Below are 131641 nucleotides of genomic sequence, written 5' to 3'. Positions count from 1 at the left end.
GCCAACAGGCTCAAGAGAAAACAAGTGATTCCTCTAGCAAAAAAAAAAAAACCTTGCTCGTATCCAATTTATGAGAAATTGCACAGAAAGACAGAAATAACAAATCAATCTTTAACCCAAAATTCTCTCTTTGAAGACTCTTCACTAAATAGCTAGTGGGTGGCAGAGATTCAAGAGAAGGAGAAGAAAAAGTAAAAGGTCGTAGAAGACGAGGAGGCTTTCATATCAGATGCACGGGTTGTGGTGACCAAATCTAAATATAGTAACCAACAATTTCAGCAACAAGCTTAAAATACAAATTTTCCTCACGTTTTCCTTACCAGTATGCTTAAATGCTTAATACATAATACAACCAAGTTCTTACCCGCATGCTTAATACATAAATTCAAAAAGGAGATAAGGAGATTCTGAACTTACAGGCGGATTCAAAAGCTATCGGCGATGGATAAGCAAATCAATAGCTGCTCTGGGAAGCTTCAACGAGCTAGCAACAGAGACACGACTTGGGAGTTGGAAAGAGGAAGAAAGGCTCGATGGGAAATGGGAAATGGGAAGTAGGAAGTGGGAATTGGCTGAAAGGCTAGAAAGGCTAGAAAGGCTCGATGGGAAGTCTGGGCGGGAAGTGGGAACTTGTTGACTATTCTTTTTAGTATAATTATCACTTCACCCATAATTATTCCTCAGAACTTATTTACTTATATTAGTAATTTTATATATAATTTTTTTTTAATTTTTTATGCGATACTCAATAGAGCTCGTCGAGCTTTCGAGTATCAAATTTATGGGCTCGAACTCGACTCGATAGCTCTATCGAGCAGCTCGAGATCGAGCTTCTGACCGAGTACATATCGAGCTCGAGTCGAACTCCTCGACTCAGCTCCACCCCTACCTGAGACATTATCTACTGTTGAGTGTTCGAGGTTTACTGAACAGTGTTTTAGTTGCTCAAGATTTATTATTTTTTGGAGCTTGAGTTCCTTTAGGTGTTCTCCAATATTGGATTTATGTCTCTGAAAAACTCGGGAAATTTTTTTTGAATTTCTTTCATGACTTTTTTGTTTTTAGTGTTTTATTTCCTTTGACTGTGTTATTAGTTGCCTTTTGGACAGTTGAAGTTATACTTTTGCTATATCATGTACAGATTATTTGCATTACTTACTAGCAGTTATCCCTCAAGGCATATGTTTGGATACCTGCTTTCCTAGGTGGTTTAATCTGTTAAGAGAATATAAGTATCCTTGTAGATAATAAATTAGTAAGGGTATTCTTGTAAATAGTTTGTTAGGTTTGTACTACTATAAATACTAATTGATCACTCATAATATGGTGATTAGATGTTTTCCTCCCAAAATAGCTATTGTCATGGTATCAGAGCAAAAGTCTTAGGGTTAGGGTTAAACATCTAGCAAAATTCGTGTTCACGCGATATTGGTCATGGCGTACTGTTTAGGCGATACTGTTCATCATGTACTATTCATCATGAATTTTGACTGCTTTTTTTGTTTGAAGTGCTATTCGCTATGGCTTAAAGTTTATCAAAAGGTATCATGACGTCCGCTAATATTTTGCCAATAATGATGCCTCAAATCACCCGTGAGTGCACTCATTGTGGTTGAAAAATCACACTTGTGATCCTTAGTGGGATTTAGTTGGAAAACTTCCTCGGTTTGCTAATATAGTTACCACTGACCAAGTTGAATCAAGTTCTTCAGCACATGGGTCCCAGAAGACTTTTACTATATGCGAGAAAGATTATGTTAAATTCCTATAGTACCAAACTACAAATCACGCATCTCTTCCCTTTGCTTCTTTAGCACAAAAATGTAATGCTATGGCTTGTCTCTCCACATCCTCTAATTTTGACTCATGGATTATTGATTCCGGAGCTACTGATCATATGTTAAGTACCTTTAAAAATTTTTCTAATTTTCAAGAGTTTACTTCCTTTTTTAATGTTAATTTAGCTGATGGATCTATCACTAAAGTTAAAGCACTAGGCACTGTAGAAATTAACTCATCTCTTCCGCTGTCTTCTGTTCTTTACGTACCCAATTTGCCATTTAATCTAATGTCTGTTAGTAAGCTCACTAAATTTCTACAGTGTTCAGTTACTTTTTCTCCTGATTTTGTTGTCATTTAGGATTTGAAGACAAAGAAGACGATTGGTGGAGGGCATGAGCATAATGGTCTTTATTTTTTCAACTCCAATGGTTCGATTGCATGTCCTGCTACTGTTTCTCCTCTTGAAATTCATTGTCGTTTGGGTCATCCGTTTCTACAAAATTTGAAAAAGTTGGTTCCTACTTTGAGTCAATTGTCTTCGTTAGAATATGAGTCTTATCAGTTAGGAAAGCATCATGATGTTTCTTTTGCTCCTAGAGTCAATAAATGGGTTTCTAAACCCTTTTTGTTAGTTCATTCTAATGTTTGGGGTGTTAGTCGAGTCACTTCAAAATTAGGTTTTAAATATTTTTTAATTTTTGTTGATAATTTTTCTAGAGTTACATGGATTTATTTAATGAAAGATTGTTCAGAACTATATTTCATTTTTTGTGCATTTGTTATAGAAATAAAGAATCAATTTGGTGTGCATATACGTATACTTCGCAGTGATAATGCGAAAGAATATTTTTTCACTTCTTTTAATACCTTTATGATTAAGTCCGGTATTATTCATCAGTTCTCTTGTCCTTACACTCCACAACAGAATGGAGTTGTTGAAAGAAAAATTAGACATTTAATCGAAATTGCTCGAACACTTTTGTTGCACATGAATGTGCCCAAATAATTTTGGAGTGATGCAGTTCTAACTGCATGTTATTTAATTAATCGCATGTCATCTAATATTCTTGGAGGCCAATTACATCACTCCATTCTTTTTCCTCATAAATTTGTGTTTAAATTACCTCATCATATTTTTGAATGTATGTGCTTTGTTCATCAGTTTGCACTCGGGGTGGATAAATTAGATCCTCGTGCTATTAAATATATTTTCTTAGGATACGCACAAAAAGGGTATAGATGTTACAATCCAATTTTAAATCGATTTTTTACTTGTGTTGATGTTATTTTCTTTGAATCCACTCCATATTTTATGAAACACGGTATGCCTTGTGAGTCCGTCCCTCTTTTTCCTCTCCTGTTTTACCAGTCCTTTCTTCTTTATTACCCAAGTTATCTAGTCCACCAGATTCCATAGCTCGTTTATCTCGTCCTAATTTTCAAGTTTATTCTTGTCGTTCCATGGTTGAGAAAGCTCCTGATATGCCACGCATTTCACCAATTAACTTTTAATCTTCAAATCCAGGTATGACGCCTTTCTCTGAGTTAGATCTTCCTATTGCTTTATACAAAGGTTAGAGGCATTGTACTTCTCATCCTATTTCTAATTTTATTTTTTATTCTCGCCTCTCTATGTCATATTCTTCTTTTGTTGCTTCCCTTGATTATGTCTCCATTCCTAAGTCTATTACCCATGCTCTTAATTATCCTGATTGGAGATTAGCTATGCAAGAAGAGATGTCTGCGTTGGAACAAAATGGTACTTGGGATCTTGTCCCTCTTTCTTCTGGTAAGTCTGTTGTTGGTTGTAAATGGGTGTACACTATAAAAGTGAAGTCTAATGGTTTTATTGATAGATTGAAGACTCGTCTGGTAGTTAGAGGATTTACTCAGGTGTATGGAATAGACTACTTAAAAACATTTTCTTCTGTTGCAAAGATAATCTCGGTTCGTCTTCTTATCTCTTTAGCAGCAACTTATAATTGACCATTGAATCAGTTGGATGTGAAAAATGCATTTTTACATGGAGATTTGGAAGAAGAAGTATATATAGAACAACCTCCTGACTTTGTTGTTCAGGAAGAGAATTCGCGGTTGGTTTGTCGCTTGAAAAAATCCTTATATAGATTGAAATAATCTCCTAGGGCTTGGTTTGGCCTATTTGGTAGTGTTGTCATGGAGTTCGGTCTGACAAGATGTGAAGTAGATCACTCTGTATTTTGTCGGCATTCTAATGCTGGTAAAATTTTATTAGTTGTTTATGTGGATGATATTGTGATTATAGGTGATGATGTTATGGGGATCTAGAAACTTAAATCTAATCTGTAGGCAAACTTTCAGACGAAAGATTTAGGTCATTTATAGTATTTTTTGAATATTTAGGTAGTTCAATCTAAATCTGAGATTTATTTATGTAAAAAGAAATATGTACTCGATATGCTGAATGAAGTTGAGATGTTAGGTTGCCGACCTGTGGATACTCTTATGGATTCTAATGTAGGAGATCAAGGTGCATTACTAGATGATCATAAGTAATATCGAAAACTTGTGGGTAAATTAAATTATCTCACTGTAACGAGACCTGACATTTCATTTGCAATGAGTGTCGTGAGTCAATTTCTTGAGACCCCTCGTACCAGTCATTAGGATGCTGTTATACGAATTCTCAGATATCTTAAAAGTGCTCTTGAAAAAGGATTGCTGTATCAAAATCATGGACACACTGATATTGAAGGATATAGAGACGCAGATTGGGATGGGTCTGCCTCGGATCGTAGATCGATCATAGGATATTGTGTGTTTGTTGGTGGTAACTTAGTATCGTGGAAGAGTAAGAGTAAGAAGCAAACAGTTCTCCAGATCAAGTGCAGAATCTGAATACCACGCTGTGACTCATATTGTGTGTGAATTGATTTGGTTGAAGAGCATGTTACTTGAAATTGGGTTTGAGCATAAACAACCTATGAATTTAGTGTGTGATAATCAGGCGGCTGTTCATATTGCGTCTAACCCAGTGTTTCATGGAAGGACAAAACATATTGAAGTTGATTGTCATTTCATTCGAGAGAAATTGCTTGATGGAGTCAGCAAGACATCTCATGTACCGTCTGTGGACTAATTGACTGATTTGTTTATCAAGAGTTTAGGAGGTTCTAGGGTGAAATACATTTGTAACAAATTGGGTGCTTATGATATATATGCTTTAATTTGAGGGGGAGTGTTAAGAGAATATAAGTATCATTGTAGATAATAGATTAGTAAGGGTATTCTTGTAAATAGTTTGTTAGGTTTGTACTACTATAAATACTAATTGGTCACTCATAATATGGTGACTAGATTTTCCTCCCAAAATACCTATTGTTATAATCAAATTGAGTCAAGTCTAGTATCTAGCTTATTGAGCTGAGATAGATTGAAAATTGTGACTACTCCTTTTGTAGCTTGTGGAGATTGAGCTAGACTAAACCAGTGAGTGAATGAGGTTGACTCCACTTGAGTTTGAGTCTTGGATAAGGCAAAATTGGGGATCTTTTGCATTGGTTGTTTTGGTAATTTACATAACTTGGAAGAAATATTTTTATGTTAGAATCTATGAAGGTTGACAGGCTTGCCATGCGAGTACACAAATGCTCTAACTTGACTCAAACTTGGTCCAAATCTACTTTACTCACTTTTGACCAAGTTGGATACCTTCAGCTGAGCTGGTCATAATTTGATTAGGGAAGGAGCTTAATTGAGTTAGATTCTTCTGAAAGTTGAATTTTTCTTGTAACTCAGTTATAAACAATGTCGAGTGAATCTGAAAAATGAGCTATGTTACTTATTCTTGCTCAGGACATTTGCACTCCTAGTGTGCCCTCCTCCAGATTAGATTGACGCTGTTTGGATCTTCTCAAAGAATCTCTAACGCAGAATTCTGATCCTTGCATGACTTCTGAAAAGTCTATTGCTATTGTTTGTTCTCAAGTTTACGGGAGATAAAGATTTCTGCAACTCCATTGGGATGTTACGTGATGATGAGAGGGTGAATTTGACTGATATGTAATCAGTCCATTCTAGGCACTTATAAGAAAGATTTTGAGAATCAAATGGTATCCAGGTATCAGTAGGTTAAAGGTCTAGAAAAAATAGTAGTAGTTTTAGGACATCTGCTAATTGAATCATACTAGTGAAGACTTGGATACTTAGCTTCCTTCATCTTGTGACTATTTTGGCCCTAGTTATTGTAATAAGTCAATTGTCGAGCTCTATTTGCCATTAGAGTTTTGATCCTGAAACTTAGAGTTATTAATTATGCTAAAAAGTCTATATTTCATATATTTCATTGATCTATTTATACAAGTAACTAGATTAAATGGTCAGCCATGTACAGCTGTATATAGTCTGTAATTACAGACTATATACAGCTGTATTCTTAGACTAATTACAGCAGCTATCTTAGACTAATTACATAGCTAATTCCTACCAACTATCCCCCTCAAGTTGGGGCATAGATATCACAAATGCCCAACTTGGATAGAGATGCATTGAATAAGTTACTAGTAACAGCATGAGTCATAATATCAGCCAACTGATCTGAACTTCTAGTATAGAGAATTTCAATTGTCCCGGAATCAAGATTATCTTTGATGTAGTTCCTATCAATTTCAACATGCTTTGTCCGATCATGTTGAACAGGATTATTTGCAATCTTAATGGCTGCCATATTATCACAAAATAATACCATAGGACCTTTTGGACCAAACCCAATCTCCTTTAAGAGAATTTTCAGCCAAGAGAGTTCTGTGATAACATGATGCATAGCTCGATATTCAGCCTCTGCACTAGATAATGAAACCACGTTCTGTTTTTTACTTTTCCAAGACACCAAGTTGCCTCCAACAAAAGCCAAATATCCAGAAGTTGATTTTCTATCTAACTTGCTACCAGCAAAATCAGAGTCTGTATATCCAACAACATCAAAATGTTCGTGTTTGGAGAATAAGACACCTTTTCCTGGAGCTGATTTCAAGTAAGCCAAGATTCGATTAACAGCATTCATGTGTTGATCACTTAGATTGTGCATAAACTGGTTAATAACACTGACTGCATATGCTAAATCTGGCCTGGTATGAGTTAAATAGATTAGTCTACCCACGATCCTTTGATATCTTTCCTTGTATGTTGGAATCTGATCAGAAAAGAAGGCTAGGCCATGATTCACTTCAATCGGAGTATCTATCGACTCACACGCAGACATACCAGTTTCAGCTAGGAGTTCCAATTTATACTTCCTTTGGAAAAGGAAGAGTCCTTGCTTAGATCGTGATACTTCAATGCCAAGAAAATATTTAAGAGTTCTCAAATCTTTAATCTCTAATTCTTTGGCCAAGTAGCTTCGAAGGTTCTCTATTTCTTCTTTGTTATTACCTGTTACAATCATATCATCAACATAGACAAGAAGTACGGTAATATCATTGTAGTTACGTTTATAGAACAGCGTGTGATCTGCTGAAACTTGCTTGAATCCATACTCCTCCATGGCATGACTCAATCTTCCAAACCATGTCCTTGGTGATTGTTTTAATCCATACAATGCCTTTTTCAGTCTGCATACCTTTCCTTCTTCTAGTGTAAACCCTTGAGGAGGATCCATGAAAACTTCCTCAGTCAACTCACCATGAAGAAAGGCATTCTTCACATCAAATTGTCGTAGAGGCCAGTTTAAATTAACTGCAAGTGACAATATGACTCGAACAGTGTTCATTTTGGCAACCGGTGCAAATGTCTCTTGATAGTCAATACCATAGGTTTGAGTGTAGCCTTTTGCAACTAGTCTAGCTTTGTATCTTTCAACTGCCCCATCAGACTTGTGTTTGACATTGAATACCCATTTACACCCTACGGTCTTCTTTCCCATTGGTAACTCAACCATTTTCCAAGTAGAATTCTTTTGGAGAGCCATCATTTCTTCTACCATTGCATTTTTTCACTTAGGATCATCAAGGGCTTCCTGAAAATGACTAGGAATATATACAGAAGACAACTGAAGAGCAAATGTCAAGTTAGCCTTAGACAAACGGTGATAGGATATAAAATCAAAAATTGGATAAGAAACATTGGAATCTTTTGAAAAACCAAGTCTATCAGGTTCTTTTCATTCACCAAGAGGATATCTTCTATTCTGATCAATATTAGGATATGAGTCGAGACTTTCAGAAGAAGTACATACCTTAGTGTCAATCTTGGAAGATTCATTCGATAGCATGGTAGTATCAACAAGGGAGGTACTATCAATAAGGGAGGTACAAGAATCAGGAGGCATAACAGTGGTATCTTTTGTTCTCATAGAATATCCTTTCTCAAAGAGATGAGCGGGTCTCTCACTATTAGTTTCAATTTTATTTTCCTGACCATCATCTAAAACTAAGGATTCCCCGTTTTCCTTTGCATTCTCTATACCTGAGATCCAAATCCTTTTTTCTCCTAGCCATTGTTCTTCCTCTTCTCTACTTTTAATCTCCCCCTGAAGAGGAACCGCAGACATATGTCCAGAAAAATAAGACTCATTTTCACAAAATTGAACATCCATAGACACATAGTAGGTTCTTGTAGGAGGATGAAAACATTTATATCCCTTTTGTGAATTAGAATAGCCAAGGAAAACACATTTGATAGCACGAGGATCAAGTTTATCTCTATGATGAGAATGAACATGAACATAGCATACACAACCAAAAACCTTTGGACAAATATTAAGAGCAGAAGGAATAGAATAAAATTTAGATAACATTCTCAAAGGGGTTTGGAAATCAATAACCTTAGCAGGCATTCGATTAATGAGGAAAACAGCAGCCATAATAGCTTCAGCCCAAAAATGTTTTGGAACATGTATAGTAAAACATAAGGCTCGTGCTACTTCAAGAAAGTGACGATTTTTCCGTTCTGCTGTACCATTCTGCTGGGGTGTGTAAACACAAGTGGTTTGATGAAGAATGCCATGTTGTATCATAAAATCAGCAAGAGATCGATTCACAAATTCACGACCATTATCAGAATGAAAAACCTTAATTTTAGTGTTGAATTGAGTAAGAATCATGTTATAAAACTGAGGAATAATATGACAAACATCACTCTTAGATTTCATCAAATATACCCAACTGACTCTAGTACAGTCATCAATAAAAGATACAAAATATTTATGTCCTGAAGTAGAAGTAGTTGAGAAAGGACCCCACACATCAGTATAAACACATGAAAAACATTGTTTGAAGACCTCGAGTAGATATTGTTATGCCTTGATTGTCTTCCCAGTAATATAAACCATCCCTCTCCTTACCAATGCCAATCGTCATCTTCGTAAGATTGTCCTGAAAAACACAATGAGTAGAGTGAAAAATGACAGAACAGTTAAGATGCTTTGTTATTTTACTAATGGAGAGGAGATTATTTGAGAGTTTAGGTGCAAGTAAAACAGAGGACATAGAAAACTTTGGTGAAAGAGACACATTTCCAGCGGCTATGATTGGTGTAAAATTTCCATTAGCAACCTGTACAGACTTCACAGGTGGAGATGTAAGAGAGTCAATGATAGAAGAGTTACTAGTCATGTGATCAGTAGCCCCTGAATCAATAATCCAAGTGCTAGGATGAGCAGAAATAACGGACAAACCAAAAATACCTTCTTGAGAAGATGCCCGAGACACATGAGAAGCAGAAGATGGAGTAGTGTCTATAGCAATATTTTGAGCAACAGTATTATGAGCAAATTTTTTATTTTTCCTCTCAACTTGCTTAAGTTTATACCATTCTGGATAGCCATGCTTCTTCCAACAAACATCAATTGTATGTGTATTCTTATTGCAGTAGGTGCAAAATCGAGACTGAGAGGCTGTAGAATTTCCATTAATGGTAATAGGAGTGCTCTTTTGAACAGTTAGAGCTGAAGCCTCAAAGTGTGATGCTGCTCTCATGGCAACTTGTCTCTGTAGTTCTCGACGAACCATGGAGTAGACTTCTTCTAATCTTGGTAAAGGAGAAGTACCTAGAACACGGCTGCGAACTTGATCTAACTTATTATCAAGCCCAGCAAGAAAAATATAAACTCGATCTTCGGCAATACGATTTCTATATTTTTTCATATCAGCAGCACATGTCATGTCATTGGGCCGTCGATAATCGAGCTCCATAAAGGTTGAGTTTAATTCGTTGTAATATTCTGCTAGAGGCCGACCATCTTGTTGTAAATGAAAAGTCTTCTTCATTAGCTCATAAACTTCAGAGGAATCTGATACATCAAGGTAACTTCTTTTTATAGCATCCCAAACTTCCTTTGATGTGCCGCATTGTACAAAGTGAGATATCAGATTATCACTCATTGAATTAATGAGCCAAGATTTGACAAGAGAATCTTCAGCTTCCCATTCATCATAACTTGAATCATATACTGCTTGTGCAGCTTTTTTTCCATTAATATAGCCCTTTTTTTTTTCTTCCAGCAATAAGCATCTCCAAAATCTTGGACCAAACTCGATAATTAGTGCCATCCAATTTAATGTGGATGGAAGAAAAAGCATCTTGTATGGTTAGAGTGGAGAGATTCTTGCTGTTAGGAGATTCAACATCAGGTTTGGTTGACATATTGTGATGTGATTAGTGTTTTAGAGAAGAAATTTCAGCAGTGTGGGCTATTGAAAGAATGGCTGGAATTTTCAGAGAAGAGGAGAGCAAGGAAAAACCCCAATGCTCTGATTAAACCGATTTTGGGGTCACAAGCGGTCCCACTTAAAATCCAGTCTCCTAGACAGAAGTTACGTGTACGGTGTATTATCACAACTATACCCGTGTATACATAAATAATACGTACACACAAATAAGAAAAATACACCCAAATGAACCGTATAAAACACTACAAATATACCCGACAAATATAGACAAATATATTTGTTGAATCAAAGCCACAATTGTGGACTTTGACAATTTTTTCACAGCTCACAATTGTGGATTTTGGTGGCAGAAATATTCATCCCACATCGATAGGTTCATGAATTGGTGAAGGATTTGAGAGCTATAAATAATCTCTCAATCCTTCCAATTGAATGGTACCAAGAACAACAAAGAATTACCCATAAGGATTTTGTAATTCTTTGTATTCTTTCTTCTCTCCTAAATTAAAAAAGTAGGCTACTTGAGTGGTGCTCGGAGAGTAGGCAAAATTGGCCGAACTCCGTTATCAATTTTTCGGGTGCGTTTTTTCATTATCTCTTTTATTTGTTCCGTATTTATTTATTAGTTTCTTTTCTATTGTAGTATAGTATTCAATATATCTGTCTATATTTGTCGGGTATATTTGTAGTGTTTTATGCGGTTCATTTGGGTGTATTTTTCTTATTCGTGTGTACGTATTATTTATGTATACACGGGTATAGTTGTGATAATACACCGTGCACGTAAGTTCTGTCTAGCAGACTGGATTTTATGTGGGACCGCTTGTGACCCCTCCAGCCTTTTCTGGGAATTTATTTGGAATGGTAATTCTGTCTAAGGAGATTGTTTCGACGATCTTTCTTGGAAATTACTGAATCGGTTTAATCACTAGTTGTATTTTTTGAGTGGAAAATTACCCGATTTCCCCAACAAGTGGTATCAGAGCCGAAGGTTCGTCCTTTGGCTTGTTTGTAGTTTGTTATATTGAATACTATTTTTGAGTCTGTAATGGCATCAAACAATTTCACGTCAAGAATTATATCTGGGGCATCGGCTTCCTCGTCCAGATGGTCGAGAATTCCAATGTCAAGTTTGAAGGTGGCGGTGGAGACATTTGACGGTACTTTCTCAAGTAGAAAAACACCGCAGCAGAATGGGGTGTCAGAGCGTATGAACAAGACACTAGTGGAGAAAGTACGTTGCATGCTGTCTAATGCTGGGTTAGGCAGAAAGTTTTGGGCTGAGGCTGTGACATACGCTCAACATCTCGTCAATCGCTTACCATCTTGAGAAAGTACCGTCAAATGTCTCAACCGCCACCTTCAAACTTGACATTGGAATTCTCGACCATCTGGACGAGGAAGCCGATGCCCCAGATATAATTCTTGACGTGAAATTGTTTGATGCCATTACAGACTCAAAAATAGTATTCAATATAACAAACTACAAACAAGCCAAAGGACGAACCTTCGGCTCTGATACCACTTGTTGGGGAAATCGGGTAATTTTCCTCTCAAAAAATACAACTAGTGATTAAACCGATTCAGTAATTTTCAAGAAAGATCGTCGAAACAATCTCCTTAGACAGAATTACCATTCCAAATAAATTCCCAGAAAAGGTTGGAGGGGTCACAAGCGGTCCCACATAAAATCCAGTCTGCTAGACAGAACTTACGTGCACGGTGTATTATCACAACTATACCCGTGTATACATAAATAATACGTACACACGAATAAGAAAAATACACCCAAATGAACCGTATAAAACACTACAAATATACCCGACAAATATAGACAGATATATTGAATACTATACTACAATAGAAAAGAAACTAATAAATAAATACGGAACAAATAAAAGAGATAATGAAAAAACGCACCCGAAAAATTGATAACGGAGTTCGGCCAATTTTGCCTACTCTCCGAGCACCACTCAAGTAGCCTACTTTTTTAATTTAGGAGAGAAGAAAGAATACAAAGAATTACAAAATCCTTATGGGTAATTCTTTGTTGTTCTTGGTACCATTCAATTGGAAGGATTGAGAGATTATTTATAGCTCTCAAATCCTTCACCAATTCATGAACCTATCGATGTGGGATGAATATTTCTGCCACCAAAATCCACAATTGTGAGCTGTGAAAAAATTGTCAAAGTCCACAATTGTGGCTTTGATTCAACAAATATATTTGTCTATATTTGTCGGGTATATTTGTAGTGTTTTATACGGTTCATTTGGGTGTATTTTTCTTATTTGTGTGTACGTATTATTTATGTATACACGGGTATAGTTGTGATAATACACCGTACACGTAACTTCTGTCTAGGAGACTGGATTTTAAGTGGGACCGCTTGTGACCCCAAAATCGGTTTAATCAGAGCATTGGGGTTTTTCCTTGCTCTCCTCTTCTCTGAAAATTCCAGCCATTCTTTCAATAGCCCACACTGCTGAAATTTCTTCTCTAAAACACTAATCACATCACAATATGTCAACCAAACCTGATGTTGAATCTCCTAACAGCAAGAATCTCTCCACTCTAACCATACAAGATGCTTTTTCTTCCATCCACATTAAATTGGATGGCACTAATTATCGAGTTTGGTCCAAGATTTTGGAGATGCATATTGCTGGAAGAAAAAAAAAAAAGGGCTATATTAATGGAAAAAAAGCTGCACCAGCAGTATATGATTCAAGTTATGATGAATGGGAAGCTGAAGATTCTCTTGTCAAATCTTGGCTCATTAATTCAATGAGTGATAATCTGATATCTCACTTTGTACAATGCGGCACATCAAAGGAAGTTTGGGATGCTGTAAAAAGAAGTTATCTTGATGTATCAGATTCCTCTGAAGTTTATGAGCTAATGAAGAAGACTTTTCATTTACAACAAGATGGTCGGCCTCTAGCAGAATATTACAACGAATTAAACTCAACCTTTATGGAGCTCGATTATCGACGGCCCAATGACATGACATGTGCTGCTGATATGAAAAAATATAGAAATCGTATTGCCGAAGATCGAGTTTATATTTTTCTTGCTGGGCTTGATAATAAGTTAGATCAAGTTCGCAGCCGTGTTCTAGGTACTTCTCCTTTACCAAGATTAGAAGAAGTCTACTCCATGGTTCGTCGAGAACTACAGAGACAAGTTGCCATGAGAGCAGCATCACACTTTGAGGCTTCAGCTCTAACTGTTCAAAAGAGCACTCCTATTACCATTAATGGAAATTCTACAGCCTCTCAGTCTCGATTTTGCACCTACTGCAATAAGAATACACATACAATTGATGTTTGTTGGAAGAAGCATGGCTATCCAGAATGGTATAAACTTAAGCAAGTTGAGAGGAAAAATAAAAAATTTGCTCATAATACTGTTGCTCAAAATGTTGCTATAGACACTACTCCATCTTCTGCTTCTCATGTGTCTCGGGCATCTTCTCAAGAAGGTATTTTTGGTTTGTCCGTTATTTCTGCTCATTCTAGCACTTGGATTATTAATTCAGGGGCTACTGATCACATGACTAGTAACTCTTCTATCATTGACTCTCTTACATCTCCACCTGTGAAGTCTGTACAGGTTGCTAATGGAAATTTTACACCAATCATAGCCGCTGGAAATGTGTCTCTTTCACCAAAGTTTTCTATGTCCTCTGTTTTACTTGCACCTAAACTCTCAAATAATCTCCTCTCCATTAGTAAAATAACAAAGCATCTTAACTGTTCTGTCATTTTTCACTCTACTCATTGTGTTTTTCAGGACAATCTTACGAAGATGACGATTGGCATTGGTAAGGAGATGGATGGTTTATATTACTGGGAAGACAATCAAGGCATAACAATATCTACTCGAGGTCTTCAAACAAAAAGTGGGACATTAGAAATAGAAAGAATAATCCTGTGGCATCGTCGACTAGGACATCCATCTTTTTCTTATTTAGAGCATATGTTTCCTAAGTTATTTTCCAATATTTCAACTTCTAGCTTAAGATGTGAACAATGTGTTTATGCAAAAAACCATCGTGTTCCTTTCAAAGTTAGTTTTAATAAAAGTGTCACTCCTTTTCATGTGTTTATACTGATGTGTGGGGTCCTTTCTCAACTACTTCTACTTCAGGACATAAATATTTTGTATCTTTTATTGATGACTGTACTAGAGTCAGTTGGGTGTATTTGATGAAATCTAAGAGTGATGTTTGTCATATTATTCCTCAGTTTTATAACATGATTCTTACTCAATTCAACACTAAAATTAAGGTTTTTCATTCTGATAATGGTCGTGAATTTGTGAATCGATCTCTTGCAGATTTTATGATACAACATGGCATTCTTCATCAAACCACTTGTGTTTACACACCCCAGCAGAATGGCACAGCAGAACGGAAAAATCGTCACTTTCTTGAAGTAGCACGAGCCTTACGTTTTACTATGAATGTTCCAAAACATTTTTGGGTTGAAGCTATTATGGCTGCTGTTTTCCTCATTAATCGAATGCCTGCTAAGGTTATTGATTTCCAAACCCCTTTGAGAATGTTATCTAAATTTAATTCTATTCCTTCTGCTCTTAATATTTGTCCAAAGGTTTTTGATTGTGTATGCTATGTTCATGTTCATTCTCATCATAGAGATAAACTTGATCCTTGTGCTATCAAATGTGTTTTCCTTGGCTATTCTAATTCACAAAAGGGATATAAATATTTTCATCCTCCTACAAGAACCTACTATGTGTCTATGGATGTTCAATTTTGTGAAAATGAGTCTTATTTTTCTGGACATATGTCTGCGGTTCCTCTTCAGGGGGAGATTAAAAGTAGAGAAGAGGAAGAACAATGGCTAGGAGAAAAAAGGATTCGGATCTCAGGTATAGAGAATGCAAAGGAAAACGGGGAATCCTTAGTTTTAGATGATGGTCAGGAAAATAAAATTGAAACTAATAGTGAGAGACCCGCTCATCTCTTTGAGAAAGGATATTCTAGGAGAACAAAAGATACCACTGTTATGCCTCCTGATTCTTGTACCTCCCTTGTTGATACTACCATGCTATCGAATGAATCTTCCAAGATTGACACTAAGGTATGTACTTCTTCTGAAAGTCTCGACTCATATCCTAATATTGATCAGAATAGAAGATATCCTCTTCGTGAACGAAAAGAACATGATAGACTTGGTTTTTCAAAAGCTTCCAATGTTTCTTATCCAATTTCTGATTTTATATCCTATCTCCGTTTGTCTAAGGCTAACTTGACATTTGCTCTTCAGTTGTCTTCTGTATATGTTCCTAGTCATTTTCAGGAAGCCCTTGATGATCCTAAGTGGAAAAATGCAATGGTAGAAGAAATGATGGCTCTCCAAAAGAATTCTACTTGGGAAATGGTTGAGTTACCAATGGGAAAGAAGACCGTAGGGTGTAAATGGGTATTCAATGTCAAACACAAGTCTGATGGGGCAGTTGAAAGATACAAAGCTAGACTGGTTGCAAAAGGCTACACTCAAACCTATGGTATTGACTATCAAGAGACATTTGCACCGGTTGCCAAAATGAACACTGTTCGAGTTATATTGTCACTTGCAGTTAATTTAGACTGGCCTCTACGACAATTTGATGTGAAGAATGCCTTTCTTTATGGTGAGTTGACTGAGGAAGTTTTCATGGATCCTCCTCAAGGGTTTACACTAGAAGAAGGAAAGGTATGCAGACTGAAAAAGGCATTGTATGGATTAAAACAATCACCAAGGGCATGGTTTGGAAGATTGAGTCATGCCATGGAGGAGTATGGATTCAAGCAAGCTTCAGCAGATCACACGCTGTTCTATAAACGTAACTACAATGATATTACCGTGCTTCTTGTCTATGTTGATGATATGATTGTAACAGGTAATAACAAAGAAGAAATAGAGAACCTTCGAAACTACTTGGCCAAAGAATTTGAGATTAAAGATTTGGGGACTCTTAAATATTTTCTTGGCATTGAAGTATCACGGTCTAAGCAAGGACTCTTCCTTTCCCAAAGGAAGTATACATTGGAACTCCTAGCTGAAACTGGTATGTCTGCGTGTGAGCCGATAGATACTCCGATTGAAGTGAATCATGGCCTAGCCTTCTTTTCTGATCAGATTCCAACAAACAAGGAAAGATATCAAAAGATTGTGGGTAGACTAATCTATTTAACTCATACCAGGCCAGATTTAGCATATGCAGTCAGTGTTATTAGCCAGTTTATGCACAATCCAAGTGATCAACACATGAATGCTGTTAATCGAATCTTGGCTTACTTGAAATCAGCTCCAGGAAAATGTGTCTTATTCTCCAAACACGAACATTTTGATGTTGTTGGATATACAGACTCTGATTTTACTGGTAGCAAGTTAGATAGAAAATCAACTTCTGGATATTTGGCTTTTGTTGGAGGCAACTTGGTGTCTTGGAAAAGTAAAAAATAGAACGTGGTTTCATTATCTAGTGCAGAGGCTGAATATCGAGCTATGCATCATGCTATCACAGAACTCTCTTGGCTGAAAATTCTCTTAAAGGAGATTGGGTTTGGTCCTATGGTATTATTTTGTGATAATATGGCAGCCATTAAGATTGCAAATAATCCTGTTCAACATGATCGGACAAAGCATGTTGAAATTGATAGGAACTACATCAAAGATAATCTTGATTCCGGGACAATTGAAATTCCCTATACTAGAAGTTCAGATCAGTTGATATTATGACTCATGCTGTTACTAGTAACTTATTCAATGCATCTCTATCCAAGTTGGGCATTTGTGATATCTATGCCCCAACTTGAGGGGGAGAGTTGGTAGGAATTAGCTATGTAATTAGTCTAAGATAGCTGCTGTAATTAGTCTAAGAATACAGCTGTATATAGTCTGTAATTACAGACTATATACAGCTGTACATGGCTGACCATTTAACCTAGTTACTTGTATAAATAGATCAATGAAATATATGAAATATAGACATTGGGGTATAATCAGAGCATTGGGGTTTGTGAGCTGATAATAGTCGTGAATTTGTGAATCGATCTCTTGCTGATTTTATGATACAACATGGCATTCTTCATCAAACCACTTGTGTTTACACACCCCAGCAGAACGGAAAAATCGTCACTTTCTTGAAGTAGCACGAGCCTTATGTTTTACTATGCATGTTCCAAAACATTTTTGGGCTGAAGCTATTATGGCTGCTGTTTTTCTCATTAATCGAATGCCTGCTAAGGTTATTGATTTCCAAACCCCTTTGAGAATGTTATCTAAATTTCATTCTATTCCTTCTGCTCTTAATATTTGTCCAAAGATTTTTGGTTGTGTATGCTATGTTCATGTTCATTCTCATCATAGAGATAAACTTGATCCTCGTGCTATCAAATGTGTTTTCCTTGGCTATTCTAATTCACAAAAGGGATATAAATGTTTTCATCCTCCTACAAGAACCTACTATGTGTCTATGGATGTTCAATTTTGTGAAAATGAGTCTTATTTTTCTGGACATATGTCTGCGGTTTCTCTTCAGGGGGAGATTAGACATCAGGTTTGGTTGACATATTGTGATGTGATTAGTGTTTTAGAGAAGAAATTTCAGCAGTGTGGGCTATTGAAAGAATGGCTGGAATTTTCAGAAAAGAGGAGAGCAAGGAAAAACCCCAATGCTCTGATACCAAGTTATTAATTATGCTAAAAAGTCTATATTCCATATATTTCATTGATCTATTTATACAAGTAACTAGGTTAAATGGTCAGCCATGTACAGCTGTATATAGTCTGTAATTACAGACTATATATAGCTGTATTCTTAGACTAATTACAGCAGCTATCTTAGACTAATTACATAGCTGTATTCTTAGACTAATTACATAGCTAATTCCTACCAACTCTTAGTATAAGTATTAATTAAATCCATGACAGCAACTTTGAGCTATATTTGTAAAAGCCATACGTTGGATTTATAAGCAGTAGTGAAGCATAACCTTGATGGAACTATCAGAAACAGAAATTGCCTTGTAATTTGACTTCTTTAAGCACTGAAGATCAGTTGTGCAAGTTGTCTTCTAGAACAACATTTAGTATTCAAGAATTCTGTGTTGTAATTGGTAGCTACAACTGTGTATGGTCTGGACAATTTTTTATGCGGACAATACCTGCTTTCAGATAAAGTTTTCCTTTTTCTTTTATATTTTTCTATTCTAATTAGTACTTGGAGGAAAGTCATTTTTCTTTCCTAGCTACACTTTAATGGGGGCGGATTTCAATAGCTTTCCCTAGCTATTTAAAAAATGTTAGTTTTCTGTTTGTAGGTAAGAAAAGGAGAGAGGAGAGGATAGGCATTGAAGAAAAATTTTGGCATCCTCTCTTGTTTGAGGTTTAAAAGGCAAAAAGGACAATTCAAATGGCTAATAGTCTTTACATTCCACAAAGATGACAAATAATTGATAAAACTGAAAATTCGTGGACAAAAGAGTCAAAGTGTGTGCTTTTTCCCAAGAACCACAAAAAAGAATTTTTTCCCCTAAGAACCACAAACTTAAAAATACAAAAGTTTGTATGATGATGAATTTTAGGAATTTTTTTTAAGAGTTCTAGGACACTTGTCCTTATTCAAATAAAGGCTTTCAGTTGTTTCGAATTGTTTACTTTAGGCCATGCTATGGTTCCTTGTTACTTGTATTTTTTTTCCATTTTACACCTTGTGCAAAGAGATAGAAAAGGCGTATGAAGTATTAACTTCATTGTTGACATTTTAGCATCTTGTGCCAGTAAAAGATTCCTACCACCTTGTGGACTTTGGTTATTTTGTATTGTTTTGTTGTTTCCTGTTGGAGATGGGGTGTAAACGTTTTGTAGTCAGCAGACTCCATTGCAAAAATCTTTCCTTTCTTCTTGTTTCTGCAAATTGCCCATTAATGCTTTCTGTATGGTAGCCATTACTAGCAAGCTAATAGTATTATACTAGTGGAATCTTGAACATAAAAGAAATGACAAGTTCAACAGTTGATTTGCACTCTGATGGGTAAATTATCTTGTTCTCCAAGTACTTTTCTGATGATAATATCCTGTAAAAGGAGAATATAATCTCTTCCATGGCTGACTAGGGAATTTTTTTTTTTTTTTTATCATGAGTTGCACCATGCCAGCTGTGTTTTGACATATCCAACATCTTGTATTTGCTATCAGCTCTAATACTTGACAGGGTTATCTGAAATTTTCTACCTCAGTGTTTGACTTAAGACATCCATTTGATAATTATTGATTTACAAGTTACAACTTAGCATTCTTATTTGGACTGGACTGGCAGGGAAAGCTCCATCATATATACCAGCTGAAATGATAAAAGCTTCTCACTTCTGCAAATATACTTGATGGCATTCATCTATTATTATATATTTAGACATTTGCCTGTTGCGCTTATCTTGATAAGTTTATGGCCTTGAATCTGTTTTTAAGCTCTTCACTTGTGTACTGTTGGGAAACTAGTTTAACTTGTAGTGTAAGCAATTTAACCTGTGCTTTTGAGCTCTTTATTCACCTAATATTGCTTCTTCCTTCTGGCTGTTAGCATTGTTTCCTACAGCATAGCATTGAAACTGAGGTATAGATAGTTATTGGATAATGGCTGACCCAATCATCCACTATTAATTTATTTTGTTAAAGGCTTTGATGTACAATTGTACAATGTTGTTGTTCTCATATGAGAGTTTGTGTACATGATTAAAATATTTATGGCACTTTAAATGTGGTATGAATATGCACTAATTATATCGTGGGCTTTTTAATAAGTCAGGTTTTGAAAAAAAATAAGTAAAAAAATTTACTACTTAGGTATTTTTTTTTTCAATGGAATTCCACATCTTTAAAGGGAAAGAAGAAAGGCAAGCACTTGAACTGAATTAGCAACATTAGGTATTTACTATCCAATCTCATAGCCAATAAGGTGAAAGGAATTTAATAAACTCAGCAACATCTAGTTTAAGCTCTGTGATTGTTTTAGGTCCATCCTGCTAGTAGTTTGACTGACTCCCCATTCTCCTACTAGATAATTTTCAAGTGGTGTATGTCTTTTTCGCAAGACCTGTGCTGCCTTTTGTGTGCAACCATTTGCAATCTGTATATTTTACCTTTTAACGCTTACTATGAATGTAAATAGAAGACATTCCAGAAGTTTGTACTGTTTTAACTTCTAAGATCCAGTTACTTGAGAATATGGAGTTTTAGATTGGTACTGATTATGGGAGCAAATACTTTAGAAAGGTTATTGATTTGTTGAGAGGAGGAGATTTATGGACCCATCAAGCAGAACTGACTTGCAGAATGCATGAGCCTGGTAACAAATTTGACTTGCACAACTTTTAACTTGAAGAACTCAAGAAATAACTGCTGAAACTGAGACAGGGCCAATATCATTTTATATGCTCCTTCATATCATCACGAGAGAAGTGAAAACCCAACATTTCACAACTTAATTTACTTTTCTTTACACCTAAATTTGCAGCCAAAAATTGTATTTAAAGAACTAGTAATATTTTTGGACGAGTTGCACATGTATCGAGTGTGTCTCGATAGCTAGTCTATATATAAAGTGTGAGTAGGGTTTGGTGTTAAAAGAATATGTCATTTTTTGAATTGCCAATTTTACCCATATCAAGGGCAAAATGGTCACAATATAGTTACAATTAAAAACATAAAACCACGTTGTCCTCTTTTTCCACTCAATTTGTGTTCAGTAATCTTTCAAGTTATAGGAATAATATCAGAAATTACTGTTTTCATCTCTCTACTACTATCTTTCATATCTGCCATTATAATTCACACAAGAAAGAATTAAAAGTGATTCAATAGGGTGACGTCAAAAAGCTAATTGATAACAAAGCCTAAAATTCTGATACCATGAAAACTAAGAAGAAAGGGAGAGAAAATATTCTTCTTCATATTCCTTTGGACTACACAGTGTACAAATATATACACAAGTATAACCTAATTTAGATCCTAAAATCATACTAATCTAAATCAATTTATTACCTAATTAATATCTGATACTATAATCAAAGCAAATCTAATCTAATCTTTACTAATATCTACAATATCAAATCTTTCTATAATATCATATCACATATCTTCAACACTTACATTCTCCTCTTTCGCAATTGTGAGAGTTCCAAGAGTCCCAAGGAGGTGAGATTCTTCTTTAAATTTGGCACGTACCGAACATCCTTCAATATTCTAGTGGATCCATCATGATTACGCAGCTTGATTGAACCTATCCCACCTGTTTTACATGGATTGTCATTTTCCATGTACACAACTCCACCATCAAGTTCTTCAAATTCAAAGAATCACTCCCGCATGGGAGACATATTGTGGTATCAGAGCCGAAGGTTCGTCCTTTGGTTTGTTTGTAGTTTGTTATATTGAATACTATCATTTGAGTCTGTAATGGCATCTGACAATTTCACGTCAAGAATTACATCCGAGGCATCGGTTTCCTCGTCTACATGGCCGAGGACTCCAATGTCAAGTTCGAAACTAGCGGTGGAGATATTTGACGGTACTGGCCATTTCGGCATGTGACAAGGGGAAGTCTTAGACTCCCTTTTCCAACAGGGTCTTGACATTGCCATTGAAGAAAAGAAATCAGATGACATAGAAGAGAAGGAGTGGAGTAATATAAATTGGTTCGCATGCGGAACTATTCGATCGTGTTTGTCCAGAGAGCAAAAATAGGCTTTCAAGAACGAGACTTCTGCATGGAAATTGTGGAGGGCATTGGAGGAGAAATTTCTGAAGAAGAGTGGTCCGAATAAACTCCTAATGAAGAAAAGATTGTTCCGATTTGATTACCAACCAGGTACTACTATGAATGAACACATCACTGTTTAATCAGTTAGTAGCAGACCTGTTAAATTTAGATGTAAAATTTGAAAATGAAGATTTGGCTTTGATGTTGTTATCATCCCTTCCTGATGAATTTGAACATTTGGAAACTACGTTACTTCATGGAAAGGAGAATGTGTCTTTAGATGCTGTATGTTCTGTTTTGTATAGTCATGAATTGAGAAAGCAGGATAAAATAAAAAAGAAAATAGCTACAGCGTGATGCATTTAGCCACCATTCATTCCACATCTCGCTTCATCCTTAGCCAATGGAAGTGCTCTTGAAGGTAGCTAAGGTTTTAGCCACGCCAAAGTGTCCCATCAAGCCACCTCCGTGTGCTTCCTTAACAAGTAAAGAGTGAATAGAGCAGTTAGGTATACACAGTTGATTGAAGTAGAAAAGAAATCCATCAAGGATGTAGAATTTACCTTGAGTTGTTGAACCACAAGAGTCATAAATACCTGAGAAATCTGGGTCATTGGTGTATAACTCTTTAACTAATTCAAATCCTAACAACCTTGCATCAAGTTGAGTGAGCAAAGAGTACCGGCGTGATAATGCATCAGCAACAACATTAGTTTTCGCCACTTTGTACTTAATCACATAAGGGAAGATTTCAATAAATGCAATCCACCTAACATGACGCTTATTCAACTTGTGTTGTGACTTAATGTGTTTAAGCGACTCATGGTCAGTGTGTATGACAAATTCCCTTGGTCTCAAGTAATGTTACCAAGTTTCTAAAGCACGGATTAAGAAGTACAACTCCTTATCATAAGTGAAATAGTTCAAAACTGTCCCATTGAGTTTTTCACTAAAGTATGCAATTGGTTTGCCCTATTGCATTAGAACAGCTCCAATACCCACCCCAAATGCATCACACTCTATTTTAAACATTTTGTCAAAGCATGGCAATGCAAGTAGTGGTGCGTGTGTGAGTTGATGTTTAAGTACTTGAAAAGCACGTTCTTGAGCATCACCCCACACAAATGGCTCATTTTTCTTAATTACAGCAATTACAGGTGCAGCAATAGTAGTAAAATCTTTAACAAATCGTCTATAAAAACTAGCAAGACCATGGAAGCTGCATACCCCACCCACCGTGCTTGGAGTAGGTCATTCTCGAATTGCTTTAACCTTCTCCTTATCCACTTTGATTCCCTGTTTACTCACAACAAAGTCTAAGAAGACAAGTTGATCAGTACAAAAAAGCATTTCTTAAGGTTAGCATAGAGTTTTTCCCTTCGAAATACATCAAGAATAAGCTTCACATGTTCATCTAGGCTCCTACTATAAATCGGGATATCGTCAAAATACACAACTACAAATTTTTCAAGGAATGGAGAAGTACATGGTTCATCAATCTCATGAACGTACTAGGTGCATTAGTTAGTCCAAATGGCATAACTAACCACTCGTATAAGTCATGTTTGGTTTTAAAGGCCGTTTTCCATTCATCCCCCTCTTTCATCCTAATTTGATGATAACTGCTTTTTAGATCAATTTTAGTGCAAATCACAGCACCATATAGCTCATCTAACATATCATCAAGTCTAGGAATAGGGTGACGATATTTTACCGTTATTGCATTAACGGCCCTATAGTCAGTGCACATTAGCCAACTTCCATCCTTTTTAGGCACCAAGATGACGGGAATCGCACATGGGCTCAAACTTTCTCATGCCCATCCCTTTGTTAGAAACTCTTCGATTTGGCGTTGGAGTTCCTTTGTCTTATCTGGTCCCATTTTGTAGGCTGGTCTGTTAGGAAGTAGGGCACTTGGAACCAAGTCAATTTGATGCTCAATTTTCCTTATTGGTGGTAGTCCATTTGGAATCTCATCGGGGAAGACATCCTCATAATCCTGCAAAAGAGAGGCAATACTAGATGGTAGAGTGTTAATAAGATCACTTGTAACAACCAACACCTCTTTGCACAAAAGTACAAAGATGGGTGTATTAACACTCAAAATTTTTCTTACTACATTGGTTTTTATCAATAGATTTTGCCTTTTCTCTCTCTTTTCAATTTTGGCCGGCTCACCATATGTCTTTTTCCTCTCAATTTTCTCGGCCTTATCATTTTCTGTTGAGCTCTCAGCTTTTTCTATTTTTTTCTTCTCATTCTCAAGCTCACTCTCCTTGATCAGGCTTTCTTGATTTTCACGAACTTGGATAGGAATGAGTGGCACAAGCACAATTCTCTTCTCGCCTTGCTTGAAGGAGTATTTATTGGTAATGCCATCGAATGTAATTCCCTTGTCAAATTGCCATGATCTCCCCAATAATATGTGACATGCTTGCATAGGGACCACGTCGCATAACACCACGTCTTCATACTTTCCAATTCAGAAAGATACTTGGACTTGCTTGGTCACACGAACATCCCCGCTATCGTTCAACCATTGCAAACAATAAGGTGTTGGATGTCGTAGAGTGGGTAGTGCTAGTTTTTTCACCATCAAGGCGCTAGCGACGTTAGCACAACTACCTCCATCTATGATCAAACTACATACATTGCCTTTGATATAGCAACGGGTGTAGAAAATATTCTCCCCTTGTGCATGGTCGGCGGCTTTCACTTGAGTTGCTAAGGCTCGCCTGACAACGAGTCCAACTCGTTCATCGACGGGCAATGCTTCCTCTTCTTCCTCAAGGGATGGCAACTCCTCCTTCTCATCTTCATCATCGATGAGAAACTCACCATTGAGTAAGATGATCATAGTGCATTGGTTCGGGCATTGGCTAGCAATATGCCCTCGGCCTTGGCATTTGAACCATTTAGTATCTCGATTTCGCTCCATGCTCGACTCAATGGCAGTCTTTGGTATTGTCTTAGACTCCTACTTAGTCATATCCGGCCTCGGTCTTGAAGGGGTGGAATTACTCGACCCTTTATCCTCTTTCTTTGGTGGTGTAGTTCGGGGATAAGAGGGTAAAAAGTTGGAGTAACTCCGAGTCGAACCCCTCCTCTTAATCCTCCTTTCAATCTTGATGGCCTTCTCCACCAAGTCCCCAAGTTCCACATAGTGGTGTAACTCCACTTGATCAGTGATTTCGGGCCTTAATCCGTTCAAAAAGCGTGCCATTGTTGCTTCTCGATCCTCCATGATGTCTGCCCGTAGCATGAGTATTTCCATTTCCTTGTGATAGTCCTCGACACTTCGTACTCCTTGGTTGAGGGTTTGAAGCTTTTGATACAAGTCACGGTAGTAGTGATTTGGTACCAAACGCTTCCTCATTAGTCGTCTTAGCTCCGTCCAAGTTTGTATGGTAAGTTCACGACTCCTCCTTCGACTAGTAGAGAGTTGATCCTACCACACAACGGCGTAGTCGGTGAATTCGGCCACGGCCAACTTGACCTTTTGCTCTTCCGAGTAACTATTGCAGTCGAAGACAAGTTCAATCCGCTTCTCCCACTCTAAGTAGGCATTGGGGTCTGATCGTCCTTAGTGGTCATTTGAAAGTCTAGCATCACGCTTGGACCTACTTTGCTTGTGCTCATAGTTGTTGTCTGAGTTAGAGTCGCTAGACTCATGTGCATAAGCCTTTCCACGGCTGCCTTTGGAGCTTCCATGAGACAACTCTAAGCTGTCAATGCGTTGGTGTATCAGTTCAAGTTTTTGGTCCATCATGCGTTCCAATTCGCCTTTGATTGCTTCTGTGAAAAGTTTAAGATCAAAAGCTTGGGAATTTGCTCCCCCCTCGTTAGCTATGGTGAAATATAGGGTAAAAAAGAATAATAATGGAAAGAAGCAAAGTTTATCTCGCACACTTCCTCACGTGTTTACTCTCGCTCTCGTGTTTGAACACTCTAATGAACTCACCAAGGTGTTTTCAAGGCTGCTCGGTCAACTCCTCGAAGAAGTTAGAACTCCTTTTAGTGTGGATCGACTTACCAACCAGGGTCACAAGATTATAATAAAAGATGAAGGGACTGACCACGACTCAATGAATGACTCAAAGTTTGAATTTTAAGGATCCTAGACAAAACTCTACACAAAACTGAAATTTTGAGCTGCTGGTTGGTGCATTTCTGGTCAGTGTTTTGGTAGGTAAATGGACACTTAGAAGATTCAGAATGACACTTAAAACTGCCTAATGATGCACGAAAATTTCCAGAATTAATGATTGGACAGAAATTCCCTAACGGTTGCAAAGATGGAATCCGAATGGAAAACGAATTTGTGTTGCGATGGGACTGTTTTAGAAACCTAAGGCTGACTTTTCTTCCTTAATCCTTTGGAACAAGGATTAGTCTTCCTATTTGCTGGTTCCCACGAATTCTAAGGTCAAGATCAAGATTGGAACTGATTTGGTTATTTTTGGAAACTAGAATTTGACTTGAACGGGTTGGAAAATTTGACTTTGAATGGGTTGGAAAATTTGACTTGAATAAGCTGAAAAAAAAAATTGACTTGACTTGGGGCCTCTTAGACATCAATATTCGATGGTTAGCTTTTAGGGGGGCATTTATCACAATCAATGGTCAAATTTGAAACCTTTCAAGAGTCAAATTTCGTGGCTTAGGAAGGTTGGTTTTCAAGAGTCAAATTTCATGGCTTAATGTTCTTCTTATCAATGGTCAATTCTGGAGTCTTTCAAGAATCCCAACTAATGTTTCAAGAACTTCAAGATTGTGATTTTAAACAATAAAAAACTTCAAGAAATCCAAGTTTTGATCAAAACAGATTTTGGTTGGCTTCAAGAATCCCAACTAAAGTTCCAAAAACTTCAAGATTGTGGTTTTAAACAATCAAGAACTTCAAGAAACCCAAGTTTTGATCAAGACAGATTTTCAAGAATTTCATAACGTCAGCCGGCTATATTTTTTTTGTATTTTAAACAACAAGAACACAAAAAAAAAGGCTGGACCAAACAAGGCTAACCACAGCAATTAACAACAACTAGACGCAAGTTTATGATGCGACAAATCTGGAAAAATAATGCAAGAACACGATGCAACAAATCTGGAAATTACGGATAGCAAACTTAGAACACAAAAACAGAATTTTGGACAACTTGACTCGAAAAGGAAATAAATAAAGGGATATAACGTGATACCTCTTAACTAACTCTGATTACCAACTGATACGAACGTTGCCAACCTTGTGACGAAACCCGTAAAAGATTAGCTTCAGGATCGACAAGAGGATACCAAATTTGGAGCGGATGACCTCAACCCGTTAATTACGTGGTTAACGAACCTTGGTATAATGGTAGAGGACGCCACAACCTAGTGCGATTCTAGATTGATAAGTCACGAACACCTAGAGAAATTCTAAGGTATTCAAGAAGCCTTAGAGAAACCAAAAAAACTCTCAAAATCTAATTTATTGATTGCATGCCTAAAATCGTTGGAAGTGTGGGCTATTTATAGCCTTACATAGAGATGAAAAACTAAATAATGTGGAACTAGTCTAGAATTGTGGATTTGACTAAAACTAAGAATTGTAGGCTTGACTATTTCCATAAGACTAAGAATTGTGGGTTTGACCGAACCTTATGAGGTCATCCCTTAGATAAATAAAGCAAGGTTATGGACCATTAAGCCCTTATTACAATGACTTAACTAAAACAGCAAATGTGACTAGAGAAAGGTCACGCATGGTTCTCTTTGACATGCACTACATGGATGACCTTTATTCCCACTCAAAAATACAACTAGTGATTAAATCGATTCAATAATTCCCAAGAAAGATCGTCGAAACAATCTCCTTAGACAGAATTACCATTCCAAGTAAATTCCCAGAACAGGCTGGAGGGGTCACAAGCGATCCCACTTAAAACCCAGTCTCCTAGACAGAATTTACGTGCACGGTATATTATCACAACTAGACCCGTGTATACATAAATATTACGTACACACGAATAAGAAAATACACCCAAATGAATTGTATAAAACACTACAAATAAACCCAACAAATATATTGAATACTATACTTCAATAGAAAAGAATTACAAAATAAGTGCGGAATAAATAAAAGAGATAAGGAAAGAACGCACCTGAAAAATTGATAACGGAGTTCGACAAATTTTGCTTAATCTCCGAGCACCAATCAAGCAGCCTGCTCCTATAATTTAGAAGAAAGAATTTCAAAAGAATTACAATATCCTTTTTGGTGTAATTCTTTTATTTTTGGTACATTTGAATTGAGAAGAGATGAAGTTATTTATAACTTCTCAAAACCTCTCCTATCTCATAATCCTACCGATGTGGGATTAGAATTGTGCCAAAAAAATTCCACAACTTTGGCTTGGAAAAGTCATCAATTGAGGCTTTGAATTCAACAAATTTTCACATTGGCATAATTTCTAATCCCACCCAAAAATACAAATCTTCTCACCCAAAAAATCAAACGGTCCTTGTGGTGCTTCCAAAATTTGCGCCTTTAGGCTCCAACTCAAATGTGCAGGATATTGATCAAGTGTAAACAATGTTCAAACTTGGACCTTGTAACCACCTTGGTCAGCATATCTGTAAGATTCTCCGTAGTCCGAATTTGCTGGAGAAAAATCTCCTCTTCTTCGAGAATTTCCTGCACAAAGTGATAGCGAATAACAATGTGCTTCGTTCTTGCGTGCAAGATCTGGTTCTTTGCTAAGTGAATAGTACTCTAACTGTCACAAAACACGTCAATGTGTTTTTGACCAACTTCCAAGTCTTCAAGCAATCCTTGAAGCCAAATTGTCTCTTTCACAGCTTCTGTAATCGCCATATACTCTGCTTCCGTTGTAGACAAAGTCACCGTTGACTGCAAAGTAGACTTCCAACTAATTGGCGTCTTAGCAAACGTGAACAAGTAGCCAGTTGTAGAACGTCGCTTATCCAAATTACTTGCATAGTCAGAATCAAAATATCCAACTACACATTGACCAAGTGATTTATCCTACTCAAATACTAATCCAACATCTACGGTATTTTGGATATACCGTAAAATTCATTTCACAACTTGCCAATGACCATTGCCAGGATTATGCATAAACCTGCTTACCACACCAATTGCCTGTGAAATTTCGGGTCTCGTACACACCATTGCATACAACAAGCTACCAACTGCATTAGCATACGGGACTTTCGCCATGTATACTCGTTTTTCATCCGTCTTTGGAGATAATATGCTGCTAAGTTTCAAATGAGGAGCAGGCGGAGTACTTACAGGTTTTGAAAAAATTATTTGGAGTACTTACAGGTTTTCAAAATTTTTTTTATGAAAATGAGACACATCAAAAGTGATTTGGAGTCAAAAGTGATTTGGGACTCTTGGACTCTTGGAGTCAAATTTCGCAAATGTGATGGGTTCGTCCACTGTAGACCAGTGATTTGTGTAGATGAGACACATCAATACAAAAAATATAAGGAGAAGATTTATATTGCTTATAGTTTGGATGCTGCTAATCATGTCTTTCCCTTTGCATTTGCAATTGCTAAAGAGGAGAATGTAAGTGTTGAATATATGTGATATGATATTATAGAAAGATTTGATATTGTAGATATTAGTAAAGATTTGATTTGATTTGCTTTGATTATAGTATCAGATATTAATTAGGTAATAAATTGATTTAGATTAGCATGATTTTAGGATCTAAATTAGATTATACTTGTGTATATATTTGTACACTGTGTATCCAATGGAATATGAAGAAGAATATTTTCTCTCCCTTTCTTCTTAGTTTTCATGGTATCAGAATTTTAGGCTTTGTTATCAGTTTGCTTTTTGACGTCACCCTATTGAATCACTTTTAATTCTTTCTTGTGTGAATTATAATGGCAGATATGAAAGGTAGTAGTAGAGAGATGAAAACATTCTGATGTTATTCCTACAACTTGAAAGATTACTGAACACAAACTAAGTGGAAATTTTTTTTTGAATTGGAGTAAAACTATTCGGATATATCTGCGCAGCATTGATAGAGATGATCATCTCACTGATGACCCACTTGTTGATGGGAAAGAAAAAAAGGTTTGGCTAAAGGAAATGCAAAACTATTTTTGCAGATCCGAAACTCTATTGATAATGAGATAGTCAGTCTCATCAATCATTGTGAGTTTGTTAAAGATCTTATGGATTATTTGGCTTTCTTGTATTCTGGTAAAGGTAATTTAAATCATATATATGATGTTTGCAAGGAATTTTATCGTCCGAAAAAATAGCAGAGATTCCTTACAGAATATTTTATGGATTTTAAACGAGTATGTGAGAAATTGAATTCTCTCATTCCTTTTAGTACTGATGTAAAAACTCAACAGTCTCAACGGGAACAAATGGTTGTAATGAGTTTTCTTGCAGGATTATCAATTGAGCTTGATGCTGCTCGAACACAAATTCTCTCTAACCCAGAGATTGTTTCCCTCCATGACACTTTCACACGAGTGTTGAGAACACGATTGTTTCCCTCCAGCACTTATTTAGTAGTTTCTTTTATATTAAATACTATACTTCAATAGAAAAGAAACTACTAAATAAGTGTGGAATAAATAAAAGAGATAAGAAAAGAACGCACCCGAAAAATTGATAATGGAGTTCGGCAAATTTTGCCTAATATCCGAGCACCACTCAAGCAGCCTGCTCCTATAATTTAGCAAAAGAAAGAATTTCAAAAGAATTACAAAATCCTTTTTGGTGTAATTCTTTTATTTTTGATACATTTGAATTGAGAAGAGATGAAGTTATTTATAACTTCTCAAAACCTCTCTTATCTCATAATCCTACCGATGTAGGATTAGAATTGTGCCAAAAAATTTCACAACTTTGGCTTGGAAAAGTCATCAATTGAGGCTTTGAATTCAACAAATTTTCACCTTGGCATAATTTCTAATCCCACCCAAAAATACAAATCTCCTTACCCAAAAAATCAAACGGTCCTTGCGGTGCTTCCAAAATTTGCACCCTTAGGCTCCAACTCAAATGTGCAGGATATTGATCAAGTCTAAACAATGTTCAAACTTGGACCTTGTAACCACCTTGGTCAGCATATCTGCAAGATTCTCCGTAGTTCGAATTTTCTGGAGAAAAATCTCATCTTCTTCGAGAATTTCCCGCACAAAGTGATAGCGAATATCAATGTGCTTCGTTCTTGCGTGCAAGACCTGGTTCTTTGCTAAGTGAATAGCACTCTAACTGTCACAAAACACGTCAATGTGTTTTTTACCAACTCCCAAGTCTTCAAGCAATCCTTGAAGCCAAATTGCCTCCATCACAGCTTTTGTAATCGCCATATACTCTGCCTCCGTTGTAGACAAAGTCACCGTTGACTGCAAAGTAGACTTCCAACTAACTGACGGCTTAACAAACGTGAACAAGTAGCCAGTTGTAGAACGTCGCTTATCCAAATCACCCGCATAGTCAGAATCAAAATATCCAACTACACATTGACCAAGTGATTTATCCTACTCAAATACTAATCCAGTATCTATGGTATTTTGGATATACCGTAAAATCCATTTCACAGTTTGCCAATGACCATTGCCAGGATCATGCATAAACCTGCTTACCACACCAACTGCCAGTGAAATTTCGGGTCTCATACACACCATTGCATACAACAAGCTACCAACTGCATTAGCATACGGGACTTTCGCCATGTATACTCGCTTTTCATCCATCTTTGGAGATAATATGCTGCTAAGTTTCAAATGAGGAGCAGGCGGAGTACTTACAGGTTTTGAATTTTCATTCATACCAAAACGTTGTAGTACTTTGTTCAAATATTGCTTGTGTCAGACAAAGTTTGCCTCTTGTTCTATCGCTACTTATCTCCATGCCGAGAATCTTCTTGGTTTTTCCCAAATCCTTCATCTCGAACTCTTTACTCAACTGAACTTTTATTTTGTCAATTTCAACTTGGCTCTTTGACGCTATTAGTATATCATCAATATACAAGAGTAAGTAGATGTAGGAATCATCTCGTAACTTGCGCAAATACACACAGTGATCGTATTTGCTTCTTGTCTACTTCTGACTATGCAGGTGATTTGGATAAGCGACGTTCTACAACTGACTACTTGTTCACGTTTGCTAAGGCACCAGTTAGTTGGAAGTCTACTTTGCAGTCAATGGTGGCTTTGTCTACAACGGAGGCAGAGTATATGGCGATTACAGAAGCTGTGAAAGAGGCAATTTAGCTTCAAGGATTGCTTGAAGACTTAGGAGTTGGTCAAAAACACATTGACGTGTTTTGTGACAGTCAGAGTGCTATTCACTTAGCAAAGAACCAGGTCTTACACGCAAGAACGAAGCACATTGATGTTCGCTATCACTTTGTGTCGGAAATTCTCGAAGAAGAGATTTTTCTCCAGAAGATTCGGACTACGGAGAATCCTGCAGATATGCTGATCAAGGTGGTTATAAGGTCCAAGTTTGAACATTGTTTAGACTTGGTCAATATCCTGCACATTTGAGTTGGCGCCTGAGGGCGTAAATTTTGGATTCACCACAAGAACCGTTTGATTTTTTGGGTGAGGAGATTTGTATTTTTGAGTGGGATTAGAAATTATGTCAAGGTGGAGATTTGTTGAATTCAAAGCCTCAATTGATGACTTTTCCAAACCAAAATTGTGAAATTTTTTTGGCACAATTCTAATCCCACATCGGTAGGATTATGAGATAAGAGAGGTTTTGAGAAATTATAAATAACTTCATCTCTTCTCAATTCAAATGTACCAAAAATAAAAGAATTACACCAAAAAGGATATTGTAATTCTTTTGAAATTCCCTTTTCTCCTAAATTATAAGAGCAGGCTGCTTGAGTGGTGCTCGGAGATTAAGCAAAATTTGCCGAACTCCGTTATCAATTTTTCGGGTGCGTTCTTTCCTTATCTCTTTTATTTATTCCGCACTTATTTAGTAGTTTCTTTTTTATTGAAGTATAGTATTCAATATATTTGTTGGGTTTATTTGTAGTGTTTTATACAATTCATTTGGGTGTATTTTCTTATTCGTGTGTACGTAATATTTATGTATATACGGGTCTAGTTGTGATAATATACCGTGTACGTAAATTCTGTCTAGGAGACTGGGTTTTAAGTGGGATCGCTTGTGACCCCTCCAGCCTGTCCTGGAAATTTATTTGGAATGGTAATTCTGTCTAAGGAGATTGTTTCGACGATCTTTCTTGGGAATTATTGAATCGGTTTAATCACTAGTTGTATTTTTGAGTGGGAATGAAGGTCATCCATGTAGTGCACGTCAAAGAGAACCATGCGTGACCCTTCTCTAGTCACATTTGCTGTTTTAGTTAAGTCATTGTAATAAGGGCTTAATGGTCCATAACCTTGCTTTATTTATCTAAGGGATGACCTCATAAGATTTGGTCAAACCTACAATTCTTAGTCTTATGGAAATAGTCAAGTCTACAATTCTTAGTTTTAGTCAAACCCACAATTCTAGACTAGTTTCACATTATTTAGTTTTTCATCTCTATGTAAGGCTATAAATAGCCCACACTTCCAACGATTTTAGGCATGCAATCAATAAATTAGATTTTGAGAGTTTTTTTGGTTTCTCTAAGGCTTCTTGAATACCTTAGAATTTCTCTAGGTGTTCGTGACTTATCAATCTAGAATCGCACTAGGTTGTTGCGTCCTCTACCATTATACCAAGGTTCGTTACCCACGTGATTAACGGGTTGAGGTCATCCGCTCCAAATTTGGTATCCTCTTGTCGATCTTGAAACTAATCTTTTACGGGTTTCGTCACAAGGTTGGCGACGTTCGTATCAGTTGGTAATCAGAGTTAGTTAAGAGGTATCACGTTATATCCCTTTATTTATTTCCTTTTCGAGTCAAGTTGTCCAAAATTCTGTTTTTGTGTTCTAAGTTTGCTATCCGCAATTTCCAGATTTGTTGCATCGTGTTCTTGCATTATTTTTCCAGATTTGTCGCGTCATAAACTTGCGTCTAGTTGCTGTTAATTGCTGTGGTTAGCCTTGTTTGGTCCAGCCTTTTTTTTGTGTTCTTGTTGTTTAAAATACAAAAAAAATATAGCCGGCTGACGTTATGAAATTCTTGAAAATCTGTCTTGATCAAAACTTGGATTTCTTGAAGTTCTTGATTGTTTAAAACCACAATCTTGAAGTTCTTGGAACTTTAGTTGGGATTCTTGAAGCCAACCAAAATCTGTTTTGATCAAAACTTGGGTTTCTTGAAGTTTTTTATTGTTTAAAACCACAATCTTGAAGTTCTTGGAACATTAGTTGGGATTCTTGAAAGCCTCCAGAATTGACCATTGATAAGAAGAACATTAAGCCATGAAATTTGACTCTTGAAAACCAACCTTCCTAAGTCACGAAATTTGACTCTTGAAAGGTTCCAAATTTGACCATTGATTGTGATAAATGCCCCCCTAAAAGCTGACCATCGAAATATTGATGTCTAAGAGGCCCCAAGTCAAGTCAATTTTTTTTTTCAGCTTATTCAAGTCAAATTTTCCAACCTATTCAAAGTCAAATTTTTCAACCCGTTCAAGTCAAATTCTCGTTCCCAAAAATAACCAAATCAGTTCCAACCTTGATCTTGACCTTAGAATTCGTGGGAACCAGCAAATAGGAAGACTAATCCTTGTTCCAAAGGATTAAGGAAGAAAAGTCAGTCTTAGGTTTCTAAAACAGTCCCACCGCAACACAAATTCGTTTTCCATTCGGATTCCATCTTTGCAACCGTTAGGGAATTTCTGTCCAATCATTAATTCTGGAAATTTTCGTGCATCATTAGGTCAGTTTTAAGTGTCATTCTGAATCTTCTAAGTGTCCATTTACCTACCAAGACACTGACCAGAAATGCACCAACCAACAGCTCAAAATTTCAGTTTTGGGTAGAGTTTTGTCTAGGGTCCTTAAAATTCAACTTTGAGTCATTCATTGAGTCGTGGTCAGTCCCTTCATCTTTTGTTATAATCTTGTGACCCTGGTTGGTAAGTCGATCCACACTAAAAGGAGTTCTAACTTCTTCGAGGAGTTGACCGAGGAGCCTTGAAAACACCTTGGTGAGTTCATTAGAGTGTTCAAACACGAGAGCGAGAGTAAACACGTGAGGAAGTGTGCGAGATAAACTTTGCTTCTTTCCATTATTATTCTTTTTTACCCTATACTTCACCATAGCTAACGAGGGGGGAGCAAGTTCCCAAGCTTTTGATCTTAAACTTTTCACAGAAGCAATCAAAGGCGAATTGGAACGCATGATGGACCAAAAACTTGAACTGATACACCAACGCATTGACAGCTTAGAGTTGTCTCATGGAAGCTCCAAAGGCAGCCATGGAAAGGCTTATGCACATGAGTCTAGCGACTCTAACTCAGACAACAACTATGAGCACAAGCAAAGTAGGTCCAAGCGTGATGCTAGACTTTCAAATGACCACTAAGGACGATCAGACCCCAATGCCTACTTAGAGTGGGAGAAGCGGATTGAACTTGTCTTCGACTGCAATAGTTACTCGGAGGAGCAAAAGGTCAAGTTGGCCGTGGCCGAATTCACCGACTACGCCGTTGTGTGGTGGATCAACTCTCTACTAGTCGAAGGAGGAGTCGTGAACTTACTATACAAACTTGGACGGAGCTAAGACGACTAATGAGAAAGCGTTTGGTACCAAGTCACTACTACCGTGACTTGTATCAAAAGCTTCAAACCCTCAACCAAGGAGTACGAAATGTCGAGGACTATCACAAGGAAATGGAAATACTCATGCTACGGGCAGACATCATGGAGGATCGAGAAGCAACAATGGCACGCTTTTTGAACGGATTAAGGCCCGAAATCGCTGATCAAGTGGAGTTACACCACTATGTGGAACTTGGGGACTTGGTGGAGAAGGCCATCAAGATTGAAAAGAGGATTAAGAGGAGGGGTTCAACTCGGAGCTACTCCAACTTTTCACCCTCTTATCCCCGAACTACACCACCAAAGAAAGAGGATAAAGGGTCGAGTAATTCCACCCTTTCAAGACCGAGGCCGGATATGACTAAGTAGGAGTCTAAGGCAATACCAAAGACTGCCATTGAGTCGAGCATGGGGCGAAATCGAGATACTAGATGGTTCAAATGCCAAGGCCGAGGGCATATTGCTAGCCAATGCCCGAACCAACGCACTATGATCATCTTACTCAATGGTGAGTTTCTCACCGATGATGAAGATGAGAAGGAGGAGTTGCCATCCCTTGAGGAAGAAGAGGAAGCATTGCCCGTCGATGAACGAGTTGGACTCGTTGTCAGGCGAGCCTTAGCAACCCAAGTGAAAGCCGCCGACCATGCACAAAGGGAGAACATTTTCTACACCCGTTGCTATATCAAAGGCAAGGTATGTAGTTTGATCATAGATGGAGGTAGTTGTGCTAACGTCGCTAGTGCCTTGATGGTGGAAAAACTAGCACTACCCACTCTACGACATCCAACACCTTATCGTTTGCAATGGTTGAACGATAGTGGGGATGTTCGTGTGACCAAGCAAGTCCAAGTATCTTTCTGAATTGGAAAGTATGAGGACGTGGTGTTATGCGACGTGGTCCCTATGCAAGCATGTAACATATTATTGGGGAGATCATGGCAATTTGACAAGGGAGTTACATTCAATGGCATTACCAATAAATACTCCTTCAAGCAAGGCGAGAAGAGGATTGTGCTTGTCCACTCATTCCTATCCAAGTTCGTGAAAATCAAGAAAGCCTGATTAAGGAGAGTGAGCTTGAGAATGAGAAGAAAAAAAATAGAAAAAGCCGAGAGCTCAACAGAAAATGATAAGGCCGAAAAAATTGAGAGGAAAAAGACATATGGTGAGCCGGCCAAAATTGAAAAGAGAGAGAAAAGGCAAAATCTATTGATAAAAGCCAATGTAGTAAGAAAAGTTTTGAGTGTTAATACACCCATCTTTGTACTTTTGTGCAAAGAGGTGTTGGTTGTTACAAGTGATCTTATTAACACTCTACCATCTAGTATTGCCTCGCTTTTGCAGGATTATGAGGATGTCTTCCCCGATGAGATTCCAAATGGACTACCACCAATAAGGGGAATTGAGCATCAAATTGACTTGGTTCCAAGTGCCCCACTTCCTAACAGACCAGCCTACAAAATGGGACCAGATAAGACAAAGGAGCTCTAACGCCAAATCGAAGAGTTTCTAACAAAGGGATGGGCACGAGAAAGTTTGAGCCCATGTGCGGTTCCTGTCATCTTAGTGCCTAAAAAGGATGAAAGTTGGCGAATGTGCACTGACTGTAGGGCCGTTAATGCAATAACGGTAAAATATCGTCACCCTATTCCTAGACTTGATGATATGTTAGATGAGCTATATGGTACTGTGATTTTCACTAAAATTGATCTAAAAAGCGGTTATCATCAAATTAGGATGAAAGAGGGGGATGAATGGAAAACGACCTTTAAAACCAAACATGGCTTATACGAATGGTTAGTTATGCCATTTGGACTAACTAATGCACCTAATACGTTCATGAGATTGATGAACCATGTATTTCGTCCATTCCTTGGAAAATTTGTAGTTGTGTATTTTGACGATATCCTGATTTATAGTAGGAGCCTAGATGAGCATGTTGAACATGTGAAGCTTGTTCTTGATGTACTTTGAAAGGAAAAACTCTATGCTAACCTTAAGAAGTGCTCTTTTTGTACTGATCAACTTGTCTTCTTAGACTTTGTTGTGAGTAAACAGGGAATCAAAATGGATAAGGAGAAGGTTAAAGCAATTCGAGAATGGCCTACTCCAAGCACGGTGGGTGGGGTACGCAGCTTCCATGGTTTTGCTAGTTTTAATAGACGATTTATTAAAGATTTTAGTACCATTGCTGCACCTGTAATTGCTGTAATTAAGAAAAATGAGCCATTTGTGTGGAGTGATGCTCAAGAACGTGCTTTTCAAATACTTAAACATCAACTCACACAAGCACCACTACTTGCATTGCCATGCTTTGACAAGATGTTTAAAATAGAGTGTGATGCATTTGGGGTGGGTATTGGAGCTGTCCTAATGCAAGAGGGCAAACCAATTGCATACTTTAACGAAAAACTCAATGGGGCAGTTTTGAACTATTTCACTTATGATAAGGAGTTGTACTTCTTAATCCATGCTTTAGAAACTTGGTAACATTACTTGAGACCAAGGGAATTTGTCATACACACTGACCATGAGTCGCTTAAACACATTAAGTCACAACACAAGTTGAATAAGCGTCATGTTAGGTGGATTGCATTTATTGAAATCTTCCCTTATGTGATTAAGTACAAAGTGGCGAAAACTAATGTTGTTGCTGATGCATTATCACGCCGGTACTCTTTGCTCACTCAACTTGATGCAAGGTTGTTAGGATTTGAATTAGTTAAAGAGTTATACACCAATGACCCAGATTTCTCAGGTATTTATGACTCTTGTGGTTCAACAACTCAAGGTAAATTCTACATCCTTGATGGATTTCTTTTCTATTTCAATCAACTGTGTATACCTGACTGCTCTATTCACTCTTTACTTGTTAAGGAAGCACACGGAGATGGCTTGATGGGACACTTTGGCGTGGCTAAAACCTTAGCTACCTTCAAGAGCACTTCCATTGGCTAAGGATGAAGCGAGATGTGGAATGAATGGTGGCTAAATGCATCACGCTGTAGCTATTTTCTTTTTTATTTTATCCTGCTTTCTCAATTCATGACTATACAAAACAGAACATACAGCATCTAAAGACATATTCTCCTTTCCATGAAGTAACGTAGTTTCCAAATGTTCAAATTCATCAGGAAGGGATGATAACAACATCAAAGCCAAATCTTCATTTTCAAATTTTACATCTAAATTTAACAGGTCTGCTACTAACTGATTAAACATAGTGATGTGTTCATTCATAGTAGTACCTGGTTGGTAATCGAATCGGAACAATCTTTTCTTCATTAGGAGTTTATTCTGACCACTCTTCTTCAGAAATTTCTCCTCCAATGCCCTCCACAATTTTCATGCAGAAGTCTCGTTCTTGAAAGCATATTTTTGCTCTCTGGACAAACACGATCGAATAGTTCCGCATGCGAACCAATTTATATTACTCCACTCATTCTCTTCCATGTCATCTGATTTCTTTTCTTCAATGGCAATGTCAAGACCCTGTTGGAAAAGGGAGTCTAAGACTTCGCCTTGTCACATGCCGAAATGGCCAGTACCGTCAAATATCTCCACCGCTAGTTTCGAACTTGACATTGGAGTCCTCGGCCATGTAGACGAGGAAGCCGATGCCCCAGATGTAATTCTTGACGTGGAATTGTCAGATGCCATTACAGACTCAAATGATAGTATTCAATATAACAAACTACAAACAAGCCAAATGACGAACCTTCGGCTCTGATACCACAATATGTCTCCCATGCGGGAATGGTTCTTTGAATTTGAAGAATTTGATGGTGGAGTTGTGTACATGGGAAATGATAATCCATGTAAAATAGGTGGGATAGGTTCAATCAAGCTGCGTAATCATGATGGATCCACTAGAATATTGAAGGATGTTCGGTACGTGCCAAATTTAAAAAGGAATCTCACCTCCTTGGGACTCTTGGAGTCAAAAGGCCTGGAAGTGAAAATGCGAGATGAAATTCTTAAAATAACTTCGGAAGCACTTGTGATGTTGAAATGTGTGAGGAAGAATAATCTGTATTACTACCAAGATAGTACAGTTGTTGGGACAGCAGCAGCAACAACATCTTCCAGTAGCAAGAATGATGCGGAGGCAACAAAGTTGTGGCACATGCGATTGAGACATGCTGGTGAAAAATCTTTGCAAAATCTTGCCAAACACGGATTATTGAAAGGTACGAAAGTTTGCAAATTAGAATTTTGTGAGTATTGTGTTCTGAAAAAATAAAAAAGAGTGAAATTCGGCACTGGTATCTATAATACCAAGGGTATTTTGGATTATGTGCACTCAGATGTATGGGGACCTGCCAAGACTCCATCTCTTGGTGGCATATATTATTTTGTCACTTTTATTGATGATTTTTTCAGAAGAGTTTGGGTGTTTACTATGAAAAGCAAGGATGAGGTGCTAGGGATTTTCCTTAAATGGAAAGCTCAGGTTGAAAATCAGACGGGAAGAAAGATCAAGATCCTCCGAACAGACAACGGTGGAGAATACAAGAGTAATCCCTTCCAGAAAATATGCCAAGAATGTGGCATAGTTCGGCACTTCACAGTTAGAAAAACACCGCAGCAGAATGGGGTGTCAGAGCGTATGAACAAGACACTAGTGGAAAAAGTACGTTGCATGCTGTCTAATGCTGGGTTAGACAGAAAGTTTTGGGTTGAGGCTGTGACATACGCTCAATATCTCGTTAATCGCTTGTCATCATCTGCAATCGGTGGCAAGACTCCATTAGAGGTATGGTTTGGAAAACCTGCAACAGAGTATGATTCTTTGCGTATTTTTTATTCTACTGCATATTATCATGTAAATGAATCAAAATTGGATCCACGTGCAAAGAAGGCTCTCTTTATGGGCTTTAATGCTGGAGTTAAGGGATACCGGTTGTGGTGTCTAGAAGCAAAGAAAATCATTATCAGCAGGGATGTTACCTTTGATGAATCTGTCATATTGAATAAGGTAGCAGAAGATGGGACCAGTGGTACTCCGCAACATGTGGAGTGTACGCCGAAACAGGTGGAGTTTGAACAAATAATGGTGAGTCCAGCAAACAGCACCATCAGTGACTCTCTCATGGCAGAAGAGGAGTCAGATGAGGAAGAGGTTTCAACCCAAGAACCTCAACAGCAGCAAGAGTCAATTGCCGTTAATAGGGCAAGACGAGAAATTCATAAACCTGCTCGTTTTGTTGACATGGTGGTTTTTGCACTTTCAGTTGTTGATGATGTTCCATCCACATTTTCTGAAGTAGTTCGAAATACAGAAAATGATAGATGGAAAGATACTATGGAAGAAGAGATGCAATCTCTTCAGAAGAACAAGACGTGGAAGTTGACACAACTACTGAAGGGCAAGAAGGCAATTGGATGCAAATGGATATTTGCAAAGAAAGAAAGATTTTCTGACAAGAATGATGTTTGTTACAAAGCAAGATTGGTGGCTAAAGGCTACTATTAGAATTTTATTGGCCTTGGTAGCACAGTTGAATTTGGAGCTATCTCGATTTGATGTGAAGATCGCGTTCCTTCACGGTGACTTGAAGGAGGAAATCTATATGTCTCAGCCAGATGAATTTAAAGTTGCTGGTAAAGAAAATTGGGTTTGTAAGCTGAGCAAATCGTTGTACGGATTGAAACAATCACCGAGACAATGGTACAAACGATTTGACCAGTTCATGATAGGTCAGAAGTACACAAGAAGCAAATACGATCATTGTGTGTATTTGCGCAAGCTACGAGATGATTCCTACATCTACTTACTCTTGTATGTTGATGATATGCTAATAGCGTCAAAGAGCTAAGTTGAAATTTACAAAATGAAGGCTCAGTTGAGTAAAGAGTTCGAGATGAAGGATTTGGGAGAAGCCAAGAAGATTCTCGGCATGGAGATAAGTAGGGATAGAACGAGAGGCAAGTTTTGTCTGACACAGAAGCAGTATTTGAATAAAGTACTACAACGTTTTGGTATGAATGAAGATTCAAAACCTGTAAGTACTCCGCTTGCTCCTCATTTGAAACTTAGCAGCCTATTATCTCCAAAGACGGATGAAGAGCGAGCATACATGGCGAAAGTTCCGTATGCTAATGCAGTTGGTAGTTTGATGTATGCAATGGTATGTACGAGACCCGACATTTCACAGGCAATTGGTGTGGTAAGTAGGTTTATGCATGATCCGGGCAAGGGTCATTGGCAAGCTGTGAAATGGATTCTACGGTATATCCAAAATACCGTAGATGTTGGATTAGTATTTGAGCAGGATAATCACTTGGCCAATGTGTAGTTGGATATTGTGATTCTGACTATGCAGGTGATTTGGATAAGCGACGTTCTACAACTGACTACTTGTTCACGTTTGCTAAGGCGCCAGTTAATTGGAAGTCTACTTTGCAATCAACGGTGGCTTTGTCTACAACGGAGACAGAGTATATGGCGATTACAGAAGCTGTGAAGGAGGCAATTTGGCTTCAAGGATTGCTTGAAGACTTGGGAGTTGGTCAAAAACACATTGACGTGTTTTGTGACAGTCAGAATGCTATTTACTTAGCAAAGAACCAGGTCTTGCACGCAAGAACGAAACACATTGATGTTCGCTATTACTTTGTGCAGGAAATTCTCGATGAAGAAGAGATTTTTCTCCAGAAGATTCGGACTACAAAGAATCCTGTAGATATGCTGACCAAGGTGGTTACAAGAGTCAAGTTTGAACATTGTCTAAACTTGGTTAATATCCTGCACATTTGAATTGGCGCCTGAGAGCGCAAATTTGAAGGTACCGCAAGGACCATTTGTTATTTTTTGTTTGTGAGAAGATTTGTATTTTTTTGGTGAGACTAGAAATTATGCCAAGGTGGAGATTTGTTGAATTCAAAACCTAAATTGTAGACTTTTTCAAGTCACAATTGTTGAATTTGTGGCATCGATTTCTATCCCACATTGGTAGAGTTGAGAGCTTTGGTAAGGGCTTGAGAGTTATTTAAATCAATTCAATTACACCAAACACCAACAAAAGAATTACACCAAAAAGGATTTTGTAATTCTTTTGAAATTCTTTTTTCTCCTAAATTTATAAGAGCGGGTCGCTTGAGTGGTGCTCGGAGATTAGGCAAAATTTGCCGAACTCCATTATCAATTTTTCGGATGCGTTTTTTCCTTATCTCTTTTATTTATTCCGCACTTATTTAGTAGTTTCTTTTCTATTGAAGTATAGGATTCAATATATTTGTCTATATTTGTCGGATTTATTTGTAGTATTTTATACGATTCATTTGGGTATATTTTCTTATTCGTGTGTACGTAATATTTATGTATACACGGGTCTAGTTGTGATAATACACCGTGCACGTAAATTCTGTCTAGGAAACTGGATTTTAAGTGGACCGCTTGTGACCCCTCCAGCATTTCCTAGGAATTTATTTGGAATGGTAATTCTGTCTAAGGAGATTGTTTCGACGATCTTTCCTGAGAATTACTGATGATGGTATGATTTGAGATGGCCTGATAAGCTATCATGCTAAGTTTAAACTTGGGAATTCTTTGTCAGTCAGGTTAGATAGGAACTAATTTGTTTATGGCTTAGTTGGGAGCTTATTTATAAATATATCTGGTAAATGAAGAGTATGAAGTAAATTTTAATGCAAGCATATATGCCTGTTTGTCTACTGAAGTAATTAGCATTAAATTTTCATTCAAGGTGAGGAGAAAAGATTTGGAAGATATTGACGTAAAGGTTGTTCTGCATTGGAATGGTGGACTAAAGGAAGGACACTGTGGTGTTGAACGTGATGCAAGTCCTAAATGAATAATCAAGTTGGCCCGTAGAACATCAATTGTTGAATTGCTTAACAAGTTGAACACTGTGACTGGGAATGGGATAGACAAAAATGAGTATCGAATTAAATTGAAATGTCAATATCCCATGTCTTATACAGCCAATTGCATCAAGTATTTTGCTATTCCAGTTGAGGATGATGAAGGGTTGGATATCGTGTCGGATATACCGTCAAACTTTCCACCTCAAAGAGTTGTTGAACTGTATATAGAGAAGGAGGCCATCAAAGTTGCTGTGTCTTCTCATCAAGGTGCAGTTGATGAGACTGAAGTACTGGAGATTTGGGGTGGATATTTCCTACAAGAAGGCACTGATGGAGGGGCAAAAAGCGTTTGTCCTGTTAAATGGAAACTGTATAGATATCTAAATGCATTGCAACAGTACAACCTCGGGACTGTTGTGGAGTGGAGGCATGATAAAACAAGCATGGGGGATTTCAAGGTGTTTAAATCTGTGTTTTGGGCTCTTAAACCTTCAATAGGCGGCTTCACACACTAAAGTCTAAAGTACGAACAGCTGCTTCTTTAACGTCGCATTTGGGATGCCATACACTTAAAACAACAAGGAGTATTGATAATCAGGGGGATCAGGCAAATGTGGTGAAATTGAATGAACGATCTTGTTCCTGTGGGGGGTTTTGATATTTACAAGATCTCATACTATTAGAATTTTGCAGGATTCTACGAAAATGTTCTTTTGATTTGATTGACTGTTTCTATACATCTACTGAGATGTTTCAAACATATTCAGGGTGTTTTACCCAATCTTTCCAGAGGGACACTGCCAACTTTGATGGTCATGAGCACAACTGTGCTAACTTTGATGGATGGAGAAATATAGCTAGGTTTTGCATGGTGTTATACAAAGGCAATCTTGGGTACTTTTGCTGTATGTTTGTGGGTGGTGGTCTTTGCTAGCTTGAAGCCTTGAAATGAATACTTTTGTCATGTAAAGCAAGTATTGCAAAAGTAGATGAAGCTTCACATTATGTAGGTAATGAATATTATTACTGCATCTTTTTGTGTTTTATAAAATCATGTCTTTTCCCACTCTTGGTGTTTATTATTGTTGTGGTAGAAGCTGTGTTTCTAATTTTTAGCCATTTGTTTGACAATACTGTTTGGATGCAGAACTCACACATATTTCTGAGCATCATTCATTTCTCACGATGCTTTTATGGACCTTCAGGTTTTAAAGTGAACTACCCAAGCCTTCCATTTTTAATAGCAGGGAAGAAAGAAAAATTGGGGTTTAGAGTTATAAGAACTGTCACAGTCGCAGTAGAGCATTGTTTAAATTCACAGCAGAAGATTTTGGACAGCATCTCAATCGCTTATAAAGCCACATCCAAAGTAAATAAAAGTGATAAAAGAGATATCTGTATAATCATCTAGAAGGTACACAAAAAAGGCGGTGCACAAACAAATGTATTACAATTTAGCAGGTTTATTCACGTAAAGATAATAGAAGGCTGGAGTCTCTTCATTGTCAAAAAGTGTCCTAAACTAAATGTCACAAAAGAGAATAAAGGGCCTATCAGCATGAAAGGAAATCCAGTTGACTAATAAAAATGTTTAATTGGTGGTGACACTATCCGATCTGAAGCAATCACCACAAGATTGAGCATGCTGATCCATTTCTGCATCATCGGAATTGGAGAAGTGATGGTTTTGAATCTGGAGACATGGCAATTGGGAGTTTTGTATCTTAAACAACTCCACTTTCAAGTACAGTTGGTCCTGAATGCAACAGTTGTTTCAATATTGCAAACACTCTTACCATGCCTAACGAACAGAAGCATGGTATCTTTGATCAAAGGCAAGGCATGTATGGGCTAATTTTGCTGTCCAAGGAGCTGAGATGATTTAGCTAGAAAGGAAGCTATTGAACATGATTGATCATCGGTTATTATCATGTCAATAAACTGCAAATCACCTCTGGTGTTGACAATAGATTTTCTATACCAGAATGGCATCACAATAACCACTCATAATTCTCTGTAAGCTGGTACAATCTTGAGTAACCTGGCAAGCTCATAAGACTTGAAATCCTTCCCATAACATAAGCTGAGATCCAAAGGTGTATTCCCATCCTTAACATGACAGAGATTGAATTGATTTCATCAATGCCACTAGGAGGAAATTGATTAATGCCACGAATGTAAAGGAACTGATGAATATATTGATTCAATTCAATCTTTTACAAAAACTCATCAGGAAAGATCTGAAGTTTAAGCTTGAGAAGTCCACAGTATTATCAATGTGGGAATAAGGCAACTAGTATAAACACTACAGGCAGTTAAGTTGCTTCACAGCGCATGCATTAGTCTTTGAGATTCTTTTAGGAAAAAAGGGACAGTGGGCAGTGACATGTCATAGATTTTTTATGATAGTGAAGGAGAAGGGCATGTGCTCATGAGCGTGCTGTGATTCGTATTCATTTTCCGAGGGCCCAGGGGGTTGGGGTGGGTGGGGGGGGAGTGAAAAATGGCGAGGTTCATCAACAAAAGCAGATAAAGAGTTTTGCTTAAGAAATGCCATGGGCTTGTTAGACATGCCACTTAAGTGTGGTCTATAAGGTGTTTCTACTTTCTCCAACTTAAAATTCTTTTGAATGATTTGTCAGGTTACTTGAATTTTGATGAGTGGGTATTCCTTTCGTAAGACAACAAAGACAAAAGATGTCTTAGTTTTCCAAACTTGAAGTGGCCTACTTGTAATTTAGTCAAGCCTCAAATTATCCAGATGTGATCGCCTAAAATTATGATGACACGCGTAGACAAACTGGAAACAAAAAACCAAATTATATTAAGCCCTTAGATATGCATAAATTATGCTTTTACCTTATTTCTCCTTGTCTTGTCTGCACCATTTACTAGCAAGATTTTCGCTATGTCTCTGTTTCTAGTTTGCATGGCAATGTGTAGCGCAGTCCACCCTTCCTGATGTGTGCATGTAAGAGAGAGAGAGAGAGAGATTAAATAACTAAAACTCAGAAAGAAGGTCAATGATTAACACTGTATGCTCACATTATCAGCAGCATTCACATCAACATTGTGCTTGATCAATAACTTGACAGTTTGCATTGCTCCCACTTGAACTGCATAGTGAAGGGGTGTAACTCCATCCTAATGACACGATAAACGTATATCCATCATGCATGTTTAAAGTTTTTTCAATTCAGAAAAGGAAAAAAAAAAGTGGCCAGTAAATTGGAATAAGCTTCTCACCAAATCTCTAAGATGAGGGTTTGCACCTCTCCTGAGAAGGTGACTTATAACTGCCTCTTTTTTGCCAATAATTGCATGATGTAAGGCAGTAAGACCATCCTGCTCACAAAAGCGATTCAGGTGACTTCTCAATCATTATCGGGCTAATACCAATTCTACAAACAGATTTCAAGATCTCCACCACTTCAAGGTTATAGACAGATATATTACCTTATCGACCTGGTCAACATCAAGCCCATTTTCAAGAAGTCTATCCATAAACTTTATCTGCCCAGCCAGCGCAAAAGTATGAAAAGGTTTCCATTTTACCTGGATGATAGTTCAAAGTAATCAAAACATGAAACAGAGTCAGTTTCCAAGTCAGCATGATCAAAACTCTTGAATAAATGAACACAGACCCAACTCCCTGTACTACAGGATGTTGTCTAATATCGACAAGCAGTAAAAGGAAACATCAATTTTATACAGCTTATTATTTGTTAAAAAAGATGGCAAGCATTTCATTGAAAAACAAACCCAGTGGTGAAAAGAGGCTGCTCAAGAAACTTAAAACTCACAGTTGATATTTTCTCCAAATAAGGAGTTTCATTCGTTTGCAGAATTGCTCTTTCTTCTGGGCTCAAAAGCTGTTCAACCTCTGCAACGAACAGGATAGCTAGTTATAGCAAATTCTTTTACTTAACAATCAATGGTGCTGGAAGTGTTGGTGAAGCCTCAAACTACATGAAAGAAAATTCAAATATCCAGAATAATCTGATAGCGCAAGAGGTCAAAATACAATAAGCGCAGCAACAAGAAAATAGAAGACCAACCCATTTGAAGTGCAACATAACTCAAAAAAAAAAAAAAAAAATCGAAAAGTTAAGACTATAGATGCCAACAAAGAACTCATAATAAAGATTTGTTAGTCAGAAATGTATAGAATCATTACCCAAGACATATTCTAAAAGCAACTTCTTCATTTCAGCCCAGTTTGCTACATAATTATACATACAAGAAACTCGCCAAAAACCAAAAAAATAAAAGCATTACCCTTTACAAAATCTTCTTCCTCCTTGCTCTCAGACAAGTGATCGGCAACTTCAACGAGACGCGCAGCGCCATTCTCCGGTTCCCAATCACTCTCAAAATCCAAGTCATTCTCCTCCTCTTCCTCCTCTTCGCTCTCCTCATCGTATTCACTGCCACTACCATCATCTGGATCCTCCCAACGCCCTCGTCGACTTGCCACTGAATAAACCCCCTCTGAATTAGCAAAACAACAAAAAATTCTTCCTCCATCATTCCTCCGACGAAAAAAATCCGGGCCCCTCCTCTTTCCTTTGGGCCAACTGATTACTTTTCTGAAATTAAGCCTGCTACTAGAAACTGGTTCAAGAATTGGAGTAACAAAACACAAATTTGAACCCATTTGTCTCCAACAAAATTCTAGGCTGCCCAGTGGAGCCATCATCTTCTAGCTTTTCAACTCCTCAGCTGGAATTCTAGAATATAATACAACCAAACGATATCTAAAACCCAAAAAAAAGAAAAAGAAAATCAGTATAGGATGCAAAAATGCTAAAAAAATGAAAAAAAGGAAAAAGAAAAAGCCCAACACAAATTTGCCAGTAACAATAGGAAAAATCAAGAAAGTTGGGAGTTGAATTAAACGACGTAGGGCTGTATTGAATAAATTTGAGCCCTCAGAGTAGTTTTCATACCCAAAAAAATTATCCGAATTCAAATGCCATGAAAAAAAAATGGAATTATCGGTTTAGGATAAGCATTACGGACAGATGTTTGTTGCAGTCGCCGGCGGGAGTGTGGTATACAGAGTTTAGTAAGGAAGCGTTTGGCGCCGTGGAAATTGAAATGAATATGAAAATCATACAAGAAGAGAAAAAAAAAAAGGAAAATCGTTTAGAACGTACCTCACATTTTGTAAAATAACTTTTTTCGTCCCTTACTTTTAAAAATATATTTTTACATCCCTTATAAATTTACATTAATCAAATTTGGTCCCTATCTAGGTTTCCGACTAGTTTTTGGCTGGAATTTATCACATGTCTTGCATGTGATCATTTATTAGGGGAAAAATTGTCAAATCAAAATTTACATAATCCATCTATAGTCCCTTACATTTCATAAAATGAATTGTTTCGTCCCTTATATTTCACAAAATAAATTTTTTCATCCCTCACATTTCACAAAATGAATTTTTTTATCTCTTATTGACCACGTGTACAAATAGTTTTTTTTTTTAATTCATGTATATATCTATTTGATTTCATCTAAACGGTACAAATAATGTGTAATATATCTCTATTTGATTTCACCTAAACAGATCGATATATATGGGTTTAAATCTAATAATTTTGTTTTAAACCTATATATATATATGTGTGTGTGTGTGTGTGTGTGTGTGTGTGATTTCACCATGTGAATCTATCCAATATTTGTAGCCTTTTTTATTTTAGTAATAATTCATTTATTGAGTTGTTTAATAAGAGTATCTAATTAATAGATGTTAATTCGAATTCTATAGTCATGCTAACAAATTGCAGTTTAAATTTGAAATTTTTATTCGTTACTTTTAAGACCAACAGTTGAATTTCTGACCTTATAATTATTTTAAAATTTGAAAGTGTCAATTACTTATTTCTTTTTGTCATACTTTTCCTTTGTTTATTTTTTTCTGTCTAAATTTAATTCGATATAAACACTTGATAATGTTTAGAATTAAATGTCTTCTTTGTTTTCAATTTTCAAGTAAAATGAATGAACATGAGTGAAAAACTAACAATTTTTTTTAAACTCCTGTATATATCTATTTTAATTTCACATGAACAGTACGTTCAGGAGAAATCAAATAGATATATATTACATGCAATTCGTATTGTTCAGGTGAGATCAAATAGATATATACATTAGTTTAAAAAAAAAGTTATCCGTAAACATGAATAATGAGGGATGAAAAAATTCATTTTGTGAAACGTGAGGGACGAAACAATTCATTTTGTGAAATGTGAGGGACAAAAAAATTCATTTTGTGAAATGTGAGAGACTATGGATTGGATGATGTAAACTTTGATGTGACAATTTTGCCCTTCAAAAATAGTCACGTGCAAGGCACGTGGTGGATTCCGACAAAAAACTAGTCGGAAACCTAGATAAGGATCAAAGTTGATCAATGTGAATTTGTAAGGGATGTAAAAGTATATTTTAAAAAATGAGGGACGAAAAAAGTCATTTTGTAAAATGTGAGAGATGTTTTGAACAACGAAAAAAAAAAATGTGCCGCAAAAGGAGAAAAGTAGAAATCATTACCATAAGATTGCAGTTGAGTCGCTTAAGTTTGAGAGAGTATCCAGTTTAGCCTTAGCAAATTTCTTTGAGAATTTCTCTCGTGAGGAAAATTTTGTATTAATTTTGAAGGAGATACCAATTTAGTCAGTCTTGACTAGTATTTCAAATCTCATTCTCCTTTCCCGTTTTTAAATCCCATTCTTCCCTTGTTGGAATTTTTTTTTTAAAGACTCGTATTTCAAACACTTGTGTTCTCTTTACATTTTTCAAATGTACTCAATTCGAACTTAGTTATAATCTATCCACTTGAATTTTAGTTCATTAGTTCATTTGGAATGAAAATAGACATCAACATCCCCCATAAATGGTAAATAATCAAACTTAATTGCTGAGAATTGTATATTTCTGCTTTTCATTTGCTTACCATCTACTTTCTGAAGTGTTTATTTATTTATTTATTTTTTTGGGTAAGCTACATTCTGAAGTGTTGAAAATGATAGTTCTTTATAAAATTTTCATGTAATTCTTTTTTCATTAGATGCTTTAAATTCTATGAGAGAAGTCTAGGTACAAATATAAAAATTACAAATTACAAAAGTACAAGAGACAAATGTGTCAAACGACAATGATTGAAACATTTACTACAAACAAGTAAAAAAGAAAAGAAACCAAATCTCCAAGAGCAAAAGATACAAGGGACTCGTGAATCTAGTTTGGTTTTTCTTTCTTCCCTTACTCATGGATGCATCACGCAATTCAAGTGTAGTGCACGCTATTTAAGTGTCTATTTTGAGAGGTCTGCACACCCGTCAGAAAGATTCATAAAATTAAGATTCGAAATAAATTTTTTCAAATTAGCGTACAAGGAACTAAGGATGTCAATGAGGTCGGGCTAGCTCTACTTTGGCCTATTTGGCCTATAAAAACCCAATGAATGTTATATATAATAGAACTGAATAGAGTTATGCATGAATTAAATATGAATTGAGTTTGAACTTCACTAAACTGAAACTCGATTAAGACTCGGCCCATTCATATATATGTGTGTATGTATATATACACACACATAAAATTGTACATTAATGATATATATATAATATATAATTATACATATTATAACATTAAAGAATTAATAATTTTATAGTAATTTATAAATATTAATATATTATATATAGTTGAGTAAATCTTATATATACTGATAATGTATACTCTATCATCATTGAAATCATGATATATGTGCAAAAGTTAAATTTCAAATTCAAAATTTATATAGTTGTTAATCATTACTATCGGTGTAGAAAAGATTAATCTTATATAATTATGTCGTTAATTATGAGTTTAGACTGAATCTAATATATGTCCGAAACGCATATTAAATAATGAGCCGAACATGAGCCGAGCAAACTAGGTCTAGCTTAAAAGCCCAAAAATCCCATTTACTTTTTGAGCCGAACTTGTGCTCATCGAAGTCCAGCTCATGGAATCCGATTGACACCCCAAAAAGTAACATTAACCCCTACACGCAATATACCATTTAAATAGATGTTGAACAAGTTTACCATTATTGACCTCCCTTACTATTAATTACCTTTGATTTACCTTAAATTCTCTATTGCCAATATAACACCAACTAGCCGAACCTTTCACATCAATACAAAAGCATCATGCATGCATGCCTGTTGTCTCAAATTATAATTATCTTATTTCTTCCTTTTGTCTTTCCTCGGTTAGCCACTGGTTCACCAAACATGTAGCGTTGAAAGTGAAAATCCTTGTTTGTTAAATGCCTAGCCGCAAAATGAAATTAAGGTGTAGGAATGGAAAGGAAGGACCTTTCTTTGCAAGAAAGACTTTTTCACCACGTGAAAGATTTTAATGAGATACTATGCTACCAAGAAATAGGAAAACGGTGAAGTATTTCATTCAAGAATTTCACTAAATAAACATCATAAACATCTCAAAATCGGGAACCGACCAAAGGAAAAGAACATATACACAGTAACAAGGAAGCTAATAGCCCCCAAAACAAATCTAGCAGAAGAAGAAAGGAGTATCTATTTTGGAAAAAGAATAGGATAAGTCCACTCTAAAACCACTTGAACAAACTCATTTGAACGAAATGTGTAGCTGCATAAATAGATCCAAGACTCCCATGGCCAGCCCTGATTCCCTGTGTAGCCTGAAAATTTTTTAAACCAATATTCCCTTATATGTTACACCCTCAAAATTGCTATTTTCTATCTTTCTTTCCTGTTTTCCTCGCTTCCCGTGCATCATTTGCAGCATTCTTCTTACGTCTCCCTGCGCCACCATTAGCAGGGTCTACTAGCGGACCTGACCAATTTTGGACAGGTTCTTTTGAATATGTGAAGGACGTGGAACTAAAGGGCACATCAGGAGGAACGAGAGATGGATCAATGTGATGTGAAGCCCCCAGTGGAACACCAAGTGCTCCATCCTGGTGTGGTGGAGGAAACTTCTCACTCTTACTCTTTGCATTCGCATGGGAGATTAGACGCCGCCGCTGCTTAAGAAACAAGCGTTCAAGTCAAAGAAACTTGGCTAACCAAAACAAAACTAAAAGACTTGAAAGAGGTCGTAGCGTTAAACATGATTAATCTGCCACGTAACTCAAACCATAATGCCAGAATGAAGATTCAAGGGTACCACCTAATATCTCTGTTAAGATTCTGGAGCAGTGAACGATCAACTTGAAATCAAGTATAAAATTTCAAGAATTCTTGCTTTATGATGCAAAAAGATTCTAGCAAGTAAGAAGGATAATACATTGAGACAAAAGGATAATATAAGGAAGTCAAGTGATAGTATGGATGTCCTGCAGACTGCACCTTACATGTTTCAGTTCTTAGCATTACGATATAAATCAAATGTACTTTTAGTCATTTATCAAGAACCAGAGGCTACAAATAGATAGACACTAATTAAGGTTTTATTTCGTTTTCTTGGTTTTTCCTGAAAGCCAAATCCATAATCACAAAACGAATTTGTATTCTTATATGTCAAACTCCCTTCTGTTTCAATTTTATTACTTCATTCTACTGTACAACTGTGCTTTCAACTGCATAGCAAGGTAATGTTCAACATAACTGATACTTACTTTTACTTGCTCTCATGATAACATTTAGATTTCTATTAAGCATAATTGCCGAGGTGACAAATGTTTAAATACAAAAATACACTCGAGGAACCTAAATGAGAACATTTAACCGAAACCTAATGTCAACATAAGGACATAAAATTTGCTTACAAGACGATGCAATCAGCTTTGAATCGAAGTGTCTAGAATATATTCCGTGTGTTCTTTTGTATCTTATGAAATCTTGTTAAATAGATGAACTATAGTGCATTTTGTGTCACAAGTACTCTGGAAATATCTAAATTAAGGTGCAGAACAATTTTCTTCAAATGCTATTTAATCAAATGTCCAAAAGTAATGAAACTTCCACTGCTGCTGTGCTAACTTTGACAACTACTGTCACCCTTAAACAACCTAAATTTGATACAAAAATTAGAAGTCCAGTAGGAAGTGAGTCATGAGTTTTTTTTTTTTTTTTTACTTCACCCCCCCCCCCCTTTCTTTCTTTCACTTTGTCTCTCCTATTTTATGTGATTTGGGTGTTAGGATTTCGTAACATGACATAAGTCTCTGCTTATCTTGAGCTTAATACCTGCACTGTATCATTATGGATTACTAAACAATATTATCTTCATTTAGCTGCATATATTTCCCCCAGAAAAGGTTCCCATTTTTAAGCAGTCTGTGTATTCCTCAACATGGGTAAAAAGAATGATATGTAAACACATTTTAATAGATTATTCACAGGTTCAAGCAACAAGAAGACATACGTCAACATTAGATTGAAGTTCAGCATTGGCATCAGGAGCAGGAATTGCCCGGACAGCACGAGTTCGGTTTCTCCTGGCACCATCACCCTGGGCTTTAGTAGCAGCTCTTTGTCTGCAAAATGGATGATAGATTAGCAAAATACTCATCCATTCGTATGCATAATGCACTCAAAAAGGCCAGGAGCAGCAGCATATATATGTACATATATACATGTACATATATATATGTATAGATGTACACACACACATATACATAAATATATAAATATACACATGTATGTATGTATATGTATGTACGTATGTATGTAAAGATTAAACTAACAGAAAGTGCAGACAGGCATTGAACTAAACGCCCTTGCACTGAATGAGAGTAAAATCTAATGGACAGATACCAGAAACTAGACGAACTGTTGATTCAAAATTTAGCTCACATATAAAGCACGATAAGACAACTACAGCAGAAAACCCCATGATAAAATTGGACCCTGAAGTCCACCTTTGTGTTTATAGTCCCGTGGTTGCACTAACTTTTTGCCATATTTGTCCAGTCAGCACTTCTTGTTAACAGAAATATATGGTCGACACACCCATTTCCAACTTTAAGAGACATATAAGGCAATAGGAAAACCACAAGGAGGGAGTTTGTTGCAAAAATTCTAAGGCTCCAAGAATACAAGTTTAAAAAGCCATCCTAACCTTCGAGCTTCATCATCCCGTCGCTTGGCATCCATCTCCTTGCTTGGAGGATACTGAGGAAGACTGGCAGGATCACAAGCAAATGGTTCCGTAGTAAAGAACTGCAACATTAACAATAATTAACACAGTTTGAAGGACATATACAGGAGATCTACACAATAATTGTACACAAGTTAACTTCAATTGATAAGAACTCTATCTGAAACCATGCAACAGGTTTGTTTTGGAATGTCGAGGAGTAAAACTCAGTTTGTTGCTTTTCTCAGGGCAATCACAAATTCATTGCATTTCCAGTTTAACATTATACAAATGTTTGAGCGAGGAACCTACTAACCTGTAATTTAGACAACTTCTTCCAATATAAAACTCCTTAATTCCACAGTGTTTATAATGCAGAGACAGAAACTTGATTTGAAAGTTTAAACTTAATTTCCAAGTTTAATTTTACTATTTCAGCATATTGGGGGAGCTCTACCTTCCAAAGATGGCAAACTGATTTCACTATTGATGACACATTAACGTGAGATATATGCGAGTTAAAACTCTTTAAATCATGTCAACCTATACATTCCTAACATCTAACAGCTTTTAATTTTCCAAACTTGTCAGAATGTCAGCTAGTAGATGGATCTAGAAGTATCAAAATAGTGAGTTACTCCAAAAGAAGCCCCAAATTGTCATTCATAAGTAGTAAAAATAACACCAAGAGCTAGAAAAGTTAATTAATGTTTTTGAAATGGGTTCAAGAGTCAGAAGGAACTTTTGGGATTTAAGTTGCAGGTAAAACAAGACAAAAGAAAAACTTACTTCACTCTTTAGTGCATCTGTTGCAGTCTTCCTATCTGCTGGGTCAATTGCAAGGAGGGTATCAATCAGCGGCAGAGCTGATGATCGAAAATCCTTAAAAGTCTCCCTAATGCATCTCCTGTAAGGCTCTCGTGGCTTGAATAATGTTGCATTAGGTAGTTTACACTTCTTCCAATACTCATCTGAAGGCGATCCACAAAGCTTGTATATCTTATGCAGTTGTTCTACCTTGGTAACAGAAAAAAATAGATGTTAATGGCCTTTAAAGGACCATTTCAGCAGTTATAAAATATTTGATAACAACCTAAACAATTGCATGTATGTAAACCCTGATATTTCATTACAATAATGTAAAACACTAGCATTCTAGACATTGAAGTCCATGAGAAGGTAAAAGGTTTCCAATCTATTTTAAAAAAAATCCATTAGGGCCTGTTTCAATTGTTTAAAACAGGCCACCAGCTGATTAAAATCTAGGCTTTGTCAAGCCAAAAGCTGCTTTAAGGCATTCACATTTGCTTCTGACTTGTATTTTTAGGTAATACTAGAAAAATCTGATCCTGATTTCTGGGAAGCATTCCAACGACTTCTCTCTTCTAGTTCCCTCCATTGTTTCCATTCCCCCTGCGGTTGGTTATGGCACCCTCCACGAGGAGAGATTGCCATTTGTGGCAGCTCATACTCTCTCTGTTTCACCACTTGTGGCTGCTCAATACCATGAGCATACATTTAAATCAAGAGAGGACCACATTAGGTTCCTTTTTGTCAAATCTGAGTCTAAGGGTGTAAAATATGGTGGGTCCAGAAAAATTTGTTTTCATCTTCAGATCTTGAACTTAAATTCTCCGCATACAAATTTAAGATGTTGAGACATTTCAAAATACCAAGGATGGCACTAGAAGGGCAGGGAGAATGTCATAATCCTCTTCCCCGTGTTATAGTGACCTGTCACTTCTCCTTATTATGTTCCAAAAAAATCAATTTTCTACCTACCCTACCTCTTTCTTCCAATATTCATTTTACGTCATTTTCTTTTCCACACTTTCTCTTAACATCATAGCCATTCAATGCTACCTAGAACTTCATACTATAATTGACTGGGACAACTGATTCAAGCATGGAAGATCTGACTGCTCAACTAGATAACGCAAATAAGGAATCATGACTTAGCAAACATGCCTTATTTCAATAGCTTGAAGTAATAGACTGAAAAATAAGTTGCAAGAACAAGCATACACTATTGACAAACATGTATTTGTGGCATGCATTGAACTGTGAAGTAGCATGAGATAGTAAGGATCCTAAGCTGCATTTAGAAGAGTAGAAGATGGCTAGATGCCAACAGTAGGAATTCATGAAACACGAGTACAGAATTTCCTCGAGTGTCACTTGAAAAGCACCTAAGGAAACTGAACCTTATGACATTAGATTCTATGTCTCCTAAAATGGAACCCAGGCTCATTTGAAAATATGTGCCTTAAGCTTCAGCTAGAAGGAAAAACACAAGGAACATGACAATGCGAAAAGGCAGAGATGCATAAGAGATTATATTTTTGACATAGCCTGATGTATCGACAAAACTTTTAGACCGAAAAATTATAGACATTCAGTTTTATCAAGTTCCTAAATGACATAGAAAAGGTGAAAAACTATTCTCCGTAGCATTAGCGTAAAAAATATCCTAGTAGCTAACAATAATGCATCTTCTTAAGCAGTAAGCAAATTTCCAAGGGTATCATAAAGAATGTTTATTTCTTTCAAAAGCAATATTGGAAGCATTTTAGTGGAAAAAACGCTAATTTTTTTCCATGTTCTTCTTTTTTTTAATATAATTTCATAATGCAAGTACAAAGCCCTGTCAATTAAGGGTCTACTTGGAAAAATGTTAATACTCAATTCTCCAGAGTCCTATTAATAACTAGACCATATATATTTAACAACCTATTCAACTTCAAGAAAGGCAGATATCCTATCTGCCCAATCTATCACTTTATATAGTCTTGAAAAGTGATAACAGTCTTCCTACGCTTGAGCACATATACAAGCAATATAAGGAAAACAGATCATTATTCAGATATAAATACAGATGGAAACACAAGAGATAAGCAAGAAATTCATGAAGTGACACCATACAGAATTTAGACACATTAGATAATTGGAACTCTTCAATAACCAAAACTTGAAAAAGTAGAAATGAAAAACTCATCAGTACCTCCGTACGACCTGGCATAATGGGTTTGCCAGCCAATAACTCAGCCAAAATGCATCCAGCACTCCACAAATCAATACCCACACCGTAATCAGTAGCACCAAGAAGAAGCTCTGGAGGTCGATACCAAAGTGTAACAACACGGCTAGTCATTGGGTGCTTATGGTTAGGATCATAAATGGTAGCCAATCCAAAATCTGCTATTCTCAATATTCCAGAATTGTCGAGAAGAAGGTTTGATCCTTTAATGTCTCGATGAAGCACATAGCGTTTGTGACAATGCTCCAGTCCGGACAATAACTGTTTCATGTAGCATTTAACCTGCAACAGATAACTAACCCATTAGTTGAACATTTTTTGCAATTCAAGCAAAGATCATAAGCGGAGTTCATAACCAAGTAGGTAAGACTAGAATAGATTGTTAGTCTAACCTGTGGTTCAGTGAACTTAATCTCAGGACTTGCAGCAAGTCCAGCCAAGTCATGCTCCATGTATTCGAAAACTAGGTATAAACTACAAGACATTCTTGAAGTGACCAGGCCCTCCAATTTTATAACATTGGGATGATCCAGTCGCCGCAAGATGATAATCTCTCTAGCCATGAATCTCACGCTCTCTGGTTCTAAGTTATCAAATCGAACCTTTTTAAGAGCTACAATTTTTCCAGTTATAGTATCTCTTGCTTTGTACACATTGCTATATGTTCCTGATCCAATCTGAAATACAAATAAAAAAACACATACATCAATCAGACTAAAATTAACCATTATGCTTAGTCAAAGTATCAAGCAAGCTCAGAACTGACCTTATCAATCTTTTCAAAACTATCAGCACGTCGAGGAAGCCAACCATCGATTGCTTCTCCAACATGAGCAGATAACCAAGATGGCCATCCAGCAGCAACCTGTTCCCCATATTTATGCTTAGGGGGATTACCCAACCTCGGATTCGGCTTTGACCTTCTCCTCTCACCCTTTGGTTTTACCTCCCCCTCCACCTTAACCTCCTTAGTTTCCAAAGCGGAATTACTGACACCAACAGTATTATTCTCATTATCTACCTTGACTGTATCGACCACAACCTCCAACCTGTCATTCGGCTCAACACTCACACCCTTACTCTTTCTCTCATAACCCGCCGTCTCCCTCCTTTCATCCTTGGAAGACTCGCTTACTACCCCAGACGACACCTCACGACCAAATACACACCCCATTTCTCAAACCTACACTTCATCGCTCAACAACATTCTCACAACCTCACCCAAATTTATAAAAAACCAATCAACAAAGCCCAATCTTAAACCTCTTCAATTCTCAAATGTCCTGCAAAAACCCCCCAAAAAATTCACCAAGAGAATTAATCAACAATAAACTACCAACAGTAAAAAATAACTATCTAACTTCAACCTGATCGTCAACTAATCAAACTTCACAAAAAAAAAATCCCACTAATAAATATCTCAAGATAGAGCTAAAACTATAAGTAAACGGCATTAAGCCCAAAATTAAAAAAATCCAAATTTTTATGGCATCGAAATCTCACTTCAACCTGATCAAGTAAACGACTTCAACTAATCAAACTTCACAAAACTCCCACAAATCAACACACCAAAACAGAACTAAAAAGAAAATCACAACTACACAGAAAATAACCCAAAAAAAAAAAACCATATACTGAAATCCCAAAAGATAATTAAACAAACAAAAGGGTCAAGTGAGCACAGTGTAGAAATAAAAACCCTAGTCGAAAAAGTGAGAAATTCATCAAAAAAAAATTCATATACACGCACGCGTAAGCAAGATAGAAAGTAGAAGAAACCTGATTGGATTAAATCTGAGAAAAGGGGAAGAAGCAGAAGAAAAGTGATGGCTTCAGAGGTCCAAGTGTAGCTAGAGGGAGAAAGCTAGTTGCTGGGTCTGTAAGAGTTGAGACTCGAGACAAGAAAAGAGAATAATCATACTAGAAAGAGAAGCGATCGGACTTTGACAGGAGCTCTTACGAGATTTGGATTTTCCTTTTATTATATTTATTTGTTATTATTTTATTTTATTTTTTGTTGTACTAACAAAAAAATAAAATAATAAAGTATTATAGCAATATGTTATGATTATTGTATTTGCATGGTTGATCTCTTCATCATTGCTTTCTTATGAAATATGCTTTTGCTGCTTGCTAGTCAAAGGTCCACTGCTTTGGTGGTGCTGTGGTGTCCTATGGACATTTTCACCTTTTTTAGGTTTTCTTTTTCTTTTTCTTTTTGTTTTGATTTGGTTAACAATTTGCATAAAAGTTAACTTAATTTCGGTTTCGTTTAGGGTTGCCGTGGTTTATAAGCAAACACTTCTAACATAAGTACTTTTAACAAAATTACTTTCAAGTTACCAAAATTAATTGTGGTGATTTATAAAGAAACACTTCTAACATAAGTATTTTTAACAAAATTGCTTTCAAGTTACCAAAATTAAGTTATTTAAATTACACGAAATTAGTTACCAAACACCTTATTTTAGTGTTTAAAAGCTTTTTTTTTTCAAACACGCAACCCCAAACAGGGCTTTAATGCTATCTTCTTCTTTTGAAAAAAAAAAAAAAGGTATTTGGTCAAATAATCAAATAATACAAGGTATAATTACAAAACGGCAATGTATCGAGAAAAGAATGAATCATTCTCGTTAGGGCGGGCATGATCAAGTATCAGCCCCATGAGACATTTGGCAAACCGATTGGTACCTTGCATGCCAGCCATTTTTGGGTCCTTGTTTGTCTTGCATATCAACGGGTACTCAATTAGCTGATCATCGGATACTCGCCCCCCCTCTCAACATTTAATATTTTAAAAAATAATTTATGATAATTTATTTTTATTATACTTATTCAATTAAGATTCAATATAGATTTTACCCCAAAAAAAAGTCTCACGCCCAGAAATAAACATGCAAAGAGAATATAAGAAAAAGAAAAAAAATCCAAAACTAGTAAAAATTGCTATAAGCATTACCCTTTTTCTATACATATTCTACATCAATAATATTTTTTTCTAAAGCAATAAGATTATAGCCTCCACAAAAGAATCTTGTAAACAAATTATAGGTAACTGGATAAATAATATTTTGTATATGTATATTAAAATAATAAAATGCGAGGCGGGTCGAGTACCCGTGAGTTTTTAATCCTCTAACCCTAACTCATACTACATATAAATGGGTATTCGAATCCCTTCTAATTCTATCAAATAATGTAGATTAGATACCCCATTTTATGTAATGAATCAAATTGGATCGGATTGGATCCCACGGATTTTCAGATAAACGAGTATTTTTTACCCACCCCTAATTCTTGCCTTAGCATCATTGGACAGCTCATGTATTTGTTAAAGGACCGACTAACCCTTTTTATTTTGTTAATCATAGGGTTTGTTCTTTACTGCTTCTGAATTGGAATGAAATGCCAGGTATCCGATTTACTCTGTTTTTTATTTTCAACTTTGTTTGCTTCTAAGAGAAAAGTTGAAGTGCACATTGAACAGCTGTCGACAACAGCAAAAAAAAAAAAAAAAAAGAAAAGCTCCTTTTTTAGAATAAACAGTTAATTTTATGTTCTTAGAAGCATTTGATAGCTTGTCAAAAAAGTTTGATGAAAGTACTGTCATTAATAATCTTTTAATGGAGTTATTAATATTATATTAGTAGACAAGTGGGAGCAACCACTACGAAATTTTTTTTTTTTGGGGTAAGAGATCAACTACTCCTACTATCGTTGTCCCTTTCTATTTTTGGTTAATACAGGATTGAGTTAGAGAGGGGGGGTATTGGTCATGGAGAGAGACGTAATCACGGGCGAGATTGCCTCTAGCGATGTTGCCAGAATTAATAGTTATTTGGGGATGACAAAGCAGAGAGAGAAGGAATTTTCCTGCGGAGTCGTTGTTAAGGTTCTTTTTTTGTCAAAGATATCACACTCTACATTCATATTGATTTCTTCCCTTTAGAAAAGAGATTTAGACTGATTCCTTCCTTTCTTCTTTTCTTTTGGAATTTTCGTTGGCTCGAAGTAAACTAGATTTTCAAAAAAAAAAGAAAAGAAAGAGAGAGAGAGTAGAAAATAGTGCATTTGATAAAACTGAAATCTGAAATTTGAAATTTGAGTTTATTCTGCATTAAATGATAAGTAAACAACCGATCACTTATTATTTTGAGTAAATTTTGACTAAATAATTTTGAGGCACTTAATTAATTAAGACGTTCTATTTTTTGTTATCAAATACGTTTGAACATATTAAAATCTGAGCATATTAAGTTTATGGAAAATAACTTGTTTCATCCCTCACATTTTGCAAAATATTTTTTTCATCCATCACTTTCAAAACAAATCAAACTCGTCCTTGAAATTTAAAAATTGAAGCTATTTCATCCTTGAACACAACTTTTAATCTAAAATCAAACCATCTAGTAATCCAGTAATAAAATTTGGGAATAGAATTGATACATCACATTCGATCAATGTCATCACATTCACATAACATTTATTGAACCAAAAAAGAAAAAAAATTTAAAATTATAACATAAAAGGTCGTACTTTGTCTTGAAATAGTAGAGTTTCTTTTTTGGATAAATTTTTTCATACACCATTATTATATATATTTGCGAGTGTAGATGGATCCCATACATACAATAAATTGAAATGATATAGCAGGCATTTAGACCCGTCAGCGTATACATAATAATGTAGGAAAGATTATTCTTCTTTTTTATGTTATAATTTTTTATTTTTCCTTTTTGGGTTCATTAAATTTCACGTGAACATCAAGTTGAGTTAATCAAATGATCTACCAATTATACCCCCAAAATTTGTAATCGGGTTAATGGGTGGTTGGAATGAGATTGAAAGTTGACTTCAGGGATCTAAATAGCTTCAGTTTTTAAATGTCAAGGACAAATTTGTTTAGTTTTAAAAGTGAGAGACGAAAATAATTTTTTTTTGTGAAATGTGAGGGATGAAACTAGTCATTTTCCCTTAAATTTAAGTGTTGAATTGAATAATCAAACCAAGCATGATTCAACACTCAAATTTAATAGGTTTGATTTTTTAATGAGATTGGAGCTTACATGTAAGCTTGGTTTCTTTATACTTTGTACTAGTCTTTATGCTTTTAATCTGAGCTGCTGGTTCCCACACTTTTAAGTCAAATCAAGCAACTCAAAAGCAAGAAGATTAATCCACATATTGTGGGAACAAATATTTAACACATATATAGTTTGACAAAATATTCATATATTTAAGTTTAGGAATCACAGCCTTGATCACCTCGTCAGCAACTATATCCCTTGCCTAGCTATATAGAGAGAAATTGAAGGCGTGAAAAAGAGGACACATAATTATGAAACCTATCCTAATGGAGAAAGTGAAAAACATGACCACAAATATGTGCCTATACTTTTAAAAAAAAAAAAAATAGATTAAATTCGTAAAGAATCCAATAAAATCTTAAAAAACCAAATTAACCACAAAACATTTGCATAAATCAAGCAAATATTAATGTATTGACATTAATTCATAGAAGATGAAAGACAATTACAAATGCTAGCTACACATCCTCTGGACAGGGGCTTGTAAAGCTTCGTGAAAATATGCAATATTGGAGCTTGATCATGCATGGGAACAATTGATTATTCCTGTTGATCTGCACATACATATTCCTGTTGATCTGCACATACATCAGTAGCAGAGCCAGAAATAATTGTTAGAGTGAGGGCAAAAATAAATATTAAACTTCTTCCTTGTCTTTCCTAAAAGTAATACGTATAACAATATCCACACAAAGAATATTGCATCTATTTCATGAGTAATATAACACAAAATCATATAGAAACAGGAAAAAAAAAATTACTTTGAGAAAATATAAGAGACCTTTTACAATTATTCATGCACCTATAGTCTTGTATAGCATAAGAATATATAATTTTTAGTTACATTAAAACAAAGCCATGTTTCTACTTGGAAAAAAGCCATATCTACTTTATTTTTTAAATACATAACACGAGTACTTGTGTTATGTTTTTTTTTTCCCTTTGTTGAAAAAGATTCACGAAATTCATTTTATTGATGTAGTAGGCCTTTGGTTTTGAATTTTGTAACATTTCATTTCCATTAAGTTACAAAAAATAATTATTTCTACATTTATTTATAGACAATATAATTGGGGCACAATTAAAATATCTGAGAATTGCAAGGGTCACAATGGGGGCACAATTGAAAATTTATTAGAAATGCATAGGTACCCCATTCTACTTCTAGATCCGCCTCTCATATACATGCATGATCTCAAGGTGAGGCAACGCATCCTTTACTGAATGGCATACAAACTTGTAAACGGGCAGTAATTCCCCTAAAAAAAACTGTTTGTACAATTTTCTTTTACTAGCAGTATATAGATTATCACGGTTAGAGATATGATAATTAATTTAAATTTTAACATAAATTCAAATTTGACAAATGTGTAATGAAATGCATTCAAACGTGATAATATATACACTTTCAGTGTACATAAGATCAACTCAAAAATAAGTCGGACATAGACTGGGACTTTAACAGTTTAACTTCAGCTATTGCTCATTATTATATTTAAGTACCTTATATTTTACTACTATAAGCATCCAAGCATGAAACAACATAGCTCAACTCAGTAACAACAATGTGCCTGAGTTGAAAGGAGAAAGGAAACTACTTGAAAAAGAAACATAGCAATCCAACACCATATAGTAGCAAGCACCATTTTTATGCAGCTGGTTTAAGCTAAGAGATTTTCTGGATGTTCACCATGGAACTTTGGCACCCTTATACTTCTTCAAGGCAGCATCGCTGTCAATTGTTCCTGTTTGTGAATCTTCTAGGACTGGCTGATACTTCATATTTCCATATCGCCTACGAGCCTCACTGCTGTCAATTTTTTCTGGGGCAGAATACATCTCCCTGTTTTGCATTGTTGGTGCAGGAAAACGTGGCTGCTGTGAAGTTGCTCGGAAGGGAGCAGGATTCTGGCCAAAGTATGTAGGAGATCCATTACCATTAGCCCTTTCATAACCTTCTTTGTTGTTGATAGGCTTTGTTGGCTCTCGAAAGTTTGGAATCTGATTCTTGCCATACATTCTTTGTTCATCCTCATCTGAGTCCATCTTACGGTCCTGATCTGCCGAATTCAAGCCTGTGCGCCAGTTAATAGTGCTTAAAGGGCCAGCCTTATTTGGCCGGCTAACATCAGTCTGAGAATTGGTTCCATAATTAGGCTTGATAGCTTCAGCTAGGAAATCCACAGCGGTGCCAATGTCATTTGTAGGCTTGCTCAGTGGATGGCTAGGAGTGATAGGACGATGGTTGCTACCAGGCCTTTCATAGTACATATCTTTGTTTTTGGTACCAGTACCATGATCCTTACCTGCTGAGTTTGGGTTAGCACGCCAATTAGAGATAATAGGAACGGAAACTTTGGTAACTGGCCTGCTAGCGTCATCCTGAACTTTGGTCAGGAAATTTTCAACCTTCTCGGGGCGATCATAGGCCGGACTATGTTGTTCATAACGTCTATGATCGGCCAAAGGCTCATCAGGGCTATACCTGTACTCCACGATTCTTTCAGTTTTCATCACATAGCCTCCTGTTCCAGAGGTGTACTGGACGATCGGATGTTTCTTTCCATCAGCATCCACAATAACAGGACGGCATGCATGATCTGAATAGCTGGTCCCTGAAGGAGCTGTGTATCCCCAGCCACCATTGTATGGTTCCACTTCCTCGTAGTTCTTGTATCCTCTATTCATTGGAGCTAGAAAAATTATGTATTCTTGTTACCCTCTACAAGGGGTAGTGAAAGGATTTTCTCTCTCCCTACCAATAAAAAACTCCACAACAGGTCCTTATATAGAAGAATTCTCATGGTCCATTTCCAGGACAATTCTTGCTTTATGATATAATACGTATTCCTTTTACTTTACATTGTTCTATTTGCATCTTAGATTTTCTATAGGTTCCTCCATGATATTGGTGTAGGAACCTAATTCTGCTGATGACACCAGTATCACGTCAATTAGTCTGCAATAGCTGTTCCAATTTGAATTTTGATGCCAACATTAGGGTCTTACTTGCCCTTGTCGTGTAGAATTTACTGAAGCAACTACATCAGACAAGGTGAAATTTGCTGACCATTAAATATTTTCAACAGATATGTAGATTTTTCTTAGCCCATTAGCCTCTTAGTTAAAGAATACTTGAGCACTGTAAGTAGATAAGGTAGAATCACTTCAGATATCAACTAGACACAAATGGTGAATAATTTTATCTGTTCAGTAAAGGAAAGAATCAGAATGAAACTCAAACCTTTAAGAATCAGCTGCAGTCCTGTGGGTCAAAAGAATTTGTTCTTGCTGTTTCTTTCAGACTAGTTATCAGCATCTGCATTCATTCTTTGGTCTCAAAATCAAACACAAAAAAAAAAAAGAAAGGAAAATTAAGTTTTTCAAAATAATTTTTTAAAGAGAATGGAAATATAATTACAACCTTTAAACTTTAGATCACTTTATTTACTTTGTTTAACTTTTCTTTAGCAAAACCAGAAAAGCTAAGTGATTAATTACTTAATTGAAATGTTCTTCACCCTGGCCAGGGAAAAAGAAAAATTGGACCCTTTACTTTGAACTTTTACTAGTTAACTTGTAGCTGATTCCTCCTTATCATAAAGGAGTTGTTTCTTCTTCAAGCTCAAGGCATGAATAATCGCATCCAGTAATGTGCCTATCCTAATGAATATTCTAAGCGTTTGCTTGAGACAGTATCTGCAAGATTTTATATTCTTTAAGAAAGGTATTCTGAGCAGAATAATGTTGTTGTAGATCAGTTCTGCAATATCTTGGACTGTTTAAGCTGGTTCTTTTTTTTTTTTTTTTTTTGGAATAACTTGTCTTCAGAGATTCTTTGGCATGAACTCGTAGTCTTCTCTTTTAGGTACTGTAACATTCTTTTTATGTGAATACAATAAGAAATATGAGCTCAAGATTTATGGATATTGTAATTATTGTGTTCTTTTACAGTATATTTATGTACTAATCATTGCATTGCATGTTTGATTTGCAATCCACAACTCCCTAACTAACGTTTAGTTGAAACAATAATCAAATTACATGTCTTTCTTAATACCAAAACAGATAATATAATAATGTCTTTTTAGGTAAACCATGCATTCTTAGCTGGTACAAAAATATGGTACCTTTTTCTGAGAATTATTACTCAAAATTTTTTATCAACCACCGCTCTAGTAAACATCCGTTTGGATTGATCATTTTTTCAAAAACAAGTTTTTCAAACATAATGCTACTGTAATACACAATAACTTAAAAAATATCTCATCCATACAATATATCAAATATTTCAAAAAAATTTTATAGTAAAAATTTTTCATATACACTGTTATAGTAAAATTTTTCAAAAACATCCCCCCAAAAACAGCTAATCCAAACGGAATTTATAAATTAAGTTCTAATATCATATTTGCTTAAGTTCTAATTATAATTAAGTTCTAAATTCCTTTTAGGGGCATTTTCCCTTAATAATTATAACAAGTAAATTGGGATGGAGACAGTATTTAATCAGTGCATTAATACAAATGCATTGAATCACCATGTTTTGGTTTCATCTCTGAAACTCATTCGGTTCATTGGACATATAAGGCGTGGATAGGGGCAATCACCTCCAAGATTCAAAAAATAAAATAAAATTGTATTTTGTTTCCCTTTTTTTTTATTGAAGATAAAAATATTTCAATGACATCATTCTAAAGTAAGATTTCGCTCCTCAAAATTTTTACCGAAATTATTAAGTTCCTCTTCCAAATGTACGTTTTTAGAAGTCTTGCCTTCAATTTATGTCTCAATTCCTGCACATGCCATGACTTAATTCATGATTAGAAATTTATATGGAGGGATTATGAGAGCAACAGAAAGCCTCTAAACTATGCCAAGTTCTGAAATCATATTAAGTCTTGTCTTGAGGGCTTAATGTTTTCTTGATTGAGAGTTTTTCTCAGCTGGTCTAAGCTAATCATCAACTGAAGGAGCTTTTTATATATGGGGCTAGGGACTAATATGAAGGCACTTATTTGGCTCAAGAATTCCATCTCAAGAGGCTAACACTTGAAAGCAATGTTGCCTCAGCAATCCATCTTCTCTTCAATAACTTAGGAAGATTATTCAATTGATGGTAAGGTACCCTTAACAATAAGTAAATGCCAAAAAAGAAAAAAAAGAAAAAGAAAAAAGCTGCTCATCATTCGGCTAAGCATGCCTGATTTCTTGAAAACAATGTGTAGAAGAGTAGTATCATTTGTTTCTGCTGTCTTGATTTCAGACTTCTCTGCTGGAAAATCTAATGATTATGCATGTAACAGACAACGTAGATAAAAAGGGAACATCTTCATAGGCTTATTATTGTCCTTTTATAGTCTAATTGGTATGAAAATCCTTTTTCATGTATCAAATGATGGAACATGATCGACATGCATAGAGAGGTATGCCATTCGCTTCAAGATATTCCTATAGGGATCCTGCTCTCGCTTCTCAAGTAAATATGCTATGTTCTTTTCTACCTCAGACTTTATCTTCTTGTATAATATCTTAGTCAATTTCTCGTCCTTCAAACATTCCTTCATGCCTTCTGTCTCTATTGGTTTCCCAAACAGAAAGTAGAACCGGCCAGGGATCTTTGGGTAAAAGCCTGGAACAAACAAATCTTGGTGGGAGACCTCTTCCCCAGTTCGTTCAATTCGGTTCCTGGATCCAGATATAGATTGAGATGAACACAAATAAGTCGATATTGTACAATGCAAATAAAATTTTATAATATGGATATGATGGAAATGTGGCAGGATGTCAAAGATGTTACTCATAAAAGAGATTTCACCTCAACTTTATAGCTTTGTGATTTTGCTGTCTTATTTGCTGGTTCAGAAATGGAATCCTCATTTGCTCATTGAAGTCAAGGAATAACTGCCAAATTTCAAGAATAATTAGTCTATACAGATATTAAGCTGATGGTATCTTCTTATGACATATAAGGCCGCAAAGCTGATGGAAATATGGGTTCTGCCACACATAAAGATTCAGGATTATATGGAATACACTGATTAGGGATAACAAATTGTGGCTTTCAACCTATTCTGGACAAATTCAAGTATGCAACAGGGCATATTGTCCTTTATACTTACTACCATCTTAAGACAAAAATTCTGAAATCAGAACCTCTATTTTGCTCTGTTTGTTAAACTGATATGGATGTCATGTCAATACAATGAGTATAAGTTCATGTTACCATGCTAATGCTAATTTGACATAAAAAAACTTCATATTTCTTTGCCTCATGGAAGTAATTGTGACTGAGCATCAAAAAAAAAAAAAAAAAAAGAGTGCGAGGCCAAATTAAGTGAAGCACAGTAAGCTTACCTCCACAATATCATCTACCCCAACAACTCCAAAAGGTACAATTGTTACCCCAAACTTTACAGCCATTCTAACGAATTCGGGTTGCTCAGGCCAAAATAGCTTGTAGCTTTCGCCCTTGGAACACAGAAAAACATGAGATAGAAAGGTCAGATTTATCTTACTCATTAATGGTTGAACCCGACTTATGAGCAATGCTGTGGTGCCTGAATATTTCATATTCATATAAGAGCTGCATATTAGCTGAAGATGTGCTCAGAAAAGATTGAATAGTAGAAGGAACAGGGCCGTCTGCAAGAGGAAGAATTAATAGAGAAAGCCTCCACTCCTAACATGTTTAGACCAAGCCAAATTTGGTTAATGTATGCGAAGAAAGAAATAAAAGGTTTCACAGACATTAGCAAAAAGGTTATCTGATCTGATCACAGAGATCATTTTACTTAAAAATATAGAGAGAGGTTTCATTTACTTGTGTGGATTGAAAAAGGGGGCTTGATACCCCAAGGAAGGTCTTCCAGATCAATTAGAAGAAGCCTTTTGATCATACATTACAGCCATCACTGGACGATATGCTCTCTGAGAAATTGGTTCTACAGCTTTCTTTCTTATTGGTTTTAAAAATTCAGGTTTCCAACATTGTTGGGCTGAAACATAGGCCTATTGTTTGAGTCACTTAAGCAGGATAAGCGAAAAAAATACAAAAGTTGAACATGCCTGATTATTCAGCATAAACCAACACTTCTTATGGGTAGATCCCAGTAAATAATGGAGAAAGAAAAGTATAATGAAAAATCTGTCAACTGGCTGAAGAAAACGAAAAAGGAAATTCTTCATACAGAGTTAAAAAGATATTATAACGGCACCTTACCTTACGGTGGAGGGCCTCACGCACACCACCAGGATAGAGAAGAACGTGTGATTTAGCTGAGAACAACTTAAAGAGGTTTCTTTCTGAGACAGGTAATGCACCAAAGACTTCGAATAAATCAAAGTTGGAAGACTCTGCATACTTGGATCGAAAATTTTTAGTGAACATCTCAGGGTGTGATAGACCGCGGACAACCATATTCTTTTCTCTCAAGAATCCTTCGACCAGGGAATAAATTTCAGCTCCAAGAAGCATGTGATAACCAACTAAGAGAACTGGTCCTTTATCAGGAACTCCTCTCAGACCCCTCACAATATTTGAATCTTCCAATGTCGAGTACATCACTGGACTAGTTGCAAGACGGTAGTATCTGCATTTCATGTGATTAAATCAAGGAGATGACAAAGCGCCAAGGAAGAACCACATATTTTGGAAGCCAATTCCATTAGGAAACTATAACTCATTTCGCTTAATCAGAATGCTTGACAGGTGCCAGGACATTTTATCAGGATTTTTTTATTCTGAATCTAATCTGTTGTGCATTTAAACAATAAATTCATCCCAGTATAGACTTGCAATAGAAATGACTACTAGTCCTAGTTGTTGAACACGTCAAGAAAAGCAATCAGAGTTCATGTTTTGCTCTCTAAACAGATAGCTATTAAACTGTTGAGCCCATAAACTTTATCTGTGAAATTTCAGGTGAACAAAAAATGAATAACGTAAGCTTCACTGTATATCTGTTATGGCCTGTTGTTCGAATGTTGGATTTAGAAATAGTTTCGCACTTCTCAAACTTTATAGTTGGAAACTAGAACGCCTATCTAAGCTATCACTCCTCCATAATTGACACTGTGTAACATGTATCCAAGTTTGTCATCAACTAAGTTATTCTTTTTTCAACATTAAAAGAAAGGATGAATTCTATATTTATGTTCATTTGGCATTGACATGCTGAAAGTTTGGACTTCAAGTTCCGCTGTTACATTACAGAACTTGATCTAAGCATGACCTGATTAGTAGAATAAAGTTTCATGAGGCTACATCTATAGTATCTAGAAATCAAAATAACTTAGTGTCTTTTATTCCACATACCCGAGAATTTTGTCGAAGGCCAACTTGTATTCTGACAAGCTAGGAGGCACATAATCTGAGACTTCATCACGCTTAGTCTTACGACGGTAGTGACCGGTACCTTTAATAACAGTCAGCAGATTAACAGTACCTTCCTGCAAAAATTTAGTAAACTGAAACGTTAAGACCATACAACTTTCACATCTCAACCAAAAAAAAAAAAAAAGGAATTTTAAAAATCACTTCACAGACTGGTCAGCAAAATATGTAATGCGCTAAAAGAGAGTTAAATTTTGAAACAATTCATGCTATATTGAATTGAATTTGAAGTTTAGTTGATGTAATATTAGGTAATCTGGCTGAGATGAAAAAGTATGAGATAATAAAGAGCTGATTGAAATTACTAGGAAATGTTGTCCACTCTAACTCTGAACTGAAATTTGAGTTCTTTAAAGCATGGGAAAATTAAGGTGGCCACGTTTCTGTCTCTAGATAGCAGTGCATAGCATAGCTCTTGAAGTAAGAAACACTCTCCTCATGCAGAGTTGTCAAAGAATCAAGTACACAAGCAATTTTATCCTGGATTATGGTATTTATTCAATATTGGACGACGTTATTTGTCCATATCTATCATTCTTAATAAACAGGTGGTTTATCCTCCTAGTAACTAAATGAAAGTAATAAGGCATAGTCAACAACTTTTCTTCAAGAATGAACTTTTTATTTGTTCAAAAACGTTACGTTCTGAATTTGCTCTCGAATTAATACCAAACTAAGTGCTCCACAGCTTCCTGAATTCCAGGTCCTTGAATGATCCTCCATGAACATAAGGAAGTGATATAAACATCAGTATCCAGTTACTTTGGGACGTCTGCTGTACAATTATCTTTCGGACCGTTTCTTCCATAATGTTGTTTGGTAGCCCCAGGCAGGCTTGGTTCTTTAGGACTGATTTTGTGAGGGTTAAGATGAAGTCCTACTTAGTTATTTTGTAAATTGTATCCATATTTACTCAGTTATTTATAGGTACCAGCCATAGATGGCAAAGAGTTCTGACCTGTTTTGAAGTTACTACCTAACTTTGTACACATTTACTACAGTCAATTGGAGACAGAAAACCAGAGAGAAATACTTCCAAATATTCAATCAGGTTCTTGAAATTCCTCTTACAAATGTTTACTCTGCAAATAACTACAGCTCACAGAATCACTTTTCAACACTTCTAGAAACTTCTCTTGTTATGATATATGATCTCAGCTTAGATTAAATGGAGTTTCATTTCATTATTAAGGACACCTGGTCTCTCTAGGAAGAAACTATCTGTCTAAAGAAAAGCAGTGCGTAGTTGACAAACACTATCTTTGAGGAAATGAAGGGTATGTCTATATGCTCATAAGACCAAATGAAAGGCCAGGAGAAAAAAAAAAAAACTTTTCAAATAGTCAGTGGCTTCCAACTTAACAAGAACTGAGGTTTCTCATATAGGGACATATAAGTTTGAGAATGCTGGCAATTAGAGTATACCAATAGAAGAGTGTGGCCATTGTCCTTGAAGCCCCGGAATTTGCAGTTCCCTACAGTATCTGAAAGTCGTCTTCCCTCATCTTCGCTTGGAAACATATTATCCTTCCCACTAAAAGTCAAAAAGACTATCAAAGCTAAGGGAGATGGCATTTAGATTTACAGTTAGGTATAATACAGGTGCATCTTTACAAGAATAAGAGGGAAAAGGAGATGATAATGGTGTCATGTACAAGTGCACCCAAAAGAATTTTGGATGCAAAATAAATAAGCAAAAGGTAGATGCTGAGAGAGATATTCGTAATTGGCTAATCATTGAAGCAAAGCAACAGGCATGTCAGAGGATGCAGGAGATTTCTGACATTAAAGATAAAGACTGAAGACATGTCTGGATCATGAAAGTGCTAAAGATCCAGAATATGTGCAGACCTTGCCAGAACAAGAACTTCAGCTTTGACAGCATGGAGACGGGAGTTTGCATAAGCAGCAGCAGTTTTAAGCATCTTCCGCTTCCAAGTGTAAAATTCCACGGGTATGATATCGGCTAACCCCTTCAAAGGAAGTGCAGAAGATCATAATGCAAGCTGTAGCCTTTACAAAGAATATTAACCTTAAGAATCAGTTTTGGGGGAACAAGGTCACATCTCGACAACCGACAAGCAACTTTGGCGATCCATTATCTACCAGATATCGCAATCTTCCAAACTACTGGGTGATGCATATTCATCATTAACGTCAAAAAAGAGTCAGATTTTACACGATTTCCCTGCTGCTATCATCCATATAGTCAGATATCATCAAAAAAGAGTCAGATATCATCCATATCCATGAACTTCATGAGCTCTCAGGCTTAATCTTTTTTTTTTGTTCATTTGGAAACTTCAAAACTACAATATAGTTTACTTCTTTATGAAGGTGAACATGCACAAAAGTAATCAGAACAGACAGGTCAACGTGAAGAAACTAAAAAGAAAAGAATCAATGCAACGCCAAAAAAGAATGCAGAAAGAAAAGAATCCATGTAACGCCAAAAAAGAATGCAGCATAACCAGATGCAAGTTTCTGTTCTTACAGAAAGAGGTTGTGATAAAGCAGCCAGATTTCTGAAAACCTCCTTGGCGCCTTCGGCTAGAGAAAAGCCACTTGTATTCAACATTGCCCTCTTGATCGAGTCCCCTAGATCATGAAAGCAACGTTCTGTATCTTGTATGAATATTCAATTAAAAAAATTCTTTACAAATAGAGAATAAAAGGAAGAAAGAACAACACTCAGAGCACTTTGCTGCAGTTCCTAACTTCAGAAAAGGTTTTTGCCCGTCTTTGATAAATCAAGTGCATAGGGTAGCGTTACTGAAAGTCAGATGTTAGAGGAGAAACAGGTCGATATGTCCAGTACTGTTACTGCGGGGATGTATGAACTGCAGATATGTTCTATTATGACACTGAAGATGTCTCGAAATATGAAGATTCTACATATTTCCTCACATAATAAGGGGACAGATTTCACTAGTGCTTTGGTCATTGGAGACTTCAATTGTGTCAAATTTTAGTTTAGTGCTTAAAAAATCTTCATATCTACTGCTGTCCTATGGGATCTTGATTGTGGGGGACTAAAATATATATGTATAACTCAAAATTTAAAAGAGAAATTAAGAAGAACAAAATCAAAAATCAAAAATCACCAAATCTTACAAAGAACCATGCCTTAAAGTGTTCCATTATTCTGGTAATTTTTGTCATCCACAATCTTCTTCTTCATCTTCTTCTTTCTTTCTTTGAAATAACTTTTGTCTCACAAAATTTCCCCTTCACTCTCTGTTGATATTCTAAAAAGAAATCAACCTTGGCAAAACTCCTAACTGTATCCCGAAAAATTTTTTTCATTTGGAAAATTTCAGATGGAATATAAAACACATGGGGTAAGAATTCCAATCAGGTATTGCTATATAGCATCGAATGTGTAGAGGCCCTTCACAGTTTCAACTTAACCAAATCATAAGCCTGAAAAGCCAATTTAGACCATATTCAAAATTTCAAAACAATCTCAAGTTCTTCTCTTCACGAAAGTGTATGTAAAAAGTCAACAAGTTGCAACGTTTGCAGGTTACGAATCAAGCATTAAACTTACAATAGTACCAGCAAGATTTAATTGAAAGTGATTTGAAGAATTATACTTTTTAAGATCTCAAATAAACTAGCAAACAAGACTTTGTAGGTTGCAAAATTCATTGGGAGCTTGTACAACATTATGGCCAAGATTATATCAAAATACTTGATTGGCTACCTGAAGTCATGCTGAAAAGGTAAGGCATCATAGTACAAAGTTGATCAGGCAAAGCCTCCAAGAGAGGGAGCAAAAGTCGAAGTTGTGACCGGCTATATGATGTTGCTGCAATGCAATTCAACCTTATTGTTAGTGGTTGCTGTATAAGCATACTTGTAATGAGCTGTCGACTGGCATAAATGAACTGCAACACTAGCAGGAGATAGATGTAAATGAACTACCAAAAGACTATAAGAAGCAAATAGTTTTCTTGAATAACCTGGATTGATTAATATTACAACCAGGTCAATCACAGGATTACGAGCAGCAACAGACAATGCAATGCATGCCCCAATAGATTCAGCAACCAAATAGATTGGCTTCTTTGGAGAAGATGCACTCTCAAGTTTCACAGCATTCTCAACAAAGTTTACTAGCCCTGCATATGTAGTATACTTCTTTTAGGAGCTTAAGAACATACAAGCAACCACAACAACAGTGTACGACAAATAAGACGTGTAACATTCTTAGTATTGGTGCAACAAAGTGAAAATCCCAAGAGTTTAATTCGCAAAGAGTACATGCCAAAGACATCCAGTTCACTAATTTTAAGGACCAATGAAAATCTGATTTACGACTAAGAATAATGGTTAAGAATGTGATGACATTATGTCAGAGTGCAGTCATAAATGCAATGCTTCCAGAAGTTCCATTTACCCAACATTTTCCTGAATGCTCTCAGTACTTAGCTCGGAAAGTCTTTCCGTCCTAACTCCTTTTATGCACAACAGTACAGTATAACATGTACGAGCAATTCGGGAAGCCAACATACTACAAATCAATCTTTTTAATTAAGATGAAGACCTTGAAATGGCGTGCGATCAAAAACAGGAATGTGCATGCACCGAACTTCAAAAACCCTGTATCCAGGCAAACCTCTTTGGTTAATACAATAATGGCATTCTGTCTTCCTATAAAATCAAATTATGATGCCATGAATTTTATGCAAATAGTAATAGTTGAAACTGTTGGCTAATAGTTCAGTTCACAATATTGAAGGAATAGGTTATTCCTGGTGCAGATATGCAGGCAGAAAGAAAAGGACATAAAACTGAATTCCAAAAACTATAACCATCCGAGTTGAACAAAACATTAATTTGGTTTGACCTATAGTAAAGCTTAAGCTGGCAGCAAGAGCATAATGTGGCGAACCTGATGGTTATATAATACTAGAATGGATTTGTACACTTTAAATCTTTAGTGCAATTTAGACAGAACAATAAACCAATGTAAAACGCAATAGGTGCTTGAGCTTGCTCCTCCCAACTTTATGTCAGAGAGGAGTGCAAGATAAAGTTGGTAAATGGAAACTACGCAAACAATGTGCTTATAAGGATTCTAAGTAGAACTTACTTCCCCAGAGCTTTATGCTGCAAGATCAAACCCAATCCAAGTCCATCTAATCCTACACGCACAAAAGCTAAAGTAAAATTCCAACTTCATATGAGAATTCTGCAAATCACAATTTCCTTTGCTAGTAGAGTGAAAAAATTACATAACGAACAACCCTCAGCAATACAATGAACTCAAATAAAATATCCAAGAAAAGTTACCAGGCAAGTACAAAAGAACAGGTGAATCCTTTAGAGGACATCCACATTCAATGGGGCAAAACCACCGCGGTGGCCCGTAATCTGGCCTAACTATGTCTTTTTCTATCTCTAAGTAGTCCTTAAATGTCTGAGTGCCAAATCCGTCATCCCACAAAGGCTGCAATATCTCAGCGGCATCATTTGCTCCCTCATTACCTTCAAAATAATCTGCTGCCAATGTCTTTCCAGAACTACTCAAATCCCCAATGTTCTCATTCTGTCTCGCTGCAGAAATTCCATAAACCCTACTTGAATTAGCCCTGAACTTAATCAATTTCCTAGAACTCACACTTCTATGCCTAACTGAAGCATCCCATCTGAATTTTGAAATTAATGAACCTAACTGTGATACTGCAAAAGAATTTATTGTTGATCCCATGTTTCCTTCAATATGTCCCAGAAATCCAATCTAAAATTATTCAACAAGATTCAAAAAGACATGACATTGGTCCTTTCAAGCCAACAAAAGAAAAATGCTATAGAATTAGTACAAATTAGTTTGATATACTCTCTCCTAACAGTTCTATAAAGTACAGAAATATGTCACACTTTTCATGCTTACAAGAAACCAGCAAGAAAACGAAATTACTGTGAAAAGGAGTAACTGAAAACGTGCTTAAAAATGTCAAAATTTTTTTTTTTTTTTCATTGGTAAAGATACCTACTCATGTAGTCATATGAATTGTATGCATGAATTCTGAACCATGATAACAGCTTGAATGAACTTGCGTGCTGTAAGGAAACTAGTGATTTCTTCTTTTTTATTCACTTTTTTTAGTGATTTAGTTAGCAATTCCTGGCATTCTGGACTTCTTTGAAATGGTGGAGCTAAGGTACAACATTAGATCGCTAGTTGCGTGAGTTATCATACTTGATTTTTCATTTGTGTAATGATACATATCACCAGTGTATCACATATACGAGGATATCCATGTAAGAAAGGCCACATGTTAATATGTTTTTCTCAAATTTAAATAATCTACTTTTTTAAATTCTTAAACAAATTTGGGTCTGCTTAAATTTTGCTGCACATTAGCTTATAAGGATCATTTGTTCAAAATTCATCTTTTTTTAACAATACATACGTCTTCAGTTTAGAGTTGTTTTTGCTTGAAAATTGTGGATTATCAACTTATTCCCTTGCTTAATTCCAGTATAACTTCTTCCTTCATCTTTTTTTCCTCCTTGGCTCTAGAAATTGTCAAATGTCCTTTGACAAAATTTATTACCTTCCCTGAAATTGTTTTGTGGATCTGGCATACCCAATTTCTGAGGTGGCGGATTTTCCATCTGATACTCCTTAAGATCGCATGATATCTTGATCGTAAAGATCAGAATATCTTTCGTCAGGTGTCAAGTGTAAAATCCTGTGCCTCATAGTTAATTTCTTGATGAAGGCTTACATTTGAAATTCGCTGTGCTTCCTAATTCCTTTGCTTTTGAATTGTCTAGGAGATAATTTTCTTATTATTTATGAAGTTTGAATTGGTTAGTATGGGGACGAGTCACCCCCTTACCTTGAGAGTGTGTCACCAGAAAGGGTGATGTTTCCACTCCTTCAAACTTGCCTCTCAGTGGGATAAGTGTCGATCTAAATGCTTTGGTGTCAGATATGAACCTGAAGATTCTCTGGATGCTTTACTCCTAAATATAATCTTTGAACTTCGGATTAACATGTAGAAGCCTCGTATTTGGAGTATACTTGGACGAAAGAACATTCTTTCTTAGGCTCTTAGCCCTAAATACGTACTCCAAAACTGTGTTTCCTTGTCCAGATTTGTCGTTCAAATCGAGAAATGATTCCAAGAAGATTGTGTATCTGTAAATGCTCTTGATTGCCTACTTCAGTTAAAAAAACTTTTACTGAAAGCAAGAGACAAAGTTAATAGAGTCCCTAATTCTGTATTTTATGCAAAATAGAAGGCTTTTAATGATCATCTACGCAAATCTACTATTTCCCTCTTCTGAATTAATGACCTCTTAGTGGCCAAATTGTTTTCTCATACGACTCTCTTTTCACAAGAGATTCTTATGCCAATGAAGATGGATAGCTTTTGCCATTTGTTCTTCTGGAAGTCGTGCTTGCAACTTGAATTTCTACAGGTGACGCAACAAAGCCAACTAATCTTTTGTGAAAATTTCTGCAGCTTTTGAAACTAAACACTTCGATTTGCAACTCTTCTTTTTGTTACTTTTTCTGTCTCCTATCTTGTTCAAGTGCTTCTCACCTCATCTCCGACATGATTTAGGCAGCGTAGCACTAAGTAAGGTGTTGCCAACATGATAGCACCATTGTTGGTCAGACCAATCACGTGCTGGGCATTCTTTGCCTTCAGGGCTGGTGCTATGTTTTGCTTATTGGCAAGCAGCACATGCATTTGCCATCATACCGTGCACAGTATTTATCGTACATCATGCATGCATAGGCTCCATTATTCCAGGATCGCTGCTCAAAGAATGCCAGCTGAGGATTAGTGGAAGATGATAAGGCTGTATTACAGGATAAATTCAATGAGTCTACCGAAATCAACGGTGATCCAAGGAGATAACGAACGTATATATGTGATATGCCATGTGCTTATGTTTGCATAGATATCGAATGGACATGATGCAAATTGGGGTATAACGGATTTATTAGATCAGGAACTTAATTAGAACTTAACATGTTCAGATATGTTTAACAATAAAAATAAATTTTTTTTAGTGTAATTGGAACCTTTCACTTACCATCCATTTTTCGTACAACTTAATTCATCCCTCCCTCAAAATAGAATATTTTTAATTAGTTAAGTGGCCGCATAGGCAAAACTCCTAAAAGCTAAGGGTGCATTTGATAAAATTGAAATTTGACTGTATTACGTCACTAAATTGTAACTGGGAGGGTGTCATATTTGGAGTTCTATTCCTCGGCTGTTGTTATAGTCACCGCTATTGGTTTTTCTCTTGCATTTGCCATCTTTTCGAGGTTTAAGTGGGATGAAGGGAAGTTTAAGCTTTTGTCTTCATTTCTGGGGTGTTGATGACAGTGTAATTTCTTTCAATTTCTGTCGATGTGCCATTCTTTTTTTTTTTAATTTTCTATTTGCTTGGTGTAGGCTTGACTAATTTATATATATATATATATATATATATATTCTGTTTATTGGCCTAGGTTTGCATATAAGGACACTGCACAGTCCTTACTTAGCTTCTAACCTTCACGCTTGTTAAATCTAGCAAGTTTGAGAAGAATGCAATTGTCGTGAAGTATGCCCGTCCGATCCTTATTGCAAATGTATTTATTTGAGTGAGTTTTATCCTGTTGCACATAATTCTTGGCTGATTCTTGATTTTTAGTCTTAGCTAGTTTCTGTACTGTTCTATGTTTGGGGATAGCGTATATGGCAATTTTGGGTGGGGATGAGCTTTCGCGAAATATTTTCCTAAGTAAAAAGAATGGAATAAAAAAATGGATTTTTTATTTCAAAAAATAAAGGGAAAAAGACCTAAAATGGGACTTTAAAAAATGCAATAATTTGGGCCCAAACACATGGTTTAAAAAGGATTTTTGAGAAAAAGGGAGTCGCCCTTAGTATTAAATTTAGGTGTTTTTCAGTAAAAGAAATGAGAAAATCCCTTTTAGACTACTTCAAATCTTAATGAGAGAAAATCAGTTTGGGAATCACGGTTGAAGAAAGGAAAGATAAAGATTCGATTAGTTCGAACCTAGGGCATCCTTTCAAACTAAACTAAACTAGTTATGAGGTTTAGTCAAAATTTTCCTAATCTAACCATAAAACATTTCAAATTTGGATGTTTTTATATGAATGTAGACCTAAAGCTAATGAGGCATTGGGAGGGGCTAAATATCCTTTCAAGGTCTAATTTGAGATATCTCACATCCGTAAGAGAAGAGGAAAAGAATGGTTTAAGGACTTGGGTGCTTGGACCACATAATAATTTGGGTTAACCATTTTGGGCCAATGGATTTCGATCCAAAATTTGCTTGAGCCAGCCCTTGGACTCGAGTTGTGATAGTTGATATCAGAGCGAATCTCACGTTATCTCTACGTAGGGTGAGCCAAGGCCAATGGACTATGGTTCATCGAACGGGGGCCACCTCTAGAGCTCGTTTAAATTCTGACGGGTTTTGCGAGGACGCAAGATCCTAAAGGTGGGGAGAATGGGATACCAAGTGTACAATTTAAATTCTGATGGGTTTTACAAGGACACAAGGTCCTAAAGTTGGGGAGAATGGGATATAAAGTGGACAGTTTGAATTCTAACGGCTTTGCGAGGACGCAAAATCCTAAAGATGGAGAGAATGAGATATCCCACATCAGTAAGAGAAAGAGGAAAATAATGGTTTAAGGACTAGGGTGCTTGAGTTACATAGTAATTTGGGTTAACCATTTTGGATCAGTTGATTTCGGTCCAAAATTGCTTGGGCCAGCCCTTGGACTCGGGTCGTGACATAATTAGTGCCAATGCATTAATTGCTAAACTCTAGAGTAATCCTTTAAAGGGGTCACAAGTATGCAAAATAAGACTCAAAAAGATAAAAATTATAATTAATATATATGTGTGTATATATCTTTATCTTTTATATTATATAAGAACAAGTTTTGGTCAAAAATAGTTTTGAATTTCAACTGCATGGGCAAGGGCATTTTGGGATTATGAGGTTGTATGGAGTGTAGTTATAGCGCAAAGTACAATTTATGATATAATGTGTTTTCTTGTGTTTACCAAAATGCGGGTGTATTTTTTTTCAAATGTAGTGCGAATTTTTCTAAGGCATGGACATTTCAGGAATGTGAGGTTACCTGTATGGTCTTTTTACTAGTAGGTACAAGTCATAATGGCTTTTATGTTGCTGTAATTACTTAAATGCATTGCACCTTATAGAGGTGGCAATTTGTCCCAAGTCCCAATGGGTTACCCATGCCCATTGGGACTTTGGGCGGGATGGGTACTGGAATTTGATATTGGTTTAAAATGGGACAAATCCCAATTGTACCCATTAATTGATGGGAAATTTTGGGAAATACTTGGGTACCCATTGGGCTCAAATAGCAAGGGCTCTGTTTGAATTAGTTATTTTTTGGGGTGCTTTTGAAATATTTTATTGTCGCAGTGTACATGAAAAATTTTTGCTATAAATTTTTTTTGAAATATTTGATATACTAATATGGATGAGATATTTTTTGAGTTATTGTATTTGAAAATTTTGTTTTTTGAAAATATAGCCAATCCAAACAGAGTCTTAGATTCAAAAATTATCTTTAACAATTTTTATTGTCATACCAGCGAATATAATCTAGCAGTCTTCATAGTCATTATCCATAAGAATTTCCAGCATTTCAGTCAGTTTAGACCTGTCATCCTTGGACAATGATGAGGATAAATATTCAACATCTTAAGTGCCTTAGCCATCTTGATATATGTTGGAATATGGCTGTATTATATCTATCTTTTCCTTTATTTGTTAATCCAATTTTTGGTGGGAATCCTGAGTATAAAGCACTTGCATGTTTATTTAATAAAACTAAAACAAATTTAATAAATCAAAAATATTAAAGTTATATAAAAAATAAAAAATGAATTAAAGGAAAAAATATATATAGAAAATAGATTTGGGTATTGGGCGGGATCAATCTAAACCCATCCCAAAGTGATCCCGCCCAAGTTAGTCCCAAAACACATATGGGTAAGATTGGGCCCAAACCCATATGACTCGGTTCCATCTTAAACCCAAGTAAATCCCGCCCATCCCGCCCATTTTGCCACCTCTAGCGCCTTATGTATCCTCATCAATGTGTGTGTTTGGTTTTCGCAAAATATGGGTGTATAGGATATTTATGCATAGCTTTCTTGTTCTTTTCATTCCTTTCATGCTAATACCCAACAACTGACATGAATAAATTTAGATGCACAATTTCTAACAGTGGCTTCAACTTCCAATTCATAAGTGAGCAATTTATTCTAATTTTGGCTACATCGTATCCAAACTTCAAATTCAAATCTTTGATTAATTAAGTTTTGTTCCAAATTTCGTATTTACTATTTCTTCAATCGTAACATAACTACTCTAAATTCTATTCAAATGACGAACAATGACTGGTAACTTACTTGAGTGGTTAGAAATACAACATCTCACTCACAATTGGAGTATTATTATTCAAGTGATTGAGAAACAAAAACCATAGTACTCAAAAGATGGAGAACACTATTAGAAATTACTCTTTGTCAACAATCAGGTAATGTATGAAAACATGAACCATATAAAATAAACTCTATCTTTTCTGACTTCTACTTCAATCACTTTTAGTACAGTGGTTGGCATGTATCATTTCACCTTACGTATTGATATGCATCAGTTTCATTGCTTATTGAGACTCAATAGTAGTACTTAAGGAATCAACTTCTAAATTCCATTCGTCATCTACACCTTAAATGATATTTTTCCCGTTTCACATTTTTTTCACAGTATAATTACATTTTTCATTTCAATTTTATTTTGCCTCAATCTCATCTTGTAAACCAAAACCACTTTTGTAAAAATAAAATTTTCTATCTAACATTTTCTTCTAATGCATTTTTGCTACACAGAGACAAAAGGCTGGAGCACTAATTTATAGTGCAGACATAGAATTTTTCAACAAATTGCTCTTATCCCATAAAAGGTACTAATCTCTAATGCAAAAGTTCAATCTATTTTGACCACAAATTCTAGTAGCAAAACTGAATATTTATGGATTATTGACAACACTACTCCGATCCAATAATTTCAAGAAATTGACAGGCCACTCATTCCATATGTCTTCATCTCCCACATTGATAGAAACAAAAAATCCATATGTTCTGACCTCCCTAGATTTACTATTCCCATTCAACCCCAACCTACAACAGCAGATCCACATACCAGACAAGTCATCATTGTTGATCAGCAGTTCGACTAACACATAGCTAATTAATAAAAATGTATTTAAATATATTCTCACTAATGTTATGCAACTATCAACCAATCACACTAACTCTAAAACCTATCCAATTAATAAAAAATGTATTGACAAAGGCAACGAAAGCGAACCAATAGCTTACATTGCTATCGTACCCAACCAAACATCATACTATAGATAATGGAGGAAAAATATTATACGTAAAAGTAGTTTCTAATAATATATTTAACGGTTTTGCAACTCTCAACCTATCTACAAAATAATAGAGACAATCCAAACGGATGCACAAAATCGATAGGAGAGAATACTACTACCATCTGTAATAAAAAATTAAATGGAATAAACTACTACTTTGACTTTATGTAAATATTAGTATCGGCTGCAACATGATGTTGTTATATACTATATGCAAACAAATTAGGGAATAAAAGTTATGAATTCTGCTTTTACGTAATCTTTGATTCTTATGAATTTTAATACACAGTTATCCTTAATCTTTTTCATGGTTTTCTTTTTCTTATTAAAAATTAGTGGTCAATGCTACTATTTCAAATAATAACTACTAACTACCTTAAATCAGGGGCACCAAACTCCTACATGATGCATGGGCTCCCCTTCCCTAGTGTATACACACACGTGTATCCATACACACACATAGGTACTTGTTGATATGGTCCTCGCGCAAGGTGCGAGGTTGCCGAGGTTGTCATTGAAAAGGTTTTGGAGGAGCAAAACGAATATAGTTGGATGGTCTGCTGTAAAATTAGGCATGTAATGAGATATCTAATGCTAATACCAACTAGATATTTCTTAGTAGATTTTTGACTTGTTGGTAATATGAAGTAATAGAATAACCAAGTTCTTGTGATTTTGCTGCACCACAGCAGTCACGGCACCTTCTATTTCGCTCACGATAGTGTTCCTCTAAGCTAACATATTTTCTTTTTGGAGCCATTATGAACAGATATCTATGCTTCTGAAATAGAAGACGCAATGTCTATGGAATAGTTAACAAATATATATAATAAGAATAACTAAATACATATTGATATACAGAATAAAGTAAATACAGATATATATATATATATATAATATTTAATCAACATAGAAAAGTAATGTGACAACATATACCAATCATAGAAAGCAGATCGTGACTCCATATATAACCAGAGAGTAACATAGCAAAAACAATCAACTCCAAGTAATAATGAAATTAGGACTATCAACTTTGCGTAATGATAAGAGTGAACACTAAGCATGTAAATTTAAAAAGAAATAGATGAAAGCACATAAGTAGCAACAACAGAAAACCAATTCAATGCAACCAGACAATGAATTGCCAATTGGAAAGAAACAGCAGGTAAACAATAATTCATATAAGGACAAACACAAAAAAAAAGAAGCTAAGAATGGTATGTATAATGAGAACAGAAAGAACAATAAACAACATACTTAGTGACCCATAACAGACATCTTTTCCTTCTAGCTGAAATCGCAGCAATTCTGGACAGAAGACAAAGCCTTGGATATAAAATGTGGAAGACGATTTCTACTGTGGAATCTAATTTAACAAGGATCTCTTCTATAACAATCTTCTTGGTGCTCTCACAAAGCGGAAAAACTAATCAAACGCACAGGAAGCAGCCACACAAAAGTGCACTAATGGTCAGGAATAGCGGCACCATACGGTTCAAACATTTGAACGTGAAATTCAAGGACAGATTTCAAAATGATATGATTCAACCTCAAACCCATTTAAATGTAGCAGATAACAGCAGGGCTCGAGAATTGATGTGCATTCAAATCATAGGAGCTAGCAATCTTCTATATGCTCATATTGGTGATGTCATTGTTGCTGTGATCAAAGAGGCAGTACCCAATATGACCCTAGAAAGGTCAGAAGGCTTCCTTTTGCTAACTAATCACTCAATCAAGGATAGACTTGGTATGAAAGAATACAATAGTCAAAGCACACTGCATAAACAAATTCTAGCCATGGGAAGCTCCAACGGCACCGATCATTGAAATTGATCATTCCTGTGAAATTTTGGAAATGCTCACACAATCATGGTGCCAAACCTACTGAACTTATACAAGAAAATAACAAATGAAAACTCCTTAGGTTATGGTATTCTTAACTATTCATGCAAGTGCCATTTTTGGATCATTGAATACTACTATCTAGGCTAGCTATGGTGTAATTTCCTTATGCATATGAAACCTACTTTCGTAGTGAATCAACTATACTTATAACTAATCCATACCTATTCGCATGGTTATGAAATCAGCTACAAGTTCATATCTTCAATGAAATTATATGAAATTAATCACTAAAACCACATAGGTGGACCTCTACTCTCGTGAGTGTACTCCTTATGTTTAGCACTTTTTGAATCAGTGTTAAATCTCAATTTTCATTGCAGAAACAACACCTTAGATAATCACAATTAATAGTACCAGTTTAATCATGATTTAAAGAGCCAAAGTGCTAAAATAACTTGCTCAAATAATAGCAATCAAATAGCCAAATAATAAATACTAACAATCATAGAAAGTTCAACCAAACCCAAGGCATAAACTTTAAAGACACATAATAAACACAAAATCCAGAACTTGCATATTAACCATACTTAAGAATCCAATACAAAAGATATAGAGTTGAAGAAGAGATAACCTATGTCACTTGAGATTCAACTCCTCCTTCTTCATCTCCATCTTCATCCTAATCTAGCCAATATACAAGAGTGGATGAACTACTAACTAAACTATCCTATACTAAGAAAAATGGAAGAACTACATTTCTGCAAACTCCAAGTTTCTCTCCCGTATATCTCTCTTCAATCTTGCAAGTTTTGGCTATATAAAGATGAAAGGTGGTCAAGGAATGAGGCTTACACCTCCCTTTTACAGCTGCAAAGTGCTTGTCACATGTTTGGCATTACATGTGACTTGTTGGAGGTGAAATTGAATTTTCCGCGTAAAGAGCAGCCCTCACTGACCACAATCTGGCCAGAAATCCGACCATAAATCCTGCCAAGTTCCGGCCGGAACTACAAGAAAATTGGTCATCAGTGACAACTTTTCTCTGTGACGAAAAAAAGTTGTCACAAAAGTGGATCCTTTATTGACGACTTTCTAACTCGTCACAAACCTCTAATGGGAGCCAACTCATTTGTGACGACTTAGAAAAGTCGTCACTAGTAAATTCCCGCCAAGATTTAGCAAGAGCGCGGGAGTGTTTAGAACACACAATAGTGACGACATTAAGAACATCATCACTATTGCTTGGCCTATTTACGGACGACTTTTTGTTGTCGTCACTGATCACTAAAAAAAAAAGTTATTAGTGACAACATTCTGTAGTGATGACAATAGGTCGTCACAAAAGGAGCTTCTTTAGTCGCGACACCTAAAGTTGTCACAATTGCATCAAAGCAACTAAATGTTTCGTCACAAACTACACTGCAAGAAATATGGTCATTAGTGACAACATTTTTTAGTGACGACAAAAGTCGTCACAAAACGAGGTTGTTTAGTGACGACAAGGAAAGTTGTCATAATTGCTCAAAGCAACTAAGTCTTCAGTGACGACCTTGAAAAAGTTGTCACTAAAATGCTCTATATAGTGACAACTTCGAATATCGTCACTGTCACTCTACCGATTCGGATTTAGTGACAAGAATTGATCGTCACTGTTTAAAGTACTTATTTCTAAGTCACTTTCATTAATTCTACTGTGCCACCCTAACTTTTGCGATTTAGCCCCAAATGTTGTAAAAAATTCCATTAATTCCATTATGATACCTTAACTTTTACAATTTAGCCCCATATGTAGTACACCGATTTCTTTAATTCTATTATTACTCCCTAACTTTTGTAATTTAGCCCCATATGTAATTCACCAATTTCATTAATTCTACTATGACACTCTAACTTTTGCAATTTAACCCCCATATGTAATACACCAATTTTATTATTTCTATTATGGCACCCTAACTTTTACAATTTAGCCCCTATTTTTTTATTAGGAAATTGCGAATGGTATCTTGATAAACTATGCATAAATATTTTATAATTTTCTCAAACTTAAGTAATAATTTGTTATAAACTCTAAAGATATATCTTTCATTACAATAGTTATAAGGCAGACAGGTCATTTTATCAATGGAATAAGAAATTTATGCCAGATTTATCCTTTGTACTACATGCCAAGTAGTATTAGCAAAGGAATAACAAAGTACTACAAAGTAATTAACAAAATAGCCTTCAGGGAGTGTAGTTTATGGGCAAATGAGCATTATCTATTCAAAGTACCAACTTTTTATGGGCATTTTACTCTCAAACATATAATTTATGATAAATTTATAAATGTTTGTAAGTAAAATTCAAAAAGTGTTACACTGATTTCTTACAAAACGAAAACTGGCAGGTTATCTTTTCAACATAAATTAAATTTTTTTAAAAAAAGAAATGGCCCATAAAATACCAACTCTTTGTGGGTTTCCTCCATTACATGAACAAATATTCTGCTCTTTATGGGTATTTCACTCCGAATCATTTAATTTATGTTAAATACATAAATGTTTGTAAGTAAAATTCAAAAAGTGTTGCACTAATATTTTTATGGAAGGGAAACTGGTAGGTTTTGTATTTAACATAAATTAAATATGTGAAAGGAAAAAAAAAAGAAATTACCCATAAATCTATGTCTTGCAAATGTATACTAGTAAAATAGTTTCAAACAAAATTAAACATTAAAATAAACTGTAATTTATACACATTAAAATATTTGTAATTTATACACATTTTGCAACTACTACTTTGTGTTTTCTCTGTAATGAATTTTTTAACTATTGAGAACTTAAGTTTTGTCTTGCAAATCTATACTAGTACAATAGTTTTAAACAAAATTAAACATTAAAATAAATGTTTCAAAAAGAACAAAAGTACATTTATCACTTGCGGTAATGTAACAAAATTTTCTCAACCATTATCAATATTTTCACAAAAGTATTAAAAACTAGCAATTGACAATATTAAAAACTAGCAATTTTGTTAATGAGAACTTTTCTTGTCATTATAATCTTGAATAAATTAGTGATAACATTATGTCATCACTAAATTTTCTTTGATTTTGACTTAACAATAATGTCTTATTAATAGCATTTGATTATTTTTAATGAAAGTCTGTTATAACCATAGAATTTGACTTTCGTTATTTTCAATTAATGATGTACTTTAGTGCTGCAATTATAAAAAATTGCAGGGCTAAAATATTTGCAAATTATAAAAGTATATTTTCACTTATATGTAATTAACAAATTTTGCCACCTATATTGATGAAAATTTGTGTTTTTGTACTAAAAAATAAAGAATAATACTATAGCAATAAAATCTATGCTTCAAACCAAATTAAAAATAAAAAAAAGCATTGTGTTTTTGTAATCATTATGTGTTCTCTAATGATTTTTAACTGTTGTATACTTATGAGACTACTTGTTAATTTAATTTTCTTGTATATGTAATAACTTCATTAGAATAAAAATAATTGAATAAATAAATAATTCATTAGTGTAAATAAACTTGTGACTACTTAACTTAGAATGATTATCAGTTAATTTGATATGAAAATTTGTGCCCAAGTTTTTTGGATATTGTTTGAGTTATGGGCGAAATCATCTCCACTAGAATTATTTTAGTTGTGAATACCATTACTTCATTTTTTTATTGTGCAAGATAAAGGTTTTCAGCGGAGTTGGTGGTGGAAACGGGTTTGAGAGATTGAGTTTGGGGACGAAGGTGAAGGTTTTAATTAGCTATAGTGGTAGGAGTGGATCCCCTTCTTCATCCACCTCTTCCACCGAGATTAACCCATCTAACTCCACTTCCTTCAACCACCAAAACGGTGGTCCTGCTCCCCACCGCATCGCTGCCGGAGCAAATAACTCCGACTCGATGCACTCCTGGTGGGAGTCCATATCAAAAGCCCGCACTCGAATCCATCTCCTCTCCACTCTTCTCCCCGAAACCTCCTCAGTTCTCTCGTTCCTTGCCGACTCCGACCGCCCTGCCCGCTCCCTCCTCCTCTCTTCCGCCGCCTATTCTTCCATCTCATCTTCCCTCTCCTCCCCTTCATCCGGCTCCGACGACGACTCTCTTTGCCTGTGGCTATACGACACCTTCCTCTCCGCTGACTCCGAACTCCGCCTCGTTGTCCTCTGCTATATCCCTCTCCTCTCCTCCTTCTATCTATCCCGCATCCACTCCTCCTCCACCACATCCGCTATCTCCCCCACCCCTAATCTCGCCGGCTTCGAAGCTGTCCTTCTTGTCCTCTACTCATCTGAAGTCAAGGCTCATTCGGGTATACCCGTGCTCATTTCAATCCCTGATCTCTCTCAACCTTCTCTTTATCACTCCTCTCGAAATCCCCCTTCGAATAAATCGAACCCCATTAACAATAACCCCTCGTCTCGGCCTCTAGTCGGCGTTCTATCGCCTCCTCTCGAACCCCAGATGGCGGTGAAGTCTACTAAACGAGCTTCCATTGTAGGCATTGCCCTTGATTGTTATTATAAGCAGATCTCGCAAATGCCCAGTTGGTCAAAGCTTGATTTTTGCAAATTTTCGGCAGATTGGGCAAGTCAGGATTGCCCTTGTAAATCTGATTTCGATGATTTTACTACCCAAAAACCTGATAATTTTACTGAAAGTAGCCATGGGCTTTCGGGTGACTCGAGGGGTCACAATGAGATTGAGGATGTTGTGGAAGAAATTCGGCATTTGCGAAGTGAGGGGAGGGATGACGAGTTGAGGTCACAGGGGGTGAGAATTCCGCTGCCATGGGAGTTATTACAGCCGGCATTGAGGATTTTGGGGCACTGCTTGCTAGGGCATTTGATTACAGAGGATGTGAAAGCAGCAACTTCAGTGGCAATAAGGAGCTTGTATGCTGGGCCTCCCATGACCTGAACCCGCAGGCCATTTTGGCGACTAGCAGTCTGATTTAGCTAGATAACAGGGCACGCGAGGCTGTTGCTGCAGCTGCAGCTGCCAGTGCTACCTCCAATGCTAATACACCCAGTAAGGCTAAAAAGCCTGAGATCCTTTTGGTTTCTAAGTGATATCAAAAGTGAATGAGATAATTTGCTTTAATTCTTGAATGTGAGTTTGTATGTGGAATTATGTAGGTATAGGTGTAGATTATACGCGAGTAATGAGTAGCTTATTTTGAACTTGGAACTCAGCCTGAAAGTTGTGTATCATTATTACTGTGATATGAATAGGTGTTCCAATTGCTTATATTTGGACTTAAAAAAAATATAAATAAATAAATCGAATGAATATGTAAGTTTTGATGATTATGTAGTGCTCTTGGAATATGTAGTTGTAACGTAATTAGGTACAAGTATAGATTAGTATCAAAATTAAAAGAAGAAAACATATGTTTTATATGCAAACATTTTCTTATAAGAACTACAGCTACCATTTTATTCATTGTCTTCGAGCTTATAATGCACATTATCATTTCGTAGGGACATCATTGGTTTGTTATTGTCTTGCAGCTCATTATGCTGATGCTATTGGTCCCTGCTATGGAATTCCCAATTATTGTGATGTTTGGGTAAGTATATACTCCTTTCTATCTATGTTAGACTTGTTTCAAATGGTTGGGTCTTGTCAACAAAGTTTTTGTAAAAGTGACAATTTTCACTTTGTTCTAGGAGACATTTGCATATAAACAAGCTACAAGTGGTCTCTGATTTGTGTTTGATTTTCCTGCCAATTAATGAATATGATAGGAGTAATTTTCTTTTCCTTCCTTTTGGAAGTTTTTGCATGGTTTAGTTGAGTTGTTTGTGTGAGAGTAATTGATTCAGCTTCCTTTTTTTTGCATTATTGTTTGCTGACTTATTGGCCAAGAGGGCTCTCAATTAGTTTTAGGACCAAGAATTCCTTCTATAGTTTTCTAGTGCTAGTATTAGCTTCAAGTTAGCTTCTTAATGTCTCCTGCAGTCGACTGATTTTTGTTATTATTTGCAGCAATTGAACCTGTTGACAGAGGCTTCGGATTCGGATTTGGGTCTAGGATATTACAATCTACCAATCAAGCTACCATTTTCGCTTGTGGTACCCTTATACTCTCTATCTCCTCTTTGCTTCTTTTTTTCTGTTATTTATAGCCAATCCAATTCACTATAAATTTATACTTTCTAAATCATCCTAAAAATTGAAATGTTGCTATACAACTACTAAATGCACTATGTATATAATGCATATGTAGGTGCACAGTGGTTAATGTGATTTAATAGCTAAGACTAACTACTATGATTTTTTTGGTACTTTTTTGTGTTCTTGCTCCAATTCATGACAATCTCAAATATGGCTGTGTTCCATTTTGTTTACTTTTCATTGTTGTTGTTTGGGAAGATTAAATTAACTGCCGTGTCTTCATTATGTTACTTGCTGCCCTTTTATGGACAACAAGTGATTTTCCAGCATAAACCTATTTTCAACTATATATACTTGTCTAAATTGTGTTATGTTTGTAAATGAGACGCTCTTGTAATTTTCCAGCATATATGAGACCTTAAATTGTGACTAAGGCATATTTATTATAGATACAGTGGCTGTTGCGATTCAAAAATAGCATAAGTTATTGAACCTTAATCCTTGGTCTGTGACAATATTAACATGTAATTTGCCAAAGAATTTAGTAAATGCTTGTTACTTTTGTTTTTTTATTGAGGAAATTTGAAGGCTGTTATACGTCTTTGATATTAAGAGTTTTCTTTGTCTGTGACAATACCTGGTTTTTACTCTCTATAATTGGTTCCTATGTGCATATTAAGAGCTATCTTTGCTTTTATTTTGTCTCTTATTCTGCTCTTTATGTAGTCACTATTTGGATGAGAGTTTAAATAAATGAGACTTTATTTTTTGTGAATCCTCATTTGATTTTCCTTGTCTCAAGTTTGTTTTGTCATCTACTAATAATTGTATTTTTCTATTGCAGATATATTGCACATTTTAGAGTTTTGGAAGATGAGTAGCCGAGGCTACTTATTAGCTCAAAAACTGGTTATAGTGCTATCTTATGCTTAGGAAATGTTTCGTATAACACAAAAATGTTGTGGGACTTGGATTCGTTTTGTACTGCTCCCTTGCCTTATATGATACAACTCATTCTAATACTACTTGTCAAACTCTTTATAATGTGATGTTGCACATGATTATGATATTGGAAGAATTATTATAATATTTTGGCATTTTCTATTGTAATGGGTGAATGTGTTTGTTATTCATTAAGCATTGTTGGTGGCTCCCATTTTTTTATATTACTCTAGCAAGAAATACATCAAACTACACAGTGACAAGATATTGTAACTGAATCACATTTCTCCAATGACAAGTGCCTATTGTCAGTAAATCAAATGTCTTTATTGACAACAATTGTTGTAATTGAATTAAATTCTATATTGACAACAATATGTTGTCACTGTTGAAAGGTGTTTAGTGACAACAAAATTGCTAGTAATTGGACCATATACTGATGGCCATTGTTGAGTTTTAGTGACGATATTGTTTCATGCATCATTGATAAGAAGTCATGTTGTCACTAAACTTAAAGCATTTATTGATGAGAAAAGTTGTCACAAAAGCTCTTTATTCACTGACGACTTTTAAGTCATCAGTGTATACTTTTACTGACGGGCATTCAGTGACGACCCTGTGACGACCGAAAAGTTGTCAGTAAAATCCATTAGTGATGACTTTTTACTTTTTTGTGACAAAAAAATGCACAAAATACAAGCAAAAAGTGATAAAAACCTCATTTACTCACTTAAGAACATTTTTCACCAATTATAACCAAAATGATTCATTTTCTTCCAATAATATAACCAAAGTGACTAAAAATATCATAAAATGTCATTCAATTATTACGTAAATTAGTCACTTATCAGATATAATAAATAAAGTATAAATGAAAGCAAGTAAACACATAGAACACAAAACACATAAGCATAATATCTAAGTATAAAAATCCTAAAAAAAAATGATTAAAATACATAAGTAAATAAGTCACACAAAATACAAAACCTATTTATTACATCTGGGGTTGCAATTACAATCCCAAATTAAGGAGCAAAAAAAGATAAGAAAATATATTTATCTATCCTATTTATTATATTTGAGGAGAAAAATGATATTAGTTACAACTTTTTAAATAAGAGAAAATATGATATAGTCTATCTATTACATTTTAAGTATTCAAGTACCCTCTAAATAAGAAAGTTTAAATTAAGTAAATGACATGCAAATGAATAATTATATGATAAATGCAATTAAAAGAAATAGCAAAAATGCATAAAGGGCATAAAAACACATAAAAGTACATAAGAACATGTATCTTGAGAATCTAAGGGGTTATAAGAGTACCTTTCCTTTGAAATGGCAGGCTAAAAAACTACAATATCTCCTGTCTAACACTCAAAGCACGAACAAACATGCAAAGCACAACTATCTTGGAAATACTTTTAAAAGGAATGCAATAAATGCATTAAATCCATATTAACATGTTAAACATGCAAAGGAATTTAAAGGAATTCAAAATGACAAGTTAAATGAGTTTAAGGCATAATTAGCAATTAAAGAAAGGAAACAATTATAATTGAGGGATCAAGAAGCTACCAGGGACTCAATTACAAAACTTAGAAAGTTTATGGGTTTCAAAAGATAAGGGCCAAAAAATAATTAAAATGAAAGTTTAGGAATCAAATAACAATGAAAATAAAGATCTAAATGAAAGAAATCTAAAGTTTCTAGGTCATAGTAAAATTATTTAGAAACTTAGGGGTTCAAATGTAAATTTATTTTCTGATTTAAAAAGCCTGTTTAATAAACTTAAGTGGAACGTTGTAGTTTTGGCATTAAACCAACAGAAATAACGTAGTTTCATTTGAAATTTATTTTGATACTTTTCTTTTCTTTTTCTTTTTCCCCCTTTTCCCCTAGGGCTCGATCTCTCTTTTCTTGATTTTTCTTCCTTTCTCTATTTTTCATCTTTCTTGATTTCTCCCTTCTTTTCTTTTCAGAAAACCTACAAAATGAGAAAATTCTACATTAGAATGCATGAAAATAAATGATCAATAAATATAAAAAAATATGAAAAATACATTGAGTTCCGAAGGTCTTCCTTTGCCTTATACAATAGCAAGCAAGAAACTTGGTTGGGAATCGGAGAAAGATGAGGATGATTGGAAGACATTCAAGTTAAATGATAAGGAAGAACTTGCTGACATCAAAAGGCATTCTTTGTACTTGTATCCATCCACCAATTACGGAAAAGATGTTTTTGTTTAGTCATTCAAATAAAATTGCTATATCAAGAAGACACGCAAAAAACTATATGTTTTTAAATTTCTTTTTAACACGTGAATTGTAAATATGTTTCTACCTTTGTATTATTTTTTTTTTAAAAAAGGTAGTAGTGCAATTTGGCAAATGCAAAAATAATATGTCCATCCAAACAGTTTAAAAAGTTAGTGTATATGTTTGTATGTGCGAAAGTATGTTAGTGTGTGTTTTAGTGTGTATATGTGTGTGAAAAGGAAGTGTTTCCATCCAAGGAGCTCAAAAAATTAAGTGTGTGTTTGTATAAGTGAAAATGTTTTAGTGTGTAAAAATATGTTTATGTGTGTAAAAATAACATTTTGTGTGTGTAAATATATGTAAGATATAGTTATGTATTAAAATATATAAAAATATATTGGGTTATATTTGGATCATAGGTTTTAGTTGATCCAATATGACCCAATCCAAAATCAATTAAAGCTATAGTTGGGCGGATTGGATATAATACATCTAACTGAAAACTCAAATCAACCCATTCAATTGCCAGGTTTATTTATTGAGTAACTTGTCGATATTGACTATTGCCAAAGGTTTTTTTTTGTGGGGGGGGAGGGGGGGGTATGCAAAGAATGATTTGACGAAAACTCAATAAAAAGTGCCAGCATGATGTCATGCACACAATCAAAATTCATGGTTACACTAAAGATTTTATAACAAAGTCTGTAAGAATTACACCAACAAAATAGAATAGGACAAAACTGATCAACCAAATTTGCCCTATGTTCCAAGCTAACAGCAATGCTTTTGCTGGGTTTAGGGCAGATATGATTGAGATTTGGGTTTGGGGCAGGTATAATTGAAAATTTGGTTCCATATATCGTTGTACTTTCTACCTAATTCGATGTATAATGATGTTGTCTCGTTGGAAACATAAATTTTACTAATGCACACCAACTCGTTGTATAAATACAACTATTCTAAGCGTACACCAACATTTGAAAAAAATAAAAATAAAAATACAACAACTGCCCTAATTGTACCAGCAGTCAGCCGTATCTGCTCCAAACCCGTTTTAACTCATGACAAGTGAAACAATTGAGAATTTGTCTTAAAAAAAATTTCAAATGCAGTTGCTTTTGGTAACCAACAATACTTCATCATATATCCTTTCTACCACAATAGGCTTTCACTCTTTCACTAGAAGATAAAGCCGGATTTTTCGAACGGAATTTTAATAAGCCCCAATGATCAAAAGAAGTAAATTGTGATGGGTAGTTGTCATCAACAAGCTCTTTTGGTACTTGAACAATTCCAGTGTGGAAGGAGAACAACCCAATAGAGGTTCTTGCTTTCTCTGTCACCATAACTCTGTGGAAACAAGGTCGTACTCTGCCATTGCTCCATGCCTTCAGCAAGTAACAGAATGACTTAATTATAAATGAGGACCCACTATTCTTTCTGCTAAGAAAATTAATGAGAACTTAAATTTCTTTTTTTTTTTTGTGGTTGTTTTTGATAAAAAAAAAAACTACTTTGAGATCGAAGAATTTAGGTTGTTTTGTAACAGGTTTCGCGAACAGTTTTTCGTTTCAATATAAATTATAAGCTTCTAATGGTATTTTTTGAAACAATAATGCATTTAAAACTACTAGCCAATAATAGCTGTAATCGATTGCAATAATTTCATAAATCCCCTGAGATTTACCATAATTACATCTAGCTCCCTCTATGTTTCAAAATTACACATACTTTCCTTAAATAGTAGCTTTGGCCTTCATTTGGCTGACTTTTGTATCATACTAATGTCCCAAATTGCCTTGAAAGCCTCATTCATTTTTTCATATTCCTTTAGCCCAATTTACTACTGTGTATTTTTGTTTTAATTATTTAATGAATTTTCGGTGGGAGATACAAAATTGAGAATTAATGAGAAAGATGAAAGATGGATGGAAGAGGCATGATCAAACTGAAATTTGTGATATATGGAAATTGGGATTTTGGGGAAGGATGACAAACTTGGATAGACAAACAAGATGATCAAAATTGGTGAAAAATATATATTAATGGTGATGATAGGACAATTTTGCTACAAGATGATCAAGTTTGGATAACCATTTGACAATTTTACTTTTTTTTTTTGAATTTTTTCCTCTCTAAAAAAATATATATTTATAGTTATACCGAATCTTAAGTTGTTTTCCAACCTCAAATGCAACAGCAAACCACAAATATTGACTTTCATAACTTGCCGCTACATCTTAGCTAGCTTATACATTATTCAATACTATCACCTAGAAACAGCACAATTATCTTCTTAGTCAACTAAATATTATATTATCTTCTTAGTCAACTAAATATTATATTATCTTCTTAGTCAACTAAAAATTGTTGGCAAGATAACAAACAGAAAAATACTGTCAAAAGATTTCACATTTCAGCCAGACGTAATGAAATATATAGTTTAGCAAATGTATATTTTTACTTCGGGTACAAAATTTTTTTTTTTTTTTTGCACTAACATAGTTTTCAAAATGAAATGAATTGCATGTTATTGATAGTTAATGCACACAACGTACCTTAAACATTTTTTTTTCAAGTTAATTACACTTTACCCCTTGAACCGATACCTCAATTGCACTTTCACCTCATGCGCCAAAAAGAATAGGCAATTTACCCCTTTTAGAAGATTTCACCATATAAATAAATATAAAAATATGATGCAAAAAATTTCTTTGGCAAAAATACCCTCCTTTAGAGTTTTTGGATGAAGTTACTATTAATAGCTTTTGTATTTCATTGTAGCTTTTATTTGACAACAATATTTAGAGTTTTTGGATGCAAAAAAATTTTCTTTGACAAAAATACCCTCCATATATTTGGTTATTGGAAAATCACAACAAAACGAATTGGATGAATCCATTCTTGCTTTTATTTTTTTCTGTTCTTGTGTTTATATGTTCAAATAAAACGAAATAATGAATGCGTGCATTGGATAAGGAAAATGGATGATTTCTAAAATATACTTGTTTGTTGGGAATTAGAATAAATAAGAATATTATGCAAACTCATTATAAATACAAATAAGACAGTAAAAATTTTGTCAAGAACTCTTCTAAAGGGAATGGTTGTCTAAAACAAATTAACATCACAAATTTATACATAATTCTAGCTAGGAAATCTTCGGAAGGGGTAAATTGCATTTTTTTTTTTCGTTCACAAGGCAAAGTGCAACTGGGATATAGGTCCAGGAGGTCAAGTACAATTAACAAAATATAATTTACAGAATATGATAGCGTATATTGTTGGTAATAGTTTGTAATGAGTATGTTGAAATCCATTGTCCCACATTGAAAGAGGATAAAGTGCATGTTGCCTATATATGAGTCATTGTCCTATTCCTTTACAAACTTGTTCCAAGATAATAGTTTGGAGGGAAAGTTTGGTGGGAAACTTATTTCAAGATATATAAAATCTTGACAAGGGCACTTGGGCACTTGGGGCACCTAATATCTGTTAATTGGCTAACTACCCAAACGCCTATTCAATAAAGATTGCATCCTCTGATAGTGCCTTGAATAGGTGCTTCAATCCTTTTAAATAGTAGGATTTCGACAGAATTAAATCACTTTTACTTTTCATTTGATAGTTCTTAGACTTTGTTGTATCCTAGAGGTAATTTGTCTAATAGAGGCAAATAACACCTTAAGGAAAGTGCTTTCACGCCTCAAAGTCTCTGTATTTGTCTAGTATAGTTTTGTTCTTTACTACAGTTTTCTAACATATATATCATCAATGTATCAAAAAAAACGAATAAGTGAAGGACAATGGCAATACCAGCATGGCATCACCTGCCATGATTGCAAAGGAAGATGGTGGGAAATCAACAGGAATCCATGTACCATCTTTTGATTGAACCTGCAACCCTTGTACGCTATCTTGCTTAAGAACGCTCACAAAACTTGTGTCAGTATGAGGAGAGATTCCAAGATTTGGCTCCTTCTCTTGGGGAACTCTATAAGCATTGGCTCTGAAGAGATAAGATGTTGATTCTATGTGAGAATCAATGTACCTACCAACACCATAGCTTTCAAAGATCATTTTGCTCACCATCCTGTTCACCTCTGATAGTTGCCTTGTGCAGGCGCATATTGTTTCACTGAGAATAAAAAACCAAACTAATCATAGTACAAATAAATTATAATGAGGTAAAAAAAACATGAATACGGAATGTCATTTGTGTGGTGTATATTTATCTAGAGTATTATAAATCGAAAATTTGGAATAAAAATGTTGTCTATTGTAGTAATTACGGTAAAAAGAAAATAACCACAAAGTTTTTAACTTTGTGCTTCTAAATTATTATTTGTGTCATTTTTTATCTCAAATGAAACTGCAGTATCCCATTGATTTATCCCTTTTAATTTATTTTTTAAGTTAATTTATTTAAGACATCCGAGACAATACTAACCAGGTATGAATTTAGACAAAAACAGAAAGTACAATTGGCTTAAATAAAACTTTTGAATTGTTTGGTAACTATAAGTGCATTATACCCTACTAATTCTAAGGAACTAAGCCAATTTAGCTCCTAAAGTCTACCTCATTGTCACCTTAATTCTTTATAGCTATAAAGTTATGCAATAATCCTAGACTTTCTTTTGGTGACAAATCCAGTCCTAAAACTAATTGAGCCGGTAAATTGGATCAAATTTGCCATGTTGGGAAAAAGGTACCTAAGAGATTTTCAAAGTCCACCACTTATATAGCCAGTTATACAAGTATTTGTATATGGAAGAATGATATATTTCAATTTTGCCAAGTAGACTTTCTATTTCTCCAGGTGCACTAATCACTTGTAAGAATATAGCCTTTTATTCCACCAATTTCAACATATAGGTCAAAATTTGGAATCAAATATCAGAAACATGAAAATTTCATCAATCTTGGTGCTAGTAGTACCATCTCTAGGCACCAGTATGCAGATTTTCTATAAGCTCATCTTACCAAAAATGATCATTTCCAGATGGCCAGGCGAGATTGGCAAAGCTTTGAACCGCTTCAATAGTTGTTGAATCTTCAATAGAGATGGCTTCAAGAAGAGGGAAATTAGGTTTTGGTCCAAAATAACCAAATGCACTCTTATCAGGGTGAACGTTAAGCAATTTTGTCTCCATGGGAAGATTAAAGAACTCCTTCAGCGATGCAAAAACATCAATTTTGCACTCAGATTCAGCCTTGTCATAAACTGCAATGAAACAGCTAAACTCCTCCAACGCTTCCCTCACAGCTTTGCAAGTAGAGAGCCAAGAACTTGTGCCAAGATTTAGGTTTTCTGTGGTGAAATATATGACTGGAATTGTTTTGCTTTTCTGCGTTTGGGAGTTGCAGACTTGAGGGTTGTTGGTCTCCATTATCGAACTTGTGGATGATGTTCTTGGCTTCAGATGTAGCTGTTCTAGATTTGGTCAAGGGACAAAGGATTCCTGATGAATCCAAATCAATAAAAAAACATAAATCTACAGAAATAATCACAAAAAATCGACATACGGCCAAAGGAATTTATTCTTGTATTGACAAAGGGCTCCGGGGGGATGCACCTGTTCACAAAAATTAAATACGACCGACAAACAGACTCTGACTATTCTGACGAAAACCCCGAAGCTGCTGACTTATTAAGCCTTGTATGACAATAAGCCTCCTATGTAGAACAAATACTAGACATATCTAGTAGTTATTCCGTACTAATAAAAAAGTTTCATGCGGAATTTACTTAACATATTAAATAAAATCAAATGGAACTTTTTATCAGGGGATAATTTCAGAAACCTCCCTTGAGGTTTCTTACAATTTCATTGACCTCCCCTGAGGTTTCTACAATTACACTAACCTCCCCTGGCAGAACTTGGGACCCAATTGCTTACATCACATAATGCGAAATTACTATTATACCCAAGATATTGTGTGTTATTATGAGACTAAAATCTGATAAATAAGTCATTAGGGTACAAATTAAATCTTTCAATTTCATTAACCGACTTACCAGTTGGAATCTTACCAGTTAGTGTTCATCCTTTCCATGTTCTACGTATTAACAACATGTTGTCATTTGCTGGGTACTAAACTGGGTACTTTTATGGGAAAAATTGAAACAATGATAAGCTGAATTTTGCATGAAGTTAACCAGTTATTCAACCCTTATTTGTCACTTGTATAACGGAGTCTGAGCTCTATACGCAATAACTGCCAATCAAAAAACAGAGAACTTTGACTTAGGCAGTATAACTTCGTTTCTGGTTATCAAGCATTAGGAAGAAGGGGGTCGTTTTCTCAAAACTCATTCTTCCATTTTCTCTTTCATGCATAGATGCTTTGCGTTTCAACTTCCTCAAGAAAAGGGTAAACATAAATTAAGCATAGCTCCATCAATATCAAACATTTGCAATGAATATTTTCTAAGAAAAATCTCCTACCAAAGTTCGAGTCCACTGTTTATGATGTTCTAAATTGATGCTAAACAATTTTTGCAGCCGCTTTTGGTAGTTTTCTCTCCTGCATTTTCTGTAGTTTTCAGATCAAATCAGTTGACATTTGGCCTCTAGTTATGTGATACCCTGAACTAAATGAACTCTGGTATAGCATTCATGTCCTATGACACTCAGTCACTGATGTGTAAATGAGCAATTTTCACAACTTGCAGCCACTAGAAGCGACATAGCATTGCCCTAAAAACAATGCTGTCATGCCTTAAAGATCTTTCACTTCTTATGTCGTACACAAAGAGCTTTCAAGAGAATTGCTTTAAATTATCTCTTGCCAGAGAATCGTTCCAGATGGTGTTAATGCCAAGCTTCTTCTGATTTATTTATGGTTTTTATTTCTGGTGTTAATGCCACTCTTTTTCCTTATTCCACTAATATCCCCTCACTTTTTCTAATTTATTTCTGGTTTTTATTAGTTTTCATTAATTCACTAATATAACTTGTACACCTACCTCAAGGGCATTTATGGGAACAAACTTTCCTCTCTTTCCTGAAAATACTTTTTTATGTTCACTTTTGACATCATGGGCTGATTTTGTAACAAAATCTTAAACCTCAAGGGAGGTTAGTGTAATTATGGAAACCTCAGGGGAGTTCAATGAAATTGTCAGAAATCTCAGGGGAGGTTTCTGAAATTATCCCTTCCATTTAATATGTAAATTAGTAAGTGGAATCCTTATATATCCACATCAATTTTTTCTATTAGTTTTGGATCAGTTATTAGGCATTGCCTAATAATTGTTTCGAACTGACATAAAACTTGTTCGGCACTTGTACAAACTGACTAGTACTAGTACTAACAAAGGATTTATCCCAGGATGAGGGGCAGGAGCGGTCATCAGATGAATCGCTCCTGAGCTGTTCACGGCTAAGATTTGGCTCAAAAAAATTGTACGGTTCAGATCACTTTTTGTACCTCGTTTTTAACAACGTGTGTGGGATCCACAAAAATTTGTTCTAAAATTACATGTTGTGCAAACAAAGTTACGCCGTGTGCAAACAAAGTTACGCGATGTGCAAAATGCACAAAACCACTAGGAACGGTTGCAGTGCAACCGTTCCTGCCCGTGGTCCTTTATCCCATGCCACTCCAATGCAAACTAACCAATTAACTAATGACATATGCCCACAACTTAATATATTAAATCCTACTAGCTTGGTTTAATTTTTCTACAAATTTGATAACAGATAAGTAATGAATTGTTTCTAGTTGCAAGAAACAAATTAGTGTAAGCATTCTGTTGCAAATATTTCAACTGTGGTTCGATAAAATATATGTTGTCTGCGCTACTATACCTAAAAATATATATTGTCTGCGCTACTGCCAACTAATCCAACTATACTATACCTTAAAGTAAGTGTTTCTTCCAAGATGGGGCTATAGGCGGCTTTGACACCTCTAGATGGGGCGGCTGCTAGCAAGCTGTTATATTTGTCCTTCAGTTTTTTGTTTTTAGATCTAGATTTGTCCTTTATGGATATGGAGTTGTTTGGGAAAAAAAAATCTATGTTTTTTTATAACAGGTTTCCTAATCACTCTTTTTATCTTTACAATAACTTTTTTATTTCACATAAGTCACATTGTATAGAAAACATTACGTTGCTACCATAAATAATTCTTTTTTTTTTTTGAAAAATACAATTCAAAAGGATACATTTTTGTGTGATTTTTCTTGCTAATATGAAAACGAAGTTTAAACTTCATAAGTTGGAATTTTGGACGTGCATGACAAAAAAATTTGAAGCATATATCATAGAACATCCTTAATACCACAATAGGTTTTGACTCTTTCCTCAGAAGATAGAGTTGGATTTTTCAAACGGAAACTCAATAAGCCCAAAAGATTTGAACTATTCCAGTGTGGAAGGAGAACAGCGCATTATAGAATCTCGCGGTCTTTGTCATCATAACTCTGCGAGAAAAAGTATAAAATTTTTGTCCTATTGGCACTATCATTGACTAAAATTGTAGAAATTAAGTTGCAAATTTGGGGACCAATTAGAAAATTTTCTCTAACCTCATCCTACCAGAATTGATCATTTCCTGATGGCCACATGAGGTTTGTAAAGCTTTGAACTGCTTCAACGCATAATTATTGAATCTTCAATGTATACCAATGGTTTCATGAAGAGTAGTGTCACATCTTAGTCTTGATTGGTGTTAAGCAATTTTGTCTCCATGGGGAGGTTGAGCAACTTCTTTAGTGATCCAAAAACTTCACTAATAAACTCAGATTCAACTCTGTCATAAACTGCAATAAAACAGCTAAACTCCTCCAATGCTTCCCTCACAGATTTGCCAGTAGATAACCAAGATCTTGAGCGCAGATTTTGGGTTTTTTTTTTTTGGGTTTTGGTGAAATATATGACAGAAGGGATTTCACTGTTTTGTTGTATTTGAGGAATCTAGACTGAAGTATTGGTCTCCATTATCAAACTTGTGGATGATTTTCTTGGTTTCAGCTGTAGTTGTTCTAGGTCTAGTTATAAGAAGTGAACTATTCCTGGTTACAAGGAACAAGATAAGGTGGATGTTTTATTGGAAAGGTTCTCATGTGCAGATTCATCTCACCATATACATAAGGTTTGGCCGACAAGTGCCTCCACTATGCATAAGGGCTTCGAATATTAGTCTTTTGATAAGAGTGTTGTTAATTCAAAAAAGTGTCCAAATCTATAGATACAATAAATATAAACATCTACATCATATGATGAGTATATTAATTAAAGAGTGCTAATGGACAACTTTTAATAAATTATTAAATAATATCATGATTAAGACCTTATAGGCATCCCAATATTTAAGCATTTACTAACCAACTCCTCCTTCAAGTCAAAGTTGAAAGTCATATACACATGTAAGTTTTCAATCCCCAATCCTAACAAATAATATTCAATGAAAGATTCAAGAAAGATTGAACTTAAATCTCATAAGCAAAAGCATTAGTATTATCTTAACCACAATACAAATCACCAAACCACTCCATGAAATGAATTATTCCCAGCTAAAAGAAACAACTAAGGGTAAATATTTCTCCTGCAAAGATTCCAAAGTGGTTCCATAAATTATATCTTGGTTGCTAACTGCTTACTTGATTGGGGTGTTTTATTGCAAAGATTCCTGCAATTAAGCAGGATTCATCACCCCATATACATACACAGCATGGAGAATACATATGGTTCTGTGTATTCTACAGAAGAAATGCTGCTATCTGGCTGCAAACGAAAAAATTTGTCAGCTTATTGTCTTAGAGAATAGCATGTGTTTTCCAAGTCCCAACAAATCTGTCTTTTCTATTTTTTCTTTTCTGGGCAGGACAGGTAATCTATCCATACTACAACAAGTCTATCTTTCTTGTCTCAATCTGAGTTGTTCACTCAGATATTGATTCATCAATCTCATGAGCAAAAATTAGCATCAATTCTCTAATTCGACACTAACACCGATTGATAAACCACATCATGCAAGCAATTACAATTTACCTGTTCACAAATACTCGATATTTTGCTTCTTTTTTCCTTTGTAGTACAAAAACGAAGAACAAACTTCAATCCAAGTTAGAACTTTAGAAATATGGCAATGATACAAACCCTAATAGTTGATAGTTCATTTGAAACAAAAGCCTAAATTAATTTGGTTGAGTCTGGGAGCCAACACAGGAATTAATACTTTCCCATGCATCCTTTATACCGCAATAGGCTTTGACTCTTTCCTGAGAAGATAGAGCTGGATTCTTCAAACGGAAATTTAATAAACCAAAATGATCAAAAGATTTAAATCGTAGTGGGTAGTCATCATCAGCAAGCTCTTTTGGTACTTGAACAACTCCTTTGTGGAAGGAGAACAGTGCAATAGAAAATCTTGCTTTTTCTTTCATTATAACTCTGTGAAAACAAGGTTGTACCCTGCCATTGCTCCATGCCTTCAACAAAGAACACAGCAACTTAGTCATCAATGACATTCACAATTCTTTCTGCAAAGAAAAATGTAATTGTTTTTCTTTCTTTCTTTCTTTTTGATAAAATTACTGAGAGATTGAAGAATTTAGGGTGTTTGTCATCAGGTCCTGGAAACTTTTTTTTTTTCTGGATAAACTGTGTGCTCCTAAATTTAGTATGTAGCAATACCAGTTTGTTTTATTTCATCCATTTAATACTGCTAGAGTAACAAATTATCTACACCAATAATATAGGAAAGATTAACCTATAACAATATTGAGTGAAAACACGAATTGATTTATGGTTTTCTATGGTGCCAGAAACCGGACTAAAATATGCCTATTATCAATCTTCCTCTAGCTGAAAATATTGTATGAATGAACTGTGTAAACATAAGTTATTAGAGCAAGGGGTTAATTTCAATTTGGCCTTTCAGAGAAGATCAAAGTATCAATTCAGACCCTAAAAATGATTAGGTCCCAATTAACCTGTCCAAAGGGGATATTTTGTACCGAGTAGGCCCTTCCATCATTTCAAATCTGGTCAATAACGTTTTATTAAACTTTAGTGATAAAGTAAAGTCTCATCTCTTTGTTAGAGACTTAAAAGCAAATCATTTATCACCTAAATGAGTTAAAAAGGATAAGATATTGCTCTTCTAAATCTATTTTCAATCTTTCAAATCTGATTAGAAGAGCACTATTCTATCATTTTTAGCTAATTTAGACAGAAGACTAATTGCTGCAAAGTCTCTAAAAATCAATATGCCACTAAGGTTTGGTTAGACGTTATTGACCAAACATGAATTAACAGAAGGGCCATGTTGAAACAAAAATTCCAGTTTAAAGTTCTCAATTGGAACTAGATCACTTTTAGAGGTTGAATCGACTCTTTAACCTATTTTGGAAGACTAAATTGAAATTTACCCTTGCTCAAGTGATTATATGTATGCATAAGTAATTTTCCAACCTCAAATTGCTAGCATTACATGTAGGTTTATACCACATGCAGGTTTAGTGTGCAATTAAGCTTGCAGGGTTAGTCAATTTTTCTAACCTGCATGCTCGGATGCAGGACACACAACTTGCATTCAAATTTGAATTTCTATTCTTATATTATATATATATATATATATATATATATATATATATATATAAATTTGAATTTTTTATACATTAACAGTGTATACACTAGCGGGTCTAGATGCATGCCACATAAACAAAATTTGATGTTGAAGTTCAAATTCAGATGATGTGGCATTCATCCAACCCCATCAGTATAGGAAAGATTAATCCATATGTTTGTGTATAATATATATATAATGCATCTAAATTTATTAGTGTAAAAATTTTTACTTTGGCAGTGTGGGAAACATGGCAATGTCTTAACATACATCATTCAATTGCATTAGTTTGAATTTAGAGGTGGCAATTTGTCCCAAGTCCCAATGGGTTACCCATGCCCATGGGGACTTTGGGCGGGATGGGTATTGGATTTTGATATTGGGTTTAAAATGGGACAAATCCCAATTGTACCCATTAATTGATGGGAATACTTGGGAAATACTTGGGTACCCATTGGGTTCAAATAACAAGGGCTCTGTTTGGTTTAGCTATTTTTGGGGGGTATTTTTGAAATATTTTATTATAGCAGTGTATATGAAAAATTTTTACTATAAAATTTTTTTGAAATATTTGATATACTAATATGGATGGGATGTTTTTTGAGTTATTGTATATTACTGTAACATTGTATTTGAAAAACTTATTTTTTGAAAAAATAGCCAATCCAAACGGAGTCTTAGATTAAAAAATTATCTTTAACAATTTTTATAGTAATACTAGAGAATATAATCTAGTAATTTTCCTAGTCATTATCCACAAGAATTTTCAACATTTCAGTCAATTTAGACCTGTCATCTTTGGACAATGATGAGGATAAATATTCAACACCTTAAGTACCTTGACCATCTTGATATATGTTGGAATATGACTGTATATCTATTTTTTCCTTTATTTGTTAATTCAATTTTTTATGGGAATCCTGAGTATAAAGCACTTGCATGTTTATTTAATAAAACTAAAAAAAAATTAATAAATCAAAAATATTAAAATTATATAAAAAATAAAAATGAATTAAAGGAAAAAAAATATGTAGAAAATAGATTTGGGTATTGAGCGGGATCAATCTAAACCCATCCCAAAGTGATCCCGCCCAAGTTAGTCCCAAAACACATGTGGGTAAGGTTGGACCCAAACCCATATGACTCGGTTCCATCACAAACCCAAGCAAATCCCGCCCATCCCGCCCATTTTGCCACCTCTAGTTTGAATCAACACAGTTATCATTTTGGTCAACTAAATATCCTACTGAGACCGTAGACAAGACAACAAACAAAAATGCTATTAAAATATTTCACATGTCAGCATTTTTCATGAAATATCTTTTGAGATAAAATAGTTTTTGGAATATAAAATAAAATATTACATTTTATTGATAGTTGATACGGTAACTTACACATCATCCCCTTGTAATTTTACCCATTATCACATAACTCCTTAATGTTTTAAAATATCCACTTCACTCTCCTATAGTTTGATGTAAAGTGGAAACTTAATGGAAAATGGTATCCATAATGTCGTTAGTTGAAATACTAGTATTACTTTTACTTAATATTATATCAATCAGCAGTGTAACCATAGGAGGTTAAAGTGGATACTCATGCAAAAAATTGGAGGTGGATATTATGATTTCATCACATGCAATTTTGGAACGTGTCTGGTTCAATTGGCGTAACAAATGATGCATTCCATCCATATGCCACTTTAGATAAAATAGGGGTTAATATGGCTACTTTAAAACCTTCGGGAATAATGTGAGACCTAAAATAATGTGTGAACAAAAGTGCTTTCGAGACTAAAGTTTTCAAATGGTATTGGAAGCAAACAGATAGGGTAAGAAAATTACTCACCAGCATGGCATCACCTGCTATGACAGCAAAGGAAGATTGTGGCAAATGAACAGGAATCCATGTACCGTCCTTTAATTGAACCTGTAACCCTTGAACACTATCTTGCTTAACAACACTCACAAAACTTGTGTCAGTATGAGGAATAATTCCAAGATTTGGCTCCTTCTCATGGGGAACTCTATAAGCATTGGCTCTGAGGAGATAAGATGTTGATTCCATGTGACAGTCGCTGTACTTACCAACACCGTAGCTTTCAAATATCATTCTGCACACCAACCTGTTCACCTCTGATACTTGTTTTGTGTAGGAGTGTGTTGTTTCACTAAGATTTAACACAAGAAAAGGGGAGAATTATAGTTGACATATATGAAAATGAGGTAAGGTAAAAAAGAAATAGAAAAAGATATGTGCATAAAAATATACATGAAAATGTATATGCCCTAAAGTCAATTAACTTCTAGATTTTAATATGCACTTGAACTATTTATGTTATTATAAATGGCATCTTCATCATATTTATTGCAAATATATTTATATTTGTATGATAACATCCCTAGAGTAAATCTAATCGATGAAATCATAAGAGATAAAATTTATTCTTAAATATATCTAGTAAAAATATTAACAAGACATGGCGTTGTTAATACAATTAGACTAATATATACTATGTCACTTACTTCTATATAAGAGTAGTAAATCTCATCTACTGTGGTGTGTGAGACACCTAAACTAATATATGGGTTCTAGATAAAATGATCAAATTCACTAGATTGATTCGCATAGAGATATCTAACCCTGGCAATTGGGCTAGTTGGTGTTGGGTTTTTATTTAAATGGGTTATATCCAACCTAAACAACCATGGATTTGGTTGATTTTGAGTTGGGTTATATTGAATCATCTCAAACCCAGTAACCCAAATATGACCCAACGTATAATTTTATACATTTTAATAGATAATTCTCTCTTACACACATTTGCACATACAAAATAATTTTTTTACACACACAAACTCATTTTCACATACATGAACATATTTTCACACACTAAAATGCTTCCACATGTACAAACACAAACTCACTTCTTAAGTTCCTTAGATAGAAACACATCATTTTTACACATGCGGATACAGTAAAACACAAACTAACATACTTTCATATATACAAATACACACATTTAAACTACTTGAATTGGCAAATTAAGAGCAGAAAATCCTTTTTCAAAAGCAAATCAAATCACATAAAATATAATCAAAGGATTCGCCAAATTATGAGGCATGATCTAGTATTCCAAATTAAGAGCCTATATGCACCTATCTCATGTAATAGAAAAGGCATGATATGAATATTAAACATACTTAACTGGTGATAGACAGTAGCTGACTATATCTACTGGAAGTTATCATAGTTAGGAACATTTTTTTTGGCAATGATTTAAATAAAGGGTATGAAATAGTTGGAAAATACAATGTATAGATGCCTTTAATGCAAGTTCCTAGAAAACTTGGATTGCCATCCTTCATAAGCTTGCATGCAAATAATGGAACATGAAATGCATTAACAATTATGTCAGTAGTATATTCTAAAACATTCTATCTTGATTGATTGAAATGTGTTGTCTTAACTGACTCTCTTCGTTTGCATGTGTGTTGCCATGCTTACATTTGTGTTTTCAAGGATAACAGCAGGTATTCAAGCAAAACCATGCATTACAAATTTTTTGACATTAACATGGCCATGCTTTTTCCAGACAATAACTCAGATGGCCATTAAAACTATTCCATTTCTATTAAACCTATTGTCTTAGTGATATCTCCAATTTACTGAGAATTTATATTCACATTTAATAATAGGAAAGATCAGGAGATGCAGGAAAAAAAAAAGATCATATATGGGGTTAATGTCATTTTACATGAGGTGAAATACAAGAAAAAAATGATCTAAGCATTTTAGGTTAATGGCTAAGTACTTGGGTTAATGGATACCCAACTTAAAAACCCTACACACCCAAAGCTTATTTGGGTCATTTTCACCCAACATCCAATTAATCCAACACCCAACCGGCCCGACTCAACCTCTTAAATTAGTAAGCAGGTTGGACTAGGTTGTTGGGCTTTGAGTTTTTTTTCCAGTCATAGATATATCCTTTAAGTGCCAAAGGATTAATCTCTAAGTGACGTTTGTATAAGTGATCTTTAGACTTAACATTTTTTTTTTTTATAAAAGGGTATTTTTATTTAATGAAGAGCAAGTTTTTACATACACCTAATTTTTCGAATAGAAGGCAATCCTAGTCTATCGAGGCGAATTGCCCCACGAGCCATACGTGGAAGCGTATTAAAGGTCTCGTATATCTTGACTTGCTGCTCTGGATGAGATACGCTCACATTGGACAACACATCAACCACCGTGTTAGCCTCTCTGTAGCAATGTGAAAAGCGATCAGGATCTTCCACGAACTGCCAAATCTGCCTAATCTCCCGTCGAATCTGCCAGGGGCACTGAATGCGATGCTGAAGAATTCCAACTAAAACCAAAGAATCAGATTGCACATAGAGATTCCCAAAACCCTTATGTACACATGTTTGAAGACCAATAAGGAGGGCACGAGCCTCTGCACGGATACATGTAGTTTCCCCAAGATATGCCGAAAATCCAATCAAAGGTAGGCCATTTGAATCCCGAAGAATCCCAAAAAGGTAGGCCATTTGATCTTTAGACTAAACATTATTATATTATTTTGAATATGGATAGTTATACTTTGTTTGTTATATGATTGCTCCTATAACAAGAAATGCTCACATAATTAGTATATAGGTATATATTTGAAGTATGGAAAGGTGATAAATCATCTATAAGGATTTACTTTCTCTTATAGAAGAGGAGTTATTTCATGTCTACCACTTCTAGAAGTATAATTCAGAATTCTTAGAACTAAATGGAAGAGTCTTAGAAAGTGTTTCTACGTACTTTTCTATTAGAGTTGTATTTTAGTACAAAAAAAGAACATTAATCACATAATGGAATGGGCACCACTTATTCCAAAATTAATAGGAGATAAGTATAATAAAAGAATATTAATTACATAACAAACATTCACTGAAATAAGGTTAAATCATCCACTTGACTTTTCTCATTACTTGGGTGGTCATGATGCATTATTACATGTAAATCTTGATCTATAAGAATCAGTTGATTGATTAGTAGAATCAATGATATATAGATTAAAAGAAATTTTTATTTATCTAGTTCTTATTTATTAAGAATTAAAACTCATATTTATTGCCAATGTATATGAGAGAACCTAATAGATCACACACATTAAGAATTTTTTTTATTTGGATTAAAAGAATTTCAAGTAGGGACTTAAAAAATAAGTTTTTATAACTTATATTTTAATTTATAAAACAAATTAAACTTGAGAGACTTATGGTACAAATAAGTTTAAATTTTCCAAATACAAGAGTTGTATAAGAATAAGAAGGCTAAATCCTATTCAAAACTGGCTTCAGGGTTTTCATAAGGATATGTACAACTTTTTTATCTATAAATACTCACTAAGAACTAAGATTTTACTAGCAAAACTAATCGACACACAAATTATCTTGTGAGATTTTTGAGAAAAATAATCTTGAGAGAAAAATACCTAAAATTCGTCCAAAAAAATAAGAAAAAAATCGCATCTCTTATTTCTGTTACTGGAGCAGGTTTTTCATGGGGAAAAACTAGGATTTTTCTCAACAAGGTTTTTCACAGTGAAAATTGGAGTTTTTCTCAATAATTTGTGTGAGGTGTCTTGGCAATAGTTAGCACTAATCTAGTTTAAACTAACTCAACCTAGAAAGTTCTAGCTAAGGAAGTTTGTGAAGATCATCGTTAGAAGCCAAACATCCATATAACGTGGATCATTTTGCCCCTCCGCATTAAATCTCCATCGGTTTAAGAAGATCCTCATGGATTGAGATAACCTTCTTAAACTAACTTTATGTCACATGAATTTAATCAAAGATCGACCTACTAAAGGAATAAAAGAATTTTAATTTTCTAGCATGCATGTATCTATGATTCCTTACAATACATACATGCATACATATAGATTATAGACCTACATCAAACATAATACAAATCAGACTTTGTCTAGTTTAGTTCTCCATTCTCTAGAGTTTTTGTTTTCAACAAGAATTTGGACTCTATTATCAGGAACATGGAAGTTAAGAATTAAGAAGAGAATAGGCACAAATTAAAAGATTTTCTCCAACATCTCATCTTACCAGAAATGATCATTTCCCGAAGGCCAGATGACATTTGCAAAGCTATGAACTGCTTCAATAGTTGTTGAATCTTCAATACCAACGGTTTCATGAACAGGAGTTTCAGGCCTTGGTCTTATATAGCCAAAAGCTGGCCTATCAGGAATAGTATTAAGCAATTTTGTCTCCATGGGGAGGTTAAACAGCTCCTTAAAAGATGCAAAAGCATCACTAATGAACTCAGGTTCAACTTTGTCATAAACTGCGACGAAGCAGCTAAACTCCTCCAGGGCTTCCCTCACAGCTTTGCAAGTAGAAAACCAAGAACCTGTACCAGGATTTAGGTTTTCTGTGGTGAAATATATGACTGGTACTATATTGTTTTGCTGTGTTTGAGGAGAATAGACTTGAGGGTTGCTCTCCATTGCCAAACTTGTGGATGATGTTCTTGGATTCAGACTTAATTAGCTCTGTTCTAGCTCCAGTTATTAGTCAAATGATCTAGGTAACAAATAAGGTGTTGATTCTTCCTTCTTGAATAGATTCCCACGTGGTTGGATAAGGTATTTACGTCACTGTCAAACTGCTTATGTTTATGGAGTATTATACTGCAAAGATTCCTGTCATCGAGTAGGATTAGTGGATTACTATCACTACATATACACATAATAAAGTGATTACCGTTCTATGTACTGTGCAGAAGAGTGCTGCCATCTGCAGGTTGCAATTTCGAATGTCATCAAATATCTTAATTGTGATCATTTTTGGGGTGTGGTGATACCAAGTACTTTCCAACTAACAATGGTATATTTTTTGTTTGCTAATAACTTAAAAAAAAAATACTTTCCTATGCCGGAAATAGGTCTCTCCAATGTCAATTCTGTCCAGTTCTGTAAGCTGATACATTTTTTATATAAATCTAAATTATAATTGAGTTGGTGTAAAGTTCACTATTACACCAATATACTCCTATTAATTTACACTGAGATTATATTAGTTTATATAATAGAACGGAATTGGATAGAACTAGGTGTAGCAATAAGGTCAGTAATGGTTTGCTGGTCGAGTTGAGACCTATGTACAATAGAAAACCTGTTGATCCGAACACGACCTGTCACCCCACGATAGATCAGGATACCTGACTTGAACCCAAAATTTTTGAATTGGCGGGTCACCCGAATGACCTGATATGACTTGAAACATAACACCAATTTACTAATTTACCACTGTAGTTTCTAGCAGAACCAATTCTGCACAAAACTAATTACATAATCAAGTAATAAAAATCTTGATAAAACAATCCCAAATCAGATCTGAAATAAATTAAAACATCGTAAAAGTGTTTTATCCCAAACCAAATCTGAAATAAATCAAAACACTATAAAAGTAGAAAATAATGTAATACATAATTTGTCCTAACATAACAATTCCAACTTCACACAAGTTAAATGAATTCATTTAGGATTAAGTGGTTAATGCCTTTGGGGAAAAAAATAACTTAGTTTAGTTAGATAAAATATTTTTTATATTTATAAAATTATTTTAATTCATAAACGGGTTGGGTCAACCCGTGGGTGACATAAAATTCGACCTATTTTCTTTTTAGATTCATCAGGTTCGACCCGATTCTGATCCGAACCCGCGAAATCTCAATCCAAATCCATTAATTTCGTGTTAAATTCGTATCGTATTTTCAGATAATGTCGGAAAATGCCACCCCAGATAGAACCTCAACTGGAGAGGCCCGGATGCTTGTCGGCCGGTTTAATTTATCTAGCAAATATAAACTGCAGCAGCTGCACGGTGAAGTTTAACTTTTCAAATGGCAACTTAAAAAATCTGGAGTCATTGATGAGGCAGTTGAATTTTTTGCCATAACAAGTCTTGGTCGTCCATAAAACTGAATATCAATCTTAAATAATGGTATAGCGGAGCCCTAGGGAGGCCTCCACGTGGCAAACCAAAAGTTTTGGTTATAGTAATTAGCAGTTTCTCGGTTTAATTGTTTTCAAAATTTGCGCCGGTTTACCAAAAATGTTAGCTTAATTAAAATTAGTGATAAATACACACTCGATGCTTGTACAATAAAGAAGTAGATAATATTTATCATCATATATTTTGTATAAAATTTTTCTGGGTCTATCTAATGAGTGCCTATAGAGCATTCATTAAGATGTATTTTAGATATTATATTTTTGGAAATGTAAGATTAATTACGAAAAGTGAATAAATACAAAGAAGTGTAAGTAAGATTGAGTCGGAAATATATATAAGTGCACAGAAATGTAATAATTGTTAGCATGTGCATACTGCATACACATGGTAAGTTAGGTGACTGTTAGATACGTCAATGAATTCCCAATACGCACCCATTAGAAAAACTCAATTTTTATTGCTGAAGCAAATTTTAATTTTTTTTTATAAAATAATTTTGTATTGGTAGTGGTAATACTTAGAAGCGGCTATGTTGAAAGCATACGCTTAATTAGTTAAAAGTAAAAAAATGTTCATAGATGGTTATTTTGACAACATGTGTATAGGTAGTTAAAGTAAAAATAATTTTTATAAGGGCAAAAAATAAAAATTCATAAAATGATAATAAATGTTTACCCCAAATCCATTCCTCTCCTTTTATATATGGTATAGATTCTAACTGATGTAAACTCCTGCATATAATTAAACTGTTGTCTCTATCGAATTAGAAACCTTTATGTACATACACACATACATATACATATATATCCCCACCACCCCCCCGGGCCAAAAAAAAAGAAGCAAGGTTGAAGATGAAGAATGACAATGTATTATCATCTATGATATGTGTGAGCAGATAGAATAGTTTGTTTGATTTCCAAAATCTGGAGTGCAATGGCTAGTATGGAAAGTTTGGTTCGATTCCTTACTTAGATGCATTCTGTTTCCTTTTGTTGTGAACCCTGTTGGTTGTCTACATTTTTCGACTTTGGCGGTTATGTGGTTAAATTTTAATTTTATGTGATTTTACCGTTCTACTTGCAGTGAATTTGATAGCTTGGTGATTTGAATAAACTGTACAATCTGTCAATATCGTTATGAATTACCCTATTTGTGAATTTTTCTGATGAATGCAAAATTTCAATTCACAAGCAACCAGAAATGTTATTTAACTACGGTTTGAGGATGTCTATCAAATATAAGGATATTAGTGGTAAGGGCACCCTCGATGTGTGTGTGATTTAGAATCTTTTCTATAAAAGAATTTAGTGCAAAATTTTCATACACAAAAAAAAAAGGTAAACTTCGATATTTTAATAGTTTAACGGATAGAATTTTAATTAACTTGATGATTACAATGATGTTTGTGGAGCGTTTTGTTGGTAATGTCAAATATGTTGTGGTTATTTTGATTAACAAGATCGATGTATAATTAAGTGATTGTGAGAATAAAATTGGACATCTAAAAGATGACAAAAAAATAAAATAAAAGTTTATATGAAATCAAAATCCCTCCCTTTATATAAAGTATAGATATCAAATTAACGCTATATTTGTTCCAAAAACACCAAAAAAAAAAAAAAAATACACTTCACGTGGGATGTTACCATGTTGCCTATGATTCGAGATGATGGTAAAAGAGGAGGAGAGAATTGTGATAAGATCATTGTTGCTTTTCTGTAATTTTCTTCATGATGATGATTGTTGTTATTGCAGTATTGGAATAGGGTTGGTAAAAGAAAGTTAGTTGGTCGAATAAATATCTTATAGATTAAATGTGTCGGTCAGATCACTAATGAGATTGTACTTTTGACTGGGCAATAGCCCTAAACTTTTCTGAAGTTGACACCCTAAACTTTTCTTTCGAAGATTGAATGCCTGGATAAGTTCATCATCGATTTTGACTTCCCTTAAGTGCTCCTCTTGTAGTTCTCTAATTCCTTGGGTTACTGTGTATATTATTCATTACTGATTTGGGATTTGGAGATTTTTTAAAAGGGTTAATTACAGTTTGTTTCTTTGAACTTGACTATATGTAATACTTCGTCCCCTAAACTTCAAATATATCCACTTTATCCCCTTTGTTGACTAGTCAAATATTAATGAGCAATTTTCCATCCAAAATTTTGAGAAAATGACATTAATGTTTATATATAATGGTTCTAGAATAATCTATACTTTTAATTAGAATATGGAACATCTTATTAGAAACAATACGGAGTCACATGATATAAAAAATTAAATAATAAAATATAATTTGAAATTTTCTATTGTGGACTAAAAAAGAATTTAGAAATTTTTAAAACTTCTACATTAGTTTTCCATAGCTTATCTATTTTCCTTTAAATCGTAAATAAATTGGTGTTGATAATTTTAATTTACCTTGCAACTTTCACAATATTCTCACGAGTCCATAAGATGCGAATAGGTATTTTTATACCAATTATATCTTGCTTTGTATTTTGTTTGAATTCTACATTACTTAAAAAAAACTTGAGATTATCTAAATATATTTTTCAATACATTTTTATTTTTTCAATCACATTTTTATATCGTGTAAAACACATTAAAAAAGTGCTAAAGTAAAAAAAAATCAAATAATCTTCATTCAAATGAATAATTAATTTTATTTCATTTAAAATACGTACTGCTATCGTCATTGTGATAAACACATTCGGTTGTTTAAACTTCTTTTTCCAGATTATCTAATTCATTATACTACTAAAAGGTCGAATGCATGGTGTAATTGTGTTTAAACAGATTTAGCAACTATTGAAGAAATTGGTATTATTATGTTACAATTATTATATGTGTTTAGGAATTAGGTATGTATATTTTGGTCATGCAAATATAACATCATCTTAATTCCATCAAAAAGTCGACTAAAAGGGGTAAAGTGTATGTGTTTATATATATGAAATTTAGAGGAGCTAAGTGTTATTAAGGGCCAAGTTTTGGGGGGACAAAGTGTAAATTACCCTTGCCCCGTGTTTATACACTTTGTAATTTAATTGCATTAGTTTTATACTCTACCCTTTTGAAAATCACCTTATGTCAAGCGATAAATACAAATATAGAAATCCTTAAAATCAAGGAGATAAGCCATGATTTAATTTGTGTCTGTCGTATAAATCATGTGTACGCTTAAAGTAGGATTTTCCCGAAAAGAATATATAGGCGAAAGAATGATTGTCAACATCCTAACTTTGACTCTCTGCTGTACGTCCTATTCTACCTTGCAATGAGATGCATGTATGTAAATCATGATTCAGGGATCAAAGGTTGGGACTTGATCTATTGGAGCAGAAAATGCCCGATATGCTGTTCTGTCCAAGATATTTCTGTATGGATCTTCCTCCCTTTTTCTAAGCAAGTAGGCCATACTGTTTTCAACTTCGGACTTTATCTGGAGATACAGCTCTCTTGCTTTCTCTCTGTCTTTCAACAACTCTTGCCTTCCTTTTGTCTGAATGGGCTTCCCAAACAAATAGTACAAGCGGCCAGGAACCTTAGGCAAAAAGCCTGGCATATATAATTCTTGGTTTGCAATCTCTCCAGTCACATGAGCTCTGCAATGCAACCACATTGGTTATTTCAAATGTTCATCAGTGGAAAATCTAGTTGTCTAAGAGGTTTGAGAAGAACAGTATGGGCGATAAAGGGTCATTACCTAAATTTCCAGTCTTCGTTCTTTTTTCTAATGTAGTCATTCAGCACTGGGATCTTCATCAAGTCATTATAGTCAAAGACTAACTGCAATTACAAAAGAATTTCACATCAGAACACACTTGATGAAACATACTGCTGTTCACCACAGGCTGCCACAATTGTCCGTCGTGGTCCACATTTAACCTTCTGATTTAGTCAAAAGGAAAATTAAATCAGTGAAACCTAAAAGCTTTCGATTAGCTATAGTGCTAGAAGATAAAAAATCAATACAACGCGTTTTAATGTGACATGATTGACATATGCCGTTGATACTTGAGGACACTGCAATGGCTCCTCCCTGCTAATATAGCCTCTTTAGCTTGTACAAGGAAATTGGAACAGATATTGCCTTCTGATAGGTTCAAATTCCATACCCATGTGGAGAATCATGGAATACAAAGCTAGCACAGATTCCTGCATCACTTTGTGACCAGCATGTGTATTGTATCCTTGAGCTCTAGTGTATGTCTTATTTAACCAAGGAAAGATCGACAAAATAAAGCAAGAAAGTTTATCTTGTAAAGGGAATAAACTTACTTCTGCCATGTCGTCCTCTCCAATGACTCCAAATGGTACAATTGTGGCACCAAATTTAGCTGCCATCCTCACAAATTCTGGCTGATCAGGCCAAAACAACTTGTACGTTTCACCCTGAGAAAGTAAGCAAGAGCATGCATTAATGCTGGAAATGACATTATGGATGAGAACAACAAAGTGAAAGTCATCAAACAAATACTACACATTTTCCTGTTGCTGTGGGAAAACAAGGTCACAATCAACACCTGCAGCAAACAGGGGCTTGTGATCATATTAAGCAATATCTAAGTAGCAGTGGTGCAAATGACTACTTAAAAATTCATTGTCATGCAAGCTGAAATGTATGACAAGCTATGGAAATTTGAGGCAGGGCATATGCTAAAAACCTGCTATACATTTTGATAAGCCATCCCAATGCCATCAGGATGATTATGTGCAGTCTCTTAACATGCATATCAAAGTGCATTCCTAAGGATTTAACTAAGCCATAATCTCACAAGATTCAAAAGGGAAATACTTAAAGCCATCTGAAGTACAGTAGATTAGTCACATTTATTAAGAGTTACTGTGAAATACCTTACGATGCAAAGCCTCACGAGCACCACCAGGGTAAAGAAGAACATGTGATTTTGTTTTGAACAATTTGAAAAGGTTGGTTGCACTGACGGGTGTTGCACCATAAATTTTTAACGTATCATAGAATGTAAACTCTTTCGAGTCAGTCTCCACCAACTGTGAGAATAGCGTTGGATGTGCTATACCACGGACCAGAATTTTCCTTTGCCTCAGGAATTCTTCAACAAGAGAAACAAGTTCCAAACCTAACAGCATGTGATAACCAACTAGTATGACTGGACCTTCACTTGGAACCCCTGACAAGCCTCTCACTATCTTGCCATCCTCCAATGTGGAAAACATTACTGAGCCAATAAGATACCGGTAAATTCTGCAAGAATTGTCAAGAGATATCAAATTTGAAAGACCAGAATGACCTAAGACTTCTTCCCAACCCAACCGAGGCTTCACATACTAGCCAAAATCAGTGGTACCGAGTGGGAGTTAGAGATACATGTTATGACAATGTTCTATTTCCATACTGAAGAACCTTAATGCAGGTATTGCTGATAGAAATAAGCATTTAAATTTAAGCATAAGCTTTTGTAATACTTAAATTTTCTGGAGATATTTGTTCAGATGCTCAACCAAGAAAGGGCTTCAAAGGATTAATGATGACTTTCAAACACCAACTAACTCGTTAGATGTGAGGATAATGTACCTCAGAAGAGAAGAAGACACAGAAAATGCGACACATGGAAAAAGTAAATGAGAAATATTTATTAGTAACACGTTTGGAAGTATAATTATTATTGATATTTGTAAAGCCTAAAATAAGGTACTAAGAAATCAGAACCATAATTATTTCAACAAGCGGTATAAAAAATTGCTACAGCACCTTAAAAAGGTATTGACAGAGAGTCGTATCAATGCAATCTGGTACAAGAAGTCGCAGTTGCAATTTGAGAGGACAAACAGCGGTACATATGCTTGGACATTTATAGACATTATATATGAAGGACCCTCTTAATGATCCAAAAGGTCGAGGAATGACTGAACCACCTAGCTTGTGAAAACGTCCAACAGCAACACACACACTTCATGAGTTAACAAATTAAAAAGCTCACAAATGGTTTATCGCAGATTATCAACCACAAATATTATGCCACATTTCAGAAAAGTTTAATGGAATCAGCAAGAAAACTCAAAGACAAGCATGATTCTTCCTTGTCCCCCCAAAAGCTACTATCTCAGGTCCTTAACTGACTACTTGCATCATCCACGCTTAGCGTCAAAATCTCTGACTACTACAGGAAAGCAAAACTTACTTTTCATCACATTATTCAACTGTTTGCCTTTTCTATTAAGAAGTTTTCAGAAACTTAAAGCTACCAAGAATTATAACTTGTCTAACTCTAAACAAATTTCACCTGCAGTGAAGTAAAGATGCTAGCCTAAACTCCGTTCAAGTTGAATAATATTTCATTGAGAAAGTATTCCAATTTTTCCTTTGTGAAGACCATTACAGAAAAAGTTAGAGAGCAGAAGTATATCACATGACGTATACTTACTTATTACTCTCAAGTGCTTGCTTGAACTCTGAATCACTAGGAGGTAAAAAGTCCATGACAACATCATGCTTTCTTGACTGACGATATTTGAAAGTACCTTTGATCATAGTCAACAAATTGACCCCATCTTCCTGCATGAAGAACTCTTGCACTTAATTCTCAAGACCTTATACAGTGAATTTGCTACAATACATCTAAGATTTGATATACTAAAAAAATTTATTGAAATCTGCAACAAATAACCCCATTAAATGCCTGGGATAGTAATGCTATCAATTGGATTCTACGCTATAGCAACTTGGAGTGACACAGTTTTTGTGTGTTGACAGATGGGAGATTGCAAGACAATTTGATCTACATGCAATGAAGCATATGTTTCATAGCTTCGATCTATAGTTTAATGCATTTATTCCCCACCAAGAAGGCCATTTTCTATGATACCGTATGAAGAGTTTAAACATAAAAAACTGAAGCTCTGGGGTGAGACCATTTTGGCACAAGTTTCATGTAGGCTCATGAGCAACTCAAAATGTTTTGCCAAAATTATTTTCATTTGACCAGTGAGATTTTAAGCACATTCGGCTAAAATTTCTTTCTCAAAACATAGGTTTTTACAGCCAAAGGAACTAAAGCTGATCTATTTTCAGGCTTGTGTTTGCTACTGTACTAGGTCCTTTTATGGACATATCAAAATCCCTTTAAATCCAGTTACCCAGATTCTTGTCAGACCCATTCTGGAATGGTTCATTGATGTTTGATGCTCTTTCAACCGAGTCGAAGACTGATATGATTACTGTTACATCTTAATCTCTAGGATAATCATGCTTAAAAAGCATTCAATTACACCAAAGAATATTAGGTAATATATAACATAGTGACAAAAGTCAAAAGTTGCATGGACTGATGTTTTGCAAAACTAGTTACTAGAAGTGAACTACGAGTTATTAAGAGATTTGTGAAAGGTAAAACCATCATAAAATTTTCTCAAAGAGCAAAAAAGTATGAATTTTCACCTACCAGTAAAATGGCATGGCCATTGTCCTTGAAGTATTTTACTTTGCAGTTTCTTAATGACCTTTCAAGCCGTTGTGCTTCATCACCACTAGGAAGCATATTATCCTTGCCACTGGAATGAAAAGGCTTGTTAGAACCAATTTCTGTCCAGAAAAGAAAAAGGAAATTTCTTGCAAGTTATATCTAAAGACTCGCATGATCACTGGTTGAGGTTTGTACTTGTTAATATGCAACGGTGACATATCACATTATTCAATTCAAATTTATGACTTAAAAGTATCAGTCAAGATAGAATCATCTTTAAGAATAAAGGGATGCATAACAAGTAAAATTCTGAATGTGCAGCATTATCTTATGTTGTCAGAGCACAGTCAAAGTAGCCAGTGGATCCTTACACAAAACCAGTATATGATCAAATGAAGAAGGTTTGATGCAACTTTCATTCTTTACATTTATTTTGTTAAAAATGAATTAAAACATCTAAGTGGTCAAAGAAATGAGAAACAAGGAACGCCTCACCTAGTCCACTAGCTGTTGCCTGTTGCTTAATAGACCCAAGCATTATGCAAAGTAAGATAGTTAGACAAAATATATTCTTCAATAGCTATTCCAACATTATTCATTTCTCTTCCCCCTTGATTTTCTTTGTTTCAACTAAAAGTAGACTGAAACATACGAAAAGATTAAGGGGTATTCATAGCAGTAGTTCACTTTTCAACTAAGAAGGATAGAGATTTATTGTGAAAGCAGTATCACAGGATGTTTGAGGATAAACACCTACTCTGCTCTTAGGGTGACCACTCCACGAGATATTCAAGAAAGCAAAAAACAAAAGCAAGAAATATTATGCATGTTAAAGTTTGTACAGATCAAGACGGAAGAAAACCTTGCAAGCACTAGTACTTCAGCTGTAACAGCATGAAGACGGGAATTAGCATAACTGGCAGCCGATCTAAGAAGCTTGAGCTTCCAGAGGAGAGTGTCCTTTGGTATAATATCAGCCAATACCTGAAAGAAGTATTGAAGACAACTGAAATCAGATAAGTATAGCCTGATGTGATCTGCCCTTTCTAAATTGATATGTATCCACAAGCAATAGGGAGCACAAAATTCTAGTGTTTGGAATATATAGGTAATGTGGAACTCTCAAGTCAAGAAGTCCATTTAGGAGTGCCGTAAGGATAAGCGCTGCAATCCAGACCATAATCTCATCTTGGTTCACTTTAGCTGGATTTTGATTCAGATACATGATTTCATGCTACGAAGTCGAGAATATGGTTTTAATGTTAGGAATCCTTGTAACTTGAGCTAATTTGTCACATTATAGTTTTGGGTTTAAGGAATGCAAAATAGGCCATGTGAGAACAGATTGATGTGGTCTCTCTTCCCTCATCTTCTCCTTTCCTTCTGCTTTTCTGTCCATTTTCCCTCATCTTATAATCTAAGATCTAAGCATTGATATCTTCACTTTTACATACTAATAAATGAAGAGCCTCTGTTACTTCCTGACTTCCTTTTAAAGCTTCTTGTTGTATAATTGCTATCTTGTTACATAACTTAATCTGTTGTTATATCCCTTCATTGCTCAACTTTTGCCATCAATTCATATTCTATTACTTTTAAGGTCAGCTAAATATCTTGATCAGTTTTTTTCTGGTTTTTGGCATCTATTCCTACCATCATGACTATGTCATGGATGTCATTACCTCCAGGAACATATCTATCCACTAACCATAGATGGATGTAAATTACTACTACAGGAAATAAGGAGCATCAAGGAACTCATAAGCAGTTCTCCATCATTCCAATGCTTTCCTAGATGTTTCTCAATATCTGACGGAATTCTCTGCCTCTGTGATCCCTGTTTATGCCAATTAGTTTGTCAGGACTTGTCTCAAAAGCTTACTCAGAGAAGCCTAAGAAGTGAGACTGCCATCTTGAAAGCAAAGAAATTTATGGCATTGAAACCCTTCAAATTAACAAACTACTGAATCCACCAATATCTATATTAACTTGATATGATGTGCAAGTAATCTATATAATATTAAAAGTAAAGAGACAGTTCAGAAAAAATAAAAAAAGAGGGTTCTAACAGAAGGGAAAATATTATTAAAAAAGAAAAATTTGCAACTCACTGAAAGATGTGGTAACAAAGCTGTAAGATTGCCAGCCAAATGTTCGACAGCTATTCGTGGAGGAAGAGTAGCATCAACAGTAACCATTGCCATCTTCACTGGTTCACCTGATACAACCATAGGATACTATTTCATTTAGAGCATGGAAAACGATAAGAACTTGACATCGCCAACTAAAACAAAATTGAAAGGAAAAGGAAATTACAGACGACATCAAATGATCAAAACTTTCAGGAGGATGGATAACCATCGTGGCACCAAAAGAGACATAAAAAAAAAAGCATTTACAGCAAATTTAGAAGGGTTAGTTCTTCAATACATAAAAAGAGAAAGAAAGAAGGAAAGAAAAATGATTCTCTGAGAAAAAAATTCATTTCTAACTTGAATCATCCGCATAATTGCTTTGCTGAACTCAAAGAAGTTAATGACAGAATTCGAGAAGAAAACATTTTGAGGCTTTCAGTAAAACTAACAAGTGATGTTATATTACTCTTTTGGATAATGGTTATTAGCCTTAAGCTAAACTAGGCATTTTGACATGTGGTGTATAACATCAATAGGCTGTGGAAATGATGGGAAACCATGTGGATATGAGGTTAGCAAAGAGTATTTCTAGAAGTAAGCCTGGAAGTTTTTATGTCTAATGATCCAAAGCAAGATTTCCCAGCTCAGCAACTTGTAGGGTGTCACATACTCTGCAGACAACAACTCCAGTAGTCCTTCCAAAGAAATGCTAGCATAATTAGCAAAACTATTCTTGAGAGTTTATGCATTCCACTACACAGTAATGGTTTATGGTTTATTGAAGTCACAGTGAGACATTTCTGGTACAATTGCAACAACTTTGGAGCTTTCATATATGGAATATAAATTTCACAAGTAGTTTGTCTTGGTTCAGCAGATGTAGCTTAGGATGTACCCAATCACCTTAAGCTGACGCAGCATATTTCGCAACATGTACAATTAATATAGTGAACTACATAAAAGGGATGGTTCTAAAAGCAAAAAATGTTAAAAGATGTCTTTATGCACTAGGGTAATGCTTATGGAAGCAGCATGTAGGACCATATCTAGAGAATGATCAGAGATTAAACCATGTAATATTTCAAGATTCTATGCTCAGAAAGTTGAATAGTAATCTTGTGTATTCAAGAATTCTAACATACCCATGACAAAGCTTAAAAGGTAAGGGACTGTAAAATGATGTTCAATAGGTATAGCCTCCAAGAAAGGTAGCAAAGGTTGCAGCTGTGACCTGTTAAATGACGTTGCTGAAAAAAATGGAAGCAAACAATAATTAGCAGGTAACATGTAAATTTAATCAGCAGAGACTCAAGACAAAATAGAATAATGGACTGTCACTTAGACATACCTGGATTAGCTAATACTAGTACAAGATCAATCACCGGATTACGTGCAGCAACTGCAAGTGCTAAGCATCCTCCAAATGAATCTCCCACAAGATATATTGGCTTATTTGGAGACGAAGCATGCTGATTCCTCACAGTTTCCTCAACAAAGTTTACCATCTCTGTTTACAGTTAGGGTATTGGTGAATAACACAAGTATAAGATATACCTCATCCTTCATCCTCATTTACTATAGGAAGGAAATCAAATATACCAGAGAGATCATTTCACAGTTAAGCCAAATCTCATCGAGAAAACAAAAGGGATGGTAGTTGCTGTTGTGATAAAAGGAGTAAGTTGTTCAAATGGTATTATTCCCAACATCTTTTGAATCGCAAGCATTAATCATTTGAAAAAAAATAAGAATGATGCATTAGAGAACCATTATCACACCACCATTTCCCAGTAATATAGTAGCTCTTCTGTGGAATTTGACTACATGTAAGAGGAATATATCGTGACTTCGTATAACAAGTAACTCGTTTAATCTCCACCTACCCTTTCTTAAGTTCCCCAACTGCAGCATGTACAAGGAACAGCTTGATGATTGTCCCAAGTTGTATTACAGGCTGGATCTAGCCTCGATCTTACTGGTAATTCTTGATTGTGAATTATCAGGCACAATCTATTCAATACAAAATCCAATAAGTTTACTTTGCTACCATCCTATCATGCCACATTTAAACCACCGGTGAGGTCCAAGTAACTGCTTTGACAAGCACAAGCAATTTTGGTTTTTCATAGTCAGTTGCAAATATCATCCCCAAAACTAGTGTATTGATGTTTAGGCTCACAATTCTAAGTCTTCCAAAGATTTTTTTTTTTTTTTTTTTTTTTAATTTCAGACCAATTGTGGTCTCATTTAGTCATTGAGAAACCTTCTTTTGCAAAAGAATTAAGCAGTTCGTTCCTCTAGAACCAAAGAATGAAAAACATGATTGAGTAGTTAATACATCCAGGTCATTTCAAATGCATGATGCCACAAATCATTTGCTCATAGAGACACAATTTGATGCAATGCTCCTGCTTTATAACCAGTATTATCTTATAAAGCATCAGTGGTAGCTGAGATTTGCATAGCATTTTGCTGCTTTTGAATTTGACCAGTTCTTCATCTGTGATTTCTTCTCCCATAGAAGACTCAGTTTACAAGAGAAAATTTGACAACCTGACAGAGGATCCTATATATTAGAGCTTTCTCAGTGTCTTTCAATATTAACCTGATAGCTCCATATGTCTCTCGTTCAGAAGTCAGAACCTTATATGGAATATTGTCAAAGCCTAAATTTGGAGTTTTAAATCATCAGAGCAGTACTAACAAGGGGAAGAACTTTCACCCAAGAGTATGTGTTGGTGGACATAAACAAAAGATAACCAGACGATGGGAAAGTGAGGAGATCAAAGCCTCATATCACCTTAAGAAGATAAGAATTTTAAGAGCTAAACCTTTTATCGCCTTGAGATAATAATCTGATAAAGCAGCTTAAATGAATTTATAAAGATCAGCAGGATGTGATCTACTCTTTAGTAACCAAAATTTTATGGGGGAGGAAAAAAAGAGAAACCATCTCCAAACAAGAACCAATTTTAATTACCTTCAAATGGCGTTCGATCTTTCACAGGAATGTGAAGGCACCATACCTCAAAAACCCTGCAAGAGTGGTCATCCATTAGTAATAAGTAATGTAAGAGAAACATTGCCACTCATATAATTGTACCAGGTTCTTTAAGTTCCTCATTTAGCATATATTAGTCTGAGAATCCAGTACAAAGATCATAAACCTCCTCAATACAGCAATGCAGATAGAAGGACAGAAATCTACTAATTTCCACAATCAGATCTCCTGGATCAGGAGTTCAGACAGGTCCTGAGTTTGCATGAAAAACGATCATGGTAACATTTGGAAGTCCTATTTGAATATCAATAAGATTTGAAGAGAAATCTGCTGACTCAGAAGAAGGCTACTCGAATGAAGCAGGCACATAAAAGTCCCCTCCCCCCACCCCTTTTTTTCCCAAAAGTCAACTAGTATTGCTGTAAACATTGTTACAAGGTATGTATATCAGCTGGAGCAAACGCCCCATCTACAAAAGTCTATGATATTCACAGCTAAGAGGTTTCAAACCACTCTTCATCTTGGTTAATGCATGAAGCATTATATTTTCTATTGTAGTGAATGATAACATACGCACCAACCCCCCCCCCCCACCCCAAAAAAAAAGTAAATTCAAATGCATCTTATCCATCATTATGCAACACCTGCCTCCTTGGTAAAATGATGAAAGTTCGTAATTATGTGACGATAGTAAGAAGGATGACAAAGTAATTAGTTGTATGGGTCAATCAATATGTACTCCAAGGTTCAAATGAAGCAATTTACATCATTCCAATTTTACAATCTAGACATATACCTAAAGAATTAATGAACCCTGAATTCTTTTCACCCAATACACATCTAAGTACCTCATTGAGTTTGACAAGGAATATGACTTGGTGTTTGTGTAGCATTTATCAAGAAAAGTAGATTGAACTCTCTTTAAACAGAGCTACTCTGGCTTATAGAACGAAAACTAAAATAATTTAAGCGAAGACCCTAAGAAGACTTCGACAGAATCAAAGTATGATACAAGGTAATTGAGAAAGTACTAATTTCAGGAGTACTAATTTCAGGTGAAAATTGATTGCTACAAGTTCAGTTCTTAGACCAGGTGTTCATGCATAGTGTCAAACCAACTAAAATGATAGTACAATTTACTATTTTCAGTGACTGCTAGAAGCCTAGAACTAGTTAGACTCAGAAGTATACAAGAAAGAGTTTATACAACCAATACTGACCTTCCTAGAGCTTTGTGATGCAACATGAGCCCCAATCCAACGCCATCCATCCCTACATAAACCAAAGCAATTTGCAGATAAGTATCCTAAACTAGGAAATGCCTATTTAAAACTTCCAGAAAGCAAGTAAAGCTCTTATTTCATTTCAAGTCTTCTGTGTAGACCATAAAAACATAAGATAAAATCTGGACTAATCATGCATCTTCTATGCAATTTCTACAAAAGAAAAGTTGCAGTTCGAGTTCAAGACCACCAGCAAAGCATCATTTACCGGGTAAAAAGAGAAGAACAGGTGAATTCTTCAATGGAGGACCACATTCTATGGGTGAAAACCACCTTAGAGGTCCACCATCAGGCTTAATAACATCTTTTGCTGAGTCCATGTAATCCTTCACACTTCGAGTTCCATACCCATCATCCCACAACGGTTCCAGCTTTTCTTGCATAACTTCTTCCTCTCCCTTCTTCTTCTTCTCTCTAGTACCTCCACCAGCAGGTAAATGACCATTCCCCCTATCCATCATCGGAATAGTTCTCTCCTGCTCCTTAGCTGAAGAAACTCCATTAAGTCTAACAGTATCAGTCGACAAGATAGAGGACTCCTGAGCTGCTGAACATCTAATTTGAGCTCTGGATTGAGGCTTGAACTCTGTTAAAGCAAATGAAGAAGGTGCCCACAAATTACTCACAAGTGAAGCCATGGTTTCCACAAACCAATGGCTTCCAACTTGGCAACTTCAAGATTCAGAATGAGCAACGAATAAGCTCCGGGCCCAGAATTAGTTGTGTGCTTATATGCAGACCAATTCTAATATAGTTTGAAATGTACTATTATGTCCACAAACAACACTTGAGAAATAAAGGGTCACGATCAAAATTGGTAGAAATCCAGAAATCAACTTGCAATAGCACAAAAAAGATTTAGAACCTCTGTATTTTCTGTTTTCTGCAGGTTTTTTGGTCAACCATGTAAATGTAAAATTTAGACTCCATCGGTTCAAGAAAGTACGTAAATAGAGGGAACAACCGAACAACTTTTTTCTGGGGTTATGGAAGTTCAAGATAACAGAAATGGGCCTAAGCAGACAATGGTTGGACAATGGACATGCAGTGTATTACACACACACACATATATATATGTGTATGTGTGTGTATGTGTGTGTATATATATATATATGTATATATATGTATGTATGTATACGCGTGTGTGTATATATGTTAGATGAAAACTGATACGCGAATGCAGCAAGAACCAAAAACGAATAAGTTTATCTCAAACGTGGGGCTAAGAATGATGCCGACAGAAATGATAAGAAAGTAGAGTTAATGGGATAATCTGAGCTTATAGAAACTAATCATCAATGGGAATATTGCTGCATTATTATTGAATGTAAAAATTTATTCCATGAGATTAAGTGATTAACCCCAAAAAGGGTAAATTGCATTTAATCCCCTATAACTTTACATAATGTGAGATGACTTCCTTGAGGTTTCAAAATAGTCAAATAATTCCTTGTAGATTTATATAAAGTGTAAAATAAAAGAAATGCACAATCAATTACAACGATTATATGAGACACACTTCAAAAGTGCGTGTGATCAGATCATGATATCTACTTAATCCTTTTATAGTTTGTATTAATATGTACTTTATCCCTTGTAACTTTTGTATTTATTCACATAATCTCCCATAGTTTTATATAAGATGATTAAGTCGTTATTTGATTTAGTATTTAAATAAGGGTACTAGTATTTCAACTAACTACATTACATAAATTATTTTTCGTCAGGTTTCTACTTTACATGAAACTATAGAGGGTGAAATGGATATTTTAAAGTGTTAAAGGAGTCATGTATCAATAGATAAAACTTCAAGAGGGTTATTTGCAATTTATCCAAAAAAAGATTTATTCTTTAACTCACAGACAAAACTTGTGCAATCTTCTTACCATGTAATGACAATCCAGAAATACAGCCTTTCATAATCTTACACCTTTTTCCCCTTTTTGTGGCACAAATTAAATTACTGCCCACTTAAAAAAGTTCAAAATATTCCAAAACACGTTTTCCAAATAATTTCCTATATTCTCAATCCTTTTTTGTTTCCTACCTACATCACTTCTTATAAAAAAAAATCTACAGGATTATTTGTGTAACAGTACCACAAGTGCAATTTGTCTAATTTTAAGGAACAAAAAAAAAAAGAATTCGTGCCATCTTTAACTCTTATACTTGTAAACTACAAAAGCAATACACCATACTTTAAAGTCAATTGCTCAATGCTAAAGGATCGTATTTTAACGTATATTACTTAAAAATTGACCATCTTCAAATCATTCTTCTAACAATCCGATTGCTTATTTTTTCAATTTTTCTATTTACTTTGCTAATTCTTCTCTTACAATTCACATGACATGTATATTTATATCACGCACAATAAGTTATTTGGGTCATGGATTTGAGATGATCCAATATGACCCAACCCAAAAGTAACCCAATTTAAAGTTGGACGGGTTGGATATAACTCATTTAAATAAAAACCCAATATCAACCCGTCCAAAACCGTCCACCCGTCCAATTGCCAGGTCTAACAATAACATAACCCCACAAACACATCACAACTTAATGTACATGGCTCAAAATTAACTTTAAGTCGTTTTTTGAGGAACGACTTCTCTTTTCTCCTTTTGCTATTCACTTTTTTTTTGGCTTTTCTTTTGCAATCGAGATGACATATTAACTTGCACTCTCACAAATAAAATAAAATACACACACAACAATAAACATATTCACACAATAGTAGCACATCAAATATTAGCCCCATGCATATCATAGCTCTACTCTCCACTCCTGACAAATCAATGCATATCACATGATAGTCGTCACACAGATGCTTTTGCAGAATTAGAAGAAGAAGAAAGTTAAAAAATAGAGGAGAAAAGGGAGACGGATTTTTTAGATTTTTAGTTTGGTGTCAAATTTCAAAATTTTGAGTACTATATTTATGGTAACCAAATAAGTACATTGATATTTGTTTAACTTGAAGTTAAAATAACTGGTTGAGTAAGACTAGACTCCTCGAAGAAGTTAATCCGAAATCATTTGGGGAATGAACTGGTTGAGTAGGATTTATTAGTGGTGGGCATTTTTTTTTTAATTTACTATCATATGTAAC

The 131641-nt window shown here is 35.2% G+C and overlaps 10 protein-coding genes across 15 annotated transcripts; 1 reads left to right on the top strand and 9 right to left on the bottom strand.

The window, feature by feature from the left end:
- Positions 1-7918: 7918 nt before the first annotated feature.
- On the bottom strand, positions 7919-10307 carry LOC140036421 (uncharacterized). Its single transcript, XM_072077821.1, has 3 exons — positions 9237-10307; positions 9059-9131; positions 7919-8967 (listed from the first exon to the last, which is right to left on the bottom strand). The coding sequence occupies exons 1-3, from the start codon at positions 10305-10307 to the stop codon at positions 7919-7921; spliced, it is 2193 nt and encodes a 730-aa protein (XP_071933922.1).
- A 21145-nt stretch (positions 10308-31452) lies between these two features.
- LOC140036420 (secreted RxLR effector protein 161-like) lies at positions 31453-31920 on the bottom strand. The gene is made up of 2 exons (XM_072077819.1): positions 31831-31920; positions 31453-31725 (listed from the first exon to the last, which is right to left on the bottom strand). The coding sequence occupies exons 1-2, from the start codon at positions 31918-31920 to the stop codon at positions 31453-31455; spliced, it is 363 nt and encodes a 120-aa protein (XP_071933920.1).
- Positions 31921-45144: 13224 nt separating this feature from the next.
- Positions 45145-48878, bottom strand: LOC113732710 (ankyrin repeat domain-containing protein EMB506, chloroplastic). Of its 4 annotated transcripts, none has more exons than XM_027258639.2 (8): positions 48787-48878; positions 48043-48521; positions 47568-47647; positions 47221-47319; positions 47011-47109; positions 46810-46908; positions 46624-46722; positions 45736-45873 (listed from the first exon to the last, which is right to left on the bottom strand). In XM_027258639.2, exons 2-8 carry the CDS (start codon positions 48461-48463, stop codon positions 45769-45771), a joined length of 1002 nt encoding a protein of 333 aa, XP_027114440.1. In that variant the 5' UTR covers positions 48464-48521; positions 48787-48878; the 3' UTR covers positions 45736-45768. The 4 variants fall into 4 exon arrangements, with proteins under 4 accessions (XP_071936843.1, XP_027114440.1, XP_027114439.1 ...); XM_027258638.2 differs by having other exon boundaries at positions 48714-48853; XM_072080741.1 differs by having other exon boundaries at positions 48783-48838.
- A 3319-nt stretch (positions 48879-52197) lies between these two features.
- Positions 52198-59834, bottom strand: LOC113732709 (probable serine/threonine-protein kinase At1g54610). The gene is made up of 8 exons (XM_027258636.2): positions 59696-59834; positions 58683-59199; positions 58309-58593; positions 57881-58198; positions 55669-55896; positions 54862-54962; positions 54166-54277; positions 52198-52822 (listed from the first exon to the last, which is right to left on the bottom strand). Exons 2-8 carry the CDS (start codon positions 59088-59090, stop codon positions 52529-52531), a joined length of 1746 nt encoding a protein of 581 aa, XP_027114437.2. The 5' UTR covers positions 59091-59199; positions 59696-59834; the 3' UTR covers positions 52198-52528.
- Positions 59835-68319: 8485 nt separating this feature from the next.
- On the bottom strand, positions 68320-77205 carry LOC113729333 (phytyl ester synthase 1, chloroplastic). Of its 2 annotated transcripts, none has more exons than XM_072080740.1 (13): positions 76697-77205; positions 76497-76548; positions 75948-76003; positions 75364-75522; positions 75105-75209; positions 73893-74017; positions 73250-73371; positions 72824-72932; positions 71321-71454; positions 70226-70595; positions 69361-69474; positions 68822-68907; positions 68320-68691 (listed from the first exon to the last, which is right to left on the bottom strand). In XM_072080740.1, the coding sequence occupies exons 1-13, from the start codon at positions 77112-77114 to the stop codon at positions 68388-68390; spliced, it is 2154 nt and encodes a 717-aa protein (XP_071936841.1). In that variant the 5' UTR covers positions 77115-77205; the 3' UTR covers positions 68320-68387. The 2 variants fall into 2 exon arrangements, with proteins under 2 accessions (XP_071936841.1, XP_027109441.2); XM_027253640.2 differs by having other exon boundaries at positions 73893-73996.
- Positions 77206-85338: 8133 nt separating this feature from the next.
- LOC140036419 (uncharacterized) lies at positions 85339-92805 on the top strand. The gene is made up of 5 exons (XM_072077818.1): positions 85339-85571; positions 89427-90759; positions 91242-91300; positions 91720-91806; positions 92693-92805. Exons 1-2 carry the CDS (start codon positions 85339-85341, stop codon positions 90646-90648), a joined length of 1455 nt encoding a protein of 484 aa, XP_071933919.1. The 3' UTR covers positions 90649-90759; positions 91242-91300; positions 91720-91806; positions 92693-92805.
- A 3281-nt stretch (positions 92806-96086) lies between these two features.
- Positions 96087-100683, bottom strand: LOC113732707 (deoxypodophyllotoxin synthase). Of its 2 annotated transcripts, none has more exons than XM_072080739.1 (3): positions 100036-100683; positions 98880-99187; positions 96087-96437 (listed from the first exon to the last, which is right to left on the bottom strand). In XM_072080739.1, exons 1-3 carry the CDS (start codon positions 100440-100442, stop codon positions 96313-96315), a joined length of 840 nt encoding a protein of 279 aa, XP_071936840.1. In that variant the 5' UTR covers positions 100443-100683; the 3' UTR covers positions 96087-96312. The 2 variants fall into 2 exon arrangements, with proteins under 2 accessions (XP_071936840.1, XP_027114436.1); XM_027258635.2 differs by having other exon boundaries at positions 98866-99187; positions 100036-100682.
- Positions 100684-105199: 4516 nt separating this feature from the next.
- Positions 105200-108744, bottom strand: LOC113729332 (deoxypodophyllotoxin synthase-like). The gene is made up of 2 exons (XM_027253639.1): positions 108481-108744; positions 105200-105493 (listed from the first exon to the last, which is right to left on the bottom strand). Exons 1-2 carry the CDS (start codon positions 108742-108744, stop codon positions 105200-105202), a joined length of 558 nt encoding a protein of 185 aa, XP_027109440.1.
- A 4000-nt stretch (positions 108745-112744) lies between these two features.
- Positions 112745-113152, bottom strand: LOC113729320 (deoxypodophyllotoxin synthase-like). Its single transcript, XM_027253629.1, has one exon. The coding sequence runs from the start codon at positions 113150-113152 to the stop codon at positions 112745-112747; it is 408 nt and encodes a 135-aa protein (XP_027109430.1).
- Positions 113153-117806: 4654 nt separating this feature from the next.
- Positions 117807-129575, bottom strand: LOC113732705 (phytyl ester synthase 1, chloroplastic). The gene is made up of 13 exons (XM_027258634.2): positions 128738-129575; positions 128467-128518; positions 127226-127281; positions 125594-125752; positions 125388-125492; positions 124222-124328; positions 122973-123094; positions 122090-122198; positions 121073-121203; positions 119523-119892; positions 118947-119060; positions 118372-118454; positions 117807-118270 (listed from the first exon to the last, which is right to left on the bottom strand). The coding sequence occupies exons 1-13, from the start codon at positions 129165-129167 to the stop codon at positions 117970-117972; spliced, it is 2139 nt and encodes a 712-aa protein (XP_027114435.1). The 5' UTR covers positions 129168-129575; the 3' UTR covers positions 117807-117969.
- Between the last annotated feature and the right edge of the window lie 2066 nt (positions 129576-131641).

Source organism: Coffea arabica, chromosome 2e, assembly GCF_036785885.1.
Source record: "Coffea arabica cultivar ET-39 chromosome 2e, Coffea Arabica ET-39 HiFi, whole genome shotgun sequence".
Taxonomy (NCBI): domain Eukaryota; kingdom Viridiplantae; phylum Streptophyta; class Magnoliopsida; order Gentianales; family Rubiaceae; genus Coffea; species Coffea arabica.
The sequence above is the reverse complement of the archived record's forward strand: the minus strand, read 5'-3'. Positions and strand labels throughout refer to the sequence as shown.

What these genes read in the sequence shown, in the direction of transcription:
- LOC140036420 (XM_072077819.1), bottom strand. Translation starts at nt 31,920, where the DNA reads ATGGCGAAAGTCCCGTATGCTAATGCAGTTGGTAGCTTGTTGTATGCA. An exon ending in TTTCACTGGCAGTTGGTGTG is followed by an intron (nt 31,726 to 31,830) that starts GTAAGCAGGTTT and finishes GTATTTGAGTAG; the next exon opens with GATAAATCACTTGGTCAATG.
- LOC140036419 (XM_072077818.1), top strand. Translation starts at nt 85,339, where the DNA reads ATGGTCAGGAATAGCGGCACCATACGGTTCAAACATTTGAACGTGAAA. An exon ending in CCCAATATGACCCTAGAAAG is followed by an intron (nt 85,572 to 89,426) that starts GTCAGAAGGCTT and finishes AAAGGTTTTCAG; the next exon opens with CGGAGTTGGTGGTGGAAACG.
- LOC113729333 (XM_072080740.1), bottom strand. Translation starts at nt 77,114, where the DNA reads ATGGGATCAACAATAAATTCTTTTGCAGTATCACAGTTAGGTTCATTA. An exon ending in TGATCGCACGCCATTTCAAG is followed by an intron (nt 75,523 to 75,947) that starts GTCTTCATCTTA and finishes CTACATATGCAG; the next exon opens with GGCTAGTAAACTTTGTTGAG. An exon ending in GCCTTCGACAAAATTCTCGG is followed by an intron (nt 70,596 to 71,320) that starts GTATGTGGAATA and finishes CATGAAATGCAG; the next exon opens with ATACTACCGTCTTGCAACTA.
- LOC113732705 (XM_027258634.2), bottom strand. Translation starts at nt 129,167, where the DNA reads ATGGCTTCACTTGTGAGTAATTTGTGGGCACCTTCTTCATTTGCTTTA. An exon ending in AGATCGAACGCCATTTGAAG is followed by an intron (nt 125,753 to 127,225) that starts GTAATTAAAATT and finishes AACTGTAAACAG; the next exon opens with AGATGGTAAACTTTGTTGAG. An exon ending in AACGAAGACTGGAAATTTAG is followed by an intron (nt 118,271 to 118,371) that starts GTAATGACCCTT and finishes GTTGCATTGCAG; the next exon opens with AGCTCATGTGACTGGAGAGA.
- LOC113732710 (XM_027258639.2), bottom strand. Translation starts at nt 48,463, where the DNA reads ATGATGGCTCCACTGGGCAGCCTAGAATTTTGTTGGAGACAAATGGGT. An exon ending in GGAAGAAGATTTTGTAAAGG is followed by an intron (nt 47,648 to 48,042) that starts GTAATGCTTTTA and finishes TGTTCGTTGCAG; the next exon opens with AGGTTGAACAGCTTTTGAGC. An exon ending in ACCCTCATCTTAGAGATTTG is followed by an intron (nt 46,909 to 47,010) that starts GTGAGAAGCTTA and finishes TCGTGTCATTAG; the next exon opens with GATGGAGTTACACCCCTTCA.
- LOC113729332 (XM_027253639.1), bottom strand. Translation starts at nt 108,744, where the DNA reads ATGATATTTGAAAGCTACGGTGTTGGTAAGTACAGCGACTGTCACATG. An exon ending in TAGCAGGTGATGCCATGCTG is followed by an intron (nt 105,494 to 108,480) that starts GTGAGTAATTTT and finishes TCTTTGTTGAAG; the next exon opens with GCATGGAGCAATGGCAGGGT.
- LOC113729320 (XM_027253629.1), bottom strand. Translation starts at nt 113,152, where the DNA reads ATGGAGAGCAACCCTCAAGTCTATTCTCCTCAAACACAGCAAAACAAT.
- LOC113732707 (XM_027258635.2), bottom strand. Translation starts at nt 100,442, where the DNA reads ATGGAGACCAACAACCCTCAAGTCTGCAACTCCCAAACGCAGAAAAGC. An exon ending in TCTGGAAATGATCATTTTTG is followed by an intron (nt 99,188 to 100,035) that starts GTAAGATGAGCT and finishes TTTTATTCTCAG; the next exon opens with TGAAACAATATGCGCCTGCA. An exon ending in TGGCAGGTGATGCCATGCTG is followed by an intron (nt 96,438 to 98,865) that starts GTATTGCCATTG and finishes TACTTGCTGAAG; the next exon opens with GCATGGAGCAATGGCAGAGT.
- LOC140036421 (XM_072077821.1), bottom strand. Translation starts at nt 10,307, where the DNA reads ATGGCACTAATTATCGAGTTTGGTCCAAGATTTTGGAGATGCTTATTG. An exon ending in CAAAGTTTTCTATGTCCTCT is followed by an intron (nt 9,132 to 9,236) that starts GTTTTACTTGCA and finishes TGTGTTTTTCAG; the next exon opens with GACAATCTTACGAAGATGAC. An exon ending in TTACTGGGAAGACAATCAAG is followed by an intron (nt 8,968 to 9,058) that starts GCATAACAATAT and finishes CTTCTACTTCAG; the next exon opens with GACATAAATATTTTGTATCT.
- LOC113732709 (XM_027258636.2), bottom strand. Translation starts at nt 59,090, where the DNA reads ATGGGGTGTGTATTTGGTCGTGAGGTGTCGTCTGGGGTAGTAAGCGAG. An exon ending in GTTTTGAAAAGATTGATAAG is followed by an intron (nt 58,594 to 58,682) that starts GTCAGTTCTGAG and finishes TTTGTATTTCAG; the next exon opens with ATTGGATCAGGAACATATAG. An exon ending in AACTTCAATCTAATGTTGAC is followed by an intron (nt 52,823 to 54,165) that starts GTATGTCTTCTT and finishes TTTCTTAAGCAG; the next exon opens with CGGCGGCGTCTAATCTCCCA.